Raw genomic sequence first — 121,896 nt, forward strand, 5'->3', positions numbered from 1 at the left:
TTGTGACAAAAACAGCATGAATCATTTACTGTTTTCTCTACCAAATGTTCCAAGGTAACATCTTTGTTATTGTGAGCGAGTGACCCTTGACCTGAAAACAAAATAGAATGTTTTTCCTCAAGTACAGCAGAGACATCTATTTTAAGAATCCCTTGAGATCATCAAAGTACCAACATGAAGAAGAAATGCTCGCTTTAAGCAGAGTTCCAGGGAACAGAGATCCCCTCAGAGAATTATGCAACAGGTTTATGATAAAACTATAAAGGACCTTAACCCTTTCCTCCCTCACCCGGTCCCTGCCTCTGCCGTAAACACTTGCTGGTGTAAACACCCCTCCTCCCTCTAATGCACTTTGTAGACAGCTTAGTTGGCTTTTAGTTACACTAGCAAGTCTCATCCTATTTGATGGATTAGGTATAGTTCCTGTTTGCCCTCAGAAACTTTATGACACGCACATATTACACGGATAGATGTGTACCTAGATACACATCTTGCAATTAACTGTAACTGATATCCAGCAAACAGATTAACAAAAACAATAAAAATATATATTTAATACACCTGGAAAATTAATAAGTTAAATATCTTACAGTTAATTGAAAGAACTTTTGAATACCTTCAGCTTTTTCACCTTTTGTCAAGTTACATGACATTTCAATCTATTTTATTGGAATTTTATGTAACAGATCAATAGTATGAAAAAAGATAATTTTTGCATTATTTTAAATAAAAATAAAAATATTTAAACTTTAGGTATAAATTCAACTGTACTCTAACAGCCTCGGGAATTTCTTAGTGAACAAACAGAGATGAAGGAACAGCAAACAGGTCAGGGAGAAAGATCTGGAGAGGTTTAAAGTGGAGTTAGGTTAGAAAAGCAAATCCCAAAGTATTAATATCACACAGCTCTATTCAAACAATCATCTGAACATGAAATGAGTACGGCACAACTGAAAACCTGTCAAGACATGACATACATTTACCCTGACATATCATGTGGAGATAATGTAGACACCCTATACACTGGATCAACATGCAAGAAATTGTCCCTCTTGTTGGGTAGCTTGAAAAATCCAACACAGTTTCTGTTGATTATTTTGACTCAGGCCTACTTACTCATACTAAATGTGATAATAAACAACCTCTGATGAACGTCAGAATCAATCAAAGAGAACCACAATTCCCTAAATTAGACTGACAACATTTTTTTTTTAAATTACTTTTAGCTATCGGTTTTTTGTACACAGGTACAAATTTATGAATGGCAGGTAAGAAATGTCCCATGATGACATGGTTCCTTTTGAACTCAGTCTCCTGGTTATTTCCCACTTATTACACAAGGGGACATCCACCCATCCAACCCTACACCCGCTTAAACATCTGCAAGGTTCACATTTTGAGTATCCTGATTGACTCAATCCACACCAGTAGATGTTTTTTTTTTCTGCTTTTTTGACAGAAAAGTTTGCTCAAAACTTGTGACAACTGAATTAAAACCTAGTTACTGAAAAGAAACTTAAAATGTGCATTTGTCCTGTGGCCTGTTGGTAGATCGTTTCATTTAAAGGAGAATGGGGGAAGGTTTCAAGCCTGAGAACAACATTTCCACTGTATTGTGTGGCTGTTTTTATGGAGGAGGAACTGGTGCACTTTACAGTATAGATAATGCCATAAAGAAACAACGTCAACTATTGAAGCAACATCTCAAGACAGGAGTTAGAACCAAATAGGTGTTCCAAATAACCAATGATTCCAAGCATTTCACAATGATCTCTGAAGTGGCTTAGGGAGAAAAATGTTTTTAGAGTGACCAAAGTCTTAAAATCTCAGTCAGAAAATGAAAAAGGTGAGCAATGTGGCCTCCCTGACCCAGTTAGACCAGTTTTGTCTGGAGGAATGAGCCCAAAATGACAGAAAACTATTGTGACAAACTTGTGGAAAGACACTTAAAACATTTGCCCCAAGTCATCTTGAATAAATCTCGTGTTTTTTTGTTTCTTTTTCCAATAAATATAAAAACCTTTGGTAGTTCTAACTGATCTAAAATAGTTGTTATCCCCTTGTACTTACGCTGATGGACCTGGACTGGGTAATTCTGAGAGTTTTGGGGCGATGTGTGGCGTAGAGCTGGAGCAGTCACCCGATGTAAGGAGGATATTAGTTTCAGGGTTCGATTAGTAACCACGGGCCTCGCTGCATGTCTTCACTCCTCTCTCTGCCTGTTTTCAGTCGAATGCACTGCAAATAAAGGCCACATCCTTTAAGACAACAACAGTTTTACACCAACATTAATATTGTTAAAAAAAACAACAAAAAAAAAGAAAAAAAACAAAAACAACACAATTTTGTCATCTTTACAACTGAGCCAAACACTAAAATCTCAAGCCAACTTGTCAAACCTAAACTGGATTAGTTTACACTGATAATAGCTCATTTCAACGCAACTTATGACCAGTGAAAAACAAAGTTACTCCCAAAAATATTTCTTTAAATCTCCACTCATTGTTTCTCACCGAACCTTTCAGTTCCTCTGATGTTATGTCCGATCAGTTTATGCTCTACAGTCAAATAAAATATCAAATGAAAAACAGGCTTCTGTCAACAAACTGCATCTTTCGTGTTAATCTGAAATCCGAGGGTAATGTCACAGAGAACCCGTACATCTGTAGGTTGTTTGCTTTTCTTCCCTTTCCATTTGTTTAACCTGTAAAAACACCAGGTCATCCAACAATCCTGTCATCAGCAAAAACCTTTACATACTTCAACATATGCTTGTTTCAAGTTCTCTGAAGACTTTTGAGTTACTGTTGCTTCAGCTATTTTTCTTCATCAAATCTTCCTCATTTGTGTCTCTATGAGTCTCCCTGTTTGAATATGTAGATAAGTCATTACTCAGACTGAAATCTGAAATGAAATGTTCCGCTTGGAGGAACTATTGGAGCAATCTGTCTGTGAATGGCTGTTCGATAAATACCAGATGCTAATGTGGAAAAAAAAACAAAAAAACCTGTTTATTCAGACGCAGGACGATGGGGGGTGAGATAATATGCAAAACGCCTGTTGAGAGATTCATGTCTCCGCTCTGCTTTCTCTAAACCTGCTGGGGGCTGAATGGATCAGCTGCATTAAACATCGTCTTCCTCTCATTTGATGGCATTTCTCAGATGAAGAGTCATTTATCAGAGACGAAGTGAGGCTGTATGTGGCAAAGCGGTAGTTCAGCTGGCCTTTTAGTCTTAGTTTTAGTAGAATTACTTTCTTGCCTCTTCAAAAACAATTGTTTTTTCAAATTTAAAATTATATTTTTAGCTTAAGAGATGGTTATTTTGTACTAATCCAAGAAAGTGTTAAAGATAAAGGCAAAAGCTAACAAAGCTCTACTAAGAGCTAAATGCATTAACACAAATTGCAAAACATGAGGTATGAAAAAAAATTAACTTTTTGAGAAAATGCTCATAAAACATACCTGTAAAACTTCTTATATGGCTGTAGTTATTGACATATCTTTTTTTAGAACAAGTAAAATATCAAAAGGGGAATAATTATGGAATCAGGTTGTATTTTATAAAATGAAATTTTATAAGAATGCAACTTATAATATTGACTTTTCTGTTTTTGGTTCATGAGTTCATTTTTCTCAAACAATACTAAGTGATTTTGCCCTGTGATTGGAAAAATGATACTAATTTCAACAGTGTTATTAGTTTCTTGAAAATGTATTTTTCGCAAATGGATGCTCAGAATAAATAATATGAGGTGTAATTTTTTTGTTGAATTGTTTTGGGTTTTTTTTAAGTTTTCCCAGGGGTTTTATGATGTTGTTTTAAAGGCTCAGTGTGATGCATGTGCTGACATCTACTGGTAAAATTAAAAACTGCAACCAACTGGAATTTTGTCATCCTGACAGTCTTACCTCTTCAAATTTTTAAAACATTGTGAAGGTACAAACAAAGCCTTAGGAATCATGCCATCCAACCTTTTGCTTCTTGGATGTTCAATGCAGTGAAGCTGAATAATAAATTTTATGATCTCCATGGTTGTTTTCCATACTCCTCAGGTCCCAGACACTGCCGGTTTTACCCACACAGAGGCTGCTCTGTGTAAAAGCTGCTGTCATGCCTATTGTCGAGGCTCCACAGAGTATATTATGCCTCCAAGTCCTGCATCTGTAGTACCAATCCCAACTGTTTCCAAACACAGAGAACAAAGGCTCTCCTTTGTGCAAACTCTAAAATCTGGGGTATTATATGTCCCGTTGCTCCTGTGTCTGTTCTGATCTAAAAATGGTTTGCTTCAGTATAAAGAAGCCAAGACAGGATTTAATGGTTTTAAATGATGTCTCTTAGTAACAGATTCTAGGAGCAGGAGGTATTGTCAAGCCAGCGCTGTAGTAGGCACGCAATGACGCTGAGATACTCAGGTCTGGAGGGATTGAAGAGAAGGTTTGGATAGGAGGGAAAACAGTAATGTGGTATACAGAGCCTACGCAAGGGTGGACAGGGCCTGAGGCAGAATGTGATATGGGGCCCGATTCAGGTTGAGTTCACTGTGAGCTAACCGCTACAGCACTATTAATGTCATAAGCTTTCAATGCCTGGTCATGCTTTGCATTTACTACAGACTGTTAGACAGCTGGAAATTACATATTAAAGGGAATAGTTTTTAAGATTCTTCACGTCTTCCATTGTAATTTCAAACTGCAGCTTGGACTGAAGAGTATATTTAGTAATATGAGTTCAAAATGTCATATTTAATTTGTTACTAGGCTGAAAACAGAGTCAACCTGAATGGTAGAGAAAAAAAGCCTCCATATTTCCTTCCAGGTACTGGAGTCCCATTATACATGTTCACAGAGGCAGCGACTGTGTCGACTTTGGCCGTGTTTCTGTTCAGTTTACGCCTCCATCTGCAGCACCTCTCAGCTGTGACAGCATAACAACAACAAGAAGCTGTTTTATAAAGCTGCTCAGAGGTGAGGTAAGTGGAAAAACAGAAAACCTACATAGTAACTGCCGGTAACACTAACACAGCTTCTACTCAGTCTTTAAAAAAAATAGCAAACCTGCTGCCTTCTTGATTATTTACTCAGAATGAATGTACATCAGAATCTGCTGCTTGGTATTAAACACAGTCATCTTACGTGTCTGTAGAAGGTCATAAGTCTTTGAAGAGACTCTGTTCAGCTTGGCTCCTAATCTTTAGAGGAAGTCGCTCTGGAACAAGCTCAGACATCTCCACTTTGTTTGTCCTCACCACATTTTTCAGAGAATCCTAACAGTAGCTTGTCCAGCTCTCGTAAAGCAGCTCAGTGAAAACTTCCAGAGTGCCCCCATGTTCCAGCTTGAAGGCCTCATTTATATTTGCCCAAAGTTTCCCTGAGCTAAGCCTCCCTGACCTATTACCCAAAGTCCCACAAAACATGGTTTGTTCAAGTCCTTTTAAAAACACAAGTTTTCGCCAGATGTTGTTCCTTGTTTCTTTCCACAAAGTCATAAAAATAGTGTTTAGAAAGAGTTGATCTGGGTGGGAGGTGCACTCTAATGACATCAGGATCTCCTTGTTGTTGTCCAGTGCCACTGCAGAGTAAAGTGCTGGGAGCCAATTAAAACTGAAAACTTTTATGGCTGAGTGAATTTCTATGGAAAAGCTTCCACATTGATACACTCCAATGTCATTTTCTGTAACCATTGCCTGCTTCAGAATGCTGCCTAAGGCAACCTGATAACATCTCCCACTTGCTGTCATTACAGTTAATAGGCCTTTAAAGTCTGTTCAGGACTGCAAAAGCACTAGCATGGGGTGCTAAAATAAAAAAAACTTAGTCAAGATGCCAACATGACAAACCAGATCGATCACTGTCTTTGGTCAAATTTTCATTTCCACATGGCAAATATAAAGACAAGTTTTCAAAGGGCTTGGTTTGTTTTACACAATGTAGTGGCAAAATGAATAGCACCTGAAAATATAACAAAAGTTGCAGTTTTGGTCAGAGTCTACCAGACTAAGATGTGAAAACATTCTTTAAAAAAAGCCAGCACTGATGGTGTTTCCTGTGACATCAGACTGAAGGTGATGGTGGAGGTGCAGGAACCCAGTGTATTTAAGGGGAAATTTTGATGAAACTCTGCAGATGTGATACCTTGGTACCTTTGGTATAAACATCGTGGCAGGATGGACATCTGGAGCACACCTATTTTTTGAGAGGACAGAAATGTCATTATCACATTTATGCTTAAGGATATTTTCTGCATTTTCCACATACATTGTTACTCCATGACCTCTAACCCTGCCTCTTTTACAGTTTCTAAGGAATCTCACTTTTAATTTGAAATCTTTTAACAAGTAAATGTAAAAGAAAATAAAAAACTTTCTTAGCACTTTACCTGATAAACTCCTCCAGCGAGGACAATGTAGAAGCTGCAGATGAAAGGATATATTTCATGTGGAAATCATAATTTCAACATGTAACAGTTCAGTAGCTTTATTTGAGCAGTGATGCTACAAATGTACAGCTGCTTCTGACTGCAAAGCGACGTTCCTTATGGTGAAACATGACTTTATTTTCTCGGTGTCCAACATCTCTGTGATGTTCTCAGTAGTAGATGGTGTCCATATCATCTGTTGACTGATTCCAACAGATCTGAATGTGGTTTAGGTTTTCACTGGGGTATTCGACTAACTGCTGTTTCCATACTTTTTGGCACAACAAAGACGGCTGTGTCACTTTTACATTAGGTTGCTTTCATACTAATAACTTAGCATAGTTTAACATTTTTTGCCTTTGTAACCTTTTTTTGCTAAATGTGGTTATTTTGAAGATGTTTGTGATCATTTCTCATCTTTGCCTTTGTAGTGACATCTCTTTGTAGTGTTTTTAGTGTCTGCAGTTTTTTGGTGACTATTGTGATTTTACACCATTTTCTTGTCATCTTGAGTTGTTTCTGTGTCTCTTTGTTGAAGTCTCGACATAAAAAACATAAAGTGGAACTTGGAAAACAAAGATGCGCCTGTTTCCTGGCAATTCAATGTGTATGTGAGATTGCTACAGTTTTCTAAGTTTGATATAAATACAGTGAAATGGCCTCTCTGTGATGCAGTGGGAGATAATCAGGAGAAGGACCAAGATGACGATAAAAGCACCACAGTGGATCATCTATCTCCATGTCATTTGTTGCCTTACAAAAGTATTTATTATAGCCTTATTTTCGCATTAGCTTCATTTCCGTTACAAATATAGATAAAACTTTTTTTGATATTCTAATTTTGAAAAAAACACAATTTCACAATTGCATCGTTTCCTTTACATAAGAAATGTAATTACAATCACATGTGAATGAGCTTGTTCAAGTCACGTCATTAAAAATCATGGCAGTGATGGATGTAAATACTTACATAAGGTATATTCATATTTCAGCACTAGAGCTCATCCTCTGTCAGCCACCAGAGGAGACATTGGTGTTTGAGCTCTTTGTTCTTGGGATTGGCCTCACATTCTGCATGTTTGGAAAAGTGAAGTTGGTGGTTTCGTAGAAGGCCAACAAATTTAACACTTGACAGACAAGCTCTGCCTTTGACGAACTGTGTGATGCTGTGAAAGCTCTTGTGGAACCATCTGCATGTTGTCCCACGAGGTCAATGCCTACAAATAAGTGTGTTACTGTTGCTGTATAACAAACTGGTGGCTGTCGCCTGATTCATAAAGTTTTGCCATTGAAATACATCAATTTCAATTTGGCTGAAAAACCAGAGGTCTGTGACCACATCAAATTATGTGAGTTTTTTCAAAATTGTTGTTTCCAGTAAATGAATTTATTTTTATAATTCCAATTTGTGCAAGTTTAATGTCGATGAAAACACATAACAAAATTAATCAAAAGCTATCATATAATACAATGATTCCCACACCAAGTTTCTTTGTGGGGTTGATGTGTTCAGGGGGCTGTACTCTATTTCTTCATTTTGCATTTTGTTCACAAAGTTCAAATTTGGCTTCTTTGACCATAGCACCTTATTTCACTTTTGCCATGTCTTCTGCAAACAGCAAACAGAACTTCTTATTGCTTTTCCTCTACAACAGATTTCTTCCTGGCACTCTTCAATTAAGGCTAGATTTGTGGAGAGGTTAGAGCCTCTTGGTTGCTCCTCTGATTACTGCTCTCCTTACCTGGACTGTCAGTTTAGGTGGACGGCCACGTCTCTGTAGGTTTGTAGCATCACCTTACTCTTTCCATCTTTAGATGATGGATTTCACAGAGGTCTGTGACCTCTCTGCTGCGTTTCTTGGTCTTCATGGTGCTGTTTGTTCGCTAATGTTCTCTAACAAACCTCTGAGGCTTTATACTGAGACTCAGTCTCCTCTACCTTACCTGTCCTGTTGCTTACACACATTATTTGGCTTCCCCCAGCGCACCTTTCCTGTTCCTACTGTCACCACAGATCACAGCATCATCTGACAAACCAGCTCCATGGGGACTCCTGGCAGACCTCATGTGTCAACCTGTCCATCACCAACCCACAAGCTGATGAAAAGAGACAGGACATATTTCAACTCCATATCTTGTTTTAGTTTGCCAAGTTGCTGACCACTTAAAACTCTCTAACCCCATTAATGTGTTCTGATTTCTGCGTACATTTTCCAACTTGATTTTCTGTTGAATCGGATGCCAAATCAGATCCGGTGTGTGTTGGCCTTAAGGCTCATCTTGTCCACAATTTTTATTTCTGATTCCTGCATTAAGTCGTCAAATGCTTCCTTCCATTTTTATGCAGATGATTCTGTCATTTACAGGCATTTGAATCTCTACAGTCCACTTTTGATGCAGTAAAAAAAATTGTCTCAAACAATTGAAGGCGAGTTTAAATGCTGATCAATTTGATATAAAAACTTTTTTCAAATTCATCCATCCTTTCTGAGAACATTCCCTTAACATGAACTGCCCAAATTAAAACTGTCAAGCTATGAGCCAAGTAGGACACAATTATAAATATATATATATATATATATATATATATATATATACGCTCTTTAATCTGAAATCCACATTGAACATTGTGTGCAGGGTAATAAAATCAACAAATACAACATAAAATAATCAGGTTACAGTTGAGACCAGCAGTTTACAAACACCAAATAAAGACTTTTTTTTTTCTTACTGTTAACTTTCTTAACTTTCAAATTCATTCAGATTGAATTAGAATTACCAAAATATTTTTGATTTGCTGAATACCACAGTCATGGGAGAAATACTATGTTAGAGTTAGCAATATCTATCAACTGTCAGTTTTTATTTATCAATATCATTAAAATCAAAAGTCTACATATATTTCATCAGTATTTGGTAGCATTGCTTTTATATTTTGGGTTTCCATCCAAAAGATTCTCACAATACTTCATATTTTGAAGATGTTTATAAATAAACCTGCAACATATTCTGTCATTATTGTAGCACTTGGCAAATAGAAATAATTTTGGTAATGCTGACAGAACTAAAACAAGAGAACTTTGATCTGATTTGACTTCATGAAGCGAGAAACACATTTATTAATTTGGTGTTTGTAAACCTCTGGTTCCAACTGCAAGAGTAATCACAAACCTTATATTAAAACACAGCAAGATATTCATCAAAACATTTTTTTCCTAATCTCTACATTCTTCTTATCGGACATTCTTCAAAAGATCTCAACACACATTTATACAGTAATTTGCAAAAAAATATTTCTACTCCTTATGAATCACATTTTTCCATTTTTTATCTGTGGGGCTTGATGTATTATATTATGATTTTACTTCATAGACCAACACCAGTAACCTTCGATACTTTGTGTTTGTTCACAAATAAACCCAATAAAGGTTTGTTGCCGTAAGGTGAGTTAAGATTAGTTAAAACTTCTGCAAGACAGTGGTTATGTCTTCCCGAAACACAGATACAGACTGCTCTCTACTTTAAGCAAACAAGTGGAAACATTTCTTGTCACAGACATATATATACAAATAAACGTTACATCTTCCTTTCTTTGAAGGATTACACAGTCAAAGAGACAGAAATCTCAGTCAGGCATTAAGAATCCTCTGAATCAGGGGTCTGAAACCTTTACAACCCAGAGAGACATAAAACTTCTTTACAAATGTTAAATGACCTAAAAAAAAGAACAAAAAACTAAAACTTACAATTTCTTATCCGTTACAAGAAATTTGTCGTCATACTTACAGAACCATTTTACGTCTAATTTTAGGTGTTAAGATAAAGAAAATCTAACTTTTACATTTTCTTTTATGGGATGTAGAGATTTATGAAAAATGATGTCAACCCCGCCTAGAAAGCTTTCAACAAGAAAAATGTATCTAAAAAAACAGATACTTGTAAAGTCATTCTGTGGTAGAAAAACAATGTAGTTATTACATGAAGAACAGACAAACAGCAAAAACCTATTTGTTATTACACTGAATATATATAAACGTGCCTTTATTGTGTCATTCTCATGAAAAAATTACAATTTTTCATAACTATAATCTTCAATTAATGAAAACCATAAAAACCGGAGGTGCAGCATCAGATGTCAAGAAATTTGAAAACAAGATGATTAAATGCAAAGCAATATTTTATATTTTGGAGCAAAAAAGACAAAGAAGTTGTAAGGATTTTTTCATTGTTAATTGTATTTCTATATAATATATAAATATTGTGGCAAGATTAAAGCTACATTTCCCAACCCTAATATCTATATCTAAGTCTTACTAAGTATTTTTTTTGTCTTTAGAGTTAATATCTTAGTGCACTTAAAATAAGACAAAACTAACTTACAAGTATTTTTTCAGAGTATTAGTTAGCTTTAAGTTAATAATTCCATAAATAGATATAAAAAGTACAAGTTCCACAGGGAGATTTTTTTTCACCAAGGCATTTTTCCATGTTATAAATTAAGAATTCTACTAGTGGAACTAGTACTTTTTATTAAAAAAAAAATAAATAAAATATAAGGAATTATTCACTTTAAAAAGCTCCTATATCTAGTTGAAAAGTAACTTGTAAGTTAATTTTGTCTTATTTCAAGTGTACTAAGATATTTGCACTAGAAACTACAAAACAATATTTTGTGTTTTGCATTGTGGAAGGTTGAATGGACCATTTTTGGCTCCGGTGCCGCAGGATGCAGACCCCTGCTCTAAATTCATCAGCATTCAACAGAATCCACATTTTTGTTTTCACCGGATTCTGTAAAACATAGATCAGATGTGAAATCTACACACAAATGTTTCCAAAGACAGAAAAAAAAATGCATATATTTGTTCGTATTTTCGTTTTGAAGTGGAGGGGTGTGTAATATTTACTGGTACACTATTATGCATTTCCCCCTCCAAACAACATGCAAAAAGAAACGTTTTTTTTAATTATATTTTTTTATAAAAAGTTCCACATATTTACAAAGCGCACACAGAACACATCTCTACACCACGTGACGCAGACATCGCACACGGACGGTTTGCATTTCTAGGTCTGTTATTTCTACGCAGTCCTCGGTCGTTGTTGAATTTGGCTGGAAGTGTTCATCATGCACGCCTCAGAGGGGTGGGGTCGGGTGGGGGAGAGCTGTACAGCAGTTCATGCATAATATAGATAGAGGTCCGGCTATACAGGAGGGTGAGCACTAGGTGGCAGCCTTTTCCAACTTTGTAAGCAGCTCTGAAAGGAGCAGGACATGCATAAGGCAAACACTACGCTAGGAGTCGGTCGTATTGCTTTTCATAGAGTGTGCATTGATCCTAGATTAGCATCGTTTGGGGTTTAAATGTGCATACTTTCTTATTTTAAACTAATGAAGGGACAGAACTGCAGCTGGAACAAGATAAACACTTTCTCTCCACCTCACCGCATCCTTGAGCATACCTGCGCCTTGTCTCCTCTCTTCCCTCCCCCTGGCTCTTTTCCTTCCTTCCTTCCTCTCTCCTCCTCCTCCTCTCCACAGGACAGCTGGAGAGACTGGCATTTCTCTAACAGCAGGGGGGGGGGGGATCTGCACCCAGCCTCGGCCCACGCTGGGCAGAGAGAAGGGTGGGTGTGGTGTCGCAGACAGAGGCGTGAGTGTCAGTGTGTGTGTGTGTGTGTGTGTGTGAGAGACTAATGCATCGTCTGACCCGACCCTGGAACCACCAGCGCTCGTCTGCAGCCTTCACAGCAGTGACTCGGAGTAAATGCTCCAGAGTACAAGTCCCTTCGTTCGTGAATCAGGGTGAAAACGTCTCACATGAGACCACTTACTGTACCTCTCACTCATCAAGGGCCCCAAATGATTTAGTTTAGACCAAAACCAAACTGGGCAGCTAATTGGAGAAAATGAGTCAGAATGTCAACCTTCTGCAAGAGAGGTCTCTGAAAAACATAAATGATAGGAGTTGGACGCAAACACTAATGGTGTGTTCACACCAGCCAAAAGTGTTCAAAAGCTGACTGATTTGTAGGAAACCTGACCAAACTGGCAACACTGGATACGGACAACAAAGGGAAATCTTGTCCGCTTAAAAAACTTGGTCTGTTTGAATTGAACGCCGAGCAGACAGACTCCCAAAGCAGGAAGTGGATTACGGCACAGGGCATTCTGGGTAAATTTTGGGTAAAAACAACCTAAATGTCTAGGACTAGAGGAAGAAATGAACTTGTGGTCTTTGACTAAAAACAAAAGAAAAATCCTACAACCGCTAAAATCAGACACCACTCTAATTCTCTACATTTCGAGAAGATTGAAATTGTCATGGACGTTTTCGTGTTGTTTCTTTCTGTGGTTCTTGATGTAGCGCCACCACAGGAGAGGAGGGGAACAGGTTTTTCAAAGAGTTTGGAATGTTTGACAAAGTGCAGCTTAAAAGGGAACAGAAACAGCTGAAAATCTAACAAATACTTCTGTTGAGTCTGTTGAATATTGAGTCTACCGGACTATCAGGTGGGAAAACATCCTAAACATCCAGCTCTGAAGGTTCCAGTCAGGCGGTCGGTCCCAACGCTCTTTAGTAATGTAACCGAATATTAAGAGGAGGGAGAAGAACAGATGAGTTACAGCAGCAGGTGAGTGGAGGATGAGCGCCCGCTGTGCTGAAGGGAGGCGTCTGTTTAGACTCTGGGTGAGAGAGCAGCAGGTTGACTCTTCCTCTTTTTAAAGCGGCAAAGAAATGGAGGATAAGAAAAGCATAAGGAGGGGGAAAAAAGGACACAGACAGAGACGGGGAAGATGGTGGGGATTGTGTAGGTCAGATGTGCCGGTGCAGCGCCGGTAGAGGGGAGGAGGAGAGGGCCGGTCGTGGTTCGATTCCTCGGCTCTTCATGAACGACAGCAGCTGGTCGGGGATCTCAGCCAGGACGTCTTTGGCCAGCCGGGCCATGCTGAGCACCTGGTTACCGGACCTGTCGATGTAGTCTCTGAACGGAACGAACTAAAAGCAGGAAAGAAAACAAAATCTGTGGCAAATATCACTCCTTGTCACGCTACAACCATGGATTTCATGGTATTTCATCAGAATTTTAATGACAGATCGACACAGAACAGAGCTGTTTGGCTGAGCTGCAGAGGAGAGGCGGTGTCTCTGATCTGTCCTTGATGTGGGACACAGGAGACCAAACCAGGTTCAGAAGTGTGGACCACAACCACTAAATTGAACTGGTAAAAATCTGTGGTGTGCAATTTTGTTGACAGACTTCACAGTCCATGTTATTGATGATTTTGGTTGTGTTTTATTTTGGATAGTTAAAATATCTTCCAGGTCTTTAGGTAACCGTTCTTCACAAAATTAACATGTATTGGTCTTTGAGAGGAGCCCTTGCATTATTATACCATTATCAATATATTATTTCAAAATGGTCTCAATACAACCTTATTATTATTTTTACCGTATTAACCATAATAGATACGGGGACAATTTATCGTGCATCATAATTTGTTATTGCAACAGGCTTAGCAATACATTTTGGTTATCAGCCACAACAGCAGGATTATTATTGGATATTGATATTATTATTGATATCGGCCTATATTTTCACATTTTTGCATTCTTAATCTAAACCATTCCATTGTATCTCTGGTTGTTTTTGTCTCAGTTCATTTCCCCTCCAGCTTCTCTGTCTCTGCTGATGAAAAACATCCCCACAGCATGATTCACCAAAGGGTTGGCTTTTTCAATTCAATTCAAAAATACTTTATTGATACCAATGGGAAATTAAACCAAAGGTCATGTACTGAGTTATTTTACACCACAAACACAGTTTTACATTTAGATTTTGCAATTTACTTTTGGTCTCATTTAGGTTTTAATTTTCCATCATATTTCTTCTAATTGGAAGTAATGTTAATGTTTTGGAGTTGCCCAGTCTGAGAGAATATCTATGGAAGAAGCTAGCATGAAAAAAACCCGACTCCTGTTTCCAATCAGAAACAAAATTCAAGAAAGAATAAAAATCATTCAAATTTAGATTAAATGCATCATGTTTCACTTTCCACGAAAGTCAGATGCAAGACATTCCTTATTATTTGCAATTACACTCCATTTTGTGTTGGTCTGTCACACAAAATCCTAAAAAAAAACAAAAAAAAAAAACATTCAAGTTTGTTATTTTATCAAGGATTGTGATCGTCGTTACAAGCATTTAATCAGCTGCACACAATAAAAACTGAAGGACGTATGTTTCATGTAATGTTCTTATATTTTTTAGGCAGATGACATTTTAAAAAGAAGCAATTTTCACTCAAGCAGGCGATTATTTCTGTAGGACTATAAAGAAAGCCTGGAATAATAAACGTGAGGGTTTGAAAAAAGATGCTGATGTCTGACAATAAGCAAAAAGAGATAAGAGATGAGAACGAAAGAACGGAGAGGTGGAGATGAATTTAGACTGATAAAGAAGCACTAAGGAGAGCTTCCAGCAGATAAACCAGATGTATAAATAGCCAGCTGTAAGAAGTGGTTTGACACCGCTGATGTCTCTGGGGTTGCATAATCGTCTGAATGTTGAATATTTGTGTGTGGAGAAGGCTGACAAGGCTACGTTTTTAGATTAGATTGCTTCCAACTGGAGAGATCTGAGCCATCGCTGAACATCCAGGATGTCCAGACCAGAAAACAAAGTCAGCAAGAACGAGATGGAGCAGTGAGGTGGGATTTTTTTTTTTTTAATTTTTGTTCTGGAATGAAAAAAAGATAACCTGTAGTGGGGTTTTTGAGTGTCCATTAGCATGTTAATGCTTCTGCCTCCCGCCGGTCCTGAAATTATTCAAAAAAGAAAAAAAAAAAAAAACACCCACTGCTGTTTCTATTGTGTCATTATTCAGTTTTAAAATATTAAAGAAAGTAAAAAAAATATATATATATATAGGCCAACAAAATTGATAAAGTACTACAGTTTGAAAAAAATGAATAGATTTTTTACTATGTAAAGAGGAGATTTGGGGTTTTTACTTTATCAAATTGGTTCTCAAAAGTCTTCACAGTCCTGCTTTTTATGTGACACATCTTAGAGCTGCATCTAATGATAAAAAAATGTCTTCATTTTTTAACACAATATTAGAAATACATTAAAATATGCAAATAATTGAATCCATTTTTTAAAGACAAATGAAAATGTCTTCTTCCTTTAGGATACGCTTCATCAAAAAATGCATCTGCAGCTGAAACATACTGTCTGCTTAACTGTTGGTCAATTTTTGAATTAATTAGTAAATAGCATAAGGTGCTTAAAATGAGAGTTGTTGTTTTTAACAGGAAAAAAAGCTAAAAATTCCACTGGAGTTCTAGACAAAATGTAATTACATTTTTTTTTTTTATCTTATGTCTACATTAATGTCTACATTTTTTGTAAAATTTTGGCTTAATTACTGCTCTGAGTGTGTTGTTCTTTCAGCAAATGGCCCTTTTTCGTCTGCATTTTTCAATTAATGACGAATCGATTAATAAATTAGTTGATAATGATTTCAATAGTTACTTAATCACAATTCATTTGATTAATTGTTTCAACCCTAATACATTTTGTGTTATTCAAATGAAAAATCTAATCAAATCTGTAAAGAAGCTTCAATAACCTTGCTCTCGGTGTACACATCCTAATCTAATACTTGTAGGATAAATGTATAAAGATATGAGTCAGGAGAAGCGCCATTCATCCACACTCATAAAATGAAATTGTGTGCAGTCAGCTGAAACCACAGTATGTCTTATTTTGACACGAGACAGTGTGTCCAAACAGTGTCAGCCATTAGAATCTGAGCCCCTGTAACATCCCATCTTCCCTACAGGGACCATTTTGGGGATGAATGAATGAATCTGACCTCGCCTTGGAAGCTACATAAACCTGAAATGGATTCTGGTTTACTTTAAATTCAGAAATATTTCAATCTTTTTCTTCATTTCAACTAAAAACCATACAGCTTAAAGTATGCGACCTGTGTGATATGAGACAGCCTGAACGTGACAGTAAGGAGAAAAATAAAATAATGACACAGAGAGAGAAGGAATGTGTTTTGCTCCGTCTGTGACGCCTTTCCCTCTGAAGGCTTAATTAAGGCAAAAACGGAGGGAGAACTCTGCGAATCTTCAAGTTGATCCCAACAGAAATTCTCTCTTCAGTTGCAGCTTTTATGAAATAATGACTTCATCTGCATATTTAAAGGTCTCAAAGTGCAACCAAAAAAACAAGAGGGTGCTGTGCATATTAAACACAATCCTTTGGTAAGCTAACTGTATCGTCACACTTTGAGCTCACGTTACAGCAAATAAACAATTGTTTACATGAAGCAACTCGCAGACCATTAAGAGAAGCCTGCGGACCACCAGTGGTCCAGGACCGCAGTTTGAGAAACACTGAGCTAAAGCAGGTCAACCTCACACCGTTACTTACTGGACCTGTTCTAGCTATTACTTCAAACTGAGGCTGAATATTTTAAACTGTACTATTTTAATCTCTACTAGAACCTATAAATATTTATACGATATATTCACATATATATCATAATATTTTGTAAGCAATAAATCTACACTTTAATCACTCGCCTGCTCTTAGTTTGACAGTACAGTGTGAAAGGTGTATGGAGGATCAAAACTGATATAAGAAACAAAAGTATAAATATATATTTAGTTTTTCCTTGTCCTTACACATTAATTTCCGTCAAGCAGTGTTGTGGTACTCGAAGTTGGTCTTGGTCTTAAGACCGGTCTTAAGACCATTTTTTGATGGTCTCGGTCTCGTCTCGGACTCGACCGCATTTGGTCTCGGTCTTGTCTCGGTCTCGGGCGCTGAGGACTCGGCATTTTATTTCAAGACCAGTCAAGACCGTAACTGTGAAAATATCACTAAACGTACAGCATTCTGTCCACTTTGTTAACATCTTTGTTTTCAGTGGATGCAAAACGCACCGATTAAAATCCAAGCAACCACATGTTTCTGTTACTCCCCCCTCCCCACCTTTTACTCTCCCTCCCCCTCCCCTCCCCACCTTTCACTCGTGCGCGGCGCTCCAGGACACGCGCAGTGGTTTCCTCTCAGCGGCAGAAAATGTTTGTCTAATCGTCAGTAATATAATAGCGCTGCATAAATAGTAAGAAATCTGATGGCCACAGCTAACTCAGCAGCGCTTCGCTTTCACAGACAGTGGGGACAACGTCTAACTTTTTTCGTCACTTAGAAAAGTAGCTCAAAGAAGGTAAGCTCCGTTGACGTGATGTTAGCAAAGCTAGCTGTATAGAGACACATAAGCATTGTGATGAAAAATGTTATCACTCACTGTGCTGAATTATTGTGCGGAGGTGTTGACTGACTTGTCGCATATATGGGACAACGCTATGTCCAAAAGTCTGTAATATAGTGAGGTGACATTCAGAAACAGTCGATTCTTCTCCACGGCTCTTTACTTATTAGATTGGACTGGGGTGTCACTCACTGAGAGCCGTTGTTCTATCAGATAGCCATACGCTGTCAAGATAGCATACATGCATTAAGCATTAAGAAATCCGACCATCAGAGGAGTTGTCAGTTCACCATACGCAGCAAGTTATGATGAACATAAGTCATTAAATTGTTTTCAATGATAACTATATAGACATACATGTGTTGTCATGGTTTTAAAGTGTATTTAAAGCAGGTCTGGCTGCAGCTGGAGTCAGCTACAACACACGCCCGTGTAAAACTCACTTAACCGCTAAGTCAGGATGCCATACAACTGTTAATAACAAAGTGTATGACGACCTACGTCATGATTCTATGTTGTTGATTAAATAAAATCTTATGGTAATGACGTGTCTGACAGATATAGCCGGTGTTCTATCACATAGCCATACGCTGTCAGAATAGCATACATGCAGTGAGTACCATGCCAGCGCATGCGCATTAAGTCCGACCGTCAGTGTAGTTGTCAGTATACGCAACAAGTTATGACGAAAATAAGTAATTAAATTGTTTCTAATATGACATAATGTGATAACTAGATGGATATACATGCGTTGTCGTGGTTTCAAAATGTGTTTAAAGCAGGTCTGGCTGCAGCTGGATGCCATACAACTGTTAATAACCAAGTGTATGATGATCTACGTCATTATTCTATGTTGCTGATTAAATAAAATCATATGGTAATGACAGCGTATGCATGTCTGAGCTAAGCGTACGACTATCTAACAACGTATGCTGATCTGACAAAACACCGCGAGTTCGTGCTAAGCGTATGACGATCTGACCTGACAGAACACCCGTTCTTTGTTCTGTGTACACTGCATCATTATTTTATTTAATTATGTACATTGATATTTAAATTAACAAATAACTAAAACACAAGAACGAAAGAGCACGCAGAGCATGCACATTGCTCTTTGATTGTTTTTGTTCAAAGTGGCAGCTGTAATGTCTGCCATGGTGTCAGACTACCTGGCTTCATGTACTGGGATAGAGAGTGAAAACAGTCACGATGAGCGCCTTCTGTTTGGTTACTTCTTGCTTGTTGCTCCTTGGTCAGTGTTCATGGTTGAGCGTTATTTACCGTCAGGGCATTGCCTCAATTGCTATGTTTAATGGTGCAGACAGTGGTGGTTTCTTATATGAGCAATATGGGCAAATGCCCAGGGCGTTATGTTTTTAGGGATGGCACGAGACCATCACACTTTTTAGCACATAAATGGAATATTTAATATTGGTAAAATGTATTAAGTATTTAATATCTAGGTGTTTTATGGTAATATGGATCTTTCAGATTATTTTGAGAAGCAATTTCGATCATATTTTACATTTTATTGTGTCATGTAGCGTGGGCCGCTGGTCTTGGTCTTGACTCGGTCTCGACTCCCCTCGGACCCCAAAAGTCTTGGTCTTGTCTCGGTCTCGATACACTCTGGTCTTGGTCTTGTCTTGGTCTCGGGTTAGGTGGTCTTGAACACAACACTGCCGTCAAGAAATGTATATATTTTCTTTTTCATTTCCCCTAAACATGCATTTTTGTCAAGAAAAGTAGATATTTTGTTTTCTTTTCCTTATACAAGCCCTCCTTTTGTCATTGCCTCCCCTCCCTTTTCTGCTTGCCCTTTTTCTGCTTCTAAGTTTGCATCGTTATGTTAATGAGGAGAGCTGCCTTCCATGTCCAGCTACTCTACTATTGGTCAATAGAGCTTTGGAACTAATGTCACTGCGTCAGACGTTGTGGGGCGTTTACGTCTTGCACAGTTGCCATTTTTACAGGCCACAGACTTTAGCTTTATCCCGGTGGTTTTATTGTATTACTGACTGCAGTGAAGTTAGTTTCGAGTTGGATATTTGCATATTCCAATATCTGCCGAGCAAGCGGCGTTTAACTCAAGGTTGATCTGATTTATGAACACTAATTTTGGCCAGCCATTCTCTAGCTCCCTCCTCAAGCGCTCAGAGGTTCACTTAGGGACTGTCAACAAATCTCTGAACCAAACACGCCTGTCAAACAAATGTTAACAAATGCCTTGCCTAGGCACCCCTTTTCTAATCCTTAAGAACTTTAGTTAAAACATCGTTTAACTGGGACTCTAACCCTAATTTAGCCATAAGCAACTCTGAACAGGTGGGTTTTAAGTCGAGATTTAAAGGCACTCAGTGTTTCAGCTGTTTTACAGTTTTCTGGAAGTTTGTTCCAAATTTGTGGTGCATAGAAGCTGAATGCTGCTTCTCCTTGTTTGGTTCTGGTTTTGGGGATACAGAGCAGACCAGAACCAAAAGAACTGAGGGGTCTAGATGGTTGGTACAACAACAACAACAGATCTTTTATGTATTGTGGTATTAAGCTGTTTAGTTATTTATAAACTAACAACTGTTTTTTACAATCTATTCTCTGAGCTACAGGGAGCCAGTGTAGTGATTTTAAAACTGGTGTTATGTGCTCTGTCTGCCTGGTTTTAGTCAGAACGCAAGCAGCAGCGTTCTGGATCAGCTGCAGATGTTTGACTGATTTATTGGACAAACCTGTGAAGACACTGCTGCAGTAATCAGTGTGGCTAAAGATAAACGTATGGATGAGCTTCTCTAGATCGTGCTGAGACACAAGTCCTCTAATCCTGGAGATGCTCTTCAGGTGATAGAACACCGACTTTGTGACTGTCTTAATGTGGCTCTGAAGGTTCAGGTCAGAGTCCATCACTACTCCCAGGTTTCGGGCCTGATCGCTGGTGTGAAATTGTGAAATTGTTCTTCCAGTCAGCTGCAGAAAGTTTTGGCACATTTATATGTTCTAAGCATCTATTCAGTGACTGGAGGGGTTCAGAGTCACCTGGTGACATGGTAATGCAGAGCTGTGTATCGACAGGGAATAAAAAAAAAAGGGTCAAATCGAATAAAAAAAGAGTGTACATCTTCTGTAAAATATGAGACAGATAATCTGTGAAAAAGAGCAGCTTTTGCCATCTGAAGAAATGCTCCAGTCAGAAACAACCAATTAGAGCCAGGAGGAGGGTCTTAGTGCTGTCAATTAATCTCATGTACAAGGTGCTAAATGTGGAGAAAAACATCTCACCGTTACAGAAAAAACAGTTTATCTGCCTCCATCTGCAGCCATAGTAACTAGCCTGAGCATTCGCCGGTGTGGGGAACTAGCTGCAGTGTAGCAGAGAGGGACAGTGTGAGCAGCGCTAAGACCCGCCTCCGGGCTCTGAATGGTTGTTTCTTCCAGAGCGGTGTATTTCTGCAGATAGCTGTAGAACCACAGACAGAGGAGCTAATTTTTTTCACAGATTATCTGTCTGATTTTATGCTGTCACGACAGAATGATAGTTTTAAAATATATAAAAAACTTTTTTTTTTCTAATCAAAGATACCTACTGCAGTCTCCAAGCTGAGCTTCCACATTACAAGCATCCCTAACCTGCCACTCCCCCACTCAGCTCCTCCAGACTAGTCACAGCAGCAATTAGCAAACACCTGGTGGAACAGTGTGTTTTCTAAGCTCGTTTTATGAACTCCTACTCCATGCAACACTCCTAAAAACACTAAACGTCATCATAAGGATCATGTTGTGATGACATGCTGAAGGCGAAGTGTCTGAAAGAGCAGGAGTTTCTTAAAGAGACAGAAGTCCAATTCCAAGGCATTAAATTTCAAAGTCAAATCTCTTTTATGTCATATTTGATATGTACGTTTAAAACAACTGAAGGTAACATAGTTACTTGATTGTGTTATAAAATACCACTATATGCCTGGAAAATACATAATGCTACCACTATAATGACAACTTACAGAGTAAAAATAATCATTAACAGTTTTTCAATATCTTCTCTGCAATGTTTTAAATTCTTTTTTCTTGTACCTGAATAAAAACTCAAATGTTCCACCACAAAAAACAAAAATCCCTCAACCAGCCTGAATGACTCACATTCAGTAGTTAGTACCAAGAACATTAGCTATGCCTGTTAACCATTGTAGACTTTTGAAACTTTCAGTGCTGTGTTTTTGCCACCGTCTTTATTCATGATTCAAATCAACCACCTGCAGTGTTTCCAGTGATTTGCTTGTGTGTTAGGAGTTTGTCAAAGCTACTAAAGCATCAAGCAGAGATATTGATTTTTTTGTAGTAAATTTCTAATTCTGTAGGTTTAGGTAAATCTGAGACATTTGATAAAATTTCTTTAGAAATAAAAACATTTATTTTCTTCCTCATTGGCTGATAAAATGTAAAATATACGTACTGCTGCTTCCTGAGACATTGCTGATTTTAATAATTATCTGGAACTGACAAAACTAAAAGCTAATATCAGACAACTAAAACTGAATAGCTGAAATGCATGACTACTTAAACCACCTCTAAAATGCTCATAACTGCCTATTGTAGTAGTTAAAAGACCAAAAAATACTTTAATCTGCTTTAGTATGCGGTGGAAACCGTTTCAGCACTACCGCAGAACCTAGCATCAACTGTCTTCCTTATCTCTGCTCTTGGGGGTTCAGCCAATCAAAACCAAGGAAAACAAATGCTGCTCCTGGATTGGCTACTTACGTATTTATACATACACTCATACATTTTAGGGTACAATCCACAGATTCTAAAGTCATTGTTAAATATGGAGGAAAAAACGCTGACAAAAAGAACTGAAATGTTATAGATCAATCATCCTGCCAAACATTTTAGCTGAGAATCAGTGTTAGAGCAAAGCAGTCACCAAAGGAAAATAATGAAACAAATAAATGCAAAATAGTGTGAAGTGATTGAACTTCCTTCTTTTGCTGTTAATCTAAATATCCCTGTTAAACCACTGCTAGAAGGTTAAAAGCAACTGAGAGATTAAATGTGATCATTAGCACTGCTGGAAGAACACCAAGTCAATAACAATAAGAGATACACTGTAAAAGCAACATAGAGAAAAAAGCATTTTATTAGTTACTAGTGAATAATTCTACTTACTTAAAGGTGTTTAATGTGTGGAAATGAACAGACATTGACAAAATATGAAGCAAAGACATCAAAGTAGATTCTACCAACTGGTAGTTTATGATATGAAATCCTAACATTCTTGCTCTCTGAATCTGGATGCTGCACATTCATCATCACAAACACTCATTTATCATCGTATCACATTCTCTGCAGGCCGACAGAAGGGTCCTCACCGCTGCCATCTGAATACTTAATAGCACATTGTTAGCACAAGTTACGCTGCATCTGGTTCCTCATATCTCTGGAAGGTTCTCCAAGACAACTGCTGGCAGATGTAGTTTTATCGCCTGCTCACAATAAAACATGCAGCAGAACAAGTTTTCTTTTTCCAAAAAGAATATGGGCAATTTTAGAGCTGGTAATGGATGAATGGGTGAATGTCTTTGAGGGGGAAATGTACTGAGGACTCTTCTTCACATGCTTTTTAGCCACTTCCTTTATAGTTCCCTGTAAAGGATCACTATTTTTGGCAGATAAATGTACTTTCAAGTGTTTATCAGGACAGTGTTATGCTTAATGCATGCAGTAAAGGAGAAGGAATCCAAAACTATATATTGAGTTGGACATGATAGAGAAAAAGGAATTTTTTAAAATGCTGTCGAAATCCCTATAGCTCATAAAAAAAATCACACACACTTTAGTTGGAAAAAACAGACAGCATTTATTAAACTACAGTTATATTATTATTATATTGCCCTTTATGTCATGAGATCTCAAAGGGTATAATATGGATTTTCTATGTGGATCTCAGGTTGGAAAGGAATAGGCATTGATTTTACCCTTAAATTATATACTTGTGTGTTGTGACATGACTTATTTATATAGGCTATATAAAAATATTTAATAATAACTATTTACTAAATTAATTCATTTCAGATGTCTAAAAAACACAAATATATTTGTTGCATTACGACAAAACCAGGAACAAGTCACCAGAGTAGAAACAGAAAAATATAAATAAAAACCATAAGTTTCAGAGAAAATAGTGATGTTCCTTTTTTCTTTAATATCCTAGCTAAAGTTATGAAGAAAATGCTCCATGCATTAAAAAACAGTTTCTGAGGTTTTAAAATGGTAAATGTTGTGTTTGAATTGAGCTTGTTTAGAGTAAATATGCATCGTTTTTGGGGGGAATTTGTGCTTCTTTGCCAAATTTAGCTTATTGGTTGAAACCAAGAACAAAATGGTTGAAACCAAAAAGTTTACCATTTTGAAACCTAAGTAACTGGAGCCTGCCTGCTGGTTTTGATTTCAGCATTTATTCTAGTGATATCTGACATAAATGTTGCTGTTATGGCCGATAATATATAATTACTGATAATGTATTTAAGCAACACATTTCACTAACCTTTTGAGACCTTGAAAAAAGTGACCACACAGCTGCCTGTTTGTATTGTTTCAGTTTGGTCCTTCACATGACTGACCAAACACCATATGACCAACTGTCTCCCCTCCAGAAACAAACGCCAACATTGTGGAATATATATTGGTATTTAATATCAGCTCAGTTTAATTTATCAAACCAATGTGTTAAAAAAAGACTAATATAAAAATAAACCAATGTTAATGCCGATATATTGTGCATCCCTAATTTATTCAAGTTCCCTTCACATTTGTGCTTTTGTTGTTTTTGTAAAGAGCTTAATATTTTTTAAGTGTGTGTCTCCCAGTATTTTTACTATCTGGGTTTTATCCAGTGTGATAGATCTTAACCTCTGTTGGCCTCCATTGGTCTGCAGAGCCTTGTAGACAGTAGTTACTAATAAAGCTCTATTTGTCCGTCCGTGCTCACAAGGCACATCCTTGACTCATAAGGCTGCAACCGAAGATTCATAATTACTCATATTTACTGTTCCTTTCATTATTTTCAAAACACTGAAAATGATCCAATTTAAAAATGTCGAGTGGATATTATACATCCCATTTTCCCAATTAGCAATACAGAGATTATGCCTACAACATACTCCACGCATTCTGATTGGAGGTCTGCTTCACAGTACACCCAAGGTCTGGCTTAGCGCTTCAGGATGTTACTTAATGAGCGCTATGTCTGTGGTGTTCTGCTAACTCATAATTTAACAAAATTAAGACATTAAACCAATGAAAGTATGTGTGTACTAAAGGGCAGCCAGTACATGGAACCGTAGGCTCCACTGATATCTCTGCACTGAGTAACTTTCTACCAAGAATGGATTCTTGGTAGAAAGAATGCCACTTGTTTATCGGAAAAGCAATTGACATGCTTGGACCCTGAATGAACTTTAAAATATTTTAGTTATCGTTTCAAGTGTGGGATTCTCTAGCCAATCAGAGCACAGAATGTGTAGCTGGAGTCAGTTAAGAGGAAGATGTCTTGTTGGTTTAAATGGAGCTCAGCAGCCTCCATCCCTCTCATCCATCCCTGTGTTTGTTTTCTTTCTCTTCCTCTATCCCTGTTTACTTCCATTTCATCTAACTGTACTTGGTCTGCCTTGAAAGCCCAATTTGTTTTGGGAGGCGTGAATCTGGGTTTGATGCTAGAAATTTTAACTGTATTACTAAATACAGTAATACAAATAAATTCATATTTATTTGTATTATAAAGTTGAGGCAATTTATGAGTGCATGCTGTTTTTTAGCAAACAGAAATGTGTCTGGTTTGTGGTAAAGTCTGACAGTATAATTTTTTTATGTTTTTGAATGTTCCATGTGTAGCTAATCACCTGACCCCAGATTTCACCAAACATCACTGGTGAGATTAGAGATTGGATAAGATTATCATTATTCCATGATGTGTTCAATTCACCCCTGGCATTTGACATCACACTCTGTTCAAACCTAGACTAATGTAGCTGCACTACTACAAGATTCTGTAAAAAACAGTTTAACTTTTAAAATCTTTATTGCAAAAACAAAAATGGGGATTCTTACTTTTACCAAAAGCTGTATCTGTTTGTCTCATTCTATGAAAAATTTCTAGTTTTTGTGAACCCATTATTGTGTGTTTTGCCTCATTTTATGAATTGAATCTTAAATTGTCAGCCAATCCTGTGAACTTAACAATGTAATACATTTGGGTTTAAACTACTGAACAAGTTAAAAAGACACGATTAAAGGACCATACTGAATCCTTTTGAGACATCGGTTTTCCAACTCTGAAAAAAAAAGTCAGACTGCAGTAACCGTATTCAACAATATAACTAAACATTAATGTAGGCCTGTTTATTTTCTCTCAGTTGTCATATTATTGTGTGTTTGAATGCCTGATGTAAATGTGACCCACTCTCTTCGGGGCCATGTACCCCCTGTGGTTTTTCTTTTTGCCGAAAAGCAGTTGTGACAAACCTGCAAATTTAAATATAATCATGAGGAGTACCTGAACAATGTCTCTCTCAGCAAGACGTCCTCTGGAGGATACTCTCACCTCGTCTCCATCAAGCTCCTCCATCGCTGAAAGGACAGACAGCGACATGGGGAAAATTACTCAGTACTGGAGCCGCCAGGGGAGAGAATAAAAGAAGCTTTGAGATGTTGATTTTTCATGTTCAATGCATAATTGCTGAAGTGGGACACATCATGGGGACTGGGAACAGGTACACACACCTCTTCACACATGGAAAATAGGATTCTCATGGAAAAAAAAAATGGGGCATAATCACACCGGTTGGAAAACATAGTTTAGACCACTCATTGGGAAAATTCTGTTGTAACACACTATGGCAGCACCAGGACTTTCTGCAACTACAGCTAGTTACAGAATTGTGTCTGAAGTGGCACTCTTTCTTCAGTTTTCAAAAAAAAAAAAAAAACACTCAGAGCTGCAGACACAATAACTTCTTCACTCGCACGACATGACGAGTCCTTTAGGTTTAGATATCTTTACTTAAAAAATAAAGAGGTTACAAGTCATTGCACGCACGGTAAGAAAACTATATGCTCTCGTCAGCTCTGACTTAAAATGGAGCTGCCCGCTCTTAATTACGTCACTACAAGAGAGCGTCAAGCATTTTTCATATCAATAATTTTCTTAGAACTAGAATTACACAAGATGAATTAAGAATTAAATAAAATATAAACTGCAACTATAAAATTTACTTTTCCACATTCTCTCTTTCCTGCTTTATGGCTCTTACAGTGTCTGATTGCAGATGATTCTTTAAGCCGGCCTCACAAAACGTTTAGTTTGAAGTTGCCAAAAATGAAGTTGCATGATTAACCAGCATAGTCTTTTCAGGTCATAAAAGACCTGTGTATTTTTTGGTGTTGAATCCTGATATACTAGTCGAGTTATCAGTGGGTTGTGTTGACGAGTCTGTGTATATCTTAGCCGACACAGAAAGTGAGAAAAAAGAAGCATATATATTTTTTTGTTTAACCCTATAGTTTGGCAAGAACAGCTGGGGAAAATTTGTTCTCGTACATTAAGAGTTAAATCTAAATGATAGTATGTCCTATAAAGGAACTGAGTAACCTAAAAGTGCGGTTCTGCCATAAAAAGACAGTGATGCACAATGTGAAGCTGCATTAGCAAGAACTCCTACAGAGTCAGAAAACATTCCAAGGCAACACTATTGCATGAAGTCATTTTCAGAAATAATTTGAAAAAAAAAAGAGCCACAAAGACTGCAAGGTATTACTGACATGATGACCTTCAACACACCTTGGTGCTTTCGCAACCCTCCTGCCACTCGATTACTTAAACAAGTGGGAAATAATAGGCCATACGACACCGTGATGAAGTGTGAAGTTGCTACACCCTCCTGATCTGAAACAGATTGTGCACACTCACACTCCAGCAGTCCCCTCTGAGAAATAATTCATTGATCTAAAAGCTGTGTGGCGGCCACACACTTGACTTCACGGACCTTCCACGGCGTTTCTTTCAGGATGGGGAGCGGAGCATTAACCAACATAGAGAAGTCATTATGTCACAGCTGCTCTGGCAGCTTTCTTGTTTGAGCCCCTCAGAGTCAAGCCAAAGTCAAGGTCACCGTTAAATGATTTTTTCTGCTATAAAACATCATTTCTGTGTGTCTTAGACTGAGTGATGCTGGAATGTAAATGGCTGATCTATTCTAGTGGGTATCTTTTTGTTCAGGGCTTACTTTTTATTCCACCAATTCATATATAGGACACTCTGTTGATGTATTTATTTCCAATAGTACAATTCCCTTTTACTTTTTGTTGTCAAGGTATTTCCGTAGAACTATGTAGACTAAAACATTTTCAAATCAAGCTAATGGCAGAATCTGTAACTGATTAATCACATTTTAATCAAAAACTCTGAATTGATAAAATAAGCAACATTTTTCAATTCAAGAACCTTATTTTTTGCTAAATTATTGAACTAATAGACATGTGAGATTTACAGTTTTGAATCTTTTACTTAGATTAATTAATCATCAGATTGGCAAGAGCTCAATTTGTGTACCTTCTTTGAGTTGCATAACATTCCTTCTACTGTACAAATATCTTCTACTTTGTGTTGGTCACATAAAATACAAAGCATCAAATGAAAAGCATCAAGATTTGTGATAATAATGACTCAATATGTGGAAGAGGTTCAGGGATATGAATACTTTTGTAAATTATTGTATTTTTTAACTGTGGCAACTCAATGAACAGCTCTAAGGTAATAGCAGCTATATAGAATTAAGAAATGTTTTGTGACGGTAATTTTGTGTTTTGTGGAACTCTTCCAATTATTTTAATTAAGACTGTTTCTGAACTGCTTCAATGTGTGATTTTTTTAAGGAAGGACACCTCAGCAGGAAGAGCAGGACAACCATGAGAAACAAAGACTTGACTGAGGAATTAATTGTTAAAGTGATTTGTCAGTTTTAATATGACTGTATGTCAGTTTTTACTTGCTGAACTTCAACTTTCCTGCCACACTGTGTTCTATCTTGCCAAATATTTTCAGTATCAGAAAAGCATCGTACACGGGTATAAGTGTGAAAAAACAATATGCAATTTGCGGAAAATCAAGTCCTTTCACATCTTCAAAGAATCTGTGTCATTTTTGACTTCCCCTCCCCATGTTGTGTGGTGTGTGTGAGTATTGTTGAATTCTGCTCATTCGAGCTACTTCTCAGTGCAACGCTGGTAACTACTTCAGGACAAGGGGAACGTTTAAAAATTAACTCGCATATGTGGAAGACACTTCAGTAGAACGAGTTCCTATAATTGGTCATACAATTATTAGCTAAACTAATCAGGAAGAAGGTCAGGCTGCTGTTAGTTAGAGGCACTCAGCATCTCAGCAAATTAGTTCATCTTTGTCAGTGTAGACAAAGGGTATGCATAACACAGCACGAGATTATTTGATGAAAAGGGCAGTATTGGGTAAAATCTTACCACATGGTATAATGTTATTCCCTCATCAAAAACATACCTGGAGTGTTGCCTTGATATTTGAGAAATGCTTTTTTCTCCATGACTGCCTCACCCTCTGACAACTAACTCAGTCTTCTCCAATCAAAGCTTCACCTGTGCAAAGTGCCTGAGTGGACCTAGCTCCGCCTTCGAGATGCAGGTCCTCCTGGGAGCTGCAGTTTCCAAACTACTGAGCTTCCACCTCACAGAGCAGCTCCCCCCATGACTCCTCCAATCAGCTCCTTCAGACTAGTCAGCAGCAATTAGCAAACACCTGGTGGAACTGCGCATGCTGAGCACTGAGCTCATATGAGTTACTTTCTAGTAACTCATAATAAAAACATTATTGAAGGGTTAATAGAATAGTGATGTTGTTATGACTTCCTGAAGGCAGAGATTCAGAAAGAGCAGGAGTTTTTAAAGAGACAGAGACCCAAATTCAAAGCGTTAAATTATGAAGTCAAATTTATTTTTAGTCATATTTGACATATATGGAATATTTTAACATAGTTACGTGATTATGCTATAAAATGACACTATGTGCCTGGAAAACACATAAACCTGCTCCTTTAATAGTTCCTCACTTTCCTGAGGAACTTGCCTCCAAAAATTTATTGTCCAGGTATAATTGTCCAAAAAAAATCCTCAGAGATGTAGGCTCCCAGATATTAATATTGTTATTTTTTGGACCCTCTCTATGGAAGTCTCAGAGTCAAGGGGGAAATAATAAACTATTTTTCCAGCGCTCTTTTCTTTTGTTGACATGTAGGCACCAATAGTCTTCACTCTAGCTCACTAAAGAGTGAATTCATAAGCCAATCTTTTGGCTGGCAGAAAACCCCATATTCTATTCAGATTTGTTTCAAATGCCAATTTAAAATGTTAAGTAGCAGATGATAAACTGCTACAGCGGTTTTATCTTCTCTGTCATGTTTACTCATAAAAAAAAATGATTCTGCTCACCGTCAAACTCAGCAGGGCCAACACCAACAATGATTATGGACAGAGGAAGTGATGCTGCCTGTTAAAATAACACAAATGTTAAAGATTGTTTACATTTTAAATTCAGCAGATGTTGTAGATGTTTGGAGATGAAGAGTTTGGTCAAATTTATAACTTGAGTTTATTATAAACTCAAAGCCGACTGCTTGTTAGGCTTGTCAATGTAATCAATATATCGATATAATTGATACTAGAAAACTTAATTATTCAAAAACACTGTTTTGTGTCAAAATTGATACAATCTGGATGGTATCGATTTTATGTGGAAAAAGCAGAGGCTGATGAGTTCCTTTTACTTATTGGCTCAACAACTTTTTTACCCCCAACAGATTAGTGTAAAGTCTACAGATGAAACCCCTGATCACAAAACCCCCGATCCATCTGCTACACTGATGACAATAAAAGTCACGTAAGAACTTTAAAGTCATCCACCAAGAAAGAAACCCACCTAAGACTAATTGCTGAGAACAATTCATTATGGAATTCAAAATATGGCACTTTTGTTGTAGCCTAGAGTCAGTTCAACATCAGTTGAACTGACTCCTTTCTCCAATGTAGAGGCATACCTCCTGTCACTTTTGTATTTTTTTTTTTGTAAATGATGTGCAACATTTTCTATTACACCCTGATCTTTTTGGAGTAGTTCTAGATATTTTAGAGGTTTTAATATTTTTTATACTCTGAATCCCAATGTTCATGCCACATGTCAGTTTTTGGCTAATCAAGAAGTTTTAATGGGTTTATTTACAATAAGACAAAATGGTGAGGTTTAAAATGCTGCTAATGCTACTTTGGCCTTCAGTGTTAAGGCCAAAGTAGCCTACACAGAGCCTTCCCACTGCTCTGTGTAGATTTTCTGCACTGTTTTAGAATCGTGGTCTGCCTATGGTAGTAGTTTGGCGATGGCAGTGGACGAAGTGAAAGAAGCCGTTCAGTCTGTGTTGGCCACGCTTCCAAATAATGAGTAATTAAAAGCAGCGCAAAAGGAACGTTTAAAAGATTTTATTGGTGGTAAAGATGTTGTGGCCCTACTCCCCACATACAGCACACACAATTTTCAGTAAGCTTTATAATGTAGCTGCCATGCTACATATGTCACTGCCAAACGTTAGCAACTGGGTAAAATCAGATCCAATCATTTCAAATTTCATCATAGCCTACTTCTCCATCAAGCAATTGTTTCTCAATAGCCGAGGATCCAGACCTTCTGAAGAAAGCAAAGCATCTGGCTTTACCAGGCTACTTCTATCCTATTCCCTCAACATTTACAAATAGCGACTGCCTCACCCTCTGACAACTAACTCAGTCTTCTCCAATCAAACCAGGCAATTAGTAACGGATAAAAGTGATCGAGTGTTTGCATTTTTGATCAAGGAAACTTAGAAACTTGCGAGAATCAAGAATTCCCGTTGAGGCTATCGCCCCACAATCAACAAGCACATCTTTTGTGTTGACATGTAAATTCATATCAACACAAACTGTAACTAGTTTTGATGAAAACTCTGAAAGCAAGAAAAAAAGAAAAAAAAAACAGATAAAAACATGTCATGTTTTCCAGATTTCCTCCCAATTATAGGGAGCTAAATGGGTTGATTCTTAACTGTGCTAATTTGTGGGAAAGCCGTGTTTGCACTCTGAGGAACAGCCCTTCAGGTAAACGTCCTAGAATTTTCAGACATAAGCTGAAGGATGTAGGATGTATTGCAGCTTCACTTTGGGGAAGGTTTTTAAACTGACGCAACACCCTGAAAAATGCTTGTAGCAAAGGTTCAATGAGATGTCAACACTATTTTTAATGTTTTACAGCTGGAACATTTGGGGGTTTAAAGCAATTATCTCAAAATTTTTACCTGGCAGACAGCAGGTTTTATCAAAACCAAATAAATAAAAACACTATTGTCAGAAAATACTCTGCCTCATTTTCTAGCAGCACAAAAAACACAATGAAGGGACACAATGATATACATAAATATTATTGCTAACTGAGATGACAGGACTGTAACCCATCAGATCCTAGCTGTGTTTTCTTTTTGTTTCTTTGCTTCTTCTTCCATTGTGTGTGTGTTGGGTGCATATGTGTGTTAGTTCACTCACGTTCACCACTGCCTCTTTGGTCTGGACCATGTCAGATATCACTCCATCTGTGATCATCAACAGGACAAAGTACTGAGAGCCATCTGTAATCTCTGCTGCACAGCTGGGGACACACACACACACACACGCGCGCGCGCACACACACACACACACGCACACACACGGTTTAAAGCTCACATTCTGATGAGGCACAGAAACTCAAAGCACCTGCCTGCCCTCAGGAAGAGGAAAGAGGTTGAATCAAGTTCTGAAAATCTAACATGGTGTATGTTATGTTGGCATGACTGTTTTAGTTGTTTATAGCAATCCAACAAAAAGGAAACTATTGTGTTTCTTTGATTTGTACAAGCAAACATTCCTACTTCCTTGACCTGAGGTAAACATTTCCAAAAGAATTTTTGCTAATTTATAAGTAGTTTCTAATTATTGGTCACTCATCTGGAACATTGTAGATAACCCCAGTCCTGCCCGTAACCCTAACTGCGGTTGTTGCATGGTTCTATTAAGCAATAAAGTTGTCATTAATTTACTGTTACTGTTTGCTGTTGTTTTACACAGATTAGGTTCAATAAAACAAAGTCTTGAAGACGGTGTTTAAAACATTTTATATGGTTGATGGTTTTCATGAGACTCATACAATTTAACTGGTTTGGTCTCAGTAAGCTCGCCACCAGCCAATAAAAATCATTTCCCAGTGTTAAAGTTGGTGCTTTCATGCTAAAAAAAAAGAACTGACACCATACGAGCTCTGTCCGAGATTAGAAATGAATGGATGGTAAAAACAGCAGCATATTTTTCACATTAAAACAAGGAATAAACAAGTGTTATGGTTAAACACCTAGCTCTCTGCATTCCTGACGATTTAGTGCCGACACAAAAAATGACTCAGATACTCCTTGATGTTATTGGCTGGGCAAAAAGAATTACTGCATTGTGTTGTTTTTCTTCCTCAAATGAAAGCATCAAGAGCTCCTCAGCCTCATTTAAATTCAGCAAAAGCTGGTTAAACAGAGAGACAACGCTGTTTTTATCAAGGGACTGGACACATTTCGATGCAGAAGGTAAGCCACAAACAAACACTTGTACATGACAGAGAAAGAAAATAGGGCGTCCATGAAATAAATACTTCCAGCTGGAGAAACCGTCCTATTCAAGCGTCAGCAGCCATTGTCTGCTCCCTCAATGCAGGACTGAACTAATGCTCTCCCCGCACCACTAGACAGGACGACAGTTTTCCTCTTTACATTATGAATTTTAATGGGATATTCAATAAGTTTTTAGGAAAGCAAATTGTAAAGTGGATTTATTTATTTATTTATTTCATTTTTATAATCCACTCAGAAAAATGCCTATTATAATCCAAACATTCTTAAGACATTTTTAAGACATTTCTGGTTAATTCCGATGTTTCCAGATATTAATGATATTCATGTGAAATATGTGATGGGAAATGAGTCCCGTTTCAATATGGACAGTTTTCCTACCAGAACATGGACAAAGGAGAAGGCAGCCTAATAATTCAAACCACTCACTTAACAAAATATTAAAAGGCCACCCTGCTTTTGTTTCATTGAACTGCTCTTTTAATTAAAACCTGCAGGAGGATGTTTACAGCTGAAATTATAAACAGTTTCTATTTATGTTTTTTTTCTGAACTGAAAGACCATTGACAATTTGATAAAGACAGACGATGCTTAATAGAGCACGTTCATTTGCTAAATGATGTTCCCGTTTAGAATCTTATAATGGAGAAGCGGGTCATGCTTCAGCCAAAACCACCTTTTAAATGACAAGTCAGTGAAATGTGAGTCTGAGTGGTTTTTCTGTCAAAGCCCCCTTCCTCCACCTCACATCACTTAAAAAAGCTTTCTTGTTGGAGGATCAGTTCAGTATCAGAGGTGAACAATTAGGGCCTTCAAAGTAGAGAATAATAATAATTTAATGGGGTTTTTTATTGACAGTGTAATGTGTCCTCTGACTGATTTTTGTAGCTTAAGGCAGAAATTGGTCAATTGAAGTATTGTTTAAAGTATCTTCAAGGAGATTTTTAGCTTGAGTGTTAGAATAAAAGAAATTAGCCAAAGTCTGCGTAACCTTGACTAAAACAAAAACAACACATCTTCACTGGATGAACAGAGTTCTCTCTGCAAAAGAAAGTTATTTTCTCACACATTTTAATTGAGAACAAAATAAGCAATAGTTTTTAATTAAAAACCCTTTTTGCTGCTAACGTTTTGAATAGACATATGAATGAGCTCAACAAAAAGATATGTATTGTTTTTAATATGTTTTTCAGGTTATTCAACCATCAGATTGGTTCAAAGTGTTACTCTACCCATTCAGCTTTCCAGTGTTTCAGGAACTCTTGATTATTTATGGAACTTCTTTAGAAATGTGGAGTGTGGATTCTGACATTAGCGTTGGAACTTCTGTGCTACTGCTGCTACATGTTTAGCATGAAGATGCTATTTTAGGCTTGAATAGCTTCTCTGATAGGCTAACTCCTTTTAGTGCACAACAATAATCTCTTCCAGCATCTCATCAGCTTGTTTTTTTTGAAGCTCAATGAACCCTCGGAGGTCTGAGAGAAGCAGCTTCATTATCCTTTACTGCTTTATGTGAATGTCGTTCATGTGTCAGATTTACTGACGTACCAGAAACATGTGAGCACAAAGGTTCCGGCTGGAACCTATTGTATGTAAAAAAATAAAAAAAAACATGTGATTAACTGCATTAAAATTTTCAATGTGTTTAAATCTCTGTAGTCAATTACTCAAAATTAACATGTTAGTAGTCTCGGCACTATACCTTGTACAGCATGAGGTAATTTTTTAAACAGAAAAGCAATTTTTACTATTACTGCATCAAAAATATTCCAAGATTATGACTTACAGTGAGTATTAGGGTCAATGTAGATAAAGACAGACAAAAATAGATAAATTCCACCAAAACTTTCACATTAATACAAGAAAGAACCTGAACATGCTCTTTTGTCAAAATGTCATAATTTTGCAAGAATTATTTATTTATTTATTTCTATCATTTATTAAAGTCATACATTTGCACCATTAAAAACCAGGAAAGACATTTTCTGGTGTTATATGAAGTAATACATATCTAAGTAGAGACCATAAAGACTGTAATGTCAGACACTTGTCACTCATTTCTCTAAGGTTAAAGCAGTAAATTTTCTCAAAATGTAAGTGGGACATCCAGGCTCTTTATATCAGAACAAGTCTCCTGTGGCTCTGAAAATTGAACGACATTCTGTTAAAGAATATTGTTTGTGTAAAAAAAAAAAAAAAAAAAAGATGAATTATAAATTATTTGAAAACCTTATATATGTCATATATTATGACATATATCCTTCAGAAATCCAACAGGCCAAATTCAAAAATGGTAAACCATGTGCAGCTTGGTACTTGGTTCAGCAGCCTTTTCTGTCTGACAACCACTTACCACATCATTTATTGTAAAAGTCTGTTACACTTCAACTACCAGTCCACAAAAAAAGCTCCAAAGGGAAGAATTGTGGGACATAAACATGACGTTTGCTCCAAGAATCTAGATTAGGAGACAGCACAACAGTGTCTGAAGGGAAATTCCAGATAAATATGAGGGATAATGAAAAGATCTCCACTCCCCAAACGGAAGAGGAGGACGCTGTAACAAATTTTAATGCAGGAAAAGCCTGCAACAGCAAAATACTAACAGAAAAAAAAAAAACTTGCATTAGTCAAAAGATTTACTGGAAACAGTCGAGACTTTACTTCAATCCATTTTGGTCTGTGTCTCATGTGATTAGAAGAGAGAATAACAAAACAACCTCCTTTTAGCATGCTGCACTGGCTGGTATCTACGGAGCCCCCCAGGGGACATGGGGAATTTTTTTTCTTTTGCGTTCCCTCGCAAACGGTTTTGCGTTCCCTCGCAATAATCTACTGATCAGTTCATGCGACATAATTGATACTATAAGCCTTTTTTACGGTGGAAGCCGTACTTTCTGCTTTAATACAAGCTTATAAGGTTTTTCCATGGACTATTGAGTTATTATCGCGGGGTAATAAGTCATCTGATTGTGTCTCTATTGTGTTCGTGTCTGAATGGTTTAAAGGGCTGCTTTCAGTGCCGTTCCATCTGAGCCTTAACAGACATAAACATGCAGTAAATAAATCGATTTTCAATCAGTTTTTTGCACCAAAGCGTTAATAATAATAAACACGTTTTATTATTATAAAACACAGCAAACTAATGGTGGTAGAGGGCCGCTCATCTGCCCGTGTATCAATCAACTCCTAACCTCTTCTTTGTTCTGTCACAATTATCGATTTTTTAAATTTTTATTATGCTCCAAACTTTGCGAGGACTGACCACCCAGCTCACCCGCTGCCTCACACACACACAGCCAGCAGCGTCACCTTCCCATTCATACTTCATGACAGTCACGTCCACATCGACACGCCCACCACCAGGTGTCAAAGCCGCTGCTCCTGTCATATCAATAATTACTTATTTCATTCATATTGCTCTTATAGAGCCTCAGTGAAAACGTGTTTATTATTATTAACGCTTTGGTGCAAAAAACTGATTGAAAATCGATTTATTTACTGCATGTTTATGTCTGTTAAGGCTCAGATGGAACGGCACTGAAAGCAGCCCTTTAAACAATTCAGACTACGAACACAATAGAGACACAATCAGATGACTTATTACCCCGCGATAATAACTCAATAGTCCATGGAAAAACCTTATAAGCTTGTATTAAAGCAGAAAGTACGGCTTCCACCGTAAAAAAGGCTTATAGTATCAATTATGCCGCATGAACTGATCAGTAGATTATTGCGAGGGAACGCAAAACCTTTTGCGAGTGGCAAGTTTTTTGACCTCTACAAATCACCTTAGCTTCTGCCCAAACTTGAAAAGGGCTTGCTCCCATCAAGAAATCCAGGACCAACTCTTCTCAGTGTCATCTTTTTATTTTAAGTGTCATCAGTGTCATCTTTTCTCTTTTTTTCTTTGAATCACTGTACTTTTCAATACATGACACCCAAGCAGGTTGAAAACCTACAAACAAACAAAACAAATTACAAATTGCTTTCAAGTCATCAATAAATAAACAAAATAAACTTGGTCCTCTGAATGCAGGTTGAATGTTTTAAAGTTCAGTTCCTACCAGTGGTGTCTCTGAGGGAACTTGAAGATGAGGTTTCTTTGTCTGTAAAGGTCATACTGAGCACAGGTGTGCTGAGTTGCCTTATATGCTCCTGATGGGCTTAAGAAGAGACGGGTGAGTTTGATTTGCTGTGAGGTGCGTGCCAGTTGGGTGGAGACGGTAATACTCTCACAAATACACCATTTACTGCTTTAACTTGACACCTCCCACTTGAGCTCCTGGTTTTTGAACCCAAGGAGGTCACGCCTCTCTCTCTTCACCAGATCTTGTCCCAGCAGGGTTTTCTTGTTCTTCTATTGGCAGTAACACAACAATGCGCCTTACATCTCTGTGAAGTATTGTTGAGGGTATCTTCATTTGAAGTTCCTTCCTCGTCTTCCTCATTTGTCCTCCAGCTCTCACAAGTGGTACAGGGTAACTTGGATAAGTTCGTACATGTACATCTCTTACAGTCCCCTTTCCGTCACTGTTTACACTGATCACTCTGCCAAGTTTGTACTGACTTCTCAAAGCATTTTGGTCTGCAAGCCAAATAATGTCTCCGACAGCAACATTTCGCTTCTTTGAATGCCATTTACTTCTGACAAACAAATTTGGTCCAGCTAGTTGACTCCATTTTCTCCAGAATCTGTCCACTTCTGTTTGAATGAACTTTAATCTCTTGAGTGGATAACTTTTAAAGTCAAATCCACAGTTATCACTTTTTAGATCAGTTCTTCCAAGCAGCAGAGAGTTTGGTGTGATGTAGCTTATGCAATCTTCTCGACTTTGAGTTCTTGCATCTATTGGTCTTTCATTAGCCAGATTAGCTGCCATATACAGGAATGTTTGAAATTCACTCCATGTAAAAACTCCATCTGATCCTAGATTGTGCAATGCTTGCTTGACTATCTTTACAGCTGCTTCTGCTGCCCCATTCCTATGGGGGGAGTCTGCAGGGTGTATTTTCCAGCTCCATTCAGTTCCATGTTCCAAAGCTTTATGTTGAATTTGCTCTTTGTTTAATTGGTCCAAGAACTGATGAAGATCAGCCAGGACAGGTTTAGCTCCAATAAAGTTTTTTCCGCCATCTGACCATAACTTCCTTGGATGTCCTCTTAAGGCTGTAAATCTTTGGTATGCTAACAAAAAGCCTTCACTTGACTGATCGCTTACAAGATCTGTGTGAATAGCTCTAGATGACATGCAACAGAAGATGATGCCCCACACTTTCAGCTCAACTCTTTTCCGGGCCTCATCCCTCACTTCATAAGGTCCAAATAGATCAATAGTAGTAAACTCAAATGGTCTGGCAGGCAGTGTTCGTTCTGGTGGAAGATCACCCATTATCTGTTCACATCTTTTTGCCCTGATTTTCCGGCACGTCACACAGTTATCCACAACTTTTTTAGCCAATCTTCTGCCTCTCACCACCCATGCTTTTTTCCTCATCTGCAGTAATGTTCCAGCAATGTCTTCATGATTTACTTCATGAGCTTCAAGAACAACCAATGTGGATATCCATGAGTCATATGGTAAAATGGGAACAGCTCTTCTGTCTTCATTAAAGGATTGAATACGACCCCCACATACCTGAAGTCCAGAATCTTGTTCTTTAAACACAACTAGTCTGTTTAAAGTTGTGTCATGGAATGAGATATTCTCTTGTGCAGCCAGAAAAACCTCTCTCAGTGCATTCTCACACTCTTTAACACTAAGCCCGGGATGGATGGTTGATTGTTTGATGTCTGTTGAAATTTTTACTTTCACTTTTCTGCCACTATGGTGGGTTTCTAAAGTGAGTTTCCAGTTTTCAACAGCTCTTCTCACCCATGCAATAACTCTGACTAGTTTAGAAAGACTGCTGTATCTTCTCTCTTGAATTAACTGCTTGGCAATGAATGTAAGAGATGAGACTTTGAGCTCCCTGACCCTTTCTTTACACTTTGTAACTTTTGGAGCATTCTTTGTCACCTCCTCATCACACAATTTTTCTTTAGTTTGCTTAGACTGTGCTCTAGTTATTACTGCTGAGAAAGCTTTTCTTTGGAGTTTTTCAACACCTTCTTTTGCACTCATAGCAATGTCTTTGGCAGATCTTTTTGGCCATTGGTCAATAGGTTGCAACAAAAATTTTGGTCCATTTTGCCACTGTGAGTCCTCTTGGAGGTGCTCAGGACCTGCTCCTCTTGATGTAATGTCTGCAACATTGAGCTCACCTGGAATCCACCACCAATCTGCAACAGGCCCAGTTTTCTGTATTTCACCAACTCTGTTAGCAAAGAAAGTTTGGTACCCATAGCTGTCACGCTGAATGGCTCCTAGCACAGTTTGGCTGTCTAGAAGATGGTACCAGCCACCAATTTCCATCCTACTGTGCTTTTCAACATACTTCCTCAGACGAGCTGCAAACACAGCACCACAAATTTCTGCTTTTACAGGTTCTCCTTTCTGGTCGAGTGGAGTAAGTTTTGCTTTGGATTCTACAAGTCTCACTTGGATCCCTTGCTCTGTCTCCCATCTAAAGTATAGAACTGCACCATAACTTTTGTCACTCCCATCAGAGAAAGTTATTCCAATGGGCTTTCCAATCCAACTGATTGGTGTTAAACTCCTGTGAAATTTAATTTGGCCCAGGCGCACATACTCCTGGAACAATTCAATGGCTTCATTTCTTAGCCCATCAGAAAGTGGTTGATCCCAAGTATCACCTGCTTTGCCTGCAGTTCTGGTTTCTTGAAAAGCCTTTCTTACTAGAATGGCTCCTTTTTGTTTGGTGGGTGTGACTAGCCCAATGGGATCAAAAAGACTAGCTACTTTGCTAAGGAGTTCTCTCCTAGTGAGAGGATTTGGAGTATTTACTCTCACTTCTCCTTCTTCTAGGTTTTGTCCCATCTTCATTTTTTTCCTCCTTTTTGAGAAGTTGATTGATGTCATCACATATAATTTATCCTCCTCCACCAGATATCCCACTCCCAAAGCCTTATTATCATCCTCTTTCAACTGATTAGGGAGTGTAAGGATTTTGTCTCTGCTAGGTAAGGACATTTTTTGCCTCCCACTTTGACCTGATAGGACCCATGGTTTCAAACAGAATCCCCCAGCTTGTAAGATCTCTTCCACCTTCTTAATGTGTTTATGCAAAAGTTCTGGGTCATTGTCAGATGTTAAAATGTCATCGACATAACAGTCTTCTTCCAGGATCCTCCGCTCCTCTTTACAGCTGTCAAACATGGGCAGTTTTGCCGTCTCTCGCATTGCTACTTGGGCAATACATCCAGCAGGTCGATCCCCAATGTTAACTCTGGTAATGGCAAACTCACCGATCTCCTCTTCTGAGCCGTCTCTCCAGAGGAACCTGTGTAGATGTCTCTCCAGGTCCTCTAGCCACACAGAGTTATACATCTTTTTAATGTCTCCCAGGGCAGCATGCAGTCCCCTTCTGAACCTGAGTAGAACAGCACGAATGGGATTTAAAACATCAGGACCTTTCAGCAGAATATCATTCATACTTAGACCTTCAAATCTTTGACTGCTGTTCCATACTAAACGCACAGGAGTGGTCACAGAATGAGGATTTGGCGCCACCTGATGGTTTACATACCATACTGGTCCTTTCCAGTTGTTTAGAGTGTCTTCTGTTAGTTTTATTGCTGCTTTTCTCTCCACCATTTCATGCACCTGGTTTGCATAGACAGTTTTCCATTCAGGCTCTTTATTTAATCGTCTTTCTGTTCTTAAGAAAGTTGATTCAACACTTTTCCTGTTATTGGGAAGACAAACGGGTTCTACAATCCAAGGATACTTTGCATCCCAGTGGGGAGCATCACTGTGGTTATCTGCCTGCACATAGGTAAGACCTTGTTTAATTATTTCAAGTTCTTTCTCCTCCATTAATGTCATATCTTTCCCACCTGGTTGACATGTCCCACAGCGACATCCACCACACTTTGGTTCACAAGCTGCTCCTATGCTCTCCCACTTCCACCAATCAATGAACTCTTTATTGGTAGTTGTGTTTTTGCTTTCTGCTTTAACTTCTTCGAAACTGCATACTTCTTTATACTTTACAGCAGCAATACGCATAGAACGAGCAAAGTGCGTTTCTGACCTGTGTGCTGCCACGTCGACGTCTTCACAAAGATCCGGATGAGCTCCTCCCACGGTCATGCCGAGTGGACTGTTCCACAGGACCAGGTCTCCAACAACCTTGACTCTTTGAGGGGCCAGTCTGCCTTCTCTGTGGCTTATTAGCAGATCAATGGTATCTGGTCTTTTAAGGTCTTCCAGGCCAACATCTGGGAAAAACTTTTGCAGCTGCAGTGGTTGAATGACTTTATGCACTTTAGCAATTTCACTAAGTCCATAACAGATGAGTTGGTGAGCTTTCACTGTGCCTTTGGGGGTTTTAACTCTCACTTTTAACAAGTATCTCTTTGTTCTAACTTTGACTGACATTCCCCCAACACCATGAACAACTAATGTTATGTTTTCACCTTCTAGGCTCAACTTTTTAGCTGCTTGATGAGTAATGTAATTAGTATCAGAAGCCAAGTCAATCAAAGTGCCAATTTTCTGGCCTGCGTTTGCAGTGACTTCCAATAGCATCAGAATGACAGGTTGCTCTTTCAGTCCATATGACTCCATAAGCCCAGGGACTTCACACTTTGTGTTCTTTGTTGAAGCAGTCACATTTGAAAAGGCTTTTCTGCATTCTCCTGCTAGTTCTAGCGAAAGTCCAGCTATGAATTTTTCCTGCTCTTGTGTCAGTCTATTTTCCCTTCTTGGTTTATCAGTCTCAACCTTTGTAAGCTCACCCTTTGGGCAAAGGAGGAAATGGTGATCTGAAAAGCTTCTTTTCTTACAATCTTTATTTCTACAAAGGTAAGTGTTGATGCAATCAGCATCTCCATGCTTTCTCAAACACCTTTTGCATATGTCCAACGTCTTTACAATGTTGAGCTTTTCAGGTACATTCATTGCTTTGAACTGCTTGCAGAAGAATATTTTATCTCCATGTCTTGCGTCTCCACACACAATACAGGCATGATTCTTTCTTGTGGATCGAGTAAAAGCATGTCGTTTCTCAAACTTCTTCTCAGCCTTTTCACTCACTCCAAGTTGCTCTAATTTCTCTAGAACTTCTTCCTGTGTTTTTAAAAATTTGAGAAGACTATCAAAATGGTTATCTGGTGTAACTGCATTGGCAGGATTAACCATAAAAACTAGCCAGTCTCTCTTTATAACATCAGGTAGTTTACTCTCTAGAGATTTAATAACCAGAGGATTTTTCATTGCTCCAATGTTACCTAACTCTGTTAAGTCAGCTAGAGCCTTTTCAATTGCTTGAATAAGATCTATCACTTTCCTTGGCTGGTTTGCTTTCAGGGGTGGAGTCTTTTCAAGCTCTTCAATAATTTCCAAAGCAATGCTTGACTTGTCGCCATACCTATTTTCCATCACTCGGAACATATCTGCAGCAGTATCATAAGCAGGCAGGTGTAATTCATTACAGATCCTTTCATCTACACTATCCAACAACTGAAACTTTTTCACTTCCACTGAGCCACTTGGTTCTCCCTGCTTCTGCAGACTTTCCCAGTCTTTTCTCCATCTGTGAAAGTTTCTTTTACAGCCATGAAATTTTGGTAGACAAATGGGTCTGATTTTTACACTGGGTGCAGGTTGAGCTAGTATAGGTAAAGATGTAAGGTCTGATTGAGCAGCATCTGATTTCCTCTTCTCCTCTGCAATCGTTTGTGCTATGGCAAACTGCGATTTTCTTGTTTGAAGTTTATTTTTCATCAATTTCATTTGTTTTACTCTGCCTTCTAAATTGTCCCTTTCTTCTACTGGAATCCACATTTCCCAGGTCACAAAACTTTTAATAGACTCCTGGATCACATTCTCCACAAAGGACAGCTGCACTTCATATGCGCTTTTGTTCACAGTTAAAACTTTTATGTCAGAAGCATCATTACATGCCTTTTCTGCCTCTTGGATTGCAGTATAGAGTTCATCTTGACCATATCTTTTCCACAAACTAGACTGAACTATTTGTTTGACTTCTTCTAATTTTGATTCACAGTCATTAATAGTCTTTTCCAAATCAGCTTTTTGCTGTTTATCAAGTTCATCAGCTTCATCTCCCACCTCTGCCAGTAGTCCAGCTTCGTAATCATCATTTGAATCACTTACATGTCTGGCATCAGAAGTTAGCTTTTTAAACTCCTCTCGCAGTTCCATCTCTGTCATGTTGGAAGCTTTTCTGCTCAGGAAGTTTGCTTGCTTGGTGAAGGAAGACTTTGCCATGGTGCGATCCAGCTTCAATTGTTTCACTGACTTTCCAAACATTTCTTCAGCCATTGTGGATTGTATAGATGAGATGACCTGATGTTCCTCCTTGAGTTGATTCGTCAAAGCTCTTTTCTCAGGACTTCACTGTCATCTGATCTTCAGTTGGTTTCCATCTGGTTCCCAATTAGTTCAAACGGGTTTCCAGCTGGTTTCCATTGGTTTTCAACTGGCAAGTTTTTTGACCTCTACAAATCACCTTAGCTTCTGCCCAAACTTGAAAAGGGCTTGCTCCCATCAAGAAATCCAGGACCAACTCTTCTCAGTGTCATCTTTTTATTTTAAGTGTCATCAGTGTCATCTTTTCTCTTTTTTTCTTTGAATCACTGTACTTTTCAATACATGACACCCAAGCAGGTTGAAAACCTACAAACAAACAAAACAAATTACAAATTGCTTTCAAGTCATCAATAAATAAACAAAATAAACTTGGTCCTCTGAATGCAGGTTGAATGTTTTAAAGTTCAGTTCCTACCAGTGGTGTCTCTGAGGGAACTTGAAGATGAGGTTTCTTTGTCTGTAAAGGTCATACTGAGCACAGGTGTGCTGAGTTGCCTTATATGCTCCTGATGGGCTTAAGAAGAGACGGGTGAGTTTGATTTGCTGTGAGGTGCGTGCCAGTTGGGTGGAGACGGTAATACTCTCACAAATACACCATTTACTGCTTTAACTTGACAGCGAGGGAACGCAAAAGAAAACAAATTCCCCATGTCCCCTGGGGGGCTCCGTAGGTATCAGATTAGACATCATTTAAACAAAAACTTCACAGGCTATAGAATTCACTGATGCCATTAAACAGAAGTAAAACCTAATAAACTGTGTTGTTTGTTGCCTCTTTAGGTTATTTTGGGAAACCCAGAGTGATGATATGTTCTGGTAACATGTCTGTCATCAAACTTTAAGGTGATTTTACCAACAATGTTTAACTTTTGCTAAACATGGATATCAATGTAATTAAGTGCAAATTAATTATGAAAAATTGATAAATGAGGACAAAAGATAAAACCAAACACAAGCATCTCACACCACTTCACTCCTTAAATTTAATAAAAGTCCTGGTTTTTGGGGACGTGGGTTTTTTTACTGATACCTTTTATGAAGCTATAATCTTTGTAGCTCACAGTCATGATAAAAAGAAAGTACACCCTCTTTCTGATGTAGGTGTATAACTGCTGAGTGATCTGTCCTTAACAGTTTTGAAATTAATTTTTAAAATCTACCATTTTGTTAAACAAGAACAGACCAAGAGAGAGAAATTTGTGAAAAAATAGGTACACTTCTCAATCCTTCAAGTTCCAGACATTAAAATAAGAATCAAACAATCACAGCCAATCTATTCTGATTTTGACTTGATATCTCACCATAAGCTTGAAGTGGTGGGATTCAGTGTAAAATGTTGGATTCCTTTGAGCTTACTTTGCTACTTTGTTGATAACTGGTGCGAAGTTGGTGGGTCCATACAGCTGCACTGTCCTCAGGCTCTGGAAGTAGGCCTCCAGAACTCCCTCTATGCCCACACAGTTTGGCTGATCGCTGTCGCCATTCTGCAACACAGAGAAGAACAATATGGAGACACACAGACACACATAGGAAGGAAACTATTTTAATGGAAAAATGGTGATGCCATGCCATTAATTGATACTATCAACACTACGACTACTACATAAAGTTCAACAGTATCACATTTCATAAATCAAGAAAAAGTTTTAATAAAAAAAAATAGGGACAAAGGTCAGCTATGCTAGCTTGACTTTGACAATTGAATATGAGGATGTACTACAGAATTTGGTGTATTTCTGTTCAGTTACAAAGAAAAAAAATAGATGACCCATAAACCAACTCTGACAGATCACCAGGAGAGAAGGTGGTTAAATTATCTAATCAACCACCGTTGTGTTAATACCATCACTTATTCCATCCATTTTCTTACACCCTTATCAGCAGAAAAAAAAATATCCTCTTTGGAACACAGTTTTTCATGCTTCTGTAAGAAATTGAAATTAATACTAACAGGTCATTTGTCAGGTATGGAAGACTAATCTTGCTACTATTAGGGAATTCAGAAATAAATACATAAAAGCTTAATAACTCCATTACTCACCACAAAAATAGTTCAACAAATGAATTAATGTGCCAGCAAATGCAAAAATATAAAAAAACTGATCAAAATAACAGACTTAAATTGATACTTTTTAAATTTTTTTATCTTTAGCTATTAAGTTGTCTCTGTAGCATTTTTCTAATTTTATTTTTAATATCTTTTTCTTCTATATTAGAGAGAGGACAATTTGTTAATATATTTTCTGTAGCCCTTGCATTTTTTTAATTTTATTCCTTCACAAAAGAAGTAAGATACAATATTGTTGTTGTATCTTACTTCTTGTTTATGGCAGGATGGGTCTTCCATAGGAACTTGGTTTAAGATCTTCAGACATTTTGGAGACTACTGCTGTTTTTGAGTTTTCAAAAAAAAAAAAAAAAAAAAAATACAAATGAAAAATCCCTGATTTCTCATGAGGACTTTAACTTCTGAATGTTTACCCACATAGCAAGAAATGTGTACACCACTGTTTCTGGCTATTAAAAAAAACAAGTATTTTAATGTAAATGTCTGTGGTGAAGAGTAAATCTGTTTCTAATTATTTCCATTATAACATGCAACAACATATTCATCTATAGTACAATAAAAAACTACTGAATTTGAAGCATTCCTTTACAATTGTGTGTTCATTTGCCTGATAATCTTTGCCTATACAATAAAGTTTGCAGTCATCAAGAGTTAGCTTGTATCTAACAATACACATCCCTTAGTTTTACTTCAGCTTAGAATCCAGCAATGTTTGACAGTCTGCCTTCATCCCCTTGGGAGGGAGCCAGGAGGAAGTAGAGAGGTTGCCGGGAGATTCCCGCAGGCAGGCAGATGAGCTATCGTCTCAACTCGCGTGCCCAGCTGTTGTTGTAGCCACACGTCTTGGCCCAAGCCGACTGCACGAACGTGCTCTGCAAGTGTGAATCTATATGTTTTGTATGCGTGTGTCCATCTTACCAGTGGGAAGGCGTGGGAGATTTTGCCATCAGGGGGCAGCTTAGCTCCAAAACCGTAGGCAGGAAAGAGCTTGTCACTGTCGTAGTCCTGGATAATCTCCCCCACTGCTTTCAGGGCCATGGCATATGCATTCATCTGGTAGGGGCTCATATAGTGGAGGGAGGTGGGCTGGGATGGGTTACCTTAGAAGACACACACACCCCAAAGACAACGCAACAGGTGTGACCAAAGGAAATATCTCCACGTTGTAACAGAAGGTTTGCCCCCACATCACACTGTATGTTTGACCAGCAACAGATCTAAGTGGATTTTCAAATAAATTATGGGATTAGGAGTACAACTCTTCATGTTCTTAATGTCATGAGCAGAATTGTGAAACAATTTTAAAATACAGCAAAGGCTGGAAATTGGTGTGTTTTGATTGTTCATCTGATTTTGCTTGCTTTTGTTTTTGTACAACTCACTCTCATCATGGTGTGAGTGTGCTGTTATCTGGTGTTTAGCCACAGTCTGTACCTAAAGACCGCGACTCAAGAGGGTTTGAAAAAATACAGGCTCCTTTCTCTGCTTTGATTATGTAATCTACTTGATGACAACACCAAGGCTTCTGAGAGTTGTGTGAACGCTGGCTTAGGGTCCAGATGGGCAAAGTAACACAGATCCATGAGGAGGCCCAGTTGGATATATCAGCCTAATCAACTTCATCAAAATTTAATGCCAATGTGTTTTACTGGGAATTGCTGCATAACCTTATTTATGTGCCAATAACGATTTTTGGCTGTGTACACAACTTTGGCCCATAGGAGGCACATTGGAAACTAAGTTGTTGTTTGACACAACGGATTTTTGAGGATTCCTCCTCCAAGGTTTGTCATGGTGGGACAAAACTGGTTGAGCTCACCGATTAAAGCTAATTCCCTTGGGAATGTGTAGCTTTGCTTTTTTCCAAACTTTCCTGAAACTTGAATTTAGAACTTCAAATTCTACATAAAATCCTTTGTGTTTCATATTGTGAGAAACTAAAAGGACCTGTGCCTGGCTGGTTAAGCTTAACACTGCAATGTCTGCGTAAAGCTGCAGCAACTTAAGTTTCATTAAAAAAATATATGGTTTTTATATATTTGTTAAAACTGTCACCATGTTGTGATAGTATGTTATAAGACAATAATCTGTGAACAGAATTGATCTACTCTACTTCCTCTCTTAGCTAGTATTGCCGTTTGAAGAAATGCACCTCTCAGAGCCAATCAGAGCCAGGAGGGTCTTAGCTCTGTCAATCAATCTCATGTACTCACTGCTGAATGCTAATGGCAGAGAAACAAACGTATCAATCCAAGAAGACCATTTATCCCCATCATTGATAGCTATGCTAACCAGTCATAGCATTCACAACAAACTCTGCTAACTGCAGCGTAGATAAAAACTACACAGAGGATGATTGACAGTGCTAAGACCCGCCTCCTAGCTCTGATTGATTGATTCTAGATAAAACTGCACTGGGAGAAGGATGTGATTTTTTTCACATTTTATCTGTCTCGTACCACACTGTCAAGACAAAGGGATAATTTGAAAAGTTATGTATTTTTTTAACAAAAGTTACATACTGCAGCTATAATCCAATCTGAACAAACATTTCCAACTTTTAGTTTTTTTTTTTTTTTATTATCATTAATCACACTTTAATGTTCTTCTGTTAACTCTATTTAGATCCAAAGTGCATCATAAGGAAATGGTTGAGCAATGCATAGAAAACATTGCAGCTCTTTCCAAGCAGCAAAAAACCAATCTAGTCTACCAGAAGATTTGCTGTAAATGTATGTGGAAAACCCAAGGCTGCTAAAACCTGAGAACAGAAAGGAAGAAAATCACATCATATGGAAAAAAAATAATCAACTGGGTCATAATGGGAAGTAATCAGTCTTATTATAATGCTTTAGCATTTACCCGCACAATGATTATTGCACATGTAGTAATAGTTCTCACAACTGAATGTCATCTCTCACTCCTGGGTTTATGATAAGATTCTCTTCAGAGAAGCCTTCTATTAATAGACCCGTTTGATCTAATAAGCCATAGTAACGCTGATGCTTATTCACACTAACAGATCCAGCTATGAATTTCCCCTTATCTAATTGCACTTCCAGTTACGCCGCGGGTGTACAATACGCTTCTGAAAATATAAATATCAAGTTGTACTGTGCACATCTGACATGTTTCAGCAAAACACATTCATTATTTAAAACATATTCAGAACTGCAAGAAGTTATCAATGGGTTACAAGCAAGTCCGTCCCTGGCCCTCACCCTGGGCACGCACCAGATAAGATGTTTAAAGGATAATACGATTTATAAAAGTTTGTATGAAACAAGTACAGTGTTCCTAACTCGCTAAAACACGGTTTCAGAGAAATGTCCTAAGAAAGCGATGTACATATTGTAATAAAACAGGGATAAATTAGTTAAATGACCAATATGGTCAAATTACAAAAAACAAGAAACTGTAATATTACATATATTAAGTAAGGCTGATGGGGCTTGTTGGTCAGATAAAAAGTACTGTTTTGAAATTACAACCTTCAAGCAGGAATTACACAGGCTTTTCATTAAGCCCGCATTTCTGTATTAAATGTGTTTTTTTTATTGGTCTGATGCCATATTTTTCAAAGGAGTTTTACAACCGTACTAAGAAAAAGATAAGAATGAAGTTATTATGAAAATAAACTTGTGCTGGAAGAAAGTCATAATATGATGAGAATAAAGTTGTAATGTTGCTAGAATACTTGACTTTATATGAGAATAAAGTTGAAATAATAAAAGAATAAAGTTGTAGTACTGCGAGAATAAAGTCATAATATTGTGACAATGGAGTCATAATAATACCATAATAAAGAAATAAAGTTGTAATATTTAGAGACTGAAGTCAATAATACGAGAATGAAGTCATAATATTCCAACTTTATCCTCTTATTATTTTCTTCATTCTTGAATAAGTTTATTTTCATATTATTATGACTTTATTCTTGCAATTTTACTTTTTTTTTAAATGTCCTTAGCATGGCTCTAATTCTTTGTCATAATATAATCTTATGAATCTTAAATGTCACATTTTTATTAGCTGAAAATCAACACATTTAACGTAAAAGCTTGAAAGCATCAATCTATATGGAATTAGTCCATACGATGCATTTCATTTGATGATAGAGTTGCTGAAATGAACTTCTTAATAATATTCTAATGCATTCAACAGTTTGACTGATGTAAATTCTGAATTGAATCCACATCCAAACAAAACATTGAATAAAAGGATGTGGAGTGAGTAGAACATGGCTGTTCAGCCTGGAGGAAACAAAACAGGTGAGATCTGTGATCACCAGCTGCTAGATGAAATTAAATGAAAGTTTTTTTTTTTTTTTTTTTCACAGCTATCAGTATAAAACGACAGCATCAATCACATGAGTCCTCCCCTGCAGCTTCATGCACCTTTGATGACCTGCCATAATTTCATCCATGACTTCTGCAGATAATTGTACACTGAGTCTAACACGAAACGAGTCAAATATGTAATAAGAAAATAAAAGAATTGAGATAGTGCAGTAAAATGGCAACTGAAAGGAATGAAAAACCTCAAACGCAGCGCGTGGCTAGCTGCGTGACTGACAGTTCAACGCTATATTGGACAGGAGAAGGGAGGCAGTGAATGCTTTGTGGGAGGTTGTCTGTATTATTAAAAATGTTTTGTCTTTCACATCCCCAAGTCACAAATCTTTAGTTGTATTTTTAGTGGATTTTTGATCCAAACTGAATCAACTGAAACATGAAACCAATTAATCAAACCTTTATGACCTTACTTTTCTCTGAATGCTCTGACAAAAGAAAACTACATATTTTTTTGCTTAAAGCAGTTTTCCTGAATGTTATAATTTTTATTTGAAAAAATAAAATAAAATAAAAAAACAGCATTTTGATATACTATGTTGTCATCAGCATACTTGATAGAACGGGAAGTTCTAAGGTCATTGGACATTTGGTGATTTCGTTGTTAAAACCTGGAAATTATCACATGTAACAGCAGACAAATTATTCCTGCCTTTTATCAAATTATGTAGATAAAATGTCTAAAATGCTTTCCCTTTATACTTAAGATATTTTCCATTAGTTCAAGATGTCTGTCTTCACTAGATCTTAGCCATCTCAAATCTGACAGCTCTTCAATATAGATACTACAAATTTAAGCTTTCTGAAAAACATCAAAATGATTCAAGAAGCCTTTCGAGAAATTTCTGTGATAATTTGAGACTAAAGTTAGGCTCCTTGCACAAAGATTTTTTCTAAAATTTGGGAGATTAGTTACATGGAAACAGCTTTTATGCGATCTTTAACCAGCTTTTAGACCAGTGGATGTCTACCAGAACCATAAGGATGAGTTATATGTGGATCAATGTCCTAAAATATAGCAGAAGCAGTCAAGAAAGGAATTCAAGAATTAATCTGTGATGTAAAAGCAATCTCTTGATGAAGTCAAGAATTGAACTGTGATGCTAACTCTGGTTCATCTAAATACTTAGGTCTCAGTTCAGCTGAAGTGAACTCTGGTGCAGTTCAAATGCTTATGTGAACGAAGGAACCTACGCTACCACTGATCCACAGGAACTCTTGTTAGGCTGCCATCTTTCACTTGAAGATCAAATATAACTTCTGGATGTTTGGCTGATATTTCATCTTAAATAAAAATACCATAAAAAAACTGTTAATTTCCTTGAAAATGAGCAAAATCACATAGTCTGCCCAGTCTATGTTCAGTAACTTACCATTAGACGCTGTGAAGTCAATCGCTACAGTGAAGTTCAGTTGTGTCCTGTTGCACATAGAACATAAAGTGCTTCAGTAAACCTGACAAAGGTTATATGTCCGACACTCAGTACACCAAAAATATACACTGCAATTCAATCAGTTTCTGGCTGACTGCTTGGTGGCTAATTGGTATGGCGTGATAGCAGCCTCACACCACCCTGTGGGTTTAATTGGATCAAACTAATGGAAGCCGTAATTAAAGATGAACAAAATAAATTAGATTACTGCAATGAGACCTTCTCCAAAATATAATCAATTCTCAACAAACATGATTTCAATATTATGCCCACATGTGAGATTTTGGGGAAATCCCATCAAGTCTCTTCAGTCAAGCACATACACACACATTTGCAAACAAAGGGGAAAAAAAAGTCAATTTAGTCCTGCAGTGAGTGTGGGCTAATTATCATTCCACTCACCCTCCGCGGATGAAATCCACAAAGGTATACTCCGACTCCACTTTGAAGGACAGCAGAGTTACCTGGAAAAACACAAACAACATGCATACCATCACACACACACACACACACACATGCACATAGACGGCGAGGGGATGAACGGATGACGGAAGAGAGTATAAAGCGACAAAACAGGAGGCCAAACAGCAAAGAGAGTCAATAAGAGGAGCAGATCCAAGAGGTGAAATCCAATTTCTTAAAAAGTACGAACGATCCGGTTCAGAGAAAAGGACAGAGAGCTACAACCAATCAGGGGCGCACTTACAGTCCCAGAATTGATGTATTTCTTCTTCTTGCCTTTCTTCTTGGGGTTTAAAACCTGCAGATGAATGGAAAAGTCATTTGGAGATTGAGAAAATGTAAAAAAAAAAAAACACTTTGTACTCTAGAAGGACATTTAATGAATGAGCATGAATAATTCAGCAGAAAGTGATGCTTGACTCCATCCACCCATCCATCCATCCATCAGATGGCAGCAAATGTAGAGACTGCTACATTTGCTGCCATCTTAATCTTAAAGTATTTTCTTCTGAAAAGCGTTCCTCTGTTGAGCTTAATTTAATGAGCTGTTAATCTTAATGGAGTTAGCAGTTCAACAGTTTAATAGCTGATTGTTCAGCTTGTGTATGTAGATATTTTTCAACAAAACAGTTAAGAAGTTCTCTTTGATGAATAATTATGTTTCTTCTGTTGTTTTCCTGTGACCCAGTCTCATTTAGCTCTGTAGCTTTTCATTAAAAAAGTGCTTATTAAAACGGTCGGGTCTGATGCGATGTTTATATAACATGTAATGCACAGGCCCATATAAGGTGAGCTGTATTAAAATGTGTGAATTTTCATGAATACAGACAATATAAAAGTATTTGAAAAATTATGAAGTAGTAGTACCTTCACCATCACGCAACTATGGACCAGGGGATGTATTAAACTCACCATACAGTTCAAACCCGCTGATGTTTAGGCCTACCTATCAATGTACTCTAGGTTCAGTAAATCAAATATTAAATTTCTGCACAGGTGGCCAGGATGGCGCTAGGCCAGCTAGTCAGATAAATAGAGTTAGCTAGCTAGCTAAATAAATTACATCTATCTAGGAATAGCTAGATAGTTAGCCAGTTAGCTAGCTAAATGCACTAAGTGGTCTGTCAGTAGGGTTGCCACCCGTCCCGTAAAATACGGAATCATCCCGTATTTGGCTGTTAAATGTTGCGTCCCGTATTGAACCGATACGGAACGCAATTTGTCTGTATTCTATAAATGTCCAATAGACATGCCTAACACACACATATCAACACTAAGTGTAACAATAATGACCAAAATAAAACACAGGAAATATTAAGGTCAGCTAAGTTCTCGTTGCGGGAGCTACACAGGACCCCAGAACACTACGGACCCATAGACATAATATAAGAGTAGACCCCGCATTGGCCGCTCCGGCGCAGGACATACGGCGGCCATCTTGGAGCGGTATACCCTCCTACTTTGCTCAATCAAAACAGCAGAAGATGCCTCAGCACTGAGGGATATTGTTGTTCGGATCTATGGATTATTGATGTGAGGGCTCCACAGACAACATTTCACAAGTAAAATGGACATATTATTGTGTATATATTGTGATTAGAATATTACTTTACTGTATTTATGTCCACCGGTGAGATACCAGCTAATATTAGCTACAGTGCTTGGTGTAATACCGGGGTTCAGCCCCACTATGAAGGCTAACTGAGATTCCGTAAATCTAAAAAAATTAATTATTCTCCAACATTGACTTAGATTATCTGACATGAAAGCCTATATTAGAAATGAAACAATATAACACATATTATAAAACTTATATTATGTATTATAACATTCACCAGCAAAGTTTACAGAGGTGGTAAAGACTATTTATATTCTTTCACTCTGTCAAAAGTAAGATACATCCTAAATCTTCCGTTTTTGTTTTGAAAGTTTCATAAAGACACGATGTGAGGAAGAAGAGGGAGATATCTATAAAGAGAGACGGATTCAGTGCAGCACGGATGAATCTCACATCGGATTTTGGATTCATCGGCTGAAAAACATAAACATATATATATATATATATATATATATATATATATATATATATATATATATATATATATATATATATATATATATATATATATATATATATATAAAATCCAGTATTAATCATTATTTATTTGTGCCATTATTAATCTTTATTTATTAGTGTTTGTATAGTTATATAAATATGTATTGATATTACTAAATAATTTATTAAATAAATTATGAACGGCTGTGTGCTTTGTAATATGCTCTTCATACATCGATATCAGAATATTCCATTCCTATTCTATTGTTATAGCCACTAAGCATATTTAAATATGATGAACTATGTATTAAAAACATACTTAAAAAAATACAATTGTTTATAAATGTAGCTTTGATAGATGTTTGAATATGGTTTCCAGTAACAAAAAAGTGTGTTATGATCGATTAAATGCGCTGATATTTCATTGTGCTGCTAAACACATAACGCTGAGAGGAGTGGAGTACCGCTCCAAGATGGCCGCCCTAAATCTCGTCAGCGAAAATAGGCGAGAGCGGTCCATGAGGCGTCTATCCTTATATTATGTCTATGTACGGACCGACACTGTTGTTATGGTTGCCTAGAGACGGACTCTACGCAGCCGTGGTGAGGTGCTGTCAACCCGCATTTATTTACAACATCCTCGACCCGATTCTTCACCGTAATTAGAAGTAAAACCTCTCATAAAGATACAGACGTGAGAGAAAAGACACAAATCCTAGGTTGAATCATGTTAGTGAGGATGAACACAGGCAATTAAACAAATGTGTCCATGTGGCGCAGTGTGCTGCTGTATGAATGGATCAGGAGAGGAACTGCAGACCCGTCAGAACCTAAAACACTTGACATCAGCGTCTCTTCATCCTTCAATCATCTCCTGAGGCTGATATGGTACAGAACATTTTGCTGTGAGTAAGTTTCTTATTTTGCTTTTACTGGTTTGATTATTTGCTTATTTAATGTATAATAAAATCAGCCAAAATAATACAAATGGTCATTTAGAGAACAAGACATACAAATAGATTAACACTAAATACATATATATTTCCTACTTTAAAAGGTTTGTTAGGGCTTTCTGTAGGTTTTATTTTGAAATGTTGATATATTTTATGAATTCATTGTTCAGTGGTCATTTAATGTATTATTAATGCCCCAGACACAGACCTGCAGCCCAGGGGCGGTTCTAGATGGGGGCCAACGGGGTACCAAAGAAGTTATACTAAATAAATGTCTCAGTGGCCCCTGTGGTAAATCTGGTCTAGAACCAACCTCCAAACCTAACTCATTATTTCTATGTAGTAAGATTCTTTACAGTACCAGAATGTCCACATAACTTTTATACTTTTGGCTGTCTGAAGACAGCCAGAAGTATAAAATCAGGTGTTATATTAAATCAGGTGTTATGATCAGTTAATCAGTACTTGAGCAGTTTACCAGATACTTTTTACACTTGCTTAATTAAATGTGTTTTTAAGGTATGCTACTCTGATTAGAGTACAATTTTGGGGTACTCTAACCACCTATGCATGAACGATTGCTCTATGGATCACTTTAGGTTGTAAAATGTTATCTTTTATATAAAAATTACAGCATAAAGATAAAAAAAAATAAAAAATAAAAAACAGACAAACAATGCTGAATAGAAAGAAAATAGAAACACATATTTTTCACCTCATAGACATTGAACTGATTCTGCCCCCTGGACAGCTCTCTGTAGCTTGTGGTGAACTCTCCAATGAAGTCGTGGCTGCAGACAGAAAAAAAATGTATAAAAACAAAACAAAAATCAATTGTCTATTCAAATAGGCAAGCAAGAGACATCATTTTATAATGTAAGAGGAGTTGATGTGTCCTTAATTTTGCCAGATGTTTACCACATTTCTTTTCATTGAAGAAATAACTTTTAAATCAGTTTGCTTTTCTCAAAATCTTCGCCAGAAACACAAACACACACAATAGAAAAAGGCTCTTACCTTCCATCTCGATCCCAGTCGTACACGTCCACCTTCACAGTCCTAAAAAAAAATTAACATGAGACTTTATTTGGTAATTTCCACCTAACCACACAACCTCATGTCAGTTAAAAAGAACAGCAGGTTCTGGTTTAAGAGGAAGGGAAAAAAAATCTCTCCATCTAGCTGGAGCAGATAGAACAATTATATATTCACTGAATAAATGATAAATCACAGTGAAGAGTGTTGGCACAGCAGGTACTGGTAATTATCTGAACTCTGGGCCCAAATTAGTCCAGAGAGAGAACAATTTTGACATGTAGGAGAGAATCATTTGTAGTTGGCATGCATTAGCATAAAAGTTATTTCAGCTTCATGTTAATTTTCTCAGTTGTGTGATTTGAACATCACATTAGTTGGCTAAAGTATTGCATGTTATTGAAAGTCTTTAGCATAGACAGCAGAAAAATGTGAGCATATTCTGCTCTGACTGCAGGAAGGACTTACACATGGCGACCAGGTGGTATGTGAGAGCTTTAAGACAGCAGAAGCTCTGTAGAGTAACCTGTTCAGTAATCCCTTTTTGAAAATGGATTTTCAAAAACAATGTCCTTGTTCTTTTGTAGACAATTTCAGAAATTAATAATCTCAGACCACTATTTGTAGTGTTTGCTACAAACTGTGAAAACTCCAGCAAGTGACTTGTTGCTTGATGCAAACTTTTCAAAGTATGGCTAGCCTCAGCCTTACAGCAGGTAGCCAGCAGGAAAAGACTAGGAAATACATAACTATGGAATTTACTGTGAATGAAAAATGTTATGCCCATTTAATCTATTTTGATGTGCTGAAATATAGACAATATTGTTGAAAATTTTGCACAAAAAGTTAAGATACCTTTGTGAAAAAGAGTAAGCTGATGAAGCCGACAAGTAATGAGTGTTTGTAGCTTCAAAAGGTTTTCTGTGATTCTGTGAAAGATGCACATTGCTGTGAATCATCTATCTTCCAGCCTGAGCAATCTCCATTAAATGTTATAAATTGTTGGTAAACTAAATTTGGAAAGTATTTTAAGACTTAAAACAACAGAATTTAGGGGCCGCATGCTTTGAAGAACCCAGCCTGTGTTAACCCTTTACCCCTAACCCTAACCCATGACGAGTTGTTTCGGAAAACTTTGGCTTTTATTTCTTACATTATGACTTTGCATTTTTGTGTTTCATGATGTAAAGAACTTTAAAATGCCTTGTTGCTGAAATGTGCTTTGCAAAAAAAATTTGATTTGACGTTGATTTTTATTATGAGAAAACAACCTGTAATCGTTTTGTAAAATTGAAAAATATGAACAAAACATGAAACTGCAGTAGTATCACTAAAAATTATGATGACAAATTAATATTCATTAAAATAACTCATTAATAGCATCCTTCCTTTATCCATCTGTACTATAGAGTAGAATTTTAATCTGTGGCAGATATTGCAAAACTTCATCAAGGCCTCTGAAGTTCAACTTAAAGTAGGTGATGTTAGGATTCTTGTAAACCAGTAGGGTGCTACTATAAATTAAGCATCCTGCTTAATTTCACAAAATAAACTGATTTATTGTAAGATAATGTCTTAATATTTAAAAAAAAAAGTATCTGCCCTTATCCCCATTATGCAAAAATCTTTGTCTATTTGTAGTTTGGAGATTGTTAATGATGAATGAATGTTTATTAATAAGCAAATATGACAAATATGTTGAATAACCAAACTAATAAAGAGCTGTAGTGAAGCAGGGCTGAGTGGGATCTGTCTGTATTCGTCTCTCCCATAAACTGCTGATGGGAGCAGTTCTCAATTTATTCCAGTGCGCTGTGAGAGCCGACTGTCAGACATGAACTCATGTAGTGTTGTTCTATATAACTGCATGAAAAAAATTCATATCTGTAGCTACATTTTCATCTATAAACTCCTAAAAGTAGCGTTCAATTGGCCAGATCCTTGCATCAAAGCTGTAAGGCGCATCACTTAACATTACACATGCATCTGCTGTTCTAAAGGGTGGATAATATGTGGTACTGTAACACTGTGCGGCCGCTGAAAACATTGTGCCCGGTTCGGCCCGATTGGTATGTATGAGACGGCGCTGTGTGAACACTGAGTCAGTCTCAATAACACCAGTGCTGGTCTCTGGGACACCATAACCGACTGCTGGCATTATTCTGACCGCCCCAGTAACAGGTGATGTCATCCATTTTAAAAGTCAACTTGAAACTTGTCCCTATTTAATCACATTTTTTTTAAGACTTGAGTGCTTCTCTCTTAATTTAAAAACATCAACAAATTTGTGAATCCTGGGATAATAAAACGGTGCGAATATTCCCGACCTGTCATAGTCGCCGTTGCAGAGAGCTCTGACGGGGATGGTGAAGGGCTGCCACACCGGATTCAGCGTGTTCTTGATCACCTCCGTCTTGTGGCAGATGGTGAACCTGCCAAAAGAAAATGAGATATGAGGCGGTAAAAAGAGCATGCAGATAACTGTGGGCAGATCATTACGACACTGTGTTAGAAAATTCTAGATAGAAAAAAAGGAACAATAAATCTCTGCCAAGAAAGTCAGAAATTTTCTAGAAAAACAAAGAAATTTCTGAGTTTGAAAAGTCTACATTAATCTTGAAATCTTTGAGTTTTTTCTAGATTTTTGACTTTTCAAACTCAAAAAATGTCCAAAAGTTTTCAACTCTTGAATCTCAGAAATCTCCATGTTTTTTTCTAGAAATTTTCTGAGATTAGTCAAAAAAGGTTTTAAGTTTTTGTTGTAGAAAATTAAACTTTTCAAACTTAGAAATTTCCTTGTGCGTTTGTAGAAAATTTCAGAAATTAATAATTTTCTGGTAGAAATATACTATTTGTCTTTTCCCAGCTACAGTGGCCCTAATAATCCATCGCAGATAATTCTACCCCTTGTATTTTTCTCTGTAATTCGGCACAAAGCTTTCAAGGCGACTGTGAAGGTTTTTGCATAAGTACTTTTGTGAAACAGAATATTTATTGCTGCAAACATCTCTAAAAGGCACATCTGTGGAAGAAAGTAAAAACCTGAAAAAAAGATGGTAAAAACTGCATTAGAAGACACAGGCAGCTGAGTTAATTTATGTTCAAAAAGTAAATGTGGTAATTGGTGTCACTGAATGGATGCTTGGTATGTAAAATCTCCCGGTGCATTCCCAGCACATCTCTGTTATTTTTTAAGCCTGGACTGCAGAGCACCAGTGACTGCTGAGGTTCACTGCTTCCATCAGCGTTGCCTATTAGTAATGGTGGTACTTTGGGATAATTGCCTATAAAAGTTTCTCTATGCAGCCTTATCCTGTGATCCCTAAAGTTGAACGAGCCTCAGCTTTTTTAGTTAATAATGCAGAACTGAACATGATTGACTGGATGCATTTAGAGATACTCAACATAAAATACTCAGTGAGGTTTTTCAATGTTGGACAGATGTGGATACACAGCCGGAAAAATCAGTATTAAACACATCAGTTTTCTCTCGGTAAACATAATTTTACTATTTCTATTGACATGAAATTTACACCATTTGTCAGCACCAACACATGTGATATAAAGCACACTAACTGATTACGTTGTAAATTAAGACATGTGCAATAAAGTGGAAAGATATGGGCAGCAGGTACTGAAGAGATGAGGAAAAACATCTAAAAGCAAAGTACCAAGATGCTATTTGTCAGTTATTCAGAAAGCTTCCGGTTGCTGCGTGCAAATGAATATCAGATGGTTTAATATTATCTTCATAAAAAGCTTTCCTATTATCAAAGTTTTGCTCAGAGTGGTGCTACAGCTAAAAGCAAAGAGACCTTCACAAAAAAGACTCAGTGTTGCAAAGAATACTAATGGCATTACATCTGCATTTCTAAACCTCTGAATGTGAGAACCGCTGGATTCACAGAGAAAAGCACAAAGTTTCACCAAATACCAGCCACAGACAGGTATACACATTGAGGTTGTTTTACAGAGTAAAGACAACAATAAAAACAGTTACCCAAAAGACAACAATATTAATATTTAGTTAGCAAGTTAAATATGTAGATTACAAACTAACTATTTGGGTGATTCTCCAAATTTGGTGCCTTTTGTGTATGGAAGTGACATCAGTGAAGTCTCTTCCTGCTCACACTGTAAAGAGATTTAAGTGTTAGGAAAGTGTCTTACCTATATTTGGTTATTTTTTTTACCCAAATGTCGTCATCGTCAAGCTCAACCTTTCAACCCTGTTACGCACTTAGATGATATTTATTGTTGTTTGGGAAAAAATAAAAAAATGGTCTTTGAAACATATTAATTTCTTGTTTTCATCATATCATAATGTTGCTCCATACCCTAGCTGATGTGAACTTATGGCAAATTTTAGTGAAAATCTTCAACCCTGTAACATTCAACCCAGTTACAAAAACGGTGGTTTTATTACGAGGTTGAATGTTGGACTGTTGTAAAGCCAGGCAGAGTGTTCAACCCCGTAACAGTCTGGTCAACTTTTACACTGGGTTCAACCCCGTAACGCAATACATTGTTGTACATTTTTTTTTATATATATAATAACAGCAAATATTAGACTAATATCTGTTGGACTGTATGCAAAGTTTGTCCCTAGTTTGTCCTTGTCCCTAGTGGGGTTGGGAGGATTGCTGGTGCCTATCTCCAGCTAACGTTCCAGGTCAGAGGCGGGGTCACCCTGGACAGGTCTCCAGTCTGTTGCAGGGCAACCCAGAGACAGACAGGACAAACAACCATGCACACACACACCTAGGGAGAATTTAGAGAGAACAATTAACCCGACAGTCATGTTTTTGGACTGTGGGAGGAAGTTGGAGTACCCGGAGAGAACCCACCATGCACAGGGAGAACATGCAAACTCAATGCAGAAAGAACCCAGGCCGGGAATCGAACCCAGATTGCTGCAAGGCAACAGCTCTACCAACTGCATCACTGTGCCGCCCAGCTTTATTCTAAATTATGTTCATTTCTTTCCTCAAAATTCTACATAAATATCCCATTATGACAATGTGGAAAAAAGTTTGAGACTTCTTGCAAAATAATTAAAATTTAGAAAAGACCAAGAAATCAAATTTACATAAGTGTTCACAACCTTTTGTAACCAGAGTATTTTTTATTTATTCAATTATTCAATTATTTATTTATTTATTTATTTATAATTTGTTGATCCACCTTTAGCAGTAATTAGTGCTGCTGTAACAAGGCTGTTCCTTGCAAACCGAATCGCTTAATTACTTTTGGTTGGTTAATATTCATAAGAGTTTGCGTCCAATCTGAACCGCCCATCCATTCCATTGTTCAAACTTTAAAAGTAAAGGAGGCCCGTCCAGCCACCCTGATGAGTCATACTCACGTTCCGTCTTCATTACTGCGGTAAAACACCAGGAAAGGGTCAGACTTTCCGAAAAAGTCTTTCTTATCCAGCTTGTTGGCACACAACTGCATTGTAGCGATATCCTGACGGAGAAGACAAGCGGGTTTTCAATATAATGGTTCTGATGCAAGTTTTTTTCGAACGGGGCAACCTCTTCTCCTAAGGCAGACATTTTCTGTCAACTAGTGCAGAAACTTGGTGCAAGACTTTGGCAGAATAGGTTTGGAAAGTAATTGGCAGAAAAAAAGAAAAAAAAGTTATCATGGTGATTTATGCAAAACATTAAGAAGGATCACTATGAATAGTTTGGTGATTTTTGCATAAGAATTACACAATTTATTAGGGAGGAAAATAAATGTCTGCAATATAGTGAAGGAAGCAGAGAGAGATTGTTTCATACATATGTATGAGTGGCTATGGCTGTTAATGAGGAGCTGTGTTTTTCCTGCTTCTGCGCAGAGATGCCTGGGACAACCAAGGCAGGCAGGCAGGAAGGAAGGAATTAAAGATAGACAGATAAATAATTAGACCTTTTAGTTGATTTCTCCTGAGGGAGAGCATCTTGGGAAAACCCTAAGCTGCAACTGACAGCAATTGGATCTTGTTAGGGAGCAAAAATCTCCCAGAGTAGCAATGGTAAACACGACTAAGATAAGCCAGTTTATATAATGATCTCATGAGCACACACATGTGCATGCGGAAATTCTCCCAAGCATCTGATCGGCTGGTTGTGGAGTTAATACATAAGTGTGTCGGGGAGGTTTGGGGGGGGTACTGTGAAATTGGAGGGAAATTTTGCTTCGCGGCAGAAAACCGTCTTGACAGTTTATCTGAGACCCGTTTAGAGGAAAGTGGAGCGCTCTCGCTAATGAAATGTGATCTGTTTAACCTTGGATGGGGTAGGAGGAAGTGGTGTGTGCAGACACATGTTTGGGGGCATGAAGGAAGGTGCTCCAGTGGGGAGGAAAAGGGCAGCTTGTGAAAATGCAGAATTGACGTGAAATTTATACAACGTTACAAACATGTGAGGCACTGTTAAAATGGGCTTTTCAATCCAGAAAATGATGCATTGGGCCCCTCACAATACACTCTTTTTCTGAAAGAAAAAAAAAAAAAAAAAAAGAACAAAAAGATTTCAGAAAGGCATTTTTTTTTTGTCTGGAGTGAAAAAAGGGCATGGGCCCCTCCTACAGTCTGTCTGTGTACAGCCCTGGTAGGAAGTCTGGGGAGTTCTGCAATAAAATTTTCTCGCCATGTTTATATGTACTGGGATTTGTTGCTGCGTGTGTACACAGACAACGGCAAACTGCTACAGCGACTTCTTAAATATTGCAATAAAAATGTAGAATATTCAGTCTGGATTTGGGTATGTTGATGAGTGTGTGTGCGCGCGCGTGCGTGTGTACTGACCCTGCAGTTACTGAGCTCCTCCGCTGCCAAGATTATGACTCCACACTTCTTCCCTGGTATCCCACTGAGATTATAAAGAGAAAGAGACAGAGAGATGCAGTAACTGTATCGAGGCGTGAATAATAAAAATAGAAAGCAGATGTCATTCATAGCTAAAAGCTGTTATTGTGCCAGCAGACAGCCCGGCGTGCAGTTACTTGTTTCCCAGAAAAAATTCACAGAGGGACTCACACTTACTCTCTAATGGGCGAGTCAATTCTAAAAATGGACTATAAGTGGAAATTAGACGAAATTAGACCCAATGCCATGCAACACGAAAATACACATTTGAAACCAAAAATATACACACTTTAAGATCATTTTTGTCACCAACATTAAATTTGTACAATTTTTTTTTTTGAATTTTTACTTCAGTTAGGGTTAGAAAAATGATTTATCTTTGTTAATACAAAAAAATGAGGAAATAATTTAAAATGTTTTTTTTTACTGTCTTTTCATTCAAAATTGCTTCCTCACTGTTTAAACTGGGATAAATGCTTATGGTATTCCAACAATGGCTTACTGGAATATTGGACCATTCAATATTACCAGTGAGATTTTGGGGACTGAGATCTGTGGCTTTCTGAGTCCAAAATAAGAAATTTGTTGCCCTTGAGCTACTTTGGTAATAACTTGACAGTTTGTTTACATTTGTTGCTCCTTCAGAAAACCTGTCGGTGCTCGAGCTTTAACATTGCCAGCTGTTTTCATGAGATGCTGCTGTAATATTTTCACAGGATTCTGGGCTATTAAATGACCTGTTGTATGTTGCCATTGATTTAAAGGCATTTATTTTCTTACATTTTTGTATTAAAAGAAACCAGGCCGGGAATTCAGAACTTTAATTTTGAATAATTAATTACATAGACTTTATCGTTTTAAATTTTTTAAACACAATTATTTGTACTTATACGCACCAATGCAAAGATTCCGGCTGGAACTTTTGCATTGCCGGGTTTCTGGTACACCCATAAATATGACACACCACAGTAATTGGCCTTTTGGCTCACAGGAAGATAATTTTTGCTTATGGGCCACCGGAAAAGACTGTTGTGTTCAAGTTGTGCTAAAAGACGTTAGCCTAAAATAGAATTTCAATGCTAAACATGTAGCAGCAGAACATTAGCATGCTAACATCCACGGTCCACATTACTGAAAAAGTTTCATGAATGATCATGAACGCTTATTGGATAGAATAGCATTTTAATATGATGGCTGAATAACCTAATTAACATTAAAAACTAATATTATTGTTGTTTAGCTCATATGTCTATTTATTCAATAATCTACTCATAAAAGGGGTTTTTGAAATGAAATTATTGCTTATTTTGTCAACGTATAGTTTTCGATGACAATGAGATTTAATAAACTTAATAAATTACCTTTATTAAAAATGTAATCAAGTCACACCACTATCAAAACACAAAGAACATCTACACTGTCGGCCCCCACTCACAAGGGGATTTCAGTGTCATAAAACGGCAAATAAAGGAAATATTTTAGAAATTCAACCAGATTTAAATTTCTGATGAGCCTCATCAGGACATTAATCCCAAACATGTGTTTCTGATTAAATAAAGCAACATCATGGCAGAAAAATAGGTTATCTGATGAATAAGTATAAATGTGATATTTCAAAAATGCAAATAAGTCATCTTTGCATAAGCGGAGCGGTGGACCGTATTTTGCATTTGTCTTCTGAGCAGAATGAGTCACACACAGAAATAAAAATGTGTTCTCTCAGGTGTGTGCAAACATGCATGCGTTCTTTGCATAACAAGGTATATATTTAGTTTCTAGCAAGTGTTCAAAGATTGCGATTGCTTCTTTGACTTTTCCTGTGTGTTTTTTTGTTTCGGTCCTATTTAAAATGACATCAAATGTGAAGCCTCGAGATCAAAAAGAATGCAGTGAAAGTACAAGGTGAGTGATCTGCCAAAGAGCGCTGCACAAAAACACAAAACCATCTACGAAAACAGAAACGGTGCACGCCTTAAGAACGGACGGGAGGCGCAGCAGCAGCGGGGAGCGAGGGAGGCGAAGTGAGAGGATAATTTCAAAGACACCAGGGCACAAAAGGGCCAAGCCTGAGTGCTGCTTCATTATCTTTTTTTTAAAGAGTTTGGAGAAGGAGAAATAAGTGCAGGATGAATGAAGACAGAAAAAGAGGCTATGGTAGAAAAAACAAGGGAGAAAAAGATAATAATCCCATGAGATATTTTCAACTCCGACTCGCCTTCACAGTAATTTGTGCTGGGTGACTGTTTCAGCCTCTCGCCAAAATGAGCAAGTTATCTGTTGGCAGGATGCTGCAAGGAAGCACGGTTGGTCCGAAAGACAATGTCTGATTAAAATGTTCCACTTTGAGGAGAAAACTAAAGGGCTTTTGCAACCATTTCATAGAATATCCTGCATTTTTATCATGTTCACTTGAAATCTAAAGCAGATCTAGCAAACCAAAGACAGAAAGTGGACCTGATCCATTCATCTCAACTTGGGAGCAACAAGCCGGACTGTACTGGACAGCTTCCTGGTTAGACTGCTCCCAGAGTGGACATTCATTTGGTGTTGCTCCACCGTTCTGTTTGTAAACAAGCTAACTCAAGATGCAGTACCACCAAAACATACACTGAGCATGAAATTGCAAAAAGTGGAACTACAAAAATAAATATGTTAATGCTGGGGTATGTAGCTTATGTAACTTTGATTAGAAAAAGACATTAACCAAGAAATCATTACTGATAGTAATACTTTTATAACAAATTTATGATTGCACTTTAAAAATTAGGTAACTTTATGGTATTAAAGGTAAAGTTTAAACAGTGATGATTTCTTGGTTAATGTGAAGTTGTCATAACAAAGACATTTTGAATTATGTCAACTTTGTATTAAAAGTGTCATAATTTACCGAATGACGCTTTATGACAACAGTCATAAATATTCATGAAGACTTATTCATGTTCATGACAGGTGTTATGTCATGTTTATGACAGTGTCATGACAGTCTTATTCAGTCCCTTTCAAATAAAGTGTTACCAAGTTTTTTTTACTAATTTGTTAAATTTGTCAATATGTCATGACAGTATGAGACAAATAATGTGAAGAAATACTCCTCTCCTGGTCAGAAACAACCATTCAGAGCCAGGAGGAAGGTTTTAGTGCTGTCAATCAGGCTAGTGTATGCCTATTTATGCTAATGGCGGAGAAACAACTTACCGTTGCAGGAAAACAGTTTAGCCGCCATCATCGGAGGCTATCATAACTAGCTTTAGCATTCATGACGGGCTCACCTGACGGGAAGAAGCTGTAGCCTAGTAGACGGTTTATCATGCATGCACACAAACATGACTGACAGGACCAAGACCCTCCTCCTGGCTGTGATTGGTTGTTTCGGACAGATCGGAGTATTTCAGCAGTTAGCACTGAGAGAAGGCAAAGGAATTAGATATTTTTCACAGATTATCTGTCTCATACCAAACCATTAGAACATAGTGAAAGTTTTAGCAAATATATAAAAAAACATATTTGTTTATAAAAGTGACATATATCCAGCTTTCATGAAAACAAACCAACTTCAAAAATACATTTTTTCTTAAAAGGTTTTGGCTTTAGGATGGGGTGACTTTTCAGCAATATCATAATTAGTGTATTTTTGTAAAACTGCAATAGAAACACTTATCACAGCAGTTTACATAGCAAAGTAGACACTAGCCTCCTTGGACTACACACAGCTAGCTCTACCAGTGGACTACCAGCATCAAAAGTCGACTTTGTGTTTTGGAAAGAGTTGAATCCACAGCTCTTCTATAAAATCGCTGACTACAATTTTCCGAAAACATCTCATATATGAAGACTCTCCCAATTATAAGGGGCTTTTCACTCCAACGCCTTAATAAGACGGCAACATGGACCCTATGGACCCCTATGGACCCTATGGACCCCTATGGACCCCCTATGGACCCCCTATGGACTCTGATGGATCCCAATGCCACTATAGAGAAGGCTGGTTTACATCATTAGATGCACTTCAGGTTGCTATTCGATGATTAATGACTTTCTTCAGAATAACAGATTATCTTACAGGTTTGATCTAAAAAATAAGAGAATGTTTATGTTACAAAAATGAGAGGTTTCTTAGACTAGATCCAATTTCAATGTTTGGCATCACTCTGAGAAATAAGGATGATGTACAATGGCAATCAACGTCTTTCAATGATGGATGCTTGTTGAGTTTTAGCTTGAAATTGTTTTCTGCATCACTGTTCTGACATCAGAATAACAAGATATATTTTCTAAAAAAAAAAAAAACTTTCTTGACTTAGAAATACTGACCGTTATCGAAAAAATATATATAACTTATGTTTATATATCAATTAAGTAAATGAAACAACTTTTTAAATTGAACCTTGTTTCTATCAGTTATATTCTGAATTTTTGTGTTTTCCACTTAACTTTGCTATCGTTCTATCTTACAGTCTCAATTATACGCATTTCATTTTGTTTGTTAATGTAATAGCTAAAATTATTAATGTTAACACCATTTGTTTTAGTTGTAATTATCCAATTCATAAAGTACATTAAAAAGATCTGTCTACTCAATATTTTTGAATAATACATTGTCACAAATTTTAAGTGAAAGTTAGTTGTAATTGTTATGTTGGCTCAAAATGCATTATTGTTTCTTTCAGAAAATCTTAATTTCTGCTGTAATTTCTCAGATACATTAATTACAGCAGGTAAAATAATATTTGAAGACAGTCAACATATTTCTAAAGAGAATATTGACATGACATTTTCAGCAGCTGTTGGTAACAACACGAGTAATCCGTACGTGGAAAGAAAGCAAAACAAGTTCAGAAATTAAGTTATGTGGAACAATGTGAAATGTGACACTGTCCAATGCCTGGTGAAAATTCCATGGCCAATGTCACCTCTAGAGAATATGCTTATTGTGAATGTATTATTTATTTATTAAGATATATTTTGTATTATATTAAGATAAAAAGCTGAGCTCACTTTCAAAGTAGGAGTTAACATTCTTCATAAAAATAGGAATTTCCTGTCACAGTCTGTCACAAAAGCATGAAAGATTTCCTCTAGGAATAGTTTGAGTATTTTAGGACAAACTTTGAATTTTTCATGAATTTTCAAAGGCATTTTTTCCCACCACAGTTCAGTTTAACATACGAAGCAACTGCACAATAACACCCACACCAAAAGATAACAAACCAACTTGACTGGTTTATATTATTGAGAAGCAAGAATACATGATGACAGGAGATGAAAGCCCATGCAGAGGAGAACTGACTTAAGGTTACAGAGGAAGAGGGAGAGTGTTATGTTAGCTATTCACGCCTCGCCTCCTAAATCCTTAGCCTTGCATGACGCACTTTTCAAATCGATGGATTCTCTCACTCACGCTGACTCCCAGCTGTAGCAGGCAGCAACAGTGAGAGAATTATTTATGAATTTACCTGCTCAGTGTTTCCAGCTGCACACCCGCCAGCCAGCCCACCGGATATACACACACACACACACACACACACACACACACACACACACACACACACACACACACACACACACACACACTCTGCCTGGACTCTGGAGTATCCATCTGAGCCCTCATGGCTTCATAAGTGCAGAATAATAATGACATAGCTGTTCTCCTGCTTGATTTTAAGAGTATTTTTGCCTGTTTTCTCTCATATAATGACAAGTTTATGATATATTTGGTTTGATGAGGGAAAAACAGTATAGCATAATGTAAAGCTCAAAAAAGTTGATTTTACATAACACTATGTTTTAAAATAAGATGAAACGTTTTTTTTTTTTCACATAAAAATTTATTATATGAGATATTCCACATGCTGTAAACAACTAGAGGAAAACAAACCAAAGCTGACACTGGATGCTAACACTGTAACCTAGAACACAATAGATGCTTAATAAAAGACCAGCTAACATCATGGATTCCTTTACAGTGACATCAAATATATTTTGATATCACTGATATATGGCATTGTTTGGATTAGTAGCATCAAAGCAGAATATTCACAATAGATTTTTGTCCAACAGTATTTTACTCAAGACATTCCACCTTAGCTTTTAACCAAAACATATTCCAGAGTGGTTAATTAATAAGTTTTTAACATAATTACCCACTCATTAAACACAAATGCAATATTGGTTTTACTTATAAATAATGAAACTGATGACATACTGATTTGTTTACCAAGAATAAGTGTCCCTTTTCTTGCTATTATAACTGACGATGTATTCAGGGAATTTTCTGCAGCTACACGAACCACAGTACAGTCCAGCATTTTGGACTTTTGTTGACTACACTCCCAATGCATTAGCATTAGCTTACAATGTCTGTAAGGTTCTCTCTCAGCAAAGATCCTAAGCAAAATGAGATGCTTGTTTCTGAGGATGTTTTGTAGCCGTATGTGACAAATTATTCCATTAGAAATAAGGAGGAACTTTGAGTAAATAGGTGGAGCTTTGTGAAACGCAGCATTAAGGCACTGCTATGAGTGGTCACCTTGGGAGATTCAAGGATTCCTCAAACGTGTGAAAGAATCAAGGCAACAATTCAGGTTTGTTTTTGATGAAAGAATAACATAAAGCTATTTGGAAAACGTAAAGCCAATCGTACATAATAATGCCCCTTTTGAAGAGAAAATTACTTTTACATTTCCCCGGATATCCACACTTTAGAAGATTATCAACCATTTAAATGTTTTCCAAGATGATAGTCTTTATTACTATATAATGAAGGAGTTTTAATTGTTTGGAAAAGACCTCATGACCCTTCTCAGGTTGATGTTTCGAGAACAGCTGTTTTCTGTCTTCGTAATGCACACATACACGCTTCACTCAAACTTGTTGCAGAAAATATGCTGTACCTGAAGATTCATTGGTTATGTCAATAAATGCAGTCCATATTGCCTGTCACAAGTTCACAGCTTTCCTTGACTCCAATCACAAGACAAAAACATTCGACAAAGATAAGGAAGTACAGTCCACAAAAGTTCTGACAACTAACCAAGCAAAAGCACAAAATAATGACCAACATATATATTCATGGACTGAAACACAAGCTGCAGACTTTTCTGATCATTTTAATCCACCAGAGTTTAAATGTTTATCCTCTATCCCGGAAGGACACCAGAAATTTTAGAACACTACTGCTTCTACTACATTACTTACATTAAGTATGCAGCTTTTTATTTCAGTAATTTTGTCAGTGCGGCTACATTTTGCAGGAAGAGAAGCACCATAAAGCGACAAATCCAGAAAAGTAGCTGCACTTCTGCGTGTCTGCCTGCTGAAGGTTGAAGCTGATGGGTGTAGCAGGCTCTTCGCTGAAGGATTTTTTTGCATCCCATTTTTGGCTGATGAGTGAGTTCAAGGCCAATTATGGTTTCCAAAGCGGAAATTGTCTGTGTTTTAAACATTTACTCAATCCCCTTTACCTCTGCTTCAGAGGGCGCTGAACAGATATCTGCCGCAGAAAACATCACACTGTTGAGAGAAGCTCCAGGTACAGCATGTGGGTGTTATTTTCACAATTTGGAAGTACTACAGAAAACGGATATGGATAAAACTTGAACTGACTGATTAAAGAGAAAATGTCTCATAACTAGCTAAATTGATTTTGAAATTGAGAATATTCTCGCTCCATAAAGATTTTCACATTTTGTCATGTTACAACTACAGATTTGAATGTATTTTATTACAATTTTATTACAAAAAGACAAAAATCAAAGTTTTACAGGTATCTTTAAAAGACCTGTATTGAACTGCATTTCACATAGTAGTTTGATTAAAATGCACACCACATTTTTTTTGTTTCTCTTCACAAAAGCAGATTCTTCATATACATTATAAAATGACAATTGATTACAAGTTGATGTTTGAGGATATGGAAAATATAACATAATAATAAAATGTCAACAGTAGTGGTGGGCACCGCCAGCTAAAAAGTTAGCTGCACTAACCTTAAAGCACAAATTATGAGTATTAGAAGCTTTAATGTTAAAATGCCAGCTATTCCAAAATGGTATTTAGCGGAAGCTAATTCTAAAGCAATAAATTCAATTATGTGAATTTCTGCATGTATTTGTTTAATTAACACCTTTGCTTGTTTGTGTAAGGTTTGTTTCCTTGTGTGTACCACATCTGTTTGTTGTATACCTGCCACTTTCTCAGTAAAGTTTTTTAAAAAAGAGAGAGTGAGAAGAGGAAACAGAAATGCTGCGTAGACAGTCTTCACCCACTTCAAAACATACATTTAAACACTGAACTACTTGTAGAACTCTTAACACTCGATAACCAAAACCTCAACACAGATGTTGAACTTTCTTCAACTGGAAGTTTATACAAACAGCCATGTATAATAATTTAGGGGAAGCAAAGTGCACTAAATGTTTAAAAAGGTACCAAAAGTGTTGGACCGCTAAACAAAAAAATGTGCTATTAGCAGATTAGTGGAAATATGCCCACCATTAGCCAACAGTAATTTATAAATCAGTAAACAAAAATAGATAAATGTTTGGTTTCTCTAGTATAAGATAATCTTTAAACTAAGAATCCTTTGCTGTTTCAACAAGTGCTTCTGGTGATGGATAAATTTTGTCACTGCTTATGGCAGAGAAATAAATTAGCAAAATACACAAACAAATCCTTGATTAACCCTCCTTCAATTTCCAAAACTACACAAAGAAACACTTGTAAAAGTGCACACAGGGTCAGTGCGATTCTTCCAAACTGCGCACAAGTAAAAAGCTTGTGGGGTCTAAATGGCCATGCGTCTTAGGAGTAGCTAATGTCTCTCAGTTGAAAGATATAAAAATCTGCTCAATGGATTTAATGGAGTTTTGAAATTGATAGAAATATAAAACTCAGTTATTCCACTATTTTCTCAACACTCTCACATCAGCATACACAAATCCTCCCTGAGGATAGCACTCATTAAGCTTGTAGCTAGACAGGCCCACCTGTAGTAATGACAAGATTCATAACAGGGTCACAAAAATGTTCACACATTTAGCATCAGGTCTAAAGTTTAGCATTCGTTCCAACAGAAGAGCAGCAGAAAAGAAGAGTTTTGTCTGTGTGCTTGTCATGACAGAGCTGGCCAGATGAGTTGTGAACTACAGGGCCAGATGGCAGGTGACGGTACTGGAGGACAAGGACCACAGGGGACAGATGGTGACATGGAAATGTGTTCACAGGCATGCCACGATATTATGAGACAGATTTAACAGAGTTTCATAGTCTCAGATCTTAAATTTAGGCCAACTTTCTCACTGGAGTCCAGCAAATCTAGTAATAACTCAAAATAGACAACAATGGAAAAAACAGAGGCTCAATCAGGTCTGGAAACAAGTTCAGCAAATAATATGTTCACAGCAGATGATTAAATAATAGTGGTAAATGAATTATCCTGCAAAAGGAAAGATTGTATATTGTTGCACAATATACAACAACTATATTGTCATTGTAATACCTGAGTGTGCAATAATCTTATCGCAACGTATTGTCTTGAGTAGCATATTTGTTGGATAGTAAATTTAACTGCTGTGAACTTGCATTTCGCATGGTAACGTTATGCTTAGTCAGTTGGAGAAAGTCTCAAGGCAGTGGATGCTCCCACCAGACAAAAAAAAAAAAGTCTTTAACTTCAAAGTAAGAGCGGTAAACAAAGACAAAACCAGGCTATGTTGATAAGGTAATCTCCTTCTTGGTCTTATCCTTTTTACCAAGTCCAGGTTTTACCTAACTTCATCATCTGTACACCTGTCTGACCACCAACATTGTCACCGTTCAACCTGCTCCAAGCCTCCATCGCTATTCGGTCCTCTGTCCGCTCCACTCAAACTGCTCCAAGTTCATTCACCTTTGGCTACAACAAACCCCCACACAGACCAATCTCCCCGATTCCTCTCATTCCTTCCGACGGATTTTAGTGCTTCATAGCCTCATCTCTCATCTCCTGCTTTCAAATTCATATGTTTCATCTGTTATTACTCCCAGTGTTCTGTCAACATTAAGATCTACACATTAAGGTCTATTTAACCATGATTTAAATCTTCCCTTGTTGTGCTGAGAGTTATCTTGCATGGGGGTCAGAAGCTCACCTACAACTATGATCGAAAGACAACTCAGCCTACACTGCATGACAGAAAATAATTAAGAAATAAAAGGACAACATGGCCTTTTAGCAGTTGCCCATAATAACAGGTTAGACTAATGCTGTTTATAACTGGATAGCACTTTGCCAGGAAACAAGATCTTCTTGCTCACCAAGCAAAAGCCCATTGATACCCAGTATTAAACCATGAAACCTTATGATCACAACTTTCTCTCATATTTAGTGATCTTCACACAAATATTACGAACAAAGTGTGCTGGTTTTGTATAATAGTTTATGCTTTGCATCCCATCAATGAGAAGCCAGTGCAGTTTTATAAGAAGGATCAAAAGATGAAAGAGGTTGAGGTTTTTATCATCATGAAAGGCTCAAGCAGGCGCAATCCACTCAGGAATTATTAAGCTAACTCTAACCAACAGACAGATCAGTGCTGCCATCCATGTAGAGGTTAGTGGGTTAATTAAACTGCAAGAAACATCAGCTTGCATTGATTTACAAAGCTGGTATCTTACAGATACTAAAAGAACAAAGCATGAAAAAGGTATTTCATTAAAACCGACAACATTAAATTGATTTCCTGGCATGTCATACAATTTAAGGTGAATTGAAAAAAGATTAACACCCTCATGTTCCAAGCACAAATTTTGTCTTGTTTGGGGTTTTATGTGATTAACCAGCTTACGTGGAACACAATTGTGAAGTGGAGCAGAAATGATGCGTAGTGTTACATTTTGTTTGCATAAATGAAAAAACTGAAAACTACCCAATGCTTTTTTATTTATTTATTTTTTAATTCAAACTTCTTTGACTGCATACATCTAAATAGAATCCATCTAATGTCTATACCAACATCCCCATGCAGGATCACAGGGGAGTTGTTCCCTACCTCTAGTGGTCATTGGGCGAGATACAGGGTGCACCAACCCGCCAAGAAACACAAAAACTATCATACACAAACACATTCATGTCTAAGGGGAATTTTGAGAGACTAATTAACCTAACAGTTGTGTTTTTGTACTGCTGGAGAAAGTCGGAGTACCCAGCAAGAATCTATAAGGGAGAACATGATAACACCATACAGAAAGACACCAGGGTGGCATTTGAATCTCCTATGGCAGCCATTCAGGGCTGCCTTAACACCTGCTCATACAAAGCGCTGCTTATTTACCCAAATCTCCACCTCAGAGCTGCAGCCTTCAGCCGAGCTCCACAGAGCACCTCCTCCACACAGCTCCTACAGACTAGCAACTGCAATTAGTAACCACCCAGTGGAACCGGGTGTCTCCTCAGCTCATCATAGGAACTACAACACTCCTAAGAACGATTCCAAACAGCATCAATGGTTGACATAAAGAAACGCTGTTGTGATGATGTGCTTTGTCAGAACAGGTAGGAGGTTCTTAAAGAGACAGAGGCAAATTTCAATACGTCAGATACAGCTTTACAGCTCAAAGTCTAATTTATTTTAGGTTGTTTTTAATATGTATTTACTTGATTATGGTATAATATTGTACTATGCACCTGGAGAAGCAGTTAGAGGCTATTAAAGACGTCAAATTCATATGGATATTCACCTTCCATTCGGGTAACATTTATAAACATATAGTCAGAGCTACAACGAATGCTTAGTCTAAGGCATGACAATGCTGTTATAGTGGCCGGGTGGATATTCAACTGCTACATTGAAGTTCACAGTTCAGAACTTCAATGTAGAATCAGGTGACATGACTTGATATGCACAGAGGCTCTCCACCCAGTCTGTAATTTACCTCAAGCTCAGTCAACAACAAATGGCCAGAAATGTCAGCTTCAATTTGCACAGCAGTTTTTTGTTTTGTAATATGAATATTTGAACAAGCATCATTTTCCATCCTAATCACAAGATGAGCTCTCTGTTGGTCTATCCCAGGAAATCACCATGAAATACATTGAAGTTTCTACTTGTTACATAACACAATTAACAAATTAAAAAACTTTTCCAAGGCACTGTGGTAAGATAGACTTTTTGAATAAACCAAACTGTTGCATCAATCTGAAAATTCTATTGCCTTTCATCAGAGCATCAGGCAACTCTGCGTGCAGCTTATCAGTCATGGCAGCAAAACAGTTGCTTCCGTCTGCCCAGTGTTTTTTGCGACCGCTCACAGAGCAGAAAATGTGTTATTCTGTCTGGCTGACAGTCTTTTCATTCATTACGGTTGTTTTCGTTCTATTTTTAACCGCTGGCCTTTGTGGCTCGCGCTCATGAGGAGAGGGCGTCCCGCTAACTGCCCCCAATCACACACCTTGGCCTCCGACACCCAGTGCCAACGTGTTAACCGCCGTCTTGCAGTGGAAACCCAGAAAAACACGACTTCTTGCCATCCCAAACACAACAGGCAATGCTTTAAGAGTCCACATCATCAATCTACATGTGGAAACCTGGCAGTGGGCGGGACTGTTAATGGATGGGCCTCATTTTTTCATCCCTGATTGCATTAAGGAATGATTGATTCGTCTGGGTTTTATTCTTTTTCATTACTCATCTGTAAAAGATAATAATTGGCACATTCAAAGAAACAGCTCATGCTCGGCATTGCTGTACTTCCTGAACATGGACACACATCGATTGCATGGGTGTATTTGGTGTACCCTAAGTCAGGGGGTTTCTCTAGATAAACATCGGTTTCAAAAATACCTCCAGGATGGCTCGACCCCTCGTTTATTTCTTTGTTGTTATTATTTTATTTATTTCACTAATGGGTGTATATTTCAGATCACTGTTACACTTTTGCCGCCTCTGCTGATAGCCTCCTTGGGTTCCCATGGCAACACACAGGTAAAGTGGGGGAAAGGAGTGCTCAGTTTGCCCGTTTCTAAAACTGTTGACCTATAAAAAAAAAATTAAAAATAAAATAAAACACCCACAGACATGGGGATGCTGCAGGAATTGTGTCCCAGTGTTCAGTGACGGCACAGGGGGAGAAATTTCTAATAATGACTGCACGATTGAAAGTTTTTTTTTTTTTTTTTTTTTTTTAATAAATACTGTGCATGTGTCTAATTGGTTTCTCTGCTCCTTTCAGCCTAGGCAGCAGATACAAACCTGTCTCGTGAAGTTTGTCCTCCTCCAACTCTTCCTTTAGCTAAGGTATTTCTCCTCACTCTACTTCCTTCCTGACTGATCACGCTGTCCGTCACCCAGAGACGTCCTCTCTCGGTCCCCCCGCCTCTCTCCAATTTTCCTTCATATCCCATCATCCCTTACTTCTCCCCCTGTGGGCTTCTGCTGCGTCTGATGTATGTGGAGAAGCAGACAGCTGTCTATTCCCTGTAGGCAGCCTTCAGAGACGCTGACCATATGGCAAGAATAGTGATTGGGCTCTGCTGGTCTCTTATTGTTTCCCCTTTTTTTTTTATTTCTAGGCTGTTATTTCTCTCGTTTTAGTTCCTGCCTTGCACAGACTGTCAAGATACAAACTGTTAAGCCTGTTTCTGTGGGAAAGTCTTTGCTCCCCTAACTAATATCTTCTCATGGATTGTTTTGTAAGAGTTACACGTTTTGGATCATTAAAAAAAAATATTTTATTAAAGGGAAAGAAGCTACCTAAACCAAATTAGCCCTGTGTGGAACAAGTAATTGCCTCCTTAACCTAGTAACTTGTTGTGCCATCCATGGTAGCAACAACTGGCATCAAGTGCTTGCAATAAGTGGTAGTGAGTGCTTTGGGTGATTTTTATTTATTTTTATTTTTTTTGGAATTGAGCCACAGTGAATTGATTTTAAGTATGAACAGCATGTTTAAGGTCATACCAAACCATCTCAATAATGTTTAAATACAGACTTTCATGATGTCACTCAAAAACCTTATTTTGTTTGAGTTTTTGAGTTATTTTTTAAGAGGACTTTGCTAATAGGCTTTAAGTCGTTGTCCTGAAGCAAAACGCAAGTTTGTCCTATTTTGATGGCTGACCATTCATCTTCAGGATATTCTCAATTAGTCCCAGCAAGTGTTCCTAAATATCTACACATATATAGATATTTAGGTCGCTTGTTTTTTTTTCAATATATGTAAAAAAACTAGGTTTAGATTTTACTGATCCATCTATAGGTGCATTTCCAGTACCTATCTACAAAATAAAGTTGCTTAAGGGAAACCTGGGATTTGGAAAAAAAACTCACTTTTTTCGATATAAAGTTGGGATGAGGAGGTTTTACAGTCGTATCAAAATTGATGTACTTCGCAGAGCTGACACGGGTCAAAGCCAGATGTCGCTACAGTTGAAACGCAAAAACTTTCAATCAAAGCACCTGTTTTTCAAAATGGGAGTGTTTCAATTTATTCTCATAAATTTGCACAGCCATCAGCCTCAGCTCTGCCCTCATTGAGAAAGACCTGACAAGTGGAAACCACCAAAATAAGTCACAGGATGGATGGTTGGGGTCAGTGCCTCATGTGACCATACTGCCCCCGGCCTGAAACTCTCAACCCGTTACCAGAACTTAACAAGCAAATTAAACAAATTAAAATGGCAAGATTTCCAAATGGGTCATTTCAATCTCTTAAGGTTTTGGTGGGCGACTGAGAACCTACTGAGTCGCCCACTACTATGTACTTAAAAGTGTATCTTCAGGTTTTAAACATTACCCACCAACTTCATGTTATCTTCTTTAGAAACACAACTCTGTCATGTTAAAGGAACTTTGTGCATACCCACTTTTTTTGGACTCTGAAGACCTAACAAGCAGTTAAGCGACAAGGAGCTATTTACTGCTGTCAACAGGAAAGCCAGTGCAATAACGCCAGCAGAGCAGAGATAATTTTTTGTCTTTGTGTTAGATCTCTGCAACTCTTTGTTGTATCACACACACAAGACTCCGACTCGCATACATTCCAACATGCTCATGCTGTGTCTCCTTGCTTTAGAAATGTTTTTGTGAAGTGTAACAAAGTGGTCATGGTCTGAAGCTAAAAGGAAAATAAATGTAAACCAGTGCAGTGTTAGTCTGATGTTGGTGAGAGCAGCTGAGTGTGGAACTCCGTGTTTATGTGTTGAGATGATGGTGAGGAGCTGAATCTCACTGTATCTACCCACATTGATCTGCGAAGCTGTGTGACAACCGGAGGGGATGGAGACGGCACTGCTAGCATCGATGTCATCGCAAATGAGAATCTAATTAAATTCTAATGCTTAGCAGTGAGTGAACCTCAATGAGAGGAGGATTCACTAAGAACAAAAAAGAGCCACATAGAGCAGAGCGGCCTGCTTTTTCTTTTTTTATCAGATTGAATTTTTTGTCCATTCTTGTTTGCAAAATAGCTCAAGCTCAGTCAGACTGTGTTGGAAGTGTTTGTTATATTTTTGGGATTTCTCAGGATATATTTGAAAGATTCTACTCAACTGGACTGAGAGGTAAACTTTGAGTAGGCCATTCTAGCACATGAATATGCTTTGCTCTAAACCATTCCATTTTATGTTTGGGCTCTTAGTCCTAGAAGGTGAACCACTTTCCTAGTCTCAAGTCTTTTGCAGCCTTCCAGTATTGCCATCCATCTTTTACCAATTCTGATCAACTTCCCAGTCCCAGTTAGCCTGGTCTTTGCCTTACACTCCATTCCCAATTCCCTTCAGTCCTTCTGGGATTTCTCCAGCTGAAATTCAACTGGGCCAGTCAGCAAACAAAAGGAGGGGTTCAAATCAATGACATTTTTCTACGCTGTTTTAGAATAGTCTATTTATAGTTGTAGTTTGGCAACAACAGCAAAGGAAGTCAGCGAAGTCATGCAGTCCATGTTGGCCACACTTCCAGATAGTTGGAGCAAAGGAATGTTTAAGACATTTTATTGCTGACAAAGATGTGTGTTCTTTGCAGTGGGGAATGGTGGTGTACAGCGCACACAATGCCGGCAAGCTTCATAATGTAGCTTCCTTCACATTCACGCTGCAATATTAATTCAGACTTTAGCGCTTGGTAAAATCTGATGCAATTGTTTCAAACTTCAACACTGTCTACATGCTTACAGAAAACAAGTGTTTCTCAATAGCTGAGGGTCCAGACCCTCTATCTAAAGCAAAGCGTAGAACCAGGGGCTGGTTTTACCAGGCCTGGTGTTTTGCATGCTGGCTAAAAGGTTCAATTTTGATATCTTTTTTTTCCAGGTTTGCTGTGTAACCTCTACAACTTGGAGAAAAATGCAAATGGAACTTTTTTTTGATTTTTCTTTATCAGATGCTTTCTTTTCACTCTTAATTGAGCTCTAGTCCGTTTGCCTAGAACCAGACTATGCAAACACCACCATTTACGGAGGTGTGAATGTGTAATCAAACTCTGATGCGAACCAAAAAAGTGAACTCATGATCATGGTTTGGTTGAAGTGAAATCAACCACTCGAATGTTATTGCCAAGCGGACTGGATACCACTCCAAAAACAGGAAAAAAGTTAGAGCGCAGGGCATTATGGGTAAATACAACAAATGTATATGCGAGTCTAGCACTAGAGAAATGGCTTGTGGATTTTTTACCAAGAAACAAAGAGAAATCCTACAATCACTAAAATCTGACACCACTCCACTTTTCTTTACACTTTGTGAAGGAGGAAGTTCCACTCATGTCTTGTTCAGAGGTTTTTATGCCATTTCCTTAAGTGGCTCTGTCTGTAGCGCCACCACAGGCGAGGAGGGGGACAGGTTCTCCAAAATGTTTGATTTGTTTGACACTGCAGTCAATTTTGGTCCCCAATTTAACCAGGTCTACTGGACTATCAGGCATGAAAACAGCCTTACTTTGAGATTTGAGTGCATGCTGAACACATGCATAAATTACAAACCAATAAAATATAATAAGCAGCTTGATGTAACTTTAACTTGTTTGTCCTCTTGATATCAGTTATGATGAGCAGAACGCTACACAAACAAATAATCTAAAACAATTGATAGTAATTGGTATGCAAAACATGCTGCAAATAACAATCTGGGTCTTTCATCAGCATGACACAATATAAAGAGAACTTATTTTTACTTTGCTAATGAAGGCCATACACCTTTCCTGATTTTATTCAAATAAAATTTGATGGAATAACTTTAAGTATGGCTTTCTATCCCCTGGTTTTAACAATATGTAGGCAACATCAGAGTCTGAGTCTGAGCCAGTGACAGAGGCTGTCTCCACTCTGACAGCAGCAAAACTCTGGTCAGCCGCCTGCCTCAGCAGAAGGCAGTAACACTGAGTTCCTTCTATGAGGCTATGTATAGTTCCAGCGTTTCCACGCCGATTTAGGGTGATCCCTCCATTATATGATGTCTGAAATAAAATGAGTGTTTAAGCTTTGATGCTGAAAATTGCTTCTCTACATGTAGCCTAAACAAGACTGAGCTTTTCCTCCCTCCTCTGACTGTATGTTACAGGTCTAGGTAGGTTTGCACTTGTGCTGGATGATTGAACATTGCTCTGAGACTCTGTGAGATTTCTAAATCTTGGGATTCTGTTTAATAACCAAACTCTACTATAAACTTCTCCACAACTTTCTCCCTGACTTGCCTGCTGTGGTCCTTTGTCTTTCTAATACAGTTTGCTCACTAATGTTCATGAATAAAACACTTCACAGTTTTCAGATGTTTCTCGTAGAAAAGGTTTTGTTTTCACTACTTCTTTTTGGCGAATCACATCTAAAAAATGTGATTTGCCACACTCTAGTCACCTTTTTGCTAGAGTGTGGCAAAAAATGAATAAATATTGCATGGAAACTGAAACATGAACGATTTGTCTGCACTGCATCCTGTTGTTTTTTAATATTCCAAAATTAATGGTGTCCTAAGGAAATCAGTGGCTAAAACTCTAGAGCTTTTTCTTACAACAGACTGGGGCACTTTAAAAAAAAAACTTCTAACAAGATCTTTCTGGTGATAACGAGTGTGCGGTGAACTTTTTTTATGTGATGAGACCTTTGTTCGGAGGAAATGTCAGCTTGTAGCTTTCCAAATCCCACCTTAATATTGGAGGGCCAAAACTTCCAATCCAATAAAGCACTCCTTGTCCTCTTAGAATATGTCATTCGAGAATGTCATACAAATACTAAGGTGTCTCAATCAAAGAGGTAACAAACGAAACAAAGTTTTTGCTGTACAACAAATGACCAAACTATAAACAAACTGTGTAAATACAAAGGAGGAAAAGAAATCTTCAGAGCATTTAAGCTGCACTAAACTTATACAAAAATGAATCTTTGCTAAAACTGCTACTATTTTGTGACAGCATAACATGAGATATTTGTTGCATAAAAATGCAACAAATATTGCATTTTTATACATTTGTTTTCTTTTGGTCCACAATTTAACCGAGTCCACCAGACCATCGAATGTGAAAACAACCAGAGTCAGAACAAAAGCCACTGACCGAGGAAGAACATGTAATTCAGGTGAAAATCAAAATGGATTCACTGATTAAACCGTCTATTTAAAAAAAAAAAGCTAAAATTAATTTGAATGGTATTAGAATAAAAGGGAGACAAAATAAAATCCCAGTTAGATAAAATGACTGTACTCAATTCATAACTGGAAAATATTTGAACCAAACTCAAAACTCCTTCAGCCTGCAGCGCTCAGACTATTATTTCATAAAGAACTTTTTTTATTTCTTGATGAGGGCCTTTTATGAAAAATTTGAATTTCAAGACAGTTCAGTAAAGTCTTTTGGTGACTTTTAAGGAGTCACCAAAGTAAATCAAATATGAAAACACGTCATTTTCAATCCTTTGGGCAAAACAGAAGCAGCTACTGATTTATGACTTGTGAATAATATACTGTTTCACATTTTAGCTGACAAATTCTGAAAGCCAACCTCCATGGTGTAAAGGTAACAGCCTCGTCTTCATATTAAAAGACAAAATGAGTTCAGATGCATTTACTTTGCTCTGTATTCCAGCTTTTCTTTCTGGACAACACAAAATGCCACCTCAGAGTTGAAAGTGCAATCTGTTCACATTTATATCCAGAATAAATATATATATATATATATATATATTAATATATATATATATATATATATATATATATATATATATATATATATATATATATATATATATATATATATATATATATATATATATTAATATATATATATATATATATATATATTAATATATATATATATATATATATATATTAATATATATATATATATATATATATATATATATATATATATATATATATATATTAATATATATATATATATATATATATATTAATATATATATATATATATATATATATTAATATATATATATATATATATATTAATATATATATATATATATATATATATATTAATATATATATATATATATATATATATATATATATATATATATATATATATTATATATACACCATTAATATATATATTAATGGTGTAACCTTAATATATATATATATATATATATATATATATATATATATATATATATATATATATATATATATATATATATATATATATATATATATATATATATATATATACATATATATATATATATATTAAGGTTACACCATTTATTAATTCTTTCTTTTAAAAAAATATATTTTGGTGTATCAGAAAAATAATACATAATAGAAGGCCAGAGAAAAGTATTGCATACCAGTCCAATATCATAACAGATGAGACTATTTAATTTGCTTCAAGCGTTAAAAAAAATACAAGCTTCTGCTGAAGTGTTTTGGTAACCAATATAGATATGGAACAAAATATATTATTTTAGGTATTAAAATAATTTGCATTCAAAATAAATTAACACAACACCCAAACAAAAAAAACAAAAAAAAGTAAAGCAAGGATTTCCCCGTGGGACTTACGACAGGGTCCTTTCCAGCCGTCCTCCTGTTGAGCCGATTATTTCTCCAAGTGTACAGAACGTCTGGCCCAAAAAGTCCTTGGCATGAGGAAAAAGTGTGAAAAAGAAAACTTACTTGTGTAAATAAGAAGAAAGATGGTGCCTACATCTGCAAAAGCAAGCACATACCTCAAACTTTTTCACATTTTGTCACATTGCAACCACAACCTCCTTTACTTAATTATATAGACTTTGGATCATAGATCAACATAAACTAGCACACAAAGTGAAACATGGAAATTTGTGTCTCAAGTCGAAATTTTTGACTTTTCTAAGCTTTTTGAAATTATCCTAAAAAGATTTTCTACAAATTTTTGACTTTTCAAGCTCAGAAATAATCCTCTTGTTCTTTCTAAAACCTTTCTGAGATTAATCTAAAAATGTCTGAGTTTTTTGGTGGAAATGTACTCGTCTTTTTTTCCCGACATCTACAATAATGGATAAATAATGACCATTGTTGACACATTGTTGGCTATTTCTAAGAAAGCAAGGAAGAGGAGATTCATCCCGTTAACACCATGGGGATAATCCTAGAGATAAAAAGCTCAGTAGCAATTACGAACAAGTGTAAAATTGATGGGGATTGTTACGGAGATATTAAAGCCATTAAAGTTCAATCTCATCTTTAGTGAAGGGCAATTTTAAATTGAACATTAACTTTACAGTTTAATTTCACCGCATATGCAGGCTTGAATGCATTAACCCAACGATGTCAAGATGTTACAAAGAGCTGCATAACTCAGCTGCCTGTTGGAATTTTTAGCAAATGTCATCAAAACAGGATAGAAAGGGTCAGCGAGGAAGAGATTTTTATGTTTACAACCTCGCCACACTTCAAAAAATAAAGAAGAATGTGGCAACATCACAAGTAGAGTCGATGTGGCGTAATAAAACACACCCCACAGCATCAAGAGCAGAGCGCTGATGTTTGCGTTGCGTGGGCACGAGGTCCACCGTAGGTGTGAGTCCCAGCACAATAAACGTGTGTGCGGCCTCTGTGAATGACCCGACGCGCACGATGTGCCATAGTACAGAAGTCTAGAAACCACAAAAGCCGCTTTGAAGTGCGGTTCTGAAAGTTGCTTTTACCTGAGCCACTGAGAAAATGCAGACAGACAAAATGTGGTGCAACACAACAGGAGAAGCGTTCCGGGTGTCTGCGTTTGTCCGCGATTAGATGGGTAAAATGAAAGAATGGGAGAAAATTCAATATAAACCACAGTAAATGACTCGCGTCACAAAATTACATGATGACAAATGAAAATGGAAATGAACAAAGTGCAATGAGTCATGACGTCAAAAATCTGTAGGCAAATGTACTCACCTTCTGCTCCACGAAGTGAGTCATTTTAGAAGGAGAAAAGACAAATAAGTAAATAGATGAAGAAAGGGTCAAGGGGCATATCTGGAACATAATAAATTGAAATGGAATTCATATTGAATCCTGTTGAGAAAATAAATTTAAAATAAGCTAGTTTTAAAACTTAATATGTCTTGATTCAAATGGCCTAAATTGTGGTTTGAAATTAGTAATGTATTCTGGCTCTTTGACCTTTATTTTACTTGTAGTTACAGCAGATGGTTTGCTAGGATCGTTTGAACTGCCTTTTGTCTGTGAGAAAACAATACAGTGGAAGTTGTAGCTTTTCACATTCATCTGTGAAAGGCCGTAAACACGGCAGGGGTTTCTGGCTTCAGATAGAGGGTCAGAGATAGCTCCTGGTTGGAGGAGCAAAGATACGCCTTATTTGAATAAATTAAATACAAGAGGATAAAACTTTCTACACAGAAGTAACAAATTAGATTTGCTCTTGCAACTCTCCAAAGATGTCTTTGCACGTCTTTGCTTTTCTTTCTTTCCTGCTTTCCATTTATGCAGTTTCTGGTGTAAGTTTGTGCATTGTCTTACTTGTAAGTTTATGCATTGTCTTATATTGGATTAAACTCTGTAATTCTGTGACGTCAACACGCATTGTTGTTTTCCTTGTGGCTACACGTGGCCCGCCGAGAGGACCTGGGATCCAGAGGAAGAGAGAGCCAAACTTTTTTCCAAAGTTAACCAATTTAGATAATTTTCTTCCTTAACAATCCCTATCGAGTCTTATTCACTGCAAACAAACTTTAACAGAACATAATTCTCTGAATAATGAGATCACTCCCCATGTCTTTTGACTTTAGGCTAGTTTCACATGGTGTACTCACGTGTTTGGATATGTTACAGCTTCTAGAGTCCACATTGTATCTGCAAAGCACAAATCAATATGAGGACACTTCGAAGAAAACTGAGGACTCTCAAAAGACTAAAACTTTGTGAATTATGGTTTATTGAAAGTGACATTTTAACATCTAAACCAAGATATTGCTACTTAATGTGGATGTCTGGTGTTTCTAGCAGGAAATTATACTTTTCTTTTTACTTCTTTCAGTCGTAAGTTGAGGATAAATTTCTCACTATGAAAAAAAAAATTCTCCACAGCAAATGAAAAAAAAGGTTAAACCATTTGGGAACATGGCTAGTACATGTCCAGTACTACAGTATTCTTGTTTTGAGATCAGTACTGCTGTCAACCTTAGCTTGTTCACTCTAGAGCATTAATACTATTATTTATTAATTTTATTATTGTACCTTTATCTAGTTTTCAAGGTGAGAATTATTTTTTAAAAGGTGACAAGTAAATACTTACACATCAAACCTTAGATTCTGCTTCTCTTCAAAGAAGAAATCCAGCACAAATTTCCTGACAAAATCGGGATTTCGGGTGTTGTCGATAACTTCTGTCCTGCCAAACTTGCAAAAGACAGAAGACTTCAATTATTATCAGCACTGATTCAATAGTTGATATTTTACATTATACAGACAGAGGAGAAAGTAGTTAAAGAACTGGATAGAAAAATCCTTTGTAACAGAATCTGTGGGTACAAAATCTATTTTACAGATATGAGACTGCGCTGCATAATGCCAAGGAGTCTGTGCTAAAGTCTCTGACCCCAGAGAAATCAGGGTAGGTACATCGGAGTGATCATCTCCCACCGCCCCATTGTGTGCCCAGTAAGGCCTGCTCCCATCTTCCCTCCAGAGCCATGGCGTCTTTCCATCAGCCTGACAATCACACCGCTAATCCTCCCGTGGGTTGCGGCCTTGCCTTCGCAGGTCTGGCCCGACAGCACCGTGTAATGAGCTATTGATTTTGGCACTGCCTCACCACAGCCTCAATACCTCGACTCGTGTCTTCAGAGGCCGGCGCACATAATCCGTGCTATCAACTGTGTCCCCAGCCTATCCATTACCAAAACCGAACAGGGAGGTGCATCGGACCTCAGAAGTACTCGCTGCATCGATCTCGGCAGGAAAGTCCCATGATGTTTGTTTGCTTTGTTTCTATTTTTGGCCTTGGGGGACCAGTTTGGTTAATAATTTCAGAGACGAGATTGGTTAATCGGCGCCTTGTTGTTGCAAATTAGGGAATTGATTTGTCACCATTGGAAATGTTTTAATTGTCTGAAGGCAAGTATGGCTCTCTGAAAAGCCTGTATATGTTGCCAGTATTGCCTGTGTACACTGGATAGATTCATGAGATTTTTACTTGTACACTTGCCATCCTAATGCATGTACTGTATCAGTAAAGTGATGAGACTGCAAACTGAACTGTGCACAGTGCTTTGAAAAAGCCTCTTCAGTTTTTGTTTTTGTCAAATATTTCAGATTATTAAACATCAAGCTGGCTCTATGTGGAAAAGTAATTGTTTAAACCTCATGTCTAGTTGTGCCACCCATAGAAGAGTTTTGCTAGTTACGCAAGCAAAACTAGCTAGTTTTGCTTGCGTAACTAGCAAAACTTTTGCTAGTTACGCAAGAGTTTTGCGTAACTAGCAAGTCTTCAGCGTCACCACTGAGGAAATTTGTCCCATTTTTCGTCTTAAATAAGTTTTAAATCAGACATGTTGTATATTTTTTGAGTACAAGTGTGGAAGGTCATACTACAATATCTCAAATGGATTTAAGTCCATACTTTGTTTACACCACTCAAAAGCTGCGTCTTGGTACATTTGAGTCAATCAGAATACTTTCCCCCAAGTCTTGGGGATCATCAAGATTTTTTTTTTCATAAATGTGAGACAGCCATCATGTCCTTTTTGGTCAGCAGTGATTTTAACCTTGGAACTCTCCCACTGAGGCCAATTTAGTCCCATTTCTCTTCCTTATTGTTAAAACTTGAGCACTGACCTTAGCTGAATTTTTGTTGAGCTCTCCTGGAAATGTTTACCATTGTCTTTCAGTTGTAGGTTATGGCTCTCACATTTAGCTTGCAAAGTCAAATAAATGGCCCTGTAGCCCTTTTCAAATTAATAACTTTGTTTTTCTACTGTTTTTCTTTGTTGTTGTTTTTTAGATGAGTTGTTTTTTGGGATATTTCAGCCATCGGAGATATGATAAAGCATTATAATGTTTTATCATATCTTCAAGTCAGGTAATAATCACGCCTGAGTTTGCCTTGTGAAATTGAGCCCAGCTTTCTAAAAGTGCAGTTTAATCACATTTAATGCATGATTGAACATGGGAGGGAATTACTTTCCCCCACAGGGTCAGGTTGGTTTGGATAGCTTTTTTCCCTTAATGAATGAAATTATCATTTGAAAATTGCTTCTTCTATATACACAGGCTATTTTTATCCAATGGTAATGTTTGTTTGGTGATTTGAAATATTTAAGATTTTTTCATACAACTGTATGTATATATGTACAGTCCTTACCTTGCTTGGGGAAAGGAAAATGCAATAATATTTTGAATACAACAAAACCAGCAAATGTTTTGGGACATGTTCAATATGAAAAAATTAAGATTTCTTTTCAAATATGCTCTCAATGTTTAGTATTCTTTTTTATTCACTCACTGAATACTGCAATGCTAAACATTATTAGTGGCACATTTGGCAAATTGTCAAAGATTTAACGGCAAAAAATTCAAATGTTAGCATTGTTACTAAAAATTTTATAAAGTCTCTTTTTTAAAGAGATTATGAATGGAGCAATTATTGGCATTGTTGGTAATTACTTTTTATTACCCTCTTTTGCCAACATCACAGAACTTAATCTTCTATACCATTTAACATGGTTGATTGAGAATTTTATTCATTAGGAGAAAAAAAGCTCCTCTAACCAGTCTGACCTTGTATGAAAAATTAATCGTCCCTTAACCTAATAACTGGTGATATGAACAAAGTTGATTTATTGCTTATCCCAAAACTGAACACCAAATATAAATCTGTTCTACAGTTTTCTAAACCTTAATATTTCAGGTACTTCATTATTTTTTTTAAATTATAACTTTGAATAAAAGTAAGCTTAAAAATATCTTTGTGCCAAATTTGATAACACATGTCACAAAAAATAAAGCTTTAATGTTTTTCTCTAATATTTTATGAAAAGATTTATTCCAAATAAAATATAATTTAAGGATTTTCTTGTTGAGGGTGTCGTATTGATGTGTGCAGAAGAGACATCTTCTATCTATCATGAAAAGATTCTATGAAATGATTATATGGTCTCTATTAAAATTCAACTGAGGTTCTCACGGAAGCCTGTCACATTTACTAAATGGAAAAGTTTGAGCTTAAGCTAAAGGAACTGTTACATAAACATAAAAGATAAAAGCTTAAAACCGAAGCATGTGTCGACAGCAGTAAGACCTGCATGGCGTTCAGTGGTAGAGTGCGTTCAGAGTCGTCCTTGTAGAGAGCTTTCAAGAGTTAGTGGGTGTGATTTGACAGAAACATACTTGCTGATGAATGGCCCTGGAGCATGGGCAAGTCAGTTCATCTTTTCCCAAAACATTTGCTTACACACATTGCTAAACAGCATTTGCTGATAGAGCTGATTGCCCCCACCTACATTACAAGAGAAAAGTAATTATGACTCACATAAATATCCCTTAAATAAATTCAACTAATATAACACACTAATGTACTTTATAACTGCCACTGGGTGAGTGGAAATTTGTTGTAATTGACTATTAGCTTTTGGTATACTATGCAGCTAACATCCAGTCTAACCAGAAATATACCTGGTGAAATTTCTCAAAACAAAGTAAAAAAATAAAATGGCTAATGTTAGTTCAGACACCATTTTGTTTCAGCAGGAAGTCTTATGGCAGTGCCGTCCACACGTTTTGTTATGCGTGTCAAAACTGTCAATTCAAAAGTACTCTCAGGTCATAATATTTCTAAGATTTTATTTATTTATAGCAATAACCTAAACATACAGTAATTCTGATTATTTAAGAAATCAGTTTTTGCTTGTTTTATTTTGTAGAAAAGGGAAGTTTAAATCATTGGAGATTCACAACTTAAAGAGGTTTTCTAAAGAAAGACGTCCAGTTTGCAACCAGGAAGCAACAAACGACAGCAAAAAGTGAAGATTGTCTGCCACACAGGGTAAAACAAACAGAATGCGACAGTATCAACAAAAGTTGAAACTTTTTCTACATCTACATATACGAGCTCAAAATATGATGTCCAAATTAGTTTGAGACCGACAAGCAATTGTCGCTTCACCGCACAACTTCTATAGCGGTCCTAGAATTGAACCCTGAGGGAACAAAGCACACGTGATTTGACAATATACTAAAATCACAGCACCTTCTAGTGCCCTGGCATGAAAACTACAGCAGATTCAAGGTGCCTTGGCTTTCTCATCTAAACTCTAAATGTGGAGCTTTTCCCCAATAAGCTTCCAAAAACACAGACAGCGTTCTGCTTTAAACAATGCCTTAGAAATTAGTTCTATGAGGTACCAGATTTTTCTAAGAATTTCAAACCAATTTCAGATTTTTATTTTTTATTTTTTTTACCATCTTCTTATAACCATTTGATTGTGGGAAGTCACGGTCAACTGTCCTTTGTAAATAAAGTCCTGATCACAAGTCTTAACGCTGAGGAAAAAGTTATGGGTTGAGAGACGTTGCTATGGAGCCAGCCAAGAACAAAAACACAGCAGCTGAAGTGAAAGGATTCTGTTATGCAAGGACAGAACATCAGCAAGTAAAAGCAGCAGTGTGTGGGGTGGCATAGAGGTAAAGCAGGTCCCCCACACACAAGTAATTAGTCCTCAACACAGCTGTTTGTGGTTTGACTCCAAACCTTAAGACCCTCACTGCATCCCTCTGCCGAGAACTGAGACTTCTGAGAATACTTTTATTTTCCAGTGATTCTAATTCTCTTTTGCAAATTGTTGTGAATAAGAGCCATTAAATATATATATTTTAAAGCAGTATTGTGGTGGATTCCTGCAGATCAACTTTGTTGCCCAATACTTTTCCCAGAATAAATCTTTAAATCTCTAAAACAGCATTATTTTTTAAGGTAATGCTATAGCCATTGGAAAAAAAACAAAAACATTTGAAAGGTGAAGCATCAGCTTTCCTTGTAAAGTATTAACTTATCAGCAGATTTTGTTTCCATTGGCCATCTAATTGGGCAGTTTGACATTTCAAAACTAAATCCGCTCAATAGAAACACAATAATTTCAAAAAACACATTTATCTATAAAAGGTTTTGCCACTAGGTTGAGGCTGTTTTTTTTTTAATCCGTATCAAAACTTGTTTGTTTCTCAAAACTGCATTGGTAACATTTCTATGGCATCACGAGTCGCGTTGTCAACAACAGGATGTTACTACTGGTGCAAAACTATGGAGAAAAAGACATCAGGAAGCAGACGCAGTCTGATGGTGAGGCATGTTTTCGCGTGTATCAACTTATTCACGTATGATTTTAAGTGCATTTCTAATTTAATGGAAACACTGCAATTGCAAAATTGTGATTTTTTGACATTAGCGGAATACTGCCAAAGACTTGTGCACATTTGTAATGTAAATGCAGCCACTGTTTGAAAACGCAGTGGTCAATGGTGCTTTTTTAAAGATGCTGTTAAGTTCAACATCTTACTTACAGGGTCAAAGCAAACATCTTGCTTCAGGTTTGACTCAGGTTGACTAACATCATCCCCTACTCTAAGAATTTTTCCAATCCTTTGCACAAAACTTGACAAGGAAAAGTTTGAGAAATGAGAGTGAGTGGGGGGGATGTGGGGCGAGGGGCTGTAAGCACATAAAGAACTGCTGACTACCAGAGAGGAAACTGGAAAGAAACAGCATCATAAAGCACCTGCCACAGAGCGCTGTGAGGGAGAGGGATTTGCTCCAGCAGAACCCCCTGCAGCAAACAAACGGTGTGGTTGGAGACCAGAACGGTCCCGAGCTGAAACATGTCGAGTTGTTGGCTGTATCCACAAAAACGCCCGGAGCGATAAAACCCTAGGTGAAAGCAGTGGCAGGTTGTGTATGGAAATCTGGCATTAGTTTAGAATCGAAAGACTGTACTATGTGTCAATTGTAGATCACCAATAAAACCCAGACTCCGAATAATTATGCAGAGATCAAATTATGTGATGACTGGGGAAAACAAGCCAATTCTATTCACAGAGCACCAAACGCCGCTGCTTTATGTGTCATGAGTTCTGATGTACCAGCAGCTGCAACAATAAAAAATGGCGAGGCATACTGGAACATTACACTGTAAACAAACCGCAGTGTTGCTGAAGGGAAGGTGAAGAAATAATGGTGACAAATATAAGACCCAAGTTTGTGAGTTGTGACAACCAATACAATATTCTTTTTTTTTTTTTTTTTTTACCCATGAATTGTCTACTTCAGGTTTGACTCCCTTTATTGTACATCAATGATTGATGGTTATTGTTGTCAATGTCAGATGTCAGATTAATTGTTATACTGACAACCAATGCCAAACTGTGTACAGACTAGTAGAAAAAGATACCGTCCAAGTGATAAATAGCTAGTTGAAATTAAGTTGTATAAATACATATGTTTGCCATTATCTTGTGTCAAAAAATTTTAAAAGTTACAAAAATTCATAATAGGGTGCGAGACCAAGGGCCCGGTGGGGGACAGTACCGCTCATGTCTAGCTCAATGCATCAACCATAAATCTGACTTAATTGGCCGATACTGATGTATAAAAAACTCTATTCTAATTAAGCAAACAAGGCTTAGTCTGGTGGGTGGACAAGTAAAGCTTGGTGGCCCGCCAGGCTCATGATACACTGGGGGAAGCTCTGTATTCATTTAGTAATGAGTTAATATCAAAAACAAAAAATCACCAAAGTGGATTAGGTAGTTCATTTGTCCTTTACGTCACCACAACACAAGAAATATTCAATGCAAATAAACATGAGTAGTACAAACAAACTTCAGAAGGATGAGTGTAGAAGTTTCACATTGCTTTGAAAACCCTTTAATGAGAGATATTTGCTTCTGTCTTCTGTCCCATCTGTCGTATTGACGACCAGACAGTATAAGTAAGTATATAAGATGATTTATTCTGCATCAAATGTTCATGGTTCTTTAAAGGTATTATCCTAAAAATATTACCCTTCACAGATCAGAGTTAAGTTGTTCAAAAGGTATAACTTTGAGTATTTGCTCTGATATTGAAAATTTAGCTTTAGGGAATTACCTGAAGCTAAAATCTTTTACATAAATTTTTGATGTTTCCTAATCCAGTACACTGCTTTAGAGTTATGTTTTCAATGGATCAATTTCATCCAGTTACCTGTTGAGGCAATGATACTTTGTGCAACACTTTCTGATTGTTCATGGTCACCCGTCTTCACTCTGGTTTCATCTTTACGGAAGATATGCAAATTTCCAGAATATTAAAAGAGTACATTCAAGTTGGAGATCTGATCAGATTTTGTAATTTTTGCAATAATGCAGAAAATTAGGCATACGTGTGATAAAGCATACAAGAAAGGTGCAAGGTTGTTTCCAGTATGGCTTACACATATTTAAATTCATAAAACAAAAAATTTTGCTCTCAGAAAAACCAACTTCTTTATTTATCCATCTACTTATTTATTTGAACAGAGTTCCATGCTCCATTGGATGCAGCCTTTGTCTCCACAAGCTTGGACCTCTAATTGTACAGCATTTGCCAAAGTAGAGTATCATAGTGTGTACAGCTGGTGACAAGTTGTTTACTCCACTAATTGTGGCACAGTTTGTACCGGGTTTCTGATTAGGACCTTCGAAGTGGAATAGAAAGTCATGGGGAGTGGATCAGCAGTAAAAAAAACAAAAAACAACAACCAAAAAAACCCTCAGTGCCTTCAATAACACAATGTGGTCAAAGTTGGATTTCAGATGGCTAAGAAAAATCAAAACTTAGCCTAAACATAAAAATGCGTGACACATAAGAGCATGAAGAAACTCACAGAAGCCGAGATAAATCGATCGAACATGATCCTGATTAAAAAAAAAAGTCTGGCTTCAAATGGCTATGAGTTTATTTGTGAGGGCAATACAATTATTATCTTTCTTCTTCCCTTCAGTCATGACAGCAGTTAATTTGGTGTAGCACAATAAAATCAGCAGGTCCTTTTTATTTGGGATTTGTCAACCTTTTACCTCACCAGAATGGGCCAGGTATTACAGGAATTTGTTGCTTGTTTTGCCCAAAGTTGGAAAGCTGTCAGTTTAAGATGCAACTTCTGGACTAGTAACCCATCTCCCTTACATCATTTATACACAGAAAGCATTCTCTGATATTAGATATTAATGTTAGGTTTCTCAACTTACCTCCCTCCACTCTTTGGTTCCCACACCTTGCACATATAGCACAACCACTGGAAGAGAAGCAGAAAGAAGAGAGAGGTGAAAATGGGGATTAAAATAAAAACAGTTCCAGCTGTAGCAAAAAAGCCCATTTGGTTTCTGTATGTTGGCACCTGCAGCACCTGGCAGATATCAAAACATTGGCTCTCAATTCCAATTTCATTACCTTCGTTGTTGCTGGAGGTGAGTAAACAATTCTTTATTAAAACCCAAACCAGCACCCTTTAAGGAAATTAGTTTTCTTACCTCCTACCTCCTCCTATTTGTGGTAAATATGAGAACATACTGGATCCTAAATTATTAAACTTCTGGCAAACCAGCAGAACAGAGCAGAATTAATAAGACTTCTTCACAGATATGCTGCTACCTAATAATTTGAATAACTTCAAAAATAAAAGGGAACCATTTGGACAAAATGAAAACATGATCAGGATGTAAACTAAATGAAAAAGGAAGAGCATTAGTACCTGCTCTTTCTTTCTTTTTGCTTTGCTTTGTCTTAAATAACAATGTTAAGCGCTAATGAATCTTTTATGTCTGAAAGTCGGTTTATTTCCCCTTCACCACATCTCTATGGAAATTGCATTTGTGGATTGAGAAGCATGGGTCAGTACTCAGGTTATTGTCATGAAAAAAATCTGTCAACATTAAAAAGCTCATTCTGCTTTTGACTCTTGTTTGAGCTTCTGGTACAGCTGAATCAAATGCTATCGACTTTTACCAAGTCCTGCTAAGGCTCTTATGTGATTCAAGTTGAAATCCCTTATTGACAATAAAATAAAACAACTTTCAAAGGTTCTAAGATTTATAACAAATAAGCAGTGGTGGGCTCACTTTCACTAACACTGGTAACAATGGAGCTATTTATTTTGATTAGCGCATTTGCTAACTTGTGAAACGGTTAGCATACATAGCGCTCCCTAAATTCATTTTTTTTTCAGATACATTCTAAAGCGCTAATTTACTTTTCAGTTTTGTAGACTTTCAGTAGAAAATTCAAAACCGCACTTTTTTCCCTCAAGAACTTTATTTCAGACAAGAAACAGAGGGAAAAAAAATCTAACACAAACAGTAGAGAACCAGATATGAACATTTACAGACATTATAAGACATGTAAATTATCATCTCAAAACATCATTGGTGCTTGAGGTTTGTACTGTTTCAGGGGCAGATTTAATTTGGGTTGAAATTAGCGCTTTAGCATTAACTTCCACTAAATACCATGTCATTGTAGCACTTTAGGATTAGTGCAACTAACTTTTCAATTTGCAGTACCCACCACTGCCAGGAAGCACTATTCTAGCAAAATATAATGAAAAGAAATTTGCTTACTTTTTTTTTTTTTTTGCTAAAGTTTATGCACGATGTAAAACATCTAAGTGAAGAGCTTAAACAAACAAAACAAAAAAAAAACATTCATTAAAAGCTTTAATGTGATGTGCATTCATCCTGGCCAAGTAATGTCATTTGTGTCTAGACACCATCAGCCACTTTGTGCCCGTTTGAAGTTTGGACATTAGCTCTAATGAACTTTTGATCGTCTAAATTAGAAAGTGATTAAAACCAAATTTTACTGTCCTAATGAGCAATTAAGAGAGGTGCAATAAGAAAGATAAGGGGGGCAGGCAGTGGATCTTTTTGGTCGGTGCTTTCACAAGAAAATCTTTTCTTTGTCACATTGGTGACAAAGTAACCATGCGGGAAGCTGCAGATTAAATTGGTTTTGTAAATCTGATTAGTACAGGCTAATCAGTTCGTGACTTGCATGTTCACATTTTAATTGAACAAAGGGGAAGATAAGTAAAAACAAATGGAAGGTGTAGCCTGTCAATTTCCTATCCTCTAAAATAAAACCACAAAATGTAAGAGCATGGTGCATCAAGAGTTTGGGGCGGTAGAGGCTGAAGGAAAACTCCGATTCATTTGAGTTAAGGTCTAGAGGACCTGACTGACTGCGCACTTTATGGGAAGTGACAGAAAAAGGAAGGAGCAGAGCTGCTCAGCTACATGGCAGCTAAGCGACAAGTCAATTCCCTGTCCCTCTAAACCCAGGAACACTGTATGCAGCATGGGTATACAAAAAGTAAATATGACTCATTCTGAATGGACCATAAATCATAAAAAGTTCTAATGTAGTTCCCCAACTTAATAGCATTTTGCATTCTGCAATAAAAAAAGCTTTACATATTTGTGTCAAATACATTTTGTTTTTATCCCTGACAAAATAATGTGGCTTAGCTGGAATAATTAGAACAACCAACCTTGTTTCACCAATTGAATAAAAGAGAAGAAAACATGAAGACATTTGGACAACCTGGGCCTGGACAGGCAGTCTGGCCCCCTTAGCTGAGAAACCTGTAGTTAGATGCTTTCTGTAGCCATATGCCTCTCTGAGACAACAGTATAGACAAGTCCAAATGTCAACTATGAGAAGATAAAACATTTGAAGACACATCATAGCATGTCAAAACCCCAAATTGTCATGAGGATACCGGAGTCACCTTCATACATTGAAGTGTATGAAGGTGTTTTTCTTGGGTGGCAGTTAACCCATGAGGTTCTTAACCAGTCCTTAGTGGAACTATTGTTATGTATTAACATTTTTATTATGTTACAGGGTCAATTCATTTCTTCCTCAGAATGCAAAGGTTTTCTCTTTGTCCACCTTCAATAAAAATAGAATAAGAGTTGCCAATAATTTTACAGGGATGTATTTGTTTGTACACAATAAAAAATGCTGGGTTATTTTCATAACCCAATTTCTGGGTTGAAGCTGTTGGGTCATAGGTTGGGTTAGTTTGACCAAATATTGGGTCAAAATTCATAACTCATGAGTTGGGTCAGAAATTTATCGGAAGTCTACATCTTGCACACTTCTGTTGGGCCAGGAGTTGGGTGGGTAGATTTACCCAAACGGTTGGGTTAAAGATGAAACTTGGAAGAAGCCACGCCCCTCTTCACAAGCCTCCATTTTCAACATGACTGTGAACGTTGCATATCGGACTTCTCCTCTACTTTAAAATAAGACATGGTAAGTAAAAAGAAGATAAAGTTTCAACGTTAATAGAATTTTATACATAAATTGAATTTATTTCAAACATGTTTGATATTTATTTTTATGGTTATTTAAAATGTTTATTACGGTAGGTTCCTCTGACAAAGAGCTTCGGTGTTGCTACAACACGGATGTTGGGGAAAAAATAGATGAAGGGGAAGGGCACAATTTGTCAAGTAAATTAAATTCAGTTTTTAATATAACCTCAATCATATTTGTTCGTAACTTAACATAGTCAATTTTTTAAAAATCGATTTAGTTTTAAAAGAAAAGGTAGTTGACGGTTTGTCCCCTGATTTTTGCAATATGCGCGCGCATCCTCAGCGGGCTGAGGCTACGTGTTCGAACACCAGCAGTCATGGCGGAGGAGAGCGAGCAGAGCTTTAATAATGTGGGTATATTATGCTTTTTGAAAATAAAATAACTTTTGCAAAGTTATTAGGCGATAAATTAGTTGTGTAAACCTGAATTATGCGCTCGGTTTATTAACATATAGCTTAATTACAAACATGCTCGGACGTGTTCAGACTTATCGCTCCCCTCCAGCCGCCGGCTCGTCTCGCCCTCTCTGTCAGTTGACCGGGCGGAGCGGCTCGTTAAGCCGAGAGAGAACGACCGTCTCCCGGCACATTGCTTTCAAACTCCCGCTGGTTTTAGGCAACGAATTAAAAGCAAAACTAAGACAATATCTAATGTTAATGTTTGCTCATTTTATTATTATTGTTACTACCGTGTTTCCCCGAAAGTAAGACAGTGTCTTACTTTCTTTTTATCCCCAAAAGCCCCACTATGTCTTACTTTCGGGGCATGTCTTATATTGGAAAAAAATTGTCGAATTTTTTGTTTTAACCATAAAACGCGGAAGTGGGCAGGAGGCGGCGCTCATTAAGATCAGAGGGAGGTGGCAGACGCGGTGACGTATGGAGAGGGGGACGGTGCGGACGTGGGCAGGAGGCGGCGCGCAGCTAGATGAGAGGTGTTTCCCCGAAAAGTAAGACATATGTCTTACTTTCGGGGTACGGCTTATATTAGCCGAACCCCCTGAAACCCCCGATACGTCTTACAATACGTAAGACAATACGTAATACTATCGGGGAAACACGGTATTAATTACAAATACATTTATTTAAAGTTGGTGCTGAAAGTTATTCAGCACTAAGTTTGTGTTAAGTTTTACTTCTAAATTAAATTATATGTCATTTTATTTTATTAAGTGCTATATTTATTTTTAGGAACATAAAATTACTCTGAGCATTTGAAATTGCTGGCTAATTACAAGTTATTTGCAGTGGAGACAGCTATAAGATTTAATTCAGTCATTCTTAAAGTTTGATTTGTGATTTTGTCTTTTCTGATAGATTTTGTAATTTTACATCCAGGATCTTCAGGAGAATTAAGCGAAACCCAAACTCATTGTTCTCAACGAAGACCTTCTGCATGACCAGGAACATGAGTCTGCTCCCTCAAGGTATTGAAGCTCAGAAGAAATGTTCTCTAAAATGCTGTCATGCTTTTTAGTTACTGTAACATTTTAACACTAACTTATGTTTGATACAGAAGGTGATGTAGTCCTGCAGCTGCTGCCAGTACCCTTTCCTGCTCCACCTTACTAATTTGGGAGAAGTTTCAGATCCATCAACCTGGAAATTCAGATGTTTTCATTGATATCCAGCCTGTAAGTCAACCTTCATCTCTGAATAATGCTCAGATTGTTTAAGTGCATCACATTCAATAGTGAGGTTTTGTGTTAAACTAGAATCAGTCAGAAATTAGTTTTTGAGAATGTAGCCCTTTACCTTTAAATTCACTAAAGGCCTGTTTTTGTGCTTCTCTCTCTTGTTCTCAACGAAGATCTTTTGTATGGCCAAGAAGAGAAAGGAGCGGCCGTCTTCTCAACAACATGAATTTTCTCCCTTAAGGTATTGAAGCTCAAGAGATGTTTATAAACTGTTAACATTTAACATTTTAACACAAGCTTATGTTTGCCATGCAGACAAGATGATGTAGCCCTGCAGCTGCTGCCAGTGCTCCTCCCTACTTACACATTTGGGAGAAGAGTTTCAGATCCATCAACCTGGAAGTTCAGATGTTTTCATTGATATCCAGCCTGTAAGTCAACATTCATCTCTGAATCATGCTCACATTGTTTGCTGTTTATATAAGTTCATCACTAATGGCCTGTTTTTTTCTGTCTTCTCTCTCCATCAGGTTGGGACAAACCTGGTGGTGCATCTACAAAATGTGACAACTTGTATGTCCTCATGCAGGGAGACAGGCAAAATGCTAAGTCGTTAAAAATGCTCCTTGTTTAATGGCTGAAAGGTTTACTTGTAGTTTGCTTTAAAACACTTTTTTTCATTAAATGTTTTCTAATATGGAGTAACAGATACTTCTGGAGTTGTAGCCAAATGAATTGAAGTGATTTAACTACTTATGTTTTGTAACTTTTGTAAATGAAATTGCTGGCTCTATATATGTATCATGTGGAAATAAAAGAAGCTTTAAATTCATATGTCTTTTAATCCTGTTTTTATATAGTGAAATTTAAAATAATTTTTTTTAACCCAACTATAGTGGTATAATAACCCTTGTGTTGGGTTATGAATTTCAACCCAATTTTGGGTCAGTTTAACCAATTTAAACAAGTCAATTTAACCCAATGTTTGGTTAGTTGCCATGACCCAATGTGCTGGGTCAAACCCTCAACCCAACCCAGTTGGGTTAAAACAACCCAGCGTTGGGTCGGTCCATATTTGACCCAGCGCTGGGTTACGTATTGGGTTATTTTTAACCCAGCAGTTTTTACTGTGTAGGATGCGAATACATTTGAATTTTATTTATATTCTAATCAAGGCAGAGAGGAAGGGAGCAGTAGTGCAATAAAACCCAGGGCCTCAAGGTAAGACAGCAGGGCCTCCCATCAGATTTTCCTGTAGATTAACTCTACAGCTTCCATGCATAATAAATTTAGCTAAAGCTCAAATGCCATTTCACAGAAAGATAATTACTAAACAGATACACTGGAAACCAACTCATGCATCAATGCAGGTGCAGCTTTTTAAAATGAAATACATTTCTGAACAAGATTCTAAAATACAAATAAAAGAAGTCTAGCCAGGAATCATTGGATGAGAGGTGGGATACAGCCTCTTACAGGAAGAACAGCTATGCTAGTACACGCACATGCACACACACACACACACACACTGAAGGGCAATTTAGAAGAACCATATAACCTACTATGCATTTTGGACTGTAGGTAGAGCAGTAATATGAGGTATGTGAGTGAATCCATGCAAACTGCACTCAGAAAAACTCCAGGCCAGAATCTGAAAACTCAGAACCTTCTTGCTCCAAGGCAACAGTGGCAGCAACTGTGTCATCACACAGCCCCAGGCAGAACATCTTAATGTCATTCCAGTGTTGACGGCCAAGCTTGACAGCAGCAGTCTGCCATCTTTATTAGGCAGACTGTGTTGGACCTTTTGTCTCCAGAACTGCCTCAGTTCTTTGTACCTCAGTTCAGTGACTTTGAATCTCTGAGTGTCTTGTTCCATCAAGTCCCAATACAAAGTACTGTAATGGATTGAGCAGACATCAGTAGACCGCTACAGTGTGATCAGAAAAGATTTGACACCGACAACATTAATGGAGTGAGTGGAACTTAAATGTTCCTCACTTGACCCAAAGTGAGCCCAGAAAATATCCTTGACACCATTACAACACCAGTAGCAGGATGGATCTCTGCTTTCATGCTTTTTAGACATAAATAAGTTGGTTCAGGTGATCAGTCATTAAAAAAAAAAAACATACCATCATCCACCCGCCACTTCCTGTCATCTTCATCTTGATGCAAAAAAGTGTTTCCATCGCACCTTTTTGAAATAAATACATTTTAATACAGCCAAGGAAACCACCTCATCCTACCGCCAAAACTTTTTTATCAACAGTTAATTTTTTTCTAAATTGTTTAGTGTTTCTATTAAGTAAATTTATTTTCCAAATGTCAAATTGCATAATTATATGGTCTATGAAAAGAGGGATATTAAAACAGCTTGGCAAAAGTCTGAATACTCCAGAACTCGCCATAAGTCAGGCAAAAGAAAAACAAAAGTTAGGCCTGGATAGACGGCTGGTAACAAATGGAAGCCTTTTGGAAATCCAAGTTAAGATGTGAAGCGGAGGCAGATTTCTTCTGAAGTAAGAGTGCACTTCTAAGGACGCTGGCTGTCAGGAATCTTTCTAAAACACACCCCTCACATAGCAATTAGGTAAGTGAGGGTGGTCACATCCCACCTAATCTAGTGATTAGCTGTCAGGGGAGAGATAAGGCAAAGTAGGCCAGAAACCTAATTCTTGAACCCTGGAGAAAAGGCCATGGCAACTCTGCCGTATCGAATCGAAGGAAATTTACTGCAGCAGACTGTTTTTTTCCCCCACTGGAATTCCCACAATTGGTTTAAGTTGTGAAATTTTATAGTAATACAATATAGCTGACATTTTTAAGTAAGTAGTAACTCAACAACTTATTTAATTGCCTGAATGCTCAATAGTGAAATGTCAACCACATTTCTATTTTTTGCAATAAATGAGTCGTCGTTCACTGTTTTTTGTTTGATTTCCAATGTAATTTAAATTTATAAGGTTAACTCTTTACATTTTTACAAAGATAGAAAATGAAATTAAGAAGTAAAGAATTTAAGTATAACAGGAAACTGGTTGAACAAAAACTGTGACTATGACTCTCATAAATATCAGAACTTACTTTTTACTGCATAAAAGTAGAAAAGAGAAAAAAAAAATCTTAAGCCATAATGCACCACTTTGTTTTCAGTCAGCTTTGTTCTAGATGGAAGAAACAAAACTGAAGACTGAAATGGTCCAGAATCTGCTGTGGATTTTTGTTCTGGTACTTGAAAAATCCATTCCTCTGTCAAAACATTCATGCTTATCCATTCATGTGAGGTCAGGTTGTGGAGACAAGTCGAGGCGGGAAACCCAGACATCTTTCTCCCTAGCAACACTCTCCTAGCAACTACTCCTGAGGGGATTCCAAGGCACTTCTCGTAGCAGCACAAGATTTAAAATATACAAAAAGTCAGTGTAGTATATCTTACGGCAGGGATGCTCAAGTCCAGTCCTCCAGAGCTGCTATCCTGCAGCTTTCAGATGCTTCCCTGCTCCAACACACCTGAATCAAATGAATGGCTCATTAGCAGGTCTGTTCAGAGCTGATCCTGGTCTGTTGGAGTGAGGATGCATCTAAAAGTTACAGGATGGAGGATTGGACTTGATCACCCCTGTTATAGTGTATTATTATTATTGTTATTAATTTTTATATTTTGAACACTGTTTGATCTTTAGTGTGGATCTATGTTTTGACACCTGAAGTTATCCACTGTAAGATAATTAAGGTTATTTCTATTTTATTCTAATCTAATATTTAGCTAGAATTTAACTTGTAGTGCAATGAAATTAGAATTTTTAGTTCCATTTGTCCAGATTCAAATGTTTCATTTCATTTTGGCACACTTAAAACATTCCCAGTCAACCCAATGTATTTGCATGAATACAAGAATGAAACAAACTGTTGAACAAGAAAAATGTGGATTGAACTAAAGACCAAATAATCAGGACAATCAGTGCGATGTAACCAAGTGTCTTCAATCAGATTTTCCAAAGCTGAACACCACATATCTAATGATTCTTCATTTTTTCCCTTAAATTTCTCTGAAAAAGATTTGACATCAATTACACCAATGTCAGTGTTTATGTTTTTCTTTCACTCTTCTACAAAGTAAAACATCTGACATTTGGAAATGTTGTGTAGCTGAACCTTCCAGTCCCAGGACTGTGTTGATATTTACAACTCTGGGCTTAGATTTCTCATCACACAACTGACTGAGCCTTCAGCTTTTTTGTGCTAGATATAAACATTTAAGTGGATTTTCACAAGGTGTTGACTGTTTTTCAAGTTTGGCATTTAGCCATTATCTTTTTGGGTTTGTAGAGAAGTAAAGGATGTTCAGTGGTTTTATGCGATTTATCTGTTTAGACTTCTACCTTCAGGTCAGCGCTACAGAGCGCTATTTACAAAAATTAGCAGCCAGTGAAGTGGTTTCTACCCACAGGCTGTCTGATAGCCTGAGTGGTCAGCTAGTTTCCTGTAGATCAAAATAACCTGCCTTCCTTTATTCTTTACATAAAAATTTACTGTACACACACACATACATGTACATACTGCTCCTTTTGCCCTTTTTAATTATTATTCTGATTCTAAGATGAAGGCATTCTTCATATGAAGAACTTTTACAGCTACAAAATAGGACATAAAAATAACCTCTATTGTCCCTTAGTGGGGAAATTCAAGTGTTATTGAAATGGCATACTCAGACTCAAAGAAATATGCAACTGAGCATATTTCAAGATAACTTTCTTTTTAGAATGACTGAAAATGTACAAAATGTGCATGTTATATCTGTCTATGTCTTACATGAGTTTGTACATATATGTATTGAAAAGTTTGTTTGTTTGTTTCCTATGAACAATATTTGTGTTTTTTGTGATAACAGTTCACCTGGGGAAAATAAGTGAGTTCTGAATAATGAAGATAAAAAGTAAACTAAGGGATGTAGAGATAATGACATATAATCATGTTCAGAGAGCAGACTAAAAATATGTTATGTTATTTTTTTTGTGTATTTTTGTATTTAATACACATATAGAGTGCTATTATTGGACTGGCATTCAAAGTGTTAACATACAAATAACACTTTGCACCAATCTCATGGTTAAAAACAACAACTTAAAACAGTTAATATTTTGTTGTTGAGTTTATGTGTCTATTTATTCAATAATTTAGCAGCAAAAATGCTTTTGAACCAGGAATGTTGTCTATTTTGTCAATATGTGACAAATACATAAACATGATTAAAACATGATTAATTGCAAATAATTAATTACCTTGATTCAATAATTTTTACTCGAGTTTCACCACTAGTTATTATACACAAACATATTTTAAATCAAAATGCATTGTGCACCTATATACATAAAAAAATGATGATGGAAAACAGAAAAAAGTGAGTGAGGTCATCATGATTCATGCATGAATTGATTCCTAATTTATAAAATGTCCTCATGCAGTCTTTAATAATTTATTTTTTGGATTACTTTTTTTCAGGCTACATTTACAACATGCATATAGATGATTATCCTGATTATAATGTAGGGGGATTCTAAAGCTTGAGGTCTATCTGCTATTACTGTCATAACTGCAGGACTGGTAATCTGTTTTTTTAAGTTGTCATGGTTATTAAGTAGAGTGGGTGATGGATAGAGGTCTGTAAATCTGTGATTCAACTGGTGATGCTCACACGTTCCTCAGATCTCGTTAGGAGACCTCAAAGGTAATTAGAGACCAGTGACCTTTATCTGAAGGGTATGTCACGGGCCCTGCTTTTAATTCACCTCCGACATCACAGATTTATTCACTCATATTTGACCAGCTAGAAATAAAATCTGTTAACCAACAGATAGGGAAGAAGAAAAATTAAACAGTCCAGATTTTAATATTTTTGTCTCTCACCATCCTTTAAATTCACACTCCATACAGTGCAACTTAAAAGTTGTTACATTTAGCTTTAATTTCAACCTTAATCTTAGTCATCTGGTATAAATTCACCATTAAGGCGTAACGCCTTAAGCATTGACAGGTGAAGTGAACAATGATAATGGAAACTATTAGCAGATGAAATATTTTAGGTTGTGAGTTAACATTTTGTTCTCCAAACTGATGTGTTACTTGATGAGCTACTGGTTAGTGTTTGCAAATCAGCCAATCCAGGAGTGCCAAGAAAAATGACATTTATTTTCCTTGGTCCTGAAAATGAATTACATCCAGATTGGATGTAACTGTGAAGAGCAGCAATAAGGAATACTGTAGCTGTTGGCTTTTGCAGTAGTTCTAAGTCGGTTCCACTGTGCACATTAATGCATAGTCATTAAGGTATAGTCAGGGTTTAAATCATTAAAATAGGAAGCTATAGTTGCTTTTAGAGGAGGTCTCTAGAACTTGCTGAAGATATTCACCATAATACTTAGCAAAACCTCAAATAATAAATAATCTAATGATAGTAAATCCACTACATTGGAACTTATTCACACAGGATTAGTTTTACATCCACAAGTAAGATAATTTGTTTGTTTGTTTGTTTGTTTGTTTGTTTTTTTGTTATTTTTTACTCAGTTATGCCAACCTTGAACTTTTCTATGGAGAAACTGATATTCGATTAGCAAAACCGATCTTCAGTACAGAATTGTGTATTGGACTCAGGGGACTTTTATTTATGCTGCCAACGTAAATCTGGTGAAGTCATCACGGACAATAAGAAAAAATTACCTTTATTTTTATAATAATCACATATTTTAATGACATTAAGTAAAGGTATTACAGGACTGTACAATACTAGCCCTAACCTAACCCAAGCCTGTCCAAAGCTAACGATAATGTGCCGGTCTACCATTAATCAAACCAGAAGCTAGCTTCAGAATGGATATAGACCCCTGCAACAAGGAAGTAGCCACTGTTGGGTACGTAACAGTCTTTAAAAAAAAAAAAAAAAAAAAAAAAAAAAAGAAACACGTTTTTGCTGTCAGGCGAATCTCAGAAAAAAATCTTAAAGCTCATTCCACATTTGTTGCACTTCTGAAAAACATAAAACTCCTACATGCTTGTGACTCACAATCCTTTACTGACCAAGTACGAAATAACACATTGTATATAAGAAATATAAGTGACTAACAATCACAGAGACTACACTGAAATTACAGTATGAGTAATAGACTCTCATACTGTATTTTATTTAATCATTGATTTTACTTTTAACAGATGCTGAACTGGTGGGTGTTGGATGGCCATCTCTCATATGGATTTTAATGGAGTGAAACACTTGTGTGTGTGTGGATGGAAACTTCCAGTATTCCCCCAGAAAATGATATTACATAAGATAAGTGGGATGTTTCATATGGAGGCCCGAAAGCGGTGTAGATGGTGGTGTACAGAAATAAAAGAGAGCGAGCAGAACATTATGTGTTGCTGTAGGGGGGCTACACAATGAGAACAGCTAAAAAACACTACGCATTATTAAAGCTTTCCTAGTTGTAATGATTCAGAGGAATGTGAGCAATTTTTCTGAGAATTTCTAAACAAAAAAACGCGTCACGTTGGAATGGGACTGGGAGACGGAAGCTGCTGTTGGAGAAGAAAAACTGTAAAACCAAAGAAAGAAAAACATATTATTCTCCCCTTGTGCAAAAGAATGCATCACATCATCAATATTTTGGCTAATTAAAAGCCATTTCTTTGAACCCATAATCTCATCTGCTTGCTTTTGGTATTCTTAGCCACCAATTTTTACCTGCTCAGAGAATTGCACACAAGTCGGTTGCATCTCTTTCCAAGGACAGTGGCGTGAGGTCACGCATGCCTGGAATATGCGAACATCCAATCAGAACAGCACTGAATCAGACTGAAACAATAGTCAATGTGTGCATTCAGATGCCTAACAGAGCATTGTGTGTAGAAGCAGATTTGTAATAAAACCAGGCATCCATCAATATTAAGAGACATGTCTTCTGAAACACTGATAGATGTTGTAAATTGGCAAACATTATGCCTGAATGCTTTTCCGCAGTGACATATACGACCCTAGTTACAGTGACAAATCTACTGTGTGTTGATTGATAGGATTATTTTACTTCTTTCCAAATCTATTCGCTGTGAAGGTTTTCAAAGCAAATGAAGAAAATATACATTTCTTATACTGCAATCTGTCCCAAGAAAATGCCAGTCATTATACCATCAATGAGAACAGTTTTCAGTCTGTGAAAAATTTGTTTAAGACTTACTTGATTCCTTCTTGGCTGTGAGCCTAGGAGGACTGGAGCTGTGTTTCCATTACAAATGTGTGAGAATCTTGTCTTTGTCAGTACTCTGGTAATGTCAGAAAATCAATTGTGCAATTGTAGTGTTTCCATTAAATAAGAAATTAAATTAAAATCGCATGTGAATAAGCCTGTTCACGTGATAAGTCATTAAAAATAAGGGCAGCGATAGATGTAAACATTTACATGAGATTTAATTTAGCGATAGTGCTAGCGCTCATCGTATATCAGCGTTAGAGGAGACGTAGGCGTTTTATTCAGGCGTTAGAGCAACAAACCCCTTAGAAATGGGAGCAGCTACATGTGCAGGGTTTTGGGGAAGTTGTAGTCTGTGATTTTACAGAAGTGCTATGGATTGGGAAAACAAGTTGGAATAACACACAACTTTTTATGAACTGTGTGATTCTGTGAGAGCTCTGGTGAAGCCAGCTGCACACTGTCCAAAAAAAAAAAAGAAAACAATTCTACCACCTCTTGTCATCTTCTTCAAATTTTCCACCAGTAGTAACATCCAGTTGTTGATCATGTGACTTGTGTGATAAAAAAAAGTCTTTCCAGACTTTGCAGCTGTGCAACATACATCCATTTCGATAAAGCTGAAAAACCACCTCATCCTAGCACAAAAACCTTTTAGCAAAAAATTTGTTATTTTGAATATGTCATGTTCCCTTTAAATTAATTTATTTTTGGAATTGTGTAATTCCGTAGTTCATGGAAACGCAGCTTATGATGTTGAGATGCACACATAAACAGGATTTTACAGAACTGAATAACAAACAGTATTTAATAATCACACAATGTGTAGAATTGATGAGATGTTAGGGAGCACTGAGTTGGACTGTAGATATTCTAGCCAGTTAAACAGTCTGATAGTACTACTTTTCAGTCACATTTATGTCAAGTTTTCTGATGACAAAAGTATTAAAATGTATGAATTAAAATTCAAAAATAAAACAGCTGTTTTAGTAAGTCAGTTGGTAAACCATAAAGTTTGTGAGCAAAATGAAGAGGGAGCAAAATGAACACTAGACAGATGGTATAATTAAAATTAAATGAACTATTTATCAATTTAAATAGATTTCATTACGCCATTGGCATATAGTCACCATCAGATGCCTACAACACCCCAAACTATCACACATTATATAAAATCAGAGCAAATTAGACCATAAATGAAATAAAGGAAAGAAATGGAATGACTGAGTTAGAATCCTTGGGTTTCTGGGTTCTGGCTTTTGTTTTGATTATTTTCTTCTTCTATAGATCTTTACATATTCATGGCGTTCCTCTCTATTCATTATTCATAGTAAGGTTTTGCCATATTAGTTAGTTCTTTGTTGTCTAGTTTTGTTATTTATTTTTGTTTTCTGTTCTCTGTTAGTCTGAGAAAAACTAGCTCCTTGTTTTACCCTTCACTTCATCCAGAGGGACTGGGCTCTTGGCTGTTGAAAAATAATTGCTTCCTAGAGCTGGTGAAGTTTGAAATTTTACCCAAATGATAACATTTGTCCATGATGTACATGAAGCCAGTTCAACCCTAAAAAGCTTCCTCCAGTGCAAAGAGAAGTGATGATGCGAACGAGGCGGCTGTTAACGTTAAATCGATATTTAGAAGCATGACCAACACTCACTTCCTCTGCTGCCATTGCTGAAACTACACACAGACCACAATTCTAAAACAGCGCAGAGAATCATTGTTCACAACTTCTTCTGGTCGCTGACTGGCTGAAGTTCTACCAGAGAAATCAAGGTTAATGTGAGAAAATCCCAGACAGAGCATTGAAAGGAGATGAGAATCAAGTGAAACTGCATGAAAGCAATGAGCAGGTGAGGACTTCGCTAAAAGTTTCATTTTATTTGAAAATCAGTTAGGCTCAAAGTTATTCACACTGTCAAATTTAGGTTGAAAGAAATCTTTTAATCTTTTTTTTCTGACTAAAGGTAATATTAACTTTTTGGAGGGGTCCAGTCAGAGACTACTTTAATCTGATGACAGATCTACTGAGGGAGCTAAAAACCATAAACAAATTTTCATTTCTAATTTTACTGCAGTTTTTTTTCCCGCATACTGAAAATGCAAAGAAATTGTTGTCTGCATCCAATCATTACCATGTCTTTTTCATCAGGCCAGTTCAAACATCTCTTTAAATCCACTTTACAGCACCTGCTTTGAAGGTCACGGTCCATCTTAGGAACATGAATTACAGACGAACACAATTACAATCACTAAATGGGAGAGGTCTCATATTCCACAGCATTAAAAAAAAAGTCTTACATGCAAAGGTCAAAGAGAACGAAACATGCTGCCTCATTTCCAAAGAAAAAATGTGATGCAGTCTAACGTTTAGTGGCGGACAGATTGCATTCAGTTACTCAAAGCTACAGAAAAAGAAGAAAAAACCTTTGACAGTCATCTCAGCAGTTCTTCCCCTCACAAAGAAGATCACATCGATTGGAGCTGTACATCCTTTGTCCATGTGTGGGCTGACACACAGAAGCATGAGGTAATTTAATGGTGGTGTCGGAGAAATTCAAAGTTAATTCATACAATGACTAGACCAAATTGTCACAACAGCACCAAGGACAAACTTTAAACGACGGTAAATCTGATAAGAAGAGGTACTTGAAGAGATGAGTCTGGGTTTGTTGCAAAGCTTTGTGCAAATGAGCGACACAAACACACGGCACATAAAACAGTGAGCTTATGACTGATGGCAAGGCTGAATAAAACTCGGACAGGATAAACACATTCCTACACGGGTGATCTTTATACTTTACATTCGAGTTACTAAAAGTCACTTGTGTGTTGGTGAATTTAAAAATGGGAAAATGAGGGTAATTCTGTGCAAAACCAAGTCCTGTGTAACTCAAATGTGTGTGTGTGTCTTGATGTGCTTCTGTTCTGAATAGTGACACTGCAGGGATCATGGGTGTGGAACTCCATGTTCTGATCAGTCTAACGCGATATGTTGCTAAGAGCAAAATACCAAGTTTTTAGCAACATTGTTTTCATATTTAAAAGGGCATCATTATGTGTTTCCAGCCATATTTATATCACAATCAAATAACTACGTTGCCTTCAGATGTTATAAAAATGCCTCTTATATCACATGACTTAAAAGAAATCTGACTTCATAATTTAACGCCTTGAAGTTGAGCCTCTGTCTCTTTAAGAAAGTTGCTCTTTCTGAAACCGCCATTACAACATGGCTCCTCTATTGACCCTACCAGCTTTAGAAGTAGTTCCTATAATGAGCCCAGCAGATGTGCAGATCCATCAGGTGTTTGCTAATTGTTCCTGGCTAGTCTGAAGGAGCTGAGTGGGGGAGGAGGGATCATGGAGGAGGGCTGCTCTGTAATACAGAAGCTTGAAAACTCCACCTCAGAGGAGGAGCTGCGTCCTCAAAGGCGGTGCAAGGTCCACTGATGTGTTTTACACAGCTGAGAGGTTGCCATGGAAGATTCAAGGATTTCTCAAACATGCATGAAAGAATGGTAGTTATTGCTGCGTTGCTCACACCCCACAGGACTCATAATAGTACACGCCTTTTTCTTCTCCAGGCAAACAATATTTCAGATGTCCCAAACAATGGTATAGTTGTTTGATGTGTTTATTGAACTAAAGTGGATTTGTTGTTGCTTTTCTTTGCCTCACTGTGTTTGCAGATCCATGCCACCAATGACGACAAAGTTACAAACTGGTGACAATCATGGATGTCCTCAAGCCTTCTTTTGTAAAATTAAATTTCTTATCATGAAGTCATTAATGTTTCAAGACATTCCATCATCAGGCGCAGTATTCTCACCAGCGGTTTCCTCATGAATGAGGCCAGGTGGGGTCTTTTAATGATCACAAGCACACCTGCTAAACTTTGAAATTGATAGCGACTTCACCGGGACTTTTTGCACTGTTTCACCACTGCCAACATTATGAATCCAATGACATGAAGTTAGCTGATTATTTTGAGCTCAGGCTGTGTGTTTTTCATCAAAAGCCTTTCTATTATTAGCTCCACCTCTTCTTTTCATCAAAAGAAGTTGTTATATGTTGAAGAAATCTCATAAAGATGGAAACGAACAGCGAAAAACATCTCCCAAACTCCTCTGATGCTTCTGCGGCACGGTTAACCCAGTTACACAGGGCGTCCTATTAGCTCGGAATAACATTAAGAGTGATTAAATCACCTGTGATTTTGTCATCGCAAGACACACTCTTTTGACCTGATTGCGTGCTCCGCTATTTTGGCTCTCTGACTATTGAAGTCTCTATATTTAGAATTTTGACAATCAGCAGAGCTGCCACAGATGTACCTCTGATTACTTTGATTAAAACATTTTTGCGAGGATAAAAAGACGACTGACTGAGAGCCGAGTGCAGTCTCCTCTCCGTTCCTTCTCCCTGCCAGGACATTTGCTCTCGCTCATCTTTGCAGCTGAATATCAAACACCTAGGCAGTTGGCAGCAATAAAAACTGGACGAGACATGGCAGAGGGAGCAGCTGTGAGAGGAAAATAAATCAGTTAACTGGTTTGACTTGGGGAAACCACCTGTGACGTACAGTCAGAAATAAGACCAAAATGGGCAACTGCAATCCGTTGTAACAGAAAAGATGCTTTAAGAGGAACTTCCAGAAGGAGATTAGTTTTAGTGTTCTCCAGGAGTCTGCTGGGCATATTATCAGATGAAGGCTTGGCAGGAAGCATAGAATATATTAGAAATTCTACCAGTTACAATTACAATGGCAAAACTTGAGACAGGAATACCTTCAGATTCAGCTACGTCGCAAACATATCTGAACTTCTCATCTTTTTCTGTGTATTTTATTGGAATGGTTGATGACAGTCCAACATTTGGTGTGAAAATGATCATTAAAACAAAGTATATTTGACCTTCTTGGTGCTTTCATGATATAAACTATTTAAAGTTCACACACTTTAAATTAGACTTTTTTTTTCTTTTGAAAACTGAGTACAGAAACATTTTCTAAAACCAGTTCTAGCAGAGAAACCAGCCACGTGTCTCTCAAGATGGATTAATTTCTAATTATGTTAACATTAAATTGTCTAAAAAGGATTAAACTGGCCTCCGTTTCAGTTTGCAAACTCTTGTTGGCTGAAACTTTGACCAGCCCTCCAACCGGATCCTGTTACTGACCAGCAGAACCTCTAACATCTGCTGAAGTTGAACCGATGTTGAGACTCATGCATCACTTCTTCCTGTCTGTACTGGTTGGAGCCCAGTAGCTCCTCAGGCAGCCCTCACATCTGTGATCCGTCACCCACATTATCACCCGAGCCTCAAGACCAGGGATTTAGACAGCTGTGCTCTCCAGCTGTGATTTGTGAAACTCATTTCAGTCTCGACTGTCTGTCGGGTTGCGGCGCGTCGTTCCTCCCTGCAAATCTGTGCCCTTTGGACTCGGAGTCGCTTGGCGCTACTTATCTGCTCGGACGCCACTGGGCTCAAATTAGTCGGCAGAAAGCTTTGATGTCAAGAGGCCGAAAGGGAAGAACGCATAAAACTGGTAATAGAGCCGTTTAGATTGGCAGGTGCAGAGAATGAGCGGTCGCCGTGACTTTCTGTTCACAGCTCTTTGGCTTCTTAGTCTTTTTTTTTTTTTAAATAAAGGAAAGTAGGGGTGTGCCCAAATATCCAGTCAAAGATAAATTTAATAAATTATGATAAAATGTTTAACATCAGACTCACATCTTGTTTGATCCACAATCAAAGAAAATGAAATTGAGAAATAAACTGTAAAGACTCATAGATCCATTTATGTTCAGCTGTTTACAATGAATTCTTTCCAAAGGTCTTTTCCCCACAGAAAAAAATTTAAATTTATACAAATATTATATATTTTATGTGACATTATTAGGGCTGTGAAAGGTAACATGTTAACTAGGCTTGTCGCTGTAAACAAAACATTTATTAATTGCATAATAAATTTCAGCAAGCTCCATAATTTCCATTTGCATGATTTATTGTTTTTTTCTCTTTTGTCTCTTTCTACGAAAAACTGGATAACAGAATTAAGTCTGGTGTTTTGATCTTATCTAGCCCTTGCTTTGTAAAGACAATTTTGTTTATAGAGATTAATAATTAATTTTATTTGTTGTTCCTGTTGCTTTGTTTATTTTGGATAATTAAAATATCTTCCAGTTCCAGTGTTAAATGTTCATTAGAATTTAATGAATTGTAATGAATTGATCAATCTTTGAGAATGTGTTCTTGCATTATTTATCCATTATCATTATATTGCTTGAAGATGGTCTCAAAACAACAATATTATCATTTATCGTGATAACTTCTGGGACAATTAACATCCAGCAAAATCTGTTATTGTGACATGCCTAACGTTAATGTATGCGATTAATCTAAAAAGATTAATGTTACATAATGCAGCATTACCTATTTTTGTGTAAAGCGTCTCTCCCGTGGAGCATTACTTGGTTCATAACAGCTCATTCCACAGCTGCCTTGTACTGCGGTCAAAAATTCAGAGTTGCAAATAAGAGTGAAAAGATCAGTGGGGAGAGTCAGATTGTTGTGCTCTGCAGTAAACTTTGCTTTAGAAAACACAGCAGTCAGAGCGAGCGTCACGAAAACAGAGGCAACAAATCTCGATGCGGTCATCGAACCCTCTTCCTGGTTCCTTGTCTTTTCCCCCTTCTCTCTGCCCACTTCCTGTCAGATTACTGTCAGAACAAGAACAGAAACACCGCAATGGACATTTGGACAAAACCAAGGTAGAATTGCAATTATCCTTCCACTGAAGGACAATTTATAGTTAACATTTCTAAATTACGTTTGAAGCAAAATGCCGTCTTTTAAGCCTCCATGAATGAAAACCTGGAAAGCTGAGATGTTTGGTTTGAGACAAAATGATTTCCTAAACATTTCTTGAAAACATGGGCTTTCACATCTCAACCTTACAAAGTTAATCATAGTGACTAACTGATTAATCACAGCGCTGGAGTGTGATTAATCTGATTACATTTTTCAATTAAGTGACAACACTAGAAATTATACAACTGCACTTTATCTAAGGCTGAAGTTCATTTGCCCTCTTCTAAATATGTAGTCAGACCAACCGCTGAAATTACTTCATGCTAGATTTGTTCAGTCTCACACAGTCATACACCAAGAGACAAATCAGTAGGAAAGTTGGGGTTAAAGGTCATGCCAGAAAGTAACACCGACAGTTAACAGGGGAGATGAAAGCTAGTATTGATCATTGTTGGTTATTGGATAAAAACAAAGTGTAAGAATAGCAAACTCACCTTTTACAAGTGTAAAGTATGAAAAAAAAACAACTTTACATGTTCAGAAAGGTCCAGAAAACTAAATTAAAGTCTATTTTTGAATCAGATGAAACCCTACAGAGTATGGTATTCAAATACAGAGAGGTTCATATCAAATTATACAGTATTTTCATCCCTGCAAATCTCACACCATAGAATACATTAGCTCTCCACAAATTGTCCTCAGTTGGACTCACAAATTGACACATTGAAATGCTTCAAGGCTTTTCATCAGAAAAAGCAAAGCGTTCTGCTGGAAAGTCCAAATAGTTTCTTTTTGAGAGCCTGACAGTTCATTCATATACAAGCTATTCTCACATGACTGCCACCCAAAACCACTTCTCCCTTTTTGCTTCCATAGTGAGTGAACTGAGTCCAGATTACCTTGAATTCACCCCAATTTTCTTTTTTTTTTTCACAGAGTGAAGGTTTCACAAATGAAGCAAAATATTAAATGATTCGTAATCCTTGCAGAATAGCATGTTTTGTATCATCTTATCTCGTTCTAAAGTAGCTGCAATGCATTGAAACTACATTTTCTGTGATTTCACACATTAATCTCAGACCATGTTCATATTCAGTGAAGATTCTAGCTTTTATTTCAGATTTTGATCTAAATACTAACAAAAAGCAGTGAACATTCCCTTTAGTTTAGCTCTGGGTCAGAAACTGTGAATTTATCAACTTCAGCCTCATTAGCTGCAGGGCCTGCACCCTCAGCCCATTAACTGGATGTTCCCTCCCTCCAGGTTTTGTGCCGCCACCCCAACTAGATGCTTGGACTTGGACAAAATTGGGTGCTGAAACAGGAAACTGACCCAAAACACATTCACAGTGGTTTTAGAATGGATAAGAGGGCTAAGAGTAAAGTTCTGGATTGACCTTAAATTTTGGACTTCAACTGTTTCAGAAATGCATCATTTATAAGCTGAAACCAACCAATTCTCCCTAGAAGAGTGGTACATCATCCAGCAGTAATCATGTCAGACGTTTACTGATGGTTACGAACAGAATCTGGTCTACTGTGGGCTAGTTATAAAGTCCTGACATAAGAGAAAAAAGGTGTTCATTTTTCAACATGTTATTCATTTATTCATAAATATGACAGTTTCACACTAAATATGTAGCTCCAAACTAAATATTTAGTTAGTGAGCTAAATATTTAGCTCAGAGATAAATACCTCCATTTAGCTAAAAGCTTTAAGCTGTATTTAGCTTAGAGCAAAGTATTTAACTGTAAGCTAAATTCCAAATTTAGCCTAAAGTTTAATAATTATCACTGAGCTAAATAATTAGCTTCATACTAAATATTGAGCTAGCTTGCTGAATACTTTCTATGAAGTATTTTTCATTGACTTGTACAGGACCTATAGATAATCCAAACAAGATTCAAACATTTCCATCTATTTTTTTAATGTATTAATATTTCATGATGTCACCCTGGAAAAACAGCAGTTTACAAAATCAAAGAGCAAAATCAGCAGTTTGCCACTTACACTGATGATTAGTGTACGTTTACCTCTGTCTTCAATGTTGTCTATTTAATTGTTAGCTCATGTTTTGAATGAGAAACATTTCTGCTCTAGTTTTAGTCCTGGTTCATTTCTGACTGTCTTACATGCTAAAGTTCACATCACTTTTCTTAAGATCTTGACCCAAGAAGTGGATCATTCATTATGTCTTATGTAGGAACAAATAAGGTAAAGAGCAATGCTGTTTTAAGAAAGGTTTTTAGGGTAAAACATCTGCAAACATAGAACATAAAAATAAGCAGATCAGAGAATAAAAAGGTTGACACATACCAGGATCTGACTTGGAGAATGTATCCACATCCAGCAGGTTCCTGAAAAAGAAAGCAGAAATGTAAGTAAAAATGGGTCATTCTGACTTTCTTCACTGTGTTCTGATGTGGGATTCATTCATTAACATTTCCAGAATTCCATTTGGATCTTTTCTCTTCATTCTATTTTTTTCAGAGTTCCCCAAAAAAAGCCTCGGCTAAGCCCCCAAAGCGCGGTCATGAGCAGATTTAGATGTTTCCACAAAATGACTGTGGGGAGTCAGCCATCAGAAAGAATGTGTAATGTGTTTCCATGAAATGAGTGCAGTATTGAACTAAATAAAACGTGGCTATCACAAAAGCCCAATAATACATTCCGGAAGGAGCTGATGAAACTGGCTTTGTTCCACAGAGTAAAGCAAGTCGATGTCAGTAATGCAGTGGAGTTAACTGTATTAAAACCAAGCTGGAATAAAAGAGAATCATCACACTAATTTAACTCCACTGATATCCACAATTTGGCAGAATTTCAAACGTGAAACGTGATTTAAAATAAAAGGCCCACACATTTTGAAACAGACAGTAGTAAAGAAGACAGTTTACATCCTCTCACATTTTACTGTCTGTTTACGTGAGAACAGAAGATTTTTTTTCATCTTGAGGGGAAGTCTCAATCATTTTAGAGCCTGAAGAAACTAACAGAATCACTTCAAGAATACCAAATCTTAAGTAGTCTAAGTATCTTAGTACACTTGAAATAAGACAAAAGTAATAAGTAAATTTTCAGCAAGAATTAAGTCAATAATTCTTAATATGGAAAAAGTAGCGAGTCAACTGGCAGATTATCCCACTTAACATTAGGAAGATATCTTACTATGAGTGAAAAACTGCCAGCTGAACTTGTATTAGACAGTGTATCATAAACCTGTACAAACCTGTATTTCTCTAATTAAAATTTTTCATTACTTTCAAGGGTAATCTAACCGCACAGCAGTTTAACAGGGGACCTATGTGGCAAAAGTAACTTGACCTCTATATTACAAGAAAATCAGCCTCCATCTTCAAAAATCACAGCAACAAATGATCTGGACCATCTGCTTCTCTGATGCTTAAAACTTGGAGGCGTTAATGCGCCTCTAACACTATGTCAGGATATTACTACAGTTCTCATTACTGATCCAGAGATATTCTCACAAGTAATAAGACACATTAAAGTGCTCATTAAAGCACAATCTTATCTTTAGAGGTTTTTGTACATCTTTCAGTGGATCAGGGTAGCTTACTACATTTCTAGCCAATGATTTAAATAATTTTTTTAATATTTTCTGTTTTGTGAAGTTTTCCAAAAAGGGGATTATTTATTTATTTATTTATTTATTTATTTATTTATTTATTTATTTAGGGTTAGGGTGGTCATTGAAATGAATTTGAAAAAAAAAGAGAGATTTTGAATAATATCTTTAAAAGACAACAGTGGACCTCCTTGTCTTCATTCAGAATTTGTGAATTCACGTATTGACAGATTGATCTGTGGAACAGAACTCCAAATTATTCACAGAAAATCTACTTATTTGTTCATACCAATAATATTTAAAGGAAAATGCAGCTTAGAAAGTTGAAATACCCAGACACGCTGTTGATTAGCAATCAAAAAATACTAAATTCAGGAGCATCAATCTTTGTTCTTGGTGGTGCAAGGATACAGTAAAGTCACAACAAAAACGTGGAGAAGAAGCTAGCTAGCGGCAAGCTAACAGCTGCCAACTCTGGAACATTTAAACATTACAGATATTGGAAGAAATTGTAAAAAAACTGGGTTCATCTTTGACATGGCAATACTAACGGGGGCCATGGGATGACTGCAGGAGAAATGGAAGCTAAACGCAAAAACACAGATGGTCAACGAAGATGTCTGTAATAGTCGTAGGATATAGAGATGAAGATTTTTGGTCAATAAAAATGGTCAAAATAAAAGTAGAATTCAGAAAAATAAAAAATGGAAAATTGGAATTTGGGAAAAAAAAATGTATTTGAAAAAAGAAATTAAGGCCCTGTTAAAAGGATTTATTGGAGAAAGTTTCATGTATTTGTGGATTTTAGAGATTCAGGGACGTCTGTGGTAGTGAAGTCCCACGAGAACCATTACTCCACTGAACTTCAAATCTTTTAGGACCATTTGTTGTGACTTTTTTACACTTATATGTTGTTGTTATATGAATGATAAGTGACTGATTTACAATTATATGTTAAGCATAGTTTACATGATGATTATTATTAATTGAATTGAACATGATTGTGAATAGAGGAAGTGTTTTATTTTGAAGAATTCTTAACAGAATCTGGTTCTATTTTGTCACTATCTTGCTTTGTTGATTTTTGGTTTCTAGGTTACGAACAGCTGTTGCCGTTATCAGCTGTCACCGTTTTCCCTGCAACAAAAACTGAAGCTTTTTATACTCAATGTTTCAGATCACCAAGGAAATTTTAATATCATACAAAGATAACGAAATACCGTTTCTCTAAAATGATGGACAAAAGACATTGGCACGGAAAGTATCCGGTGAAAATGCTGTGTAATACTAAAGCAGCAGCATTAAGAACACATGACTATAAACACGGTGGTGGTGGTGTGATGCTGTGGGACAGCTTTAGTGCATTAGTACTTGCCATAGTTGTTGGAATCATGAAATCCTGATGGAAAATATTCAGCCATCAGTTCAAGATCCTACGGAAGCTCAACCAAAGCACAACATCAAGAGCACCTCTAAAATAAAACTTCAGAAGTGGCCTAGTCAAAGTCCAGACATGAAAGTGATTGAAATGCTGGGGTATGATCTTAAAAATGATGATCCTGCTTAAAAATCCTCCAATTTGTCTGAATTTAAACTATTCTTCAAAGAAGAGTGGGGCTAAAATTCCTCCATAGAAATGTTAAAACAATCATTGCCAATTATGGAAACCCTTTTGAGTCGCACAACCTGTTATTAACATGAGGAGTGATTATTCTTTCACACATGTCCAGGTTATTGAAAAAACAAAGCTTTTTTTACTCAGGCTGTCTTTACCAAAACAGATTGATAATCAGAAACATTTAAGTCCGACTAAAAAAAAAAAAAAAGTGAAAAACACAATTATGGCACTTTTAGCATATCATATTCCATATCACATGGCACACATTTGATATTTCACATTTGAACCCTGAAACTATAATACAGCCAGACCTTTGACAAGTGGAGGGAACATGGAAAACCTAATCATAAATGTGTTCTCTCGTTGTGAGCTCAGTTTGGGCTCCCAGGTGCCGGGGCCCCGTCTAACTCAGGTGTCTCAAACCTCGCCGAGATCCCAGGAGGATCTTGTTGAAGAAGATTTTAGATTATAATAAATTTTGGGAAATCTCTGGCTCTATCTTCTTCTCACGGATCCCAGATTCTCCCGGCGGGCCGAAGTGAAACCACACAAAAAATGAGTGTTGACGTCACAGAATTACAGAGTTTAGTCCAATAGAAGACAACGTATGAAATTACAACAGAAACTGCAGAACAACAGAGACATACATTCATTTACCTGAGACAAATGGAAAAGAAGAAGAAGAAGGAAGGATAGATAGCTAGATAGACAGAAAGAAAGAAAGAAAGAAAGAAGGAAAGAAAGAAGGAAAGAAAGAAAGAAAGAAAGAAAGAAAGAAAGAAAGAAAGAAAGAAAGAAAGAAAGAAAGAAAGAAAGAAAGAAAGAAAGAAAGAAAGAAAGAAAGAAAGAAAGAAAGAAAGAAAGAAAGAAAGAAAGAACAGCAAAGACGTGCAAAGATGTCTTTGGAGATTTGCAAGAGCAAATCTAATTTGTTACTCCTGTGTAGAAAGTTTTATAGTAAAGGCGTATTCTTGTCTTTTAATTTATTCAAATAAGGCGTATCTTTGCTCATCCAACCAGGAGCTGTCTCTGACCCTCTCTAATGTTAGAAACTCCCTGCAATTTGTTTCCAAGATCAAAAGCCATTTGTCCCCTTTATCTAAACAAACTGGAAGCAGAGCTTCTCCTCTACTGGCCTGGACTCCTGCTGTTTTACGGCTTTTCACATATCAGTGTAAAACTGGAACTTCTCCTGATTGTTTCCCACACAGACAAAGGGCAGTTCAAAAAGATCTTAGCAAACAATCTGCTGTAACTACAGGTAAAATAAAGGTCAATAGGGCAGAATAAGTTATTAATCTGAAAACTATAATTAGGCTATTTTAATCAAGACATGTTAAGTTTTAAAATTAGCATATTTTAAATTCATTTTCTTAAGAATCTCAACAGCTATTCATAATTCAGGAGCGAGCTGGTAGACAGTGAACACACCACCAGGAGAGAAGAAGACATGCTGGAAGGTAGAGAGACGGAGGGGGAAAAACCCACTGAGTTTTACTGAATTCTGTCACTTCGTCTTCTGATCAGTCGAGGAAGAAAAGTGTTGATTTATAGCACAATCCAATATTTGTGATTATTAATTGTGAACCAAGTTAAACTGGAAATATTTGAATATTTTCTCCCATGCTTTGGAGAGCAGTGGGGATCCTCTGGCTGTGGGACTGAATTCAATAAAATGAAGAAACTAAAAGGATAGATAGATAGATAGATAGATAGATAGATAGATAGATAGATAGATAGATAGATAGATAGATAGATAGATAGATAGATAGATAGATAGATAGATAGATAGATAGATAGATAGATAGATAGATAGATCATACTTTAAGACAAGTGTATTATTATTATCCAATGAATATATAATAATAATAATAATAATAATAATAATAATAATAATAATAATAATAATAATAATAATAATAATAATAATAATAATAATAATAATAATAATAAATCTTCTTTACCTGCAGGACACAGTAACTTCTATCTTAGTTGCAGGGACTCTGGTGTTCAGAGGGTCGAATTCGCCTATTGAAGCCATCATCTCGCCTCACGACGCTGATGATCATCCGCAAAAAGCGCCTGGAAATCCGGACGAGTGGAAAGATGTGACGGTTCAGCACTTGGATCGTGATCGCAGTAAATCCATGGCTGAGATCTGCCTCTGGGTTTTCACCTGCGGAGCGGCGGAGGCGGGAGAGGAAGAGATTGTGTGGAGGGGGGAGAGTGAGAGTGGGGGCGGCGGTGGCTGGGGGGGAGAGAGAGACCTGCGGGAGGAGAGAGGCTGAAAGTTGGGAGGCAGATTTAAAGTTCATTCAGTTCCTCCGTCGTGTGCGGCGGGCGGCCACGCTGCGCTCCCAGGGTCTGTCCCGGCGGTGGTTCGGGAAGGAGGAGAGCGCCACCTGCCGGTGGCTCCTGGAAGCAGCGGCAGCAGGAACAGGAAGATGCAGCTCGTTTGTCATTTCCAGGCGCGTTGGTGAACTTTTTTTTTTCCACACGTGTAAACGTCTAATACACTCCATGTTATATAGTTGCGAACGGCATGTTTTGACTTCATTAGTGCTATTCAAATGCCTGACCTTTTCCGTCGTTTCCTGTCATCTCTAATGAGGGATTCCCCCTTCTCTGCCAAAATATATCTGGTTATTTCTGCATTACAACAATAGCAGTTTGAAAATCCTGTTTATTAGAAATACATCAGAGTTTTTTTCCCCTTCTAACTTCATTTTAAGGTGAAAATACAGAAATTCTAATGTAGTAATATTTTGCAGAAATCAACTAATTAAAACCCTAAAAAATAAGTTACTTAAAGAAAATTATCTACATATCTGTACAATAATTTGTGGAACAAAGTATCAGTTACAGTTTATCTTTGGTTAAGGAGTATGGGACTGCCATTTGTAAAGTTACACAGTAAAATAATTAACAGCAACATTTCAGTTTATTTAGCCAGTCAAAGATAGTCAGATTTTCACAATGTTACATTTAAATGTCATACCTAGGTATTTAATTTACAAGCTACAAATTTAGTTTCAAACTTAATATTTAGCCTGTCACAGAGAAAGTCAAAT

At 37.1% G+C, this 121,896-nt stretch overlaps 2 protein-coding genes and 1 long non-coding RNA gene across 3 annotated transcripts; 1 reads left to right on the forward strand and 2 right to left on the reverse strand.

Annotated features, from left to right (window-relative positions):
* Positions 1-9,661: 9,661 nt before the first annotated feature.
* LOC106915448 (copine-9-like) lies at positions 9,662-83,305 on the reverse strand. The gene is made up of 15 exons (XM_014983043.2): positions 83,112-83,305; positions 63,074-63,137; positions 61,643-61,746; positions 58,605-58,709; positions 56,260-56,301; positions 55,958-56,033; positions 52,478-52,531; positions 52,174-52,235; positions 51,712-51,758; positions 46,905-47,086; positions 45,275-45,402; positions 32,353-32,455; positions 30,220-30,277; positions 26,258-26,331; positions 9,662-13,423 (listed from the first exon to the last, which is right to left on the reverse strand). Exons 3-15 carry the CDS (start codon positions 61,732-61,734, stop codon positions 13,241-13,243), a joined length of 1,206 nt encoding a protein of 401 aa, XP_014838529.2. The 5' UTR covers positions 61,735-61,746; positions 63,074-63,137; positions 83,112-83,305; the 3' UTR covers positions 9,662-13,240.
* Positions 83,306-85,829: 2,524 nt separating this feature from the next.
* Positions 85,830-120,969, reverse strand: LOC148158248 (copine-8-like). Its single transcript, XM_088006892.1, has 4 exons — positions 120,790-120,969; positions 115,938-115,978; positions 93,798-93,844; positions 85,830-85,937 (listed from the first exon to the last, which is right to left on the reverse strand). Exons 1-4 carry the CDS (start codon positions 120,867-120,869, stop codon positions 85,830-85,832), a joined length of 276 nt encoding a protein of 91 aa, XP_087863018.1. The 5' UTR covers positions 120,870-120,969.
* Positions 98,435-99,398, forward strand: LOC148158249 (uncharacterized). Its single transcript, XR_015763711.1, has 4 exons — positions 98,435-98,563; positions 98,740-98,807; positions 98,882-98,997; positions 99,097-99,398. It is a non-coding gene; the product is annotated as an uncharacterized LOC148158249 (long non-coding RNA).
* Positions 120,970-121,896: the final 927 nt, after the last annotated feature.

Source organism: Poecilia mexicana, unplaced genomic scaffold (genome assembly GCF_051168715.1).
Source record: "Poecilia mexicana isolate PSO_F unplaced genomic scaffold, ASM5116871v1 scaffold_7, whole genome shotgun sequence".
In the NCBI taxonomy this organism is placed as follows: Eukaryota; Metazoa; Chordata; class Actinopteri; order Cyprinodontiformes; family Poeciliidae; genus Poecilia; species Poecilia mexicana.

Coding starts and splice junctions, on each gene's coding strand:
- LOC106915448 (XM_014983043.2), bottom strand. CDS start 61,734: ATGCAGTTGTGTGCCAACAAGCTGGATAAGAAAGACTTTTTCGGAAAG. Junction 58,710..61,642: donor CGCAGTAATGAAGACGGAAC/GTGAGTATGACT, acceptor TTCTTTTGGCAG/GTTCACCATCTGCCACAAGA. Junction 51,759..52,173: donor GTGGATTTCATCCGCGGAGG/GTGAGTGGAATG, acceptor TATGTGCAACAG/GACACAACTGAACTTCACTG.
- LOC148158248 (XM_088006892.1), bottom strand. CDS start 120,869: ATGATGGCTTCAATAGGCGAATTCGACCCTCTGAACACCAGAGTCCCT. Junction 93,845..115,937: donor ATTCTCCAAGTCAGATCCTG/GTATGTGTCAAC, acceptor CTTCTCTTCCAG/TGGTTGTGCTATATGTGCAA. Junction 85,938..93,797: donor GAACCAAAGAGTGGAGGGAG/GTAAGTTGAGAA, acceptor GTCTTTTGCAAG/TTTGGCAGGACAGAAGTTAT.